Source organism: Lissotriton vulgaris, chromosome 6 (genome assembly GCF_964263255.1).
Source record: "Lissotriton vulgaris chromosome 6, aLisVul1.2, whole genome shotgun sequence".
Lineage (NCBI taxonomy): Eukaryota > Metazoa > Chordata > Amphibia > Caudata > Salamandridae > Lissotriton > Lissotriton vulgaris.
The window spans coordinates 1,748,593,356-1,748,737,534 of record NC_141694.1 but is presented as its reverse complement, the minus strand read 5'-3'; positions in this window follow the sequence as shown (position 1 = coordinate 1,748,737,534).

Sequence of the window (144,179 nt, the reverse complement as noted above, 5' to 3'; positions counted from 1 at the left end):
CAAGGGTGCAGGGGGTGTCACTTGTGTGCCATGTGGCACACAGACATGCCCTAAGGGCATGTCTGTGTGTCACATTGCACAGGTGTGCATGCACAGATGTGCATGCACACCTGAATTCGGTATTTTACCACCCAATAGGATTGGGTGGTAAAATACCGATTTTTAAGGGCCTGTGGCACTCTTAGGAGTGCCACCTACATGTGGTTTTTCCAAATCGGTAAATATACCGATTCGGTATTTTACCGATTCTGTAAATTTACCGATTTGGTAACTTTACAGAATCGGTAAAATATAGGCCCCTACATCTGGAAACCCTAATACCGGTCGGTAACGGCCGAATTCGGCCGTTTCCGACCGGTATTAGGGCTCCTACATCTGGCCCTTTAAGAGGTAGGTATTACTATGTATCACCCTTTTACATATTAAGATGAATGTAGAAAATGTTTCAATGTCTGAACCGCCTCTTAAACCACCTTTGTGCCGAGGATCCTCTCCGTCCGGTCGGCAGCCCGCAAACAGTCTACGTTCCAAGTGTTCATGTCCCGCTGCTGCATTGCTTGCTTGTCTGAAGGTCCGGCTTTTATTTGAACTTTGCCCCTCCCCCCCCGCACCCCCCCCTTCCCAGTGGAGGATCTCCTCAGTGCTGCTTCCCCGTGTCTATTATCCTCTTCAAATAACATAAAGCCGAGTCTCTAGAGCCCGCTGCTCTTTCAATGCGGAGACCGCCCCCACACCAGAGCTGTGTCCAGCCGCCACCCTCTGTCGCTGCAAAGCCCTGTGCAGGGCTGCAGCTCCCTGCAGCTCCCTGCAGCTCGCTGCAGCTCATTCTCAGCTCCCTTTTCTAAGAGCCCCCTGCCCTACAGCCCATCCACTGGTGCAGTTGGAGAGCTCTGGGCTGTGCCCGGGTGACGCCTCGCCTGTTCTGTCACACTATCGGACCTCCTTCACCCCCAGCCCCGCTTTCTCTGTGGCGAAGCCCTTGCTGCTATGTACTACGAGCAGATAGCACCCGCACCCCTTCAATACTCCACTAGCAGACCGTCAAGTTACCGTGTTTGGAGTTCAGAGCTTAATACACTAACTAATAACTCTTGTCATTCCAATCCGCTCTAAATACCATCGATAAGACTTATCTATCCCGCAACACCCCTCCTGTTCTTCTTCTACTCTCGTCCACTCGAGTCTGATGGGACCCTTCGCATCGACCCGAGCCTGCAGATCCGCCGCCTAAATCCGGGTCAGCTTCCCGCCCCGCCGCCACTTTAAACCCGACAGTCTCATCAATATAGAGACCTACCGGGCACAAGCCGTGGTCCTCTAACAGAGTTCTTAAGTGATTTCTTACATTAGCCCACATATCACCCTAACTTATGTTGAGAGGGTGCATAAATAAACCATGCCTGAGTGCTACAGGGGGGTGCAGTTGCTCACATTCCACACTTGCTTCCAGTTCCTGCCTTTCCCTTATATAACTGTGCTCCCCCTCGACTGCTCTGGAATGTCAAAGGCCAGGCTCCACTGGTAGTCAGAAGAAGGGGGAACAGATGCTTTTCAGCCTTCCGATATTGTGTCATTTTCCATCAGGTGAAATAATCACTTGCTGACCCTTCCTGCTGAACTACCAAGGCACGGAGTGTCCCCAAGAGAACTCATTAGCGTAGTCCCAAAGTCTGTTGCTCTATTACAGCCCTAGTTTAGGGCAGCTCTATTTCAAGCAGCAGTGAAAAGGCAGCAATTTCTAGCCTTTTGCCAAATTCTGAAAAACTATAATAATAATTCAAACGTAGGGAGATTGTACAGATATCGAAATGCCCTGAAAATATTGCATTTATCAGAGTTGAACCAGTGCTTCACATACAGGTACTTGTAGAACATAAGTTTTTGAAAATGTGAGAATTTAAGAGTGAGAGGCGTTTTTGGCATATACAAGTCTTGTGTGCCTGCACCTGCTAGCGGAGAGCATCCACTCACTGAAGCTTCTAGTGAATCAATTTAATAGTACACCCAGCCACCACAAATGTGTCCCTCACTCAGTACGGCTCCTAGGGCCCGATGTAGGTAAATCTCATTTGCAGACTCAAGAATACCGAATTTTACTGATTCGGTATTCTAGATTCGGTAAATGAGATGTAGGAAATAATTCAGTAATTTTTACCGAATCGGTATGATTCGGTAATTACCTTGAGGCCCATAGGAATCAATGTCAATTACCTAAAATTACCAAATTGTCAAGGGGGACAGGGTGTCACTTTGACACCCTGTTGCACCCCTGATTCTGGCTTGTGTGCCATGTGACACATACATGCCCTTAGGGCCCTTAGGGCACACATACATGCCCTCAGGGCATGTATGTGTGGCACAGGTGTACATGCACAGATGTGCATGTGCATGTACACTGGAATTTGTTATTTACCACAAAATATTATTTTGTGGTAAATAAAGAATTCTTAAGGGCCTGTGGCACTGTTTTCAGTGCCACCTACATCTAGATTTACCGATTCGGTATTTTACAGATTCGGTAAATTTACCGAATCGGTACATTTACTGATTCTGTAAAATTTAAGGCCCCTACATATCAAAAACCAAATACCGGTCGGCAACGGCCGAAATCGGCCGTTAACGACCGGTATTTGGTGTCCTACATCGGGCCCCTAGTTCTGTAAGGCACCATGATCCATTTCCAGAGCCCTGGTGACGTTTACATCAGGCTGCTGCTTTCAGAAGAGTCTCTGCTCTAGAGAGCTCCGGAAGCCAGGGAGCAAACCAAGGGTGCTGCTGGAATATCCCAGGTTCAGAGATTTCTTAGATTCACCCCTTTCTCTTCCCCTTGCCTGCTGATCTTATAAGCAAACCTGTCCAAATGAATTTTAGTTGGGTTCCTAAACCTGCTGGTTTCATTCAGCAAATACTACTAAGTTGTGATTGGGGACCACTGTTGTCTTTTTCAAACAGAGCTATGGAGTTTCCAATGTCTGTGCGTGAATAGCTCATCATGCTCAGTTTCTGTACAATCTGGGACTTATATTCTTTTCGTCTATTGGAATAAACAAGATTACAAATACCAGAATTTAAAACAGAACTGCTCTGTAGGAGCTACTCGCACATGGAACTGTGAAACTCAAGAGTTCTCTTCACATATGGCCTTCTGTGAAAGGAAGTCTGTCTACTCTAGACTTTTCTCAAAAATTTCAAGGGGAATATACTGTCATTAACCCTCCATTGTTCTTCTTGAACAAAGAGAAGGATGGGGAGGACGTTTTAAAAATATATATAATACATTTTGAAGAGGCGCAACGTCACAGGGGCTTCTGTAAAAGCATTTGCAGCATCTCTACCTCACAGTGGAATACCTGCTCGAGCCACTCACACAAAACAAGCATTGGCATAGCCAATAGGTCTTGCCTTTGGGACCTTATAAGTGTTTAGCCATGCAACACTTGATGTTGTTGCACCAAGGATATTGTGCTGGATAACTAAACACTTATAAGGTCCCAAAGGCGAGACCTATTGGCTATGCCAATGCTTGTTTGACTTGATGAAGCCAAATGGGGCTGGCAGGAACTACTCCCATTTATTCCAAAGGCTATCCTACACTTTCTGGCTACAATCCCAACAGGAGGAAAGCCAGTTTGGTGACAGACATAGGGGGGGGCATGTCACACATGAATAGGAAAGTGGCTTGGGAAAGACCAGAGCCCTCTAGATGGAGGAGGCATAGCCATTTTAGACTTAGAGCTTCTGTGAATGTTTACAGTAGCCCAAGACAGGAAGTGTTGAACAAAGAGGTGGTAGTAAGGAGAGTGTGTGGTCAAGACTGGGTGCAGAACAATTCTAGTCTCTGGCTACTGCAGAAGATTAGAGTGGCACCTTACCACCACTTTCTGAGAACACTCCTGGGCCTAGAAAAGTTAACATTTGATGAAAGAAAAATCTCTGTTGAAAGACAAGACTCAAGAACTTCTGACTTGTACTGGCACCCATGGAGCGGAGCTTCTGTCCAAGAGTCAAGAGATTGACCTTCTGTTTGCCTGCTCCAAGGACATAAAAAAAGGAATGGCTACTGTCTCCCAGAAGGCCCAGCAGAGCACTGACGCTTGAAACATCCGGGAGCCCTGGTTGGATATAGTACTGATGAATTGAAGCCTGCCCTAATAACCTAAGTGCTACACGAGTTACCAGGACGAACTTTTCCAGCAGTAAATGTGAATTTGGACTCTGTCCTCTTTTTTCATCTCCAGATGACCAGGGAATGGTGCTGAGGTTTACCCAAGGGAGGAGCACCATAGGCTGACAAGAAAACCAGGTTTGTACTGTGTGGAGTGCTTTGCTGTGCTGGCCTGATTGGCTAGAACTTCCAACCTCGCCCTACTGGTGTATTTTGAGAACCAAACTGTGAATAACTTTGAAGGTGAGGGGTCAAATCTATCCCAGAAGAAAAACAACCTGGTTGGCTGGGAAATCTAGCTTTGTTCCACTGAGAACCTTTTGTGTCTAAACCAACAGCTTCAGTGGGAGCTCAACAACGACATATATGACTTCAAGAGACCCTCACTCTTTTTTACATAGCCCTGATAGATGATTTTAAGCTCCAAAAAGTAGACTAACAGGTAGATTCATGAAGCCGAAATCGGCTCGCAAAGGGCCAGATTCTGAGAATCTGGCCCTTTGCGAGCGCTATTTTTGCATTTGGGATTCATCATCCCAAATGCAAAAATCGCAACTATAGAAATCGCTAAATTGCGATGAATTGCATTTAAGGAATCTCAATTTGAGATTCTTTAAATGCAATTCATGAACCATTTAAAAATTGCGAATTTGCAATCTGGGGCCAATATTTACCGCAAAGTCTAACTACATGGTAAATAACAAAAACTTTGAAAAATGCACTAAAGTGCATTTTTCAAAGTTTAATGTTGCGCACACACATGCCCTAAGGGCATGTGTGTGCGCAACATATGTGCTCACATCAATTTCAGGGGTGTAACAGGGTGTCCTTTGGACACCCCTGCACCCTTGAAATCGCAATCTCAATTTGCGAATCGCTAAATGCAATTAGCAAATTGAGTTGGTCTTCCCATTCATTCCTATGGGCCTCTAGTCCCATAGGAATGAATGGGGAGATATTCCTTAATTGCAAGTCGTAATTTGCGAGTCGCAATTAAGGAATAATTCGAAATCGTTATTTTTGAATGGATTTCTTGATGAATGGCATTTTGCTATTCCTTAATAGCGAATCGGTATTTTTCGCTATTAAGGAATCGCAAAATGTGTTCTTGATGAATTTGGGGTTAAGTCCCCAGATAAAAAGTAGAGGTATGCAAAATCCACATAGTTTGCTTTTTGCACTTAGAGCTGTAGTTCTGTGCAGAATGCTTTCTTTTCCTCCCGTTTGTATGCAAGGATGCATTTCACGCAAAAAAAAATGCCACAAAAAAACCACAATTGCTGTGAACAACAGCTGTGCACATTCTGGGTGTTCACAATGTTTCCACACTCTAGTACTGTAATTTTGCTGCGATTATGTGACGTGGCATAAATGTGTAATTTCCAGATTTTTTGCATAACAAACGTACTGTGAAATTCCCAAAATAATGCGAATTACACTGCTGTAATGTAACTTTCAAATGTCCCTAGCAAAATATTTGATCAGGGTGACCAACTTGTTTCTGACCGCCTCTCCATTGGGGTTAGCCTCACTTTGCCCTTAGGTCCTGGTCAACCGCAAACTGATACTATTCATTGATGCTTTACTTATTCAAGGTGCTTTCACCTTAAATTAAAAAAAAAATCTGATCTGTGGTTCTCCTAATTCGCGTTTGAGTGTTTTGGAGCATTTTGCTAATAACATTTTTCTCTATTTTCTAAATTAGTTTGAGACTTCTACTGTGCTGTTTCCTTGGGGCATATTATCAAGGGATTTATCTCCGCTTTTTTGGCTTTAAAAGCCAAGAAAGCGGAGATAAAATTATCTCCCTATCAGCAACAGGGTGCTGACACGCAAATTCGCATGTAAGCACCCTTTTTCTCTACGCTTTCCCTTGCATCTCTAATGAGATGCAAAGGGGGCGTTCCAGAGAAAAATAATAGGAGAAATGTTGTTAAGCGACATTTCTCCTTTTATCAAGGATTTCGCTAACCCTGTTAGTGATAAAAAAAGCAGCGCTAACCGCGGTTAGCACTGCTTTTTTTACACCTGGTATTTTCCTGACTTAGCCATGATATCTTATGGACGGTGGATATCATGGCTAAGTTTGTGAGCCCCTATCATCAAGCTAACGCCAAACCTTGAGAGATTACCGTTGGTTTTCCAGCGATAATCTCTCAATTGGCAGTTAGCGTGAGGATTTTTATCACTTCTGAGATAAACCTTGCTAATAGCAAGTTATCTCTGCGATAATTTCCGGCGATGCTTAGCGTTAAAAAATTCGTTGCTAAGCATCGTTAGTTTAAATATCGCTTAACGTTGGTAATATGCCCCTCGTCTTTGAAATCGTTGGTACTACTTAAGACTAAAACACATTTCCGTAAGGAATTACTTCCTTCTTGTGCCACAACGACCAGGCATAGAGCAGAGTTTCTCTTAGATGCTGGTCAAACCTAAACAAGGTGCAGTAGCGGCCTGCACAGGTAGAGCTGTGAGGCATTGAGGTGGGGTGGGGGTCGGGGAGGTCGATAGGCGAGGCATAAGTAACATTAAATGAAAAAAAAACACCTTGTGCTCGTCGCATCGCGGAATCGGTGATGCGGCAAGCACAAGGTAAGTGTTTAAAAAAAATATATAATGTTACTTATCCCGTCGTCTGTCGACTTCCCCGACCCTCAACGCGCCCCGCGCCTGCCCCACCCCATTATTCTTACATGTGCCGGCTGCCACTGCCAAGTTGTGTTTATTAAATTGGTAGAGAAAATCCTTCGCAGATTAATAATTCACTTTCTAATAAAGTGTGTACGATAATGATAAATGTATATATAAAAAATTCCAAAGTTCTATATCCAGCTGGCAAAATGGATGATTACATAGCAACTAACGAGGATCAAATACAACACAGCATTCTAAGGACATTTTAGAAAGAACTATTTACCGGAGAAGAGATTATTAAAATGTGCACAATGTCCTGAACACAGAAACTGCAGTCAAATAATTACACATATCCTTCAAATTAAATAACACTAAAAAGGATGCCCTGATTTAAAAAAATGGAACATCTGTTAATAAAAAGGCAACATCTGATATGCCTTAGGTGAAAATAGGCTTATCTTTTGAGCTTTAGGTTTAACATATTCTGTCCTCATGGCTCCAAGCAACCGTCCTTTATATCAGGTTCAGGTCAAAGTAATTGCAATGTGCAGTTTTTAGACTGAATATAAATATGTAATTGCTCAAAATGCACGCTTTAAAGGAAATTATGATTAAAATGCATTTTTAGTCTCTCTTAGAACAAGACTACACAAAACTCAGGCTTCAATGTACAATAAAAATTCAATATTTTGTATTGTACTGGAGCATTTATATCACTCTTCATATCCGGTTGTGGGGCACTGAAACAGTGGCGGCTAGTTCCAATGTGACCTGGTAGTACAGCAGCAGGGGACAATACAAAAACAAAAAATGCAAAGACAAACACAAAGAAAACCATTAAAAAATTTTTTTAACACTTACCTGGTGCTGCATCCATCGTCTTGATCCTTAACCGATCCTACTGGTGGACACTGCGCGGCTTCCAGATGCCAAACCCGACACTGTCCTCAAGCTGGGAATGCTATTACCCGGCATGAGAGAAGCACTGGGATTGGTCTGAGTGACCTGGTTTGCCACTCAGGCAGGGCCTGGGAACCTGTGTGTTCTCCACCTGGCTGGGCATCACATCTCGGATTGTAGAAATGCCAACTGCACATATCTGTTTGGCCGGCCTAAGACAGCCGGCCAAACAGACATGCACACTTAGCAGTACCCATGACGACACCCCAACGAACACTGCCCCGCCTCAACCCTTGTCTCACCTAGTCAACAGAGGCAACAGTGGAAAATAAAATATAATAACATTATTTTATTATCAGTTTATTTTTTACTGTTGCTTCTGCTGGGTAGCAGCAGTGGGTCGACGCTTCTCTGCCATAGCGGAAGAGCCGCCCCTGCACTGAAAGTGCACTACTGAATGGGTAGCACACTACACTATGAGGGAGTTTATCATTGGCATGCATTGGGATGCTGTGATCCTATGTGGGAAGAGCTTTGATGTTGAGCGTTTGCAGGCAGAGAGAAGCTCTTGGCTAGTCTTAGGGCTCAGCTAGGCAGTGTGATGGAGGAGATAGTGTGAGATAGGTGTGTAAATTGTACTTGTAATTAGCTTGTAAATTGTACTTTTAATTAATTGGAGCTTACAATTTACTCTGCAGCCCCTGCACTGTGTTTCATTGTCTCTATTATGCTCTCAGTTCAGATCCCATTCTGACTGCAACAGTTGCCTGCAATCTGTAAAGTTTTTTGAGTACAGGAGAAGGACGTTGTTTGATCTCTCAGAGTTCCTACCAGTCAATGGGGTTGTCAGGTAAAAGGTTTTCTTTGTAACAACGAGTATTGGGACAAAGTTTAACATATGCTACTTGCTTTGTTCTTGGCACTCCTCCATCCATACTGACTGTGCTCCATTGGGGTCTTCCAGTGACCCCCAAAAGCGGTGATCTCAACAGACATTTGACAAATACGCATCTCAGAGCCAAATGAGGTGTATTTGTGACTATTTAACACTACTAGAGAGAGAATTGTTCTCACTTCTTGAAGGGCTGAGAGGAACTTATGAGGGGAGTGCACCCTCCCGTGTTTCAACATTACTACACATAAAGTACTCCCCTGATTGTGTATCCGGGGAACCCGGATGTCCGCAATCACTAAATCTGAGATACTAAAGGCGAAATGTCCCTATGTGAAGCTAGGATTGTTCTTCACCCAAGGGTGAGAAAGGAGGCAACTCCTTTTGTTTTATATTCCCTCACACACAATAGTGGTGTCATGCTTCCTCATCAGGACAGCCTGATGCCTAGAAGCCAGGGTGAGCTCGACCGGTATTTGTGACTAAGCAGTGGGATTCAGTATTTGCCATTAAATACCCTTGTTAAGGATTTTTGTCATATTAATTATGCTGTCCCGACGGGGAGTGGTTACAGCTACAATGGAGACAGACGTGTTCAGATAGAGCTCCATGGAGGGCTCCCCTGGACAGGCTGCTAACTCCTGACATAGCCGTGTAGGACGACATTGGTGCAGCGAAGTACACGCATGGCGTTATGCTGGTGTGGCGACATTGACCTAGACTCGCCCGCGCCCCGCTGAGCACCATCTGAACGGTGTGGCTGCTCGTTGCATGGCCTCGATGTGGACGGATTGGGCTACGCGAGCCTGGGGACTGACTCCACCCACAAGGCATCGAGGAAGGACATGGTCACCATAAACAAGTTGGCGATTGGCTCTGACCATGGCTCCTGATCTGCTGCTCACCGCTGTGTGAAGCGCTGTGGCGAGAGACTCGGTCGGGCTGCCTGCCTGCCTTTGTGGGTGCGGCATGTCTGGCCGCAGGACGGGAGCTGAGGACAGCGGAGGTGATTGGGCACGCATAGATTAGAGAGATGCTTTGGTCAACCCCGCCTCCCTAAGATAACACTGTGAGCTCCCCCCCCCGCACCACCCCCAGCGCAGGGTTTGGCGCTATTGGCAGTGTGCGGAGAGCGGCTGAAGCCGCCTATGAGATCCAGTGCCTTGCTTCTGCCCGGTGTGATGCCCATGGCCTGAGGCGGATTCGGAAGCGTGGGGTGGGCGGACCCTGCCTGGTCCAATTCAGCTGGTGCTGCCTGCACGTCAGGGAGAGCGCCCCCGCCTACAACGTACGGACTGAGAGCGCCCCCCTCATATAACTGGTGGGCCTAGAGCACCCCCCTCCTGCAACAGACTGGCTAAGAGCGCCCCCTCCCACAACTGACGGGCTGGGAGCAGCCGCTGCTTCATCCAACGTCACCCCAGCGGGATAATGAGCTGAAGCTGGCCTTTTGTAATGCCTCTACTGAGGAGAGAGGAGCACTGGGACTGAAGCCACCGGGATAATCCTGGCTTGTGTAGGGGGTCCGAGCCGAATGCAGTCCACCGGACGTTCACTGGTGAAGAGGTTGAGGGACGCTGTGGGGCGGCACTACGTGGGCAAATCAGGTAGATACAACATCTGCAGTGGGATTTTCTTGCGGAGGGCCTTCTCTCCGGGCACTTGCCCAATACATGCCGCCAATCCCTTTATGTCCTGGCTGGCATTCATGTATCGTAACTGGGAGTGGTATTGGTAGCAGTGCGGCGGAGTCGTGAACAGGCTGTGCATACCCCGGGCAGGGCGTCTGATATTCGCCTCCCGTGAAGTGATACTCTACTACACCGGAGCTCTCTCCATTTGCTGAACTGACCTTGGAGACACCGCAGGGCCGCCGCCCCCACAGGGCTGTTGTTGCGCAGGACCGGGGGCGCAACCTTAGGGTCCGGAATACCATCGCCCGGGGCAGTGGCAAGACTCCTATCATCATCTTAACGGCCTGCCGCCCTGCCATTCCGCGCCTGCCCCATCCCATACATTTTATCTGAGTGGTCCCCCGAAAGCTGGATTGGTGGTAGTAACCTGCTCCATGTGCCACCCAACCTGACCCACCTTGATTTTCGACTGGACAGTGCATTGCTACACCCCCTCCTACCACAACCTAGAAAACTGCGTGTTGCGGCTGCCAACTGAGGCGCAGAGAGGCTTTGGGAGAGCGACCAGCGAGACCCCACTACCCTGGCTGTAGACTGCAGAGTATCTGCAGACTGAGACCTGATGATGCTGACGGAGGGATTATAGTGGCACACACACCCCAGTGACACTGTGCAGGGCTCTCCCTAGGCGTGTGAATGGAAGGGGCGATTGGAATCAGCCCCCGATGTTGGGCGGTAAACGAGTGCGGACCGGAACGGGTGGAGCGCAAGCCATACCAATACCATCATAGCTCAAATTGGAAAAAATGGCAAAGCAAGAGTCGGCGGACCAGACCGCATGCAAGCTGGATGCGGTGCTTGCCCAAATGGAGCGCCTGGAGGAGACCGTCAATCAAACCTGCACTTCCCTGGAATCCAAAATAGATAAAGTGGCTATCGACCTTACTCACCTGCACGTAGATCACCAGAAACTAGCAGACCGCACCACAGCTTTGGAATCTACGCTTGCTGACAACAAACCACAGGTAGCACAGTCGGACAAACAAGTGCAAGACTTGCTGAACCAAGTGGAGTTCCTGGAGGATAGAGCGGAGGATGCAGAAGGAAGGGCGCGATGCAACAATGTCCAAACAGTGGGCGTGCCCGAAAAGTGGGAAGGGAAAGAGCCTGCACTACATATGGAGACCTGGCTTAAAGGTCTACTGCCGGAGGGGTCCCACTCGCCACACTTTGTCATAGAGCGCGCCCACAGGGTCCCGGCGCGACCTCCCCCTTTTGGATCAAATCCGCGGCCCCTGCTTCTTCGGCTTCTTGACTATCAAGATCGAGATACCATCTTGCATGAGACCAGGAAGTTCCAGGATGTCCACACAGACAACCACAGAGTAATGTTAGGACTACACCGTTCGTGTGCAGCGTCAGAGATCTTCGTTCATGGCATTGAAGAGACGCCTGCGGCAAAATGACCTGGATTATTCCTTGTTATTCTCCGCGAGATTGTGTGTGGTAGCTAACGATAAAACGCATTACTTTAATACACCGGAGGAGGCGGAAGATTGTCTGGACACATTCACCAATGTGGGGCCGTTAGATAAACATATCACTGCAACACTGCCTAATTTGAAAGGACCTTTTCGCCGTTGGCGCAATTAGCGTAGATCTGGGAGACTAGGAACACCACCCTCGCCATCGATGGGCCCACATTCAGAACTGATCCTCAGCGGACAACGGGACGCCCTACAGGCGGTGGCGTGGATCAGTGGATTACCAAGAACCGAGGAGGCATCCACCTCCAGCCAACGTGACTTGTCCAGTGACGACAAGCGAATATAGGGCCTGCAGAATTAACAGGACTCGACCAAACAACCGGATGTAACTCCACAGACGGCGGATTCAATAGTACGAATGCTGCAAGTTCCTGGTTTTGTCTGAACTACGGATCAGGTATTGGGGTATATGTGTAGAGACAGACAGCTCTCATCTGCAATGAGAGCTGTTGTGACCCTCCACAGTCCGCTCACTGATAGGAGTATTGTTCTGCTTGGGGGGGTGGTGGTGAGTCTCGAGTGCAAATATTGTCGCTATCTTGAGGGTATTTTGACACATGGCCCACCTGATGTGTGCTCCTGGGTCAACACATGTAATTTGTCCTGTCTATGTTGTATTTTGTCTGTGAATGGGGAGCCCCCGGGAAGCTAGACATGTCGATTGCATACTACTGTGGAGTAGTCCGCAGTGCACCCCTCCAGATTGTTTTGACTGTTGTCTCCAGGTTTGGGCAATGGCTGGTTGCTTTTTCGCCTTTTTGGTATTACATGTGATTATGTTTTTGTTGAGTTTTTATAATGAGACGTCACCAGTTACGAGTGGCTCTATGCAAGTCCATAGGCTGCGAGTCAGAGTGCTAGGCAGGATGTGCAATATTGTGGTGTATTCAGTGTGTCTGTCTGTTGGGCTGCTACAAACACACATACTTGATGCATTGTGGGGATTATGTTGTCATTTAAGATAGGTACGTGGAATGTGAGGGGCATGCATTCGCCATCGCGCAGGTACCAGATCTACTCCTATCTCAAGTGACATATTATACAAATTGCCTGACTGCAATCAGAGATACAACGCCTACACTGTCGCTGGCACTGCCAGCTTTTTGCCACCGGGTACTCAGCATTTGCTTAGAGGTGCGCTAATATGGGTGAGGGCAGGTGTTCCACTCACAATCACGGAGCTGCTGGTGGATGTAGAGGGGAGGTATGTAATAGTTAGGGGCGCATTAGATGGCCGACAAATAGTGCGTGCATCGATATACGCTCACAATATGGAACAGGCTGCATTCCTTGATAGGGTGTCACATATTCTTGCGCCATGGCACGACATTCCCATGCTTTTAGGGGGCGACTATAACAGTGTCCTTGACGTGTCGTTGGATATGCTATGGAGCACTTCCCCAGATCTGGCTGTCTGGTACTGGACCTAGAGAAGGCATTCGATTCGCTGGAGTGGCCTTATCTGGCGGCGGTCTTACATAAATATGAGCTAGGGGATGATTACCTACAGCTGGTACAATTGTTATATCAGCGACCCACAGTGCGGGTTCGCATGGGCAGGCTCCTATCAGACAAAATCAGGGTAAGGCGGGGACCAGACAGGGGATGCAGTTCTGGAAGTCCTTGCCACTCAACATGATGGGCCGTGTCACCTTAACCAAAATGATAGTACTCTCTAGGATTTAATATTATTTTGCAAATCTTCCGGTGTATATCCCAGTGAAACTCTTCAGGGACCTGGAGGGGATGCTTCGTGGCCTGATCTGGCATGTGGGGCGGCCTAGGGTAGCACTGTAGAAATTATATGCACCCCCGAAAGGTGGCGGGTTGGCAGTCCCACATCTGGAACTATATTATTTAGTGGTGCAACTACAGTGGGTTGCGAAGTGGCTAAGCGGCAAGAATCTGGCAGACACAGCAGACGGAGACACAGCGTGGACGCTGGCCCAGATCTGCAGATTGTTTAATCCGCTAGGTAACACTCCCCGCCCGTCTCAAATACATGTTGAGCTGGCTTACAGATGTTTCAGAAGAAGCCTTCACCTCACAAAAGACACACTCCCATATGCCCCGGTATTACCGCTTCTTGGGACGCCCAGAGGCAGAGTCCCTATCACAGACACAACATTGGCACTATAGGTTGCAGTGGGTGTGGAGACCCTAGGGGACCTGTATGCGGACCGCGCCATACTACCTTTCGCGTCACTGACGGCGGATAATGGGCTACCAGTGGGCCAGTTTCTTCTACACACAGCCATTATGCGAACATTTACACATAAGTGGGGCGACATGATCAATGAGCCACAGACTCAGCAGTTATTGCAGTACCTGCATGTAATGGGGGAGGGATCGCATGTGATACACTGGCTGGTGCGCGCCCTGCTCACACATGTACTGAAACCATTACAGAGACTCCGCACATATTGGACAGAAGACAGAGGCCGTTCTTGGACAGACACAGAGTGGGAGCGCGTCATAGCTGGTGCCACATATGAACCACGTAACTCACAATTAAAACTTATCCAAACTTACATATTACACAGGGCGTATCTTTCGCCGGCCAAAATTAATAAATACTTTAACGTCCACACTTCCGAATGCCCTAGGTGTCGTCACATGGGCGCTGATTTACTACACATGCTGTGGTCCTGTCCCCTGCTTCACTCTTACTGGCGAGTGATACGGGAAACACTTGCCAACTGCATGAACGATGCGATGTCCATCGTGTGGGAGGTCTGCATTCTGGGGCTCTATAACAGAACCAAGGCTAATAAAGTAAGCTCCAGGTTTCGTGACCTGGGCCTCATTACAGCAAAGCGCCTCATAACTAAGAGGTGGAAACACAAGGATCCGCCAGAGGTATCACACTAGAAAAAATCCCTTGAAGGCTGGGCGTGGGCGGAGGGTACCACCCTACGCAGGGAAGAAACGGCAGGGCTGCAAAAGTATCCCATTGCCCAGGCGTGGGACGAAATATTGAGAAATCTCACACACTCGGAGGCCACACTGCAGGCATCCCTGATGCAACAGGCAGGACCTGACACTTTAAGGAGCCACCCAGTTGCTGATACTGTGTTGTTTCTGCATGCCACTCCCATTGCAACCGCTAGGCTGAGCAGGTTCCTCACATTCACCCCAAGCAGAGGGGGGGAAATTACCACGCGGAAAGCAGTGCATACAGCGCGTCACTTCCACAACCACGTAATCGCGCAGAGAAGTAAAGTAGCAGCCCCCACACCATAAACACACACCAGCCCAGCCGCGATCTCGCCAGGAAGATAACCTAGACACCTGATGCATGCGCCCTCTGTGATTTGTTGTCCCACTTTTTGTTTTGTTTATGTTCCTACCTGTTACAATGAGGTGCAACTGGTGTTATAAAAAGTAATATCTGATACACGGACTGAACGTTGGAAGGTACATTGCTTTATTTACTAATGACACATTATGTAATGCAATTCCTGAATTGGATCCCATTGTGAACTGTATTTCCCTGCATGAATCGATGTTCTTATGCACCACCATAGCTGCCATGACGGGCGCATTCGGCTCCTTTGCCCTGACCCCCCGCTGGAGATGGTGGACAGTTTGGGCCATAAGAGCCCACAGAGTACTGTACACATGCATGCGACCCCACACCCTAGAAATGGCTGACACTGAAGCGATATGCAGGAAATGCTCTGATTTATATGCAGTGTTATGGAACGAGTGATATCGTTGAAGGATTGATACGTATAGAAACGTGTGGGTTTATGTACCTGTAAAGAAAAAATAAAGGCAATAAACTTATTTAAAAAAAAAAAAAAGAATTATGCTGTCCGGACCCACAATTTCTCAGTTCGCTCCTGCTGCGTACAAAGTCCAGGATATGTAAAGTGAGAGAGATGCTACAAGACAAACTCCTCTGCAAACGCATCCTTTCCTTGTATCTGTGTTAATCCAAAACAGATTTGACCTAATGACTCAGTGTACTTGATTTTCCTTCAGCACTGACTCTCAGTAAATATGCACTGCTCCTCTATTTTTCACAATTCATAGTGCTTCTGTCAATGCTTTTACCTTAAATAAAATTCATAAGTAGGATTGTTATTTGAGATTGAGGTTTTATTCAGCTGAATGACATGGGAGCATCTGGAGCGCCAACAAAATTGCTCACAAAAAACTCTAAGGTCAGGTAGTTATACCCTTGTCAAACTATGGAAATTTACATAACGGGTCAGTTCTCTGGCATGACAAACAGATGTCCTTTCATTCTATGCATAACAACTTCTTCCTGATTGTTAGACCGGTCAGCCTCAGGGTGGTCTTCCCACCAACTTTTTGCCTTCCTCTTCCATTTTTACCTTGTTTTTGGTGGATCTTAGGACTCTGAACACTTTACCAACGCAAACCAACGCTAACGTGCAGGTGCTCACTCCTCTAAACATGGCAGTATTGGCATATACCCAGTTGGCTTATATTTAATTTATTATTAGAACGGCAGACCCTGATGCAGAGGTCTAGCCCGGGACCAGGGTTCAATTCCCCGCCTCGGCGGGTCTTGGGCTCAAAATTCCACGGACCTGATAATTCTCGCCTCGGTGCCTATTCCAATCATGGAGTCCCACTCTGCAACTCTGGGCAATAGCTTGCTTAATCTCCACAACGGCCCCCACAACGCTAAGGATGCTTGGCCTCCACCTTGGGGGTGCCCAGGAGTGGACGCCTCACAGGGAAAGCCAGGATGGGTTCCACAGCGGTATTTGTACAAGCGCCTTGAGACCCTTGCGGGTGAGTAGTGCGCTATACAAGTATCAATTTACATTTTTTACATTTTAGTACAGTGGTACAATATGTATCCAGGGCCTGTCAATTACATGCTATTAGTGGGCCTGCAGTACTGATTGTGGGTCCCACTTAAGAAGCCCTTTAAACATATCTCAGGCCTGCCATTTCAGAGCCGATGTGTGCAGTTTAAATTGTCATTTAGACCTGACAAAATAAACCTTTTGCCAGGTCCTAACCACCTTTTTCTATACATATAAGTCAATGCTACGGTGGGCCATGGACAGCCTTGAGGGCAGGCTGCAATGCAGTTAAAAAGTAGAACATGTACTCTTAAGTTTCACATGTCCTAGTAGTGAAAAACTCTCAAATTTGTTTTTCGCTACTGCCAGGCCTATCTCTCTCATTGGATAACATTGGAGTTACCTTATTACACATTATCAGGGTAATTTCTGAATGGGCTAAATGGAAAGAGTTAACTGGTTTGTTTGGTTTCACTGGAATCCCAATTTAAAATCCTAATTTATGGTGAAGTCGGATTTTAAACTGCAATTCGGAAAATGCCACTTTTACAATTTTGCATTTTCTTGCCTTAGGCATTTGCTGCTTGCAGCCTGTCCACGGTCACATGACTGGATGTAGTTGGCAATTAGGCTTTGTGTATTTCTCCTAGACAGCCACACACAATGGGAGCTTAGGTGTGGCTGGATGGACCAGCTGAATGGGAGGGAGGAGCTAGGCACAGCCCCACTTACACTTGAATATGCTGTGTCCTGCCTTCCAACAAAGGGCTGCATACACCCTGCAGATAGTCTGGCGCCAAGGCAAGGAAAGCAGGCCATCTGTGCACTTCAAAGGCATGCCTCTGGAAGCTTCTCCACAATTCAAAGGCACAACTGTTGTATACAAGAAGAGCCTCAGTCACCACCACCGTCAGTATACTTGTGGGCCTGCAAAAACTCTGTCAGGAAGAAGGACTGCTGTGCTGCTGATGGACTGCCACCAGGGCCGGACTGGGACCCAAAACCAGCCCTGGCAAAGTGCTCGGCCGGCCCCCCTCCATTCCCCCGGGGAGGGGGGGGGGGCTGGCCGCGCTCATTGCCAGGGCCGTTTTTCGGCCGATTTTGTTACCAGGCCGTTTTTGCAGCAACGCTGCAAAAACAGCCCTGTAACAAAAACGGCCCCCAGGGGCCCCAAACCGGCCCCCACCCGTGCGGCCCACCGGGGGATTGCCCGGTGCCCGCAACGGCCAGTCCGGGCCTGACTGCCACTCTGCAGGACTGCATTCTGCTGGACTCCTGCTTTGACGGGCTGCGCTGACCTGCTTGCTGCCGTCTTGCCTGGGTGAAAAGGACTGGACCTGCATCTCTTGAACCCAGAACCTAGAATTACTTCCAGGGCTAGTGGCTGGTCTACTGATCTTAACCCTCAGGGACATCACAGGCTATCAACAACCTTGCATCTGCACCTAGACTCTGCAATATGTGAGTCTACTCTGCCACGTTGTGCTACCCAAGTCCTGGACCCTTGGAAATGGGTTAAGGTGCTTTACCAGGATCTGTAGATCAAGCGGAGCCAACGCATCTCCTCTGCTGTACGGCACAATCCCGGGCAGAACTGACCCATCTCCACTCCTGCAGGGATTAGACCTGTCGCAATGACTTGCATCTCTGATGCAACCCGCATTGCCTTCAAAACTGCTACTGAGCGACACTTCCTCAGCGCATGCCCTCGCATCTCAGTTAGATGACAGCCTCTGCGATGATGCTAGGTTCTGCATTGCAGCCTCACAGCTCTTCGGAATCGATGCATCGCCCTGACTGCACGCCACATCCCCGATGCTGGATTTTGCATCGCAAGCCCCGTCGACAGGATCCTCAACGTTGGTGCAACACGACTTTGCACTGCAGCCTCCCTGCACCTCGGGACCTACGCATCGCTTTGGCTGTGCCGCTCATCTTTGACACGGATCCTCACATTGGCCCACAATCAGGATTTATCTACTTTGTTGAGCTGGATTAACTGGGTCCCTGTAGCCAGCCCACGCTCCATCGCGGTCGGCCTGAACTTGTAACTTTGTCCCGCTCCAGCGCAACAAGATAGAGACTTGTCACTTTTTGGTTTTTGTTGCTGTTTTCTCTAAAAGCCTTAAAAAGTGTTATGTCCTGTTCTACTAATTGGATTGTTGTTGTGTTGATCTTGTTTTATTTATAAAAAATGATTCTATTTTCTAAACCTGTCGTGGGCTGTTTTTGTAGTGTGTTGTCACTGTTTTACTGTTTGAAGTGTTGCACACATATTTTACACATTGCCTCTAAGTTAAGCCTGACTGCTCTTTGCCGAGCTACCAGGGGGTTGAGCACAAGTTAATTTGGGGGTTGCTTGCGCCTCACCCTGACAAGGATTGTGATTGATGCTTGACCAGTGCTCACACCCCATCAACCAACAAATCAGTTTTCTTACACTAGTAAATTGATAACATTTATTAAACAGAGCAATAGTCCAACTGCTCATGCAACCTTGAGAGATAATTGCAAATGCCAGAATAAGAACATAATATCTCACTACTCAGCCTTCCTATACCTAAGGAAGTTGAGCTCTGCAAAATACCCTTATACGTTGTTGAAGCTCCAGCATGCATTAGTGCTGTAGCAATGCCATCATCTGAGAGATGCAAGACGGAGTTGGTTTCGTTTTTGTATTTGCGGCTTAGGCGTCCAAACGCCAACAACCTCCTCTCCACCACCAAACTCAACCTGTAGGTATGACATCTCGAAAATAATCAGAGGTGATGGACCAAATGAGTGCAATAAAAAACAGATTATGAACGAACTTGAGACCCTCCTTAATTACCTTACTGACTATTCTCTTAATATTTAACAATAACAAGAAACACGGCCTTAGATGTTATGTGTGTCAGAAGATATCTGTCAGTTGGTTCAAAGAAGCATTTGTTTAGTATCCATAGAATCAACCTTACCTCCAAGTAGGAGGGAAATAATTCACATTGTAGTTTATCCAGGTCTTTCTCCACTTCTGCACGTTCATTAAACAAGTCAGTGCATGTCGGAAGTTGATGTGTGGTTCATTTTAATTGAACAGCTGCTCCTGGTAACAATGACTTGTCCAAACAAAGCCCAGGAAGATGGTGTCCTCTTGATCAGAGTCACCTGGTAACACTACCTGTACAAAAATAAATGGATCCCTATTCATGCAAAGTGTGAGGCAACCAGCTACAGACTCTGAGTGAACACCAGCGATTCAGTCCCACGGCCAAACAGAAATACGTTGAACTAACTGTGAATACACCATAGCTATGTACGGTAATATGACATTTGAGGTTTCCTTCACAAGCATAACACACGCTGGCCAGGGCAGGAGACAGCCTGAGTTCCTTCTCATAGCAGTGACCATCAGTTGTACGTGCACCTGAAATAATAATCACCTTCTGGGAAAAAGATGTAGGCATCATGGACCCAAAGCCACCCTTCACTGTGGCTCATTCCGTCACCTTTCACAAGTGTGCAAGAAAGGTGGGAAGAACGGTGTGCAATGTGCATCCTTAGCCAATGCCGTGCATGTCAGGAACAGAGAGACCTTAGGACCAGGGATGTTGTAAGAAATCTAATGGTAGCACACTATCGGTAACAAAGATGATCCAAGGCAAATTCTCAATCCATGCTTCATGTTCACATCATATTTCGTAGACATTTCCAGAACTCAGGAGTCCTGCACCATCTGAAGGACGGTGACAGGCTTTTTCCCTCCCTTGGAATGTTGTCATATTTAAAGGCTGCACATCAACATATCTAGGAGAGGTAGTTATATTTAATGGGCAGGAAATTAAAGATGCCTTGTAGTAAAGTTAAAGTAATATGTTGCATTTAGCTCACATTTCCATCAAAACACTGTCATCGTTTTCTGGTAGGAGTAGTTGTTTGAGATGCCGGGTTGTGCATCTGCCTCTTAAAAGGATCCAGGGATCACTACCACAGGACCACAGAATCTGTATCATCTTCCAAATCTAACACTGGATTAGTACTCCTCAACACATGTTCTATGCCACAATGGAAACCCAGTGAAGTCACACTAAGTCACCCTCCACAGAAGAAAAGCAATGCTTTTCTCATAAAAACCCTCACCCACCAGGCTTGCCCCTTGGTGGCATGCTTCATCACAGCATCCATCTCATTTTGCTTCGGATCAGGTATATTGTAACCTATGGACTATGGGGGAGCAGGTATTGATCTTATATAATGATAAAGAAGATGTTAGAAAGGGGGAGTGGGGGATTGTATAGTGCTAGGGTGTAGTTTAAAAATACCTGGCTTTTAGGTGTATCTTATTTTAGCCCTACCTCTAGTCGGTATGGTTAAAAAAGGTTTTTTTTTTTGGAAAGAGGTTATGATGTACCTGCCATCCTAATGGTTGAAATGTTTCAAGCCATATCCCTATTGGCTCTTCTTCAGGACCTGTGGAACCTGGTTCCCTGGTACCTCTCTTACTAGTTCACATTGGACGCATACTACTTGCATGACCATACCAAATAATGATTATATAAATTTACCATATAAATGGAGAGTTAAGTGTACCAGCCTCCGGCTGCATACAGTAGTATTTTACTTCATTAATTATATAAATGTATCATGTAAATAGAGAGTTAAGTGTACCAGCCTCCCGCTGTATACAGTAGTATTTTACTTAATTAACATTGAATACAATTGAGCACCTTAAATTGAAGAAATAGTGGGGGGATATTCTCAAGAACGTGTGATAATTATCACAAAATGAGCTTAGCACAAGTTAGCACATCGCAGTCTATTGCGACAAAATAACACTGTGTTAACGTTGTATTCCCAACCCGGCGGCACCATGCAATAGTCTCACGATAACACTCCAAATGACAACGTAAAAATGAATGCGACGCCGAAAAAATGAGAAACACGAAAAAAATGCGATGCCCCAAATCGTGATTCAAAATTCAGCGGCAAACAGCGACAGGCCTGCAATTCCCACGCGTCATGTGAAAAAAATGCACTATAAAAGCAACATTAAAAAAACATGCCAAAATATACTGCGTAGCACCATGGATGCACCCGGACCGAGCGCAGAGGACAACTTGCGTATATTGAATAGTGGGTGTCTGGATATACCGCATCCTATGTTTTCCCACCGATGAGGAAAAAGTCTGAAAGATATGTTGAGACTCACACGCCCATTCAGAACACAGAACATCACACTGAATTCACAGAGCACCATAAAACCAAATATGGGCCACTACTCTTGTGGCACCTGCAGCGTTGGCCACCTGACAAAAGAGACAAGAACAGTAGTTTTTAATATTAAAATGACCTGGCAGCTTAGGAATTTCATGAGTTGCAATTCACAAAGAGTAGTAAATCTAATAACAAGCCCATGCAACCTACATTATATAGGCATAACACCCAGGAAGATAAAAACCAGAATCTGCGAAAATCGCAGTAACCTCATATATGGCCGCGCAACCACAAAGATGTCAACTCATTACATAGAAATGAAGCATATAGCACGATACTACCTATGGGTCATCCTGGAACACATAAAAGATACAGTGAACTTTAAACAGAGATTTTTCGAAAGGGAACAACTTTGGGTGTTCAAACTCAAAATGCATGTAAATTGGCTGAAGGATAATTTCCGGGGGGGGGGTTCAGTTTATTAGATAGGCAGAAGGAAAATATTCTTTTTGTACCCGTTATCATAATAAGAGAGTACAAAACCAAAGTCAACTGACTGGCTAATTGCTTGTGGTACCCATCATTTCGACCCGTTATTACACCAATAAACAATTCTATACCATCAACTTTACCTCCATTGCTACAATAGAAGAGCACCATATAATCCACTACTTTCAACATACCAAGGGCTTTATCCACACTGACCTTGTACCCTAATGGAACTGATGCAATGTTCCGTTGCAGGCCGCCATTTTGTACAAATGTCACCGTATAGCTTTTTTCCATAGGAGCACGTGGAGCACGTGGACACCAAGGCTGCATGCATTTATCCAAACTTAACACTCTGGAAGGCCCTGCATCAGCAATATGCAGTCCCCGGAGGAAACTCAAAATAGGTGTGACAGAAGAGGGTCCGTCTTGATGCAGTAAGCGTATTTTGTTTTCCGACCGCACTATCTCAGGAGATAGGGCATCAGTTGCTGCTCAGACCCCTTTAGTTGAGCGGGAGTTTCTGTAACATATGTCTAGTTGCCCCTCAGCCTCCAGTATAATAATGGTTTAAGAGGATAAGGCTGATTTGCTGTTTTCCTTGGATACAGAGGTACATCTTAGATCTCATGGAATTTCGAAAACAATACTTTTAGAGTATCACTGAACTCTTTCTCCCACTGTTTGTTCGCCCATAGAGTATGGCAACAGGCCACCCTCTCCACCCGGAGGAACCATGATGCGATATTAAAGCATCTAATAAGTATGTGGATTTTAGTTTTTGCTTTGTGTTGGTTTACTATTATGCCTGTCTTCATCCGTTCAATGTTTATGTGTCAGAACAATGCATCCTGAATCCTGTGATCAGAGTTTGCTGGAATTAATCATTTCATTAGAAATGCACTAGATATGTTCACGCATGAGATATATGTTTTTAATATTATACACTGTTTCTTTACTTTGAGGTGCTCAATAGTTTTCAATGTTAATGAAGTAAAAGACTACTATATACAGCCGGAGGCTGGTACACTTAACTCTCCATTTATATTTCCACAGAAAAGCAGACTATGAGCAACAATTAGGTGGTAAATGTATATAATCATTTTTTTGATATGGCATGCAAGTAGTATGCATCCAGTGTGAAATAGTAGGAGTAGTACCAGGGATCTAGGTTCCTGAGATCCTGAAGAAGAGCCACTAGGGGGTATGGCTTGAAACATGTCAACCTTTAGGATGGCATGTACATCGATTCAACCTTTTTCCTGAAAAAAAACCCTTTTAACCGTTCCGTCTAAAGGTAGGAATAGAATAAGATACACCTACCAGCCAGGTATTTTTAAACTATACCCTAGCTCTATACAATCCCCCACTTCCCATTTTTAACATCTTCTTTATAATTATATAAGATCAAGAAGTGCTCCCCTGTAGCCTGGTTACAGCACGCCCCGATCTGCAGCGGAACAAGATGGACCCGATTATGAAAAATGCCACTAAGGGGCAACCCTGGTGGGTGAGGGTTTTATAAGAAAAACTTTTTTTCCCTACAACAACCTACCATTTCTGCTGTTTGAGACTTGAGAGGAGACCTGAAGGGCTGTTTGACAGGTATCAGATTATCACCCACTTGTGAAAGCAAGAAACAAGAGTACAAACAAAAAGGCACCTTAAACCAAGCCTTCAATAGGAGAATGGTGCTCTAGAACCCAGATGTGGCTGATGAGGTCTAACAGTACTTGTAATTTATGACACTGTTTGCCCTTGTGGTTGGCTTTGCAAGTTATCTGCATATTTAGACATAAGCAGCTGACCACTGTACCAACGACCAATCTTTCTTTTTGGGTGTGTAATAGATCAATTTATTTATTTATAAGGTTTATATAGTGCTAGCTAGACCAGAAGGTATCAGAGTGCTTTACATAAAAAATAGCATAACATAGCATAACATAGCTTTACATAGGATGCATAAAATGAGAAACCGACTAAGGTAGCTCTGCGTATGATGCTCGATACATAGATTCAAGAGCAAGCCTAACACAGAGATGAAGAGAGTCGGTAAGCATGAAAGGCGTGATTACAATATGTGGAGTAGTTTAGGACAGCCTAAATTAAAGGAGTGACTAACATATTATACAGCTTAAACAGTCAAATAAACAACCATCAGAAAAAGTTGAGTCTTGGAGAGAGTGAGCATTTGGAGCCTAGTTCGGTTGGCGTGTGTGGTAAGGTATTTGTTGACAAGAAGTTGTTTCAAGCCCCTTTTAAAGCAGGAGAAAGAGGTGTTCCAACAATGGTCTCTAGGGAGAGCGTTCCATATCCTACGTCCATTTCCAGAAAAAGAGCGAGTCTGGGTGGTTTTTCCTTTTCAGTTTTGGAGGTAGAGGAAGTGAGTTGGAGCTTCCCAGAGTATTAGTTCTTCTAGCTGTCGTATGTTTATTGTCTAGATTGTTCAGGGTATGTGTATGGAACTTTGTGTGTGATGCAGGGGGATCTTGAAAATACATCTTCCTTCAATGACAAGCCAGTTGATGGACTTGAGGACTAGATTGATGTGTTTAAATCATTTAACACCTGTTATGAGTCCGGCTGCTGTGTTTAGAACGGATCCTAGGGGGGCTTATTGATTTTTTGGCATCCCTGTGAAGATGGCTTTCCCATAGTCAATTTTCGAGAGGACTAGAGTCTACTGTCAAGACTACTGTCTTGAAATTGTCGGGGGGAATGAAAGGTTTAATTTTCATCAGGTGTTTTAGTGAGTAAAGTGGTCCTTTGGTTGAGTTTTTGATGTGATCCTTCATTTTCAAGGTCTTGTCCAAGGAATGCCTAAGAACTTTACTGAGTCTGACAACGAGAGGGAGCAATTTAGGGCATTCAGGTTTTTGAGATTGTTCTTGGATTGGTAGGTGGTTATTTTTCTGGGTGAACAGTATTAATTTCATTGTGTTTGGATTCAACTTTAAGTGGTTTGAATTAAACAAAGTTTGTATTTTGGTTAGTGTGTGTTAGATCTGGGGGTCTCTAGTTGGCAATGGTATTCACCTTTGTCCAAATAGGGACCCTTACTTCTAAGTCAGGATTAGGGGATTACACTCCTTAATAACCCCTGCTCACCCCCTTGGTAGCTTGGCAGGAGCAGACAGGCTTATCTCAGAGGCAGTGTGTTAAGCATTAGTGAATATACACAGTGATACAGTGGAAACACTACAGATGGACACAACACAGTTTTTTATAAAAATAATACTCTTTATATAGACTTAAACACAAGACCACAAACGACAAAAATCCACAATACTACACTTAAGATTACTTAAAAGATGATTAAAGTCTCTTAGTTAAAGTTGTTAGTAAATGCAACAAAGTTCTCAACAAAGTACCTGGAAGCGTAACGCAAAGTGAACAAAAGGCGAGCAAAAGGGGAGATGCGTCGGTTCCGTGACCCGGGGGAATGGTTGCGTCCTTCCCCAATGCTTGTGCAGAGTAGGGGACTCGTCAATGGGCTTACCGGTGCGGAGGTGATGCATAGATTCTCTTACTGCGATCCGGTTGCGATGCGAGAAGATGGCGCCCTTGATGCCATGGCGCCTGGGCAGCCTTGCGACGACTCTGTACTTTGGAGCCGCGACAGGCCCTGTGACACGCTTCTCCGGTGATGCGATGGCGACTCTCAGAATGGCATCACTCTTCTCCTGTGATGCGACAGCAGACAGCTTCGATGAACGCACGCTTCCAAAGTGATGCGGCGAAGGCTCGCTTCTCCAGCGTTGCGATGATTTCAGCTGCTGCGGCGACACACTTCTTCTCGATGCGTCGCGCTTCCAGCTCTCAGTGGCAGGCAAGTGTCTGAAGTCAGAATTCCCAGCAAGGAAATTCAGGAGGGAGCTGGAGGTGAAGTCTTTTGTCCCTGAGACTTCAGAAGGAGGCAAGCACAGTTCAAGCCGTTGGAGAATATTGTGTAGATGAAAGTCCTTACACAGTTCCTTTTCCTTTCCCTTGGCAATGAAGAAACCACTGCAGGCCAACCCAGAAAACAGCACACTGGCAGAGAGGCACTCCAAACTCCTGCAGCTTCCTTGGTTCTTCTCCTTGGCAGAAAGGTTTCTTGTTCCAGAAGTGATCTAATTTCTTGGGATCAGGGTCCCAATATTTATACCCCAAAATCCTTTGTTCTCTGAAGGCAGAGAGGCCGCTGCCTAGTCCAAACCAGTTCCTGAGCCCTTTGTTTACATGACTCTCTTCTTCCTTTCACTGTGCAGGGCAGAGACATCAGCCGTCCCACAGGAGGTGGAGCCAGCACAGGGAAGGGAAGATACAGCTCTGGACCACTATGTTGACATGATTCCTCCTCTCCTTTCACAGTGCAGGGCAGAGACATCAGACAAGCAACAGGGGGTGGAGCCAGCATTGTAGATAGAATGCCCAGCCCTATTTAGGTCCCAGGTGCAACTCCTCCCTCCCATCTAGATGCAGATCTCTCTATTCACCACTGGGCTGCCCCAGCCTGTCTCCTGGAATCCCCCAGCCCTGTCACACACAAACCCAGACATGGAATACACAACTCAGCAGAGGCAGGCTAAAATGGTTAGGCCAGCAAATACCTACTTTCTAAAAGTGTTATTTGCAAACACAGAAAAACAAACTTTACTAAAATATGTATTTTATTATTCTAAGTTCAGGCATACTAAAATCGAATTTCTACCATATTCCCTGAGTCATTTAGGATTATAAGAATGTAATAATCCAACTGCGCATTCTAACCTACGAGAACAGGTAGCCTTCAATAGTGAAAAACGAAAATAGCTGTAATTCACTATCAGAACATGCTACACACATCAGAGCATGTTCTACCTTATACTTACAATGCACCCTGCCCTTAGGCCTACCATAGGGGTGTCTAATAGGAAGCAAAGGGAAGGTTTAGGGACTGGCAAGTGGGCGCACTTGGCCAAGTTGACATGGCAGTGCTGGACTGCACATAGGCCTTGCAATGGCAGGTCTGAGACACACTCTATAAGCTGCTTCTGTGGGTGGCACAACCAGTGCTGCAAGCCCACCAGCAGCATTTGATTTACAAGCGCTAAGCACACATGGTGCACTGTACTAGGGGCTGACAGATAAATCAAATAACCCAATCATGGCATAACCAATTAGTACATTAATTTAACATAGGGAGCACTTGCACTGTAAATCCAGCACTTGTATAGCGCACAAATCACCCCCGAAGGGGTCTCAAGGCGCTGGGGGCCGTTGGGAAGATTAAGCGAGCTATCCCAGTGGCACAGTGCCCAAAGCATAAATCAAGCAAAAACAGGGGAGGCAATCCGTCAAAAATGGAAGGGAGACTCACGCCAATGATGCCAGGTCTAACAGTGTGGTTCTGAGGTTTCGGATGTCACTAGGTAATTTGATTTTGTAGTAGAGTTGCTTGTCATCAGCATATAGGTGATTCTTGACCCCTGCTTGCTTCAGGATGATTGTAAGGGGTTCCATGTGGATTTGGAGAGGCAGGAGTTGATTTTAATTTGTTGTGAAAGGTGTTGAAGGTCAAGAAATGAACCATTTAATTACAGTGCTAATAATACCAGAGTGGATCTTAACTCTCTCAAATAAAGCTGAGTAATTGACAGTGTCGAAAGCCACTGAGAAGTCAAGCAGGATGAGTAAACATGCTTCACCTTCATCTAAGGTTCTGTGGATGTCAGTAGAGATGTTGAGCATGGCAGTTTCTGTGTGACAGCCTTGTCTGTTTGAATGGTATCATGGGGATTGTAATTGTCTATATGTTGGTTAAGTTTTTGAAGAACGCACTTCTCCATGGTTTTAACTAGGAACGGGAGGTTGAGAATAGGTCTGAGGTTGTTGAGATCATTATGGTCTGCCCCTGGTTTTTTGAGTATGGGTGTGATTTGTCCTAGTTGGAGGGAGCCAAGTATGAAGCCTGAGGCAAGGGATGAGTTGATGATTTTTGTCCAGAACGGGGCAATGATGTGGTTGAGTTTTATACTATTAGGGACGGGAGGATATCCGTAGTGTGGGAAGTAGGATTTGAGTTTGCAAATATAATAAGACTTATTTTTCTGTTATGAGTTTAATTCAATAACACAATCAATTTCATTCTCTACAGATTACAGAAGTCATCTGAAGCCTAAACACCACAGGCCTTCAATGGATTAAAAGCGCCAGTTTTGTTAGCAGGAATAATGCCTTTTTACATTTAAGTCTACTGGAGTCTGATGATGAAGAATAGTCAGTCATCCACAGCTAACTTGCTTATAATTTTCACCGCAGGTCTCCCATCTTCTCAGCTGGCTGATTGTACCCTTGGAGAAGAAAAGGTTGTAAAGCAGCAGGGACAGTGCAGATCCCTGTGTTTTACTTACATGCCATTTTTCCAAAATCTGCAGCAATTTCTGTTCTTTCTGTCTGCTGTTCAATATGTGTGGACACAAGGCCAAACAATCCTGGCCCAAGCATGAAACAGTTGTAAGCAAATAAACTGATTTTTTAAAGAGAAAGGTTGGTTATGAAGTGCTTTATTTTACATTTTTCGTTTGACTTGCATCTATTTTTTTTTTAATTTAAGGTTCATTTTCTCTTAAGCTCAACATTTCTTCATTTTGTAAAGGCAAATGACTTTAATTTAGTTAATTGAACCATAAAAGTACAGATTCAAATGTTAAAACATAATAAGATGCAATCTATGTTGTTTGATTTAAAATCAGAACAATCAAGTGAATAAAATGAATTTACAAGTATGAGACCTTTGGTGTTTAGGCATGTACGTGCTGTGGCAGCCTTGTCAAACCTCATCAAAAAAGTCATGTAATATGGACTAGAAGAGTCCGTTGTGCCATTTACAGAGACGGGGCTGGTAACAAATTATTTTAGCCTTAGGCCAGCATATAACACTTAAAATGGACAGATTGAAAATGCCTAATCATTTTTCAGGTAGCTTGACATAAAACACAGTTAAAATACACCATTAAATACAATTATTGGGAGCGAAGATGCCGTTGGTTAGATGCTTAGTGTTATAAATCAAGTCTTGGCAAAATTCAAATACAATATAAGTCATAACCATATGTTCAGTACACACTGGCCTCCTTTGGTATTTAAAGGGCTGTCCAATCAGGGAGGTCACAGAGCCTCAATAATGTCTGGGCATTTGTTGCTGGCTCATCTTTTGCCTAATCCTCCACACAATTAACAAATATTGTGATACAGCACAAAAAACAGACTTTGGCTCACATCTGATTTTAAAATAGGAAAGGCCTCTGCAAATTTCCTGACTCCTAAGTTCCGACAAACTGGGACTAACCATGTTCTCCTTCCATTGAAGTAGGCAGGACAGACGAACAAAACATGCTCTTCTGATTCCTTATTATCCCCACAAGAGGGGCATGCTAACCTGGCTATCTCATGAGTCTTAGCTCTTTTGGCAGTGAAGGAGGCAAGCAGCAGTGCACTGTGATGAAACTGGAGCTATAACTTCCTGGCTGCTGGGGTTTCAATCTCATCAAGAAACTGTTCTATCTTAATTTCGTCATTCAGCAAAAGAAAAGACTCACTCAGGGTGCCAAATGAAGGATGATTCCGCAAGTGTGACAATTTATACTGCCCATAATTTCTCTTTAAAAATAATTTGCTAGTTGAGGCAACTACCTGCGGATCATCCCACAGGTTCTCACACACCATCTTACTCAGTGCCTCTCTTACTTGATCCAGGGTATGCTTTCTAACCCAGGGATGTCTAAGGCTTCCTTTATTAATTTACACAAAGAAGGGGTGAGGTCTCCTAACTCTACTACCCCAGACCCCCACGTAAATTCAAATGTATACACAAAGAGGGGTGTAGAGTACACAAACAAAGGCCACAAGACAAACGAAGGAAAATCCATAAATTGGAAAAAACTGCCCTCACTCACATACCGAAGTATGTGACATGCTTCATCATTGGGCCTGCTTACAATACGCCCTGGTGTAGCCACACTCAGGGCGGAGCATAAGGGAGGGGAAAAAATAATAATAAATTCCACACAACACTACAAGTAACCATAAAACACAAACAACACGTAACATATAATTTGGTGAAGCCTGTGCAAATCACCCTGTGATTGAAATAAATAGTGCGGCAAAAGTGCAGTTAATAGGAAGTGCTAAAACTGATTTAGGGTGCCAACTGAAAGAATTACTTTATTAGATTTTACTTGGTACCCATATCAGGATTAAAACATAGAAGAATGGGATGGGAAATGTCTTGCTAGAGACTAAAGGATCTCTCAAGACTTCCCTCCAAACACTGCTGTGGTCAACATGTTTCGACCGATTTAATCGTGCCAAAAGTGGTCACCCCGGTCTTCGTCAGGACTGTCGCCTTTTATTTCACTTATAGCCCTACCGTAATCCGGTTTTGTGGGCCCCCAGATATGAGCCGGTCAATCTAGATCCGTGCCCTTCTCATTGCATGTTGAGGCTTGTCCCAAAGTACGGGAACACATTCACGAGTCTGCGGGGAATGAGATTTTGGTATCAATTTATGATCGAATTAATAATTTATCTCATTCAATTTTGGACCGATAATATCTGTCATTGAGTAAAAGACAACTTCCACCCAGGGTTAGTTAAATCCCATTAAATGACGCCACTCTGAAGAACCACTTACAACTGATAAAGTTTTAAGGCTTTTATATAAAAGTCAAATTTGAATGCAAATTACAATCTTCTCAAGATAAATCTCAAGTATACAAAATACAAAATCCGTTCCTTAATCAGCAATTTAAAGTTTCGATGTAGAGTGGTTCCTTTGCGTCATCTATAGAAAGAGAAAATAATCAAGTTAAATCTGTCCCTACTCTATACTAGGTGACATCCTTATTTCGCAAGTTCCTGGTACCCTAAAAAGGTGTCAGCAGTTTGACTTCCAAAGAAGTTCAAACTCTCTTAGCCTCTAAAGGTAACTTGAGTTTAAGAAGCAGTACCCTCTCTGCCTACCCATCCACTCTTCTAAGGGTCCTCGGCCTACTGCTCCCTTGCGCTCTGATCTCTCTCAGCGCATCTGCTCAAGGCATCTACCCTTCTAACTTGCCTCTCGCTGTTCTTGCTCTGAGCTCTTCGCTATCTTCTCCCCGGGGTGCTGTCCCTAAAGTACACAATCACAGTGTGGGTGGAACGCCCCTTGACGCCCACCTCGGACTTTCCCCGATGATGTCATTTTCTGGCTCTTTCCATTACCTCATTTCTTCTCGTCGTCCGTTAGGTTGACCCTTCTTCTTAGATGTCATCTTCATCTTCTCATTGGCGACTTTTAGTTGACACTTTCATCCAAAGTCAAATAACCTTAAACAAGACCTTAACATTTTAACTCTTTCTCTGACCTTAAGAGATCCTGTGAATGGTCATTCGAAAACAAAGCTCAAATTCCAATCGCCTCCTCTCATGTTTAGGCAATAAACTTCGTTCGACATTTGTCACCTTAAATCTAATAAATGCTAGACTCTTCGGCTCGCACCTTCATGTGAAGACTATTCACGACTCCTGTGAGCCCACTAAATTACATACATTGGACTACACTCTTGCGAACCCTTGGTCATTCAGGTTATAATCACAAATGACCTAAAGTCTTGCAACATTCCTATAACTTCTTTTACACAGTATAACCTTTAGCATACATTTTATATATGAACGCTTTTACCAAATACTTCGTTCATGTGTGAATACATCTTAGCTAAAATACAATTTCGTAGAGTATAAACTTAATACATAGAATATAAAGTACCTAGGATATAACCCTATACATGGAACATAATTTTATACTCTCATTTATTACATCGTTATGTGTATGCTCCTTGCACATTTCTCCATGTTACATTTCTCTTGCCGTTTCTGCATTTAAAGTTACACACGTACATGAATTCTACTCTGCACATTCTACTGTTCATAAGCATTTCTACATTAGCCCACTACGTATACGGCCTTCTAAATCTAATACACTCTAAAGTGAATATAGTATACATTTCCTATATCATGTTATCATTTTCGTTGAACTTCATGCCATAGATGTCAACTTTATATCCGATGTACATTTCATTCCTACGTTTACACGATATGCCTCTAAATATGGCCTATACATAATTCCTATTCAAATTTGCGCTCTCTCAGTCCCCCCTTTGATGACTTTTAGGAGTCATCACTAAAAGCAATTTGAATAACACTTTTTAAACAGAACTAGTTACATCGTTCCCTCTTTTCATCATTTCCAGGGCTCTCAAGCTTTTATACTGTTGATCTTGTATAGCAGCTAATCTCCTTTCTTGTTCTCTCATCGTTCTTGGTAACTGGTTCGCCTTATACCATTTATATAATTTCACAAATCCTATCAATGAGATTATACAAATTAATACTATTAATACAGGTTTTAATATGTACCATATAATATTTTTGCCAAGGTTGGCAAACCAACTCCCAACTTTTCCTACTCCATTACCCACTTTTTCCCAAACATTTATTTTTGTCAAATCTTCTATTTCTTGATGAATCTGTGTAATGTTTCTTATAACCTTCTCAAGTGGTTTTGAATTATCAGGAATATAAGTACAACATTCCTGAACCTTCAAAGCCTTACAAACTCCGCCTTCTTTTGCTAATATAACATCAAGAGCAAGTCGATTCTGAAGAACCATTGCTCTAATCGATTGCATCTCACCTTCTATTAGCATTAATGACCTTGCAGTACTCGCAGATAATCTATCCACGACTGTAGCTAGTCTCCTGATCTTAACATCGTTAAGTATTAAACCCAACATAGGAAACATCGCTCCAAATACGTCTCCTACTATTTCTGCATCTCCTACTTCCCTTTTCGTTCTCGTCGAAGCCTTTCTTTCTATGACTGCTAAATCCTTTGCATGATATATTTTGGGGAAGACAATTGCCAAGTAACACGAACCATACCAATTGTCAGGCAGTTTTACATAGGCATTTCTCCCACATACAAAATATACATTAGGAATAGCTTGCATCCCTTTCATAAAATCCTTCGTATAATACTCTAGTCTAAAAGCATGTTCGCAATTCACTTCACCTACGAATTCACTCTCATAATATGTCTTGCTTCGAGTTAAACATAACTTTCCTTTCTGCGTTCTATCCAATGCTATTGGACCATTGCTACCTTTCTTTTTATGTGCCTTCTCTTCTTCTGTCCAATCAGTTTTCCACTGTCCTGACATTTTCAGAATCTTTTGCCTTCTGTATCGGTCATCTACTTGTGCTATAAATCTTTTCTCTACTTCTGATATTTTGCATGTCAGATTATTTCTACGTGCGTATGATGTATCTAATGTATCCCAAGGAAGAAAGAATTTAGCTAGTCTATCCTCCTTTTTATAATAGTCCCACTTATTCATCTGTTTATAGTTCGGAACTTCAGGCAGTACCGAATCATAATTTGAAAAGTAGTACTCAAATCCTTCTCTACCATAAAATATACTAAGCAGTAAACTACATGTTATCCCATAAGTCAATGGGAGATGATGATATCTAATGCCCTCATCTACAGAAGCCGGCAATTGCATACAAACGTAGCAATCTTTGGCCTCCATGGCATCGATATATTCGTATAATAGTTTTGCATATGCATTTGACCTAAAATTTCCCTGTGACTCGTCTACGTGTAATCTACGAGTTTCATCTGCTAGTAACGCTTTTTCACGAATGACATTGCTCTGCTCCTTCTTTCCCACAAGAGCAGGTTTCAAAGTCGTTACAATTTTTACATTTGCTATTTCTTTATCTGTTTCATGTCCTACTATGTATGATATTGTTACCACTGTAATTATGAGAGATATCACTACTGCTATAAGTGTACCTATTATACATCTGGCTTTTCTGTTTGGGTTGCCGTTCTCCATGTTGTCAAAACAGCGTGACTCTTCCCTTTGCAAAAAAGTTTATCAGTTCAGTCCTTTGCTTGCCTTGTTTTCTTTTCAGTTTGTCTCAGTGCTCTTTTATCACAAAGTCTCTTTTTCGCAACAGTGTCTCTTTATATTTTAACAACAGACAACCCTAACCCTTCTCCGTCCTCTAAATGTAAACCCTAATTTTATTCTTCTTTCCACTCGGCGCTAGGTTATCTTCTTCTTTATAGCATAGGTACAAAAGTCTCTTATGCATCAACAATTATTTTCGGACCTGCAGCTTTCACAACAATAATTAATAGTTCAAAACGAATAACTTTTTCTTCTTCTTCTGTCATCTGCTGACCAGCTGTTGGAAACTGTAATCTCTTTAGCACTAGATCTTGAATTTTACTCAAACGTGGGGGTATGGGAAGTGTGAAAGTCAGTAACCCCTCAATCTCGAGTCCAGGTGCCAACATCCATATCTCCACCGTCACAACTGGATCGCGAGTGGTTACTTTCACACTCTTCACTCTCCCAGATTTCTGTCCCCAATACATCTGCTAGATAAGTCCACTCTGGGGTGGCGTACCTTCTGCAGGGCACACGTACCCTCCTTGACCTTCGTGGACTCTCAGTTCCTGAGTCTGTCGTTTCTTCCTCCTGATCCGATTCTTCAGCGATCGGGACAAGAGTCCTTTCTTGCTTTTCTTCCGAGCTTGGCCTTCTCTTTCTCTCCGGCCAACTGGCTTCGTTACTCCTTGTCTTTCTGCTCCTTATTCTTGGACCAGTCTCTTGGTCACTCTCAGCTTGTTCAGTTTCCGATTCAGTTTCCCAGTTACTGTCTTCTCCTGAGACGACTTCGGTCTCGCTCGTCTCTTGCCCTTCGTCGACTTGTTCTGTCACAATTTCAGCCTCTTCGATCACCTCTACAGCTTGGCTTTCCCCCTCTATGGTTTCTCCACTTTCCGCCGGATTCTCATCCGAGAGAGTAGCTGTTTCTTCTAGAGGTGTTGGTACTCTTCGGGTGTGTGAAGCATGTATCCAGTTTGGCAGGCCTCCACACTTCACCGCTGTATTTGTGACAAGTATGACTTGAAACGGTCCTCTCCAGCGCACGTCTAAGCAGTTCTTCCTTACATGCTTCTTCACCAAGACCCAGTCTCCAGGACTCAGGTCATGGCACAAGTCTTGTACTGATGGAACCTCTGCAGCCTGGACCTGGAGGGACACAGAATTAATGGCATCAGATAGTCCCTTGCAGTAGTCCAAGATCAAGTCGTCTGTGATGTTCACTAGCGCTGCAGTCGGAACCGATGGCAATCTCATAGCTCTCCCCATTAGCACTTCATGTGGAGAGAGGCCTGTTTTCCTATCAGGTGTGCTACGTATGCTCATAAGAACCGCTGGAAGTGCGTCTGGCCAACTCAGGGAAGTCGATGAACAAACTTTAGCCAATCTGGACTTGATTGTACTGTTGATCTGCTCTACAATCCCTGAAGCTTCTGGTCGATAGCTGCAGTGTAACTTCTGATCGATTTCCAAAGCTGAGCACAACATTTTCACTATTTCGCTATTGAAATGAGTTCCTCTGTCTGATTCCAAAGAGGATGGCACCCCAAATCTCGGTATCAACTCTCTAAGTAACAGTTTTGCTACTGTAAGTGTATCGCACCTACGTGTAGGGTAAGCCTCAACCCATCTAGAAAATATGCAGACAATCACTAAAACGTATCTGAGTCTGTTGCATGGAGGCATTTCTATGAAATCAATCTGCATTCTATTGAAAGGCCCCCCAGACCTTCCTATATGACTCAATGTAACTGGTGTTCTCTTTCCCACGTTTAGTTGCTGACAGATCGCACATCGCTGACATACTGCTTCTGCCGCTACTCTAAACTTAGGATTGAACCACGTTTGTCTGAATACTCTCACCATAGCATCTCTACCTATGTGTGCTGATCCATGCAATTTCCTTGCCATTGGACTAACAAGTTCATTTGGTAAAACTGCTCTCCCATCGGCAGATACCCAAAAATTCATTTCGCTTTTCTCACATCCCGCTGTTTCCCAGCCCTTTTTCTCATTATCTGGTGCATTCTCTTGGACACTCCTTAACTCATCCCATGTATCTACCGTCTCTAATAACATCGTCAATTCAGTTCTTTCTTGAATTCCCCCCACTTTCACATCAGTGTGAGAATAACCCTGTTCAGCACAATAACGTGCTACTTCATCTGCATAACGGTTGCCCTGCGACACAAAGTCCACGTTCTTCGTGTGCGCGGCACATTTGACAACGGCTATGGCTGACGGACCTTGCAATGCATCTAACAGTAGTCTCACGAATTCTCCATTCCTAATGGGAGAACCCGAGGAGGTCATGTAACCTCTTTGAGACCATAACTGCCCATAATCGTGAACTACCCCGAAACCATACTGGCTATCGGTGTATATGGTGACTCGAAGTTTGTCGCCTGCTAAGCAAGCACGAGTCAAAGCAACAATTTCAGCTACCTGTGCGGAGTGTACTCCTTCCAGGCAAGCGGCTTCTACAACTCTGGTAATCGTGCAAACTGCATAAGCTGCTCTCAGCTGACCAATATCGTCTCTTACGCATGAACCATCAACAAAGAAAATTTCATCAGGGTCAGTCAATGGCTCATCTACGATATCGGGTCTCGGTTTGGTGCATAGTTCAGTCACATCGAGGCAGTCATGATCTGTACAAATCTCATCATCCACCTCATTTGGAAGTGGCATCAAAGTAGCAGGATTCAAGACGGAGCATCTTTTCAGGGTCACATTCTCGGCAGCCAGTATGACTTGTTCGTAGCGTGTGAGCCTGCTATTCGTCAGATGCTGAGTCTTAGTCCTGGTCATTAACAATTCCACAGAGTGCGGTACATACACCACTAACTGATGTCCCATCACTACGCTTTCAGAACGCTCAATGCTGACACCCGTTGCAGCTACGGATTTGAGACATCCGGGCAACGCTGCGGCCACTGGATCTAATGTAGCCGAAAAATACGCCACTGGCCTACGCGCATCTCCGTGGATCTGAGCTAAAACTGCTAAAGCGCATCCCTCTCTTTCGCAGCAGTAAAGCAAAAAGGGTTTGGTGTAATCAGGCATTCCCAAAGCCGGGGCGCGACACAAGTCCTCCCTCAGCTGCAAAAATGCCATCAAACAATCTTTGTCCCATGGTACCGGATCACTCACTCCTTTGTGCGTCAGTTGTAATAAAGGTTTTGCCTTCAGTGAAAAGTTAGCTATCCACTGTCGACAATAACCAACCATGCCTAGAAACATTCTGACCTCTCTTTGTGTTGTAGGCGCGTTCATTTTCATAATCGCCTCTATTCTGTCTGGAGACACCTTCCGTTTTCCCTTTTCGATCCTGTGGCCCAAGTATTGCACTTCAGTCTGACAATATTGCAATTTACTTGGAGACACCTTATGCCCATTCTCGGCCAAGTGATTTAACAAGGTTATGGTGTCTACTCTGCAAGCTTCTTCTGTTTCTGACGCAACTAGGAGGTCGTCTATGTACTGGACCAGAACTGAGTTCTTGGGCAGTACTAGACTTTCAAGATTTCTCTTTAAAAGCTGGTTAAAGATCGATGGGCTTTCTGTATACCCCTGAGGGATACGACACCATGTTAAAACGCGATCTTCCAGCTTAAAAGCGAAAAGATACTGGCTCTCTTCATTTAAAGGAATCGAAAAGAAAGCCTGGCACAAATCTATCACGGTGAACCATTCAGCTTGGAACGGTATCTGAAATAATATCACTGATGGATTCGGTACCACTGGACAACATGAGACAACAATATTATTAATCTTTCGAAGATCCTGCACTATTCTGTACTTCCCACTAGGTTTCTGCAAACCCATAATCGGTGAGTTACATGGACTACCCACGATCTCCTTCAGTATTCCCTGTTTAATCATGGATTCGATCACAGGCTTTATTCCTGCAACCGTCTCCGGTGTCAACTTATATTGTGGTGTTCTTGGATACTCAGCATTGAGTCTTACCAAGATTTTTACTGGTTCTACTCCTTTGATCAAGCCTATTTCTTCTCCAGTAAAATCCCACACCTCAGCTGACACTTTCTCCCTCAAGTCCTGTGGAAGCTCCTCCACTGTCAGGGTAGGATATAATTCCACGCATTCCTGCGAGTTGACAACTTTGAAATCGGCATCTTCATCATTTGTCTGTACTTCTACTCCTTCAGGTGTGCAATGTATTGTGCAATTCAGTTTACACAATAGATCTCTTCCTAGCAAACACACAGGGCTAGAATCACAGATCACAAACTGATGTTCGTCACTGTAATTCCCTATCTTCACTGACACTGGTTCTGTCAAAGGATTCGTCATCCTCTTGTTTGCGACTCCTACCACCTGAATCATCTCTCCTGATATCGGCAGACCTGGGACTACCGCTGATCTCAACGTGGATCTAGTGGCTCCCGTATCCACCAAAAAGGTCGTAGGACATCCGGCTACTTCAGCTTCTACGTATGGTCCTCTCTGGTCTACTTCCAGGGCTGCTCCTAAAGTACAATCTTCTTCCCTATTCACTCGTTGCCCTGTAAGAGGATCAACGTAGTAGCATTCTTCTCCTCCTACGAATAATGGCATTTGTCTGTAGGTTTTCCCCCCATTTGCAATTCGAGGCGGTTGAGGAAACGGGGCTCGAGGAGTCTGAGTCCCCCCTTTGATAAACTTTCCCTTCGGGACTGTTGCTCCCTTAACCACGTTGTTCTGTACCTCTTCCTCCTCCTGTTCTAATTCCCCTGTCTCGATATTGTACGGACACTCGCGTCTCCAATGTCCCACTTCGTTACACTGATGACACCTTGTTGTCCTTTTCAGTGTCGCGATATCCATTCTCGGTCTCGGTCTTTCTTCCTCATCTCTGCTCTGATTATTCTGTTTCTTTGCCTGCGTTACTGTTCCCTGCTGTCGCTGTCCACCCTTTCCAGCTGCTTGCATCTGTACTAACATTAGCTTTTCCTTGAGCTTCTTCGCCTTCGAGTCTATCTCATCGCTACAATACCTTGCATACCTCAGAATTTCGTCTAAAGGTTTGTTCTGCCAACAGATCAAGTGCTGTTGAATCATCAGGCTTATGTCCGGTCTCAATCCGAGAACAAACTTCGACACAAACTGTCCTATGTCCTTAGGATCCATTACGTCCAACCCACTGTACTGTTTGAATGCTTTCAGTAACCTCTCATAGAACTCGTGAACTGTCTCTTTAGGCTCCTGAGTTGTTCGATCTATCTTAACCCAGTCTATGTCTTGCACCGGCACCTTCTCTTTCAGCCATGTTATTACTCTCTCGTATTTTTCCATGACTCTGTCTGATGGACCACCTGTCTGTGCATCTCTCTGAGGCTCACAAGTGGGCCATTCAATACTAAGTTTGCATGCCGTCCACAAATCTCCGGGTACTACGATATCGAACAATGTGTTCAAATCGATCCAGAGAACCTTAGAGATCTTCACGAATCTCTCTACCTGCTTGTACCACTCAACGGGATTTTCTCTAAGTTTCGGGAAGGAATTAGTGAATGCCGCTAAATCCCCCCTACTCCATGGTACATGCACGTAGTTTCCGTTCGCGATTTCTCGCAAAGGAAAAGCTTCCATTCGCATTAGGTCTGTATCCTGAGACTTCACAAGTGTACTCCGTCTGACAGATCCTTTCTTGGACCATCTTTCCTCCCACCTATCCAGATCTCTCCATATTCTAATACACATGACCAATTCCCTTATGTGTACTCTCAGCCCAATCGTTCTGCGCTCATCTAAATCTAAATCCGTGCAGTTCAGCCTATGGTTGGCCTGCAAAGCTTTAGTTCGTGATATGTCTATCATGTACTTATCAGCTAATTCAGATAACTTTTCATGAGCTGCCCTTGCTTTTCGAGTAACATCCTTGGATAAGAACAATATCTCATCTGGTGCGTACAGATCTAGCCTCTCGATTGCCACTGTGCCATCAATTATTTCATCTAAGTCTGATTTTAAACTCATTACATCTATGCGTCTAGCTTTTATTTCAGCTCTCAGTACGTCAGTCCTAGGTTGTTCTCTTATATCCCTCTCTCCTCCACTATGCGCCCTACGCCTGAGCACAGGTGAGTTATGAGGAATCTTTCTTCCATCTCTTTGTTCCCACCTCTCTAGATCCCAAGACTTTCCATCTTCCCTTGGGGTGTGGTGGAACAATGCTCCTTCCTTCAACCCTACATTCTGTCTTTTGGACTCGGTTTCTCCAGATACAAGATAAGATCCTCCGTGATGTTCTAAACCACTGTAACTCGCTTGCTGTCTGGTATCACTTAACAGACGATAAGGTCCTTCATGGCTCTCCATGCTCCCGCGATCCCGTTCGTGATCACCGGATGTATGGCGAGACGTTTCGCGACTCCCTAAATTCTCCTGACTTCGTCCACTATCACCGGATGCATGTCGAGACGCTTCGCGACTCTCCATGTTTCCGTGATTCCAATGTTGTACATTTTCATCTGGGGCATGGTGTGTGCACCTAAAGGTATTCCGGTATTCTTGCGTCCTTCGTTCTCCTTCACTGAAAGTGACACGAGGTACTTCGCCACACCCTGCACTCCTGTCATCGCACATTTGCCTATTGCCGCTATTGGTAGGGCAATTATCTCTTCTGCTTCCTTGACTCCCTCTCTCCCATTCCGGGCTGCTTTCGCCAGCTCCACAATGAGAGAGGACCTTGTTATCCTGGTCTCTCCACTCAGCTCCCGTTTCTAAGCTTTTATTCCTAGCTTCCTCAGCAGTATCCCATTCTTTCAGATATTCCCTTAATTCCTTATAGGATTTCGGTTTTGGTCCCCTCAAATCCATCGATCCTCTTTGATCCCCTTGTTCTATCCAGGGACCCGTCGCGGAATCTAATGGGGTACTCCGACTCACTGGTGCTAATCTCTGTCTTTGAGGATTCATCGTGTTATTCCTATTCCCCATCTCTGCCCTTTCCCTGTCCCATTGTGCCTGTTCCTCCTGCTGGACCCCTTCTGGGTTGTAGATTGACACTATAGGGCCTATGGTGACAGGTACTTGTAAAGCGTCCGGCATTTGGTACGACCTTGCACATTGCGTCTCTGGTACCTTCTGGACCACAAATCTTCCCACTACTCTCTGTTCAGAACTAGTTTGGGGTATCTCCTCGCTCTTGTTGGAGTCCCATTCTGTTACTGGGATCGATTTATATTCTCCCCATCTAGCTCCGTCCCCTTGCTGTAATATGGGACTTGCGGACTCACCGCTATATGGAGGTGGTCTCTCCGTTAACAGCCTCTCTAACAGATCTTCTTCCGTTTCGCTATCCTCATCTTCCTCTAGAGGTTTCTTTTCTCCTGTAGCTTCTATCATGGTGAACAGTTTGTCTGCTTCTATCTTTTGCACTCTCCACTTCTTAGCTTCTTCATCCCATTTAGCATCCTGCAATGCCTTTACTGATCGTCTCACTCTTTCCTGACGTCTCTTTACACCTCTTGCGTGTGCTGCTTTAAACCATGCACTAAGAGCTTCGAATTGTGTTGGCCTCGGTAGAGGTCTTGTTGCAAGCATTACCGCTTTCAGTTGGTTCAACACGTCTAGTTTAAATGTTCCGAATCTCGGCCATATGATATGCTGGTGTGCCTTCTGGTGGAGCTTCTTCTCCGGCATATAAGTTTCTTCTATTCTTCCTAAAGATCTTTCTTAAAGCACTTCATTTTAGATGATCTACGATTTCCCTTTATGAATTTTCTTCCTTGTTTACGTCCCGATGACAACCACCAATCTCTGTGCGACTCTCGCTAGTCAGCCTATCCCAGCACAGTTCTATGCCAACCGACCAATCTCAGCGCGACTCTACACTGACGTCACTTGTTCCTTCTACAGCAGTTACCTTCGTTCTCAACTTGTCTCACGTTATCACATGCGTTTTCATTCATACGCCGAAAAATGACTACTTCCGTCCAAGCGATCACTTTTCTCTGACTGTACGGCCACAGTCTAACTGTAATTGTCACCTCAACTGGCACAGCGTCTTTCCTCTTACAGTCGGACACTTGCCTTAACTGATAGGTTACTTACACACAGTAAACGTACGACCAGCATGCGTTTACTCATACACTCACTCAAACGCTCCCCCTATCATCGGTCTGTGGGCGATCAATGGTACCTCATGACCCCCATTAAATGGTAGACAAATTACTCTGGGTGTTCGATACACCCGAACCACTTAAGTCCTCTGGACATAAGATTTTATCCGGTTGCGCGCGCTCACAACCTTCCCCCACTCACACTACAGGCATTCAACTCCGCTTGACATTATAACACAGAAACAACATAAACACCGCAATCTTACAACGCATGACCCTTATACTCACTCTCGACCGATTCTGCTGCTTTTCTCTCGACGCACCGTCAGCACCGTCTTCGGCTGCAATTCTTCTTCTGGTCGACGATGACTAGGGACCTTGGGGTAAACTAACCTGGCCTAGGTCGTCTTCCTCAAGAAGATAACCATCATTTCTCTGCTACCAACTGCGGGGAATGAGATTTTGGTATCAATTTATGATCGAATTAATAATTTATCTCATTCAATTTTGGACCGATAATATCTGTCATTGAGTAAAAGACAACTTCCACCCAGGGTTAGTTAAATCCCATTAAATGACGCCACTCTGAAGAACCACTTACAACTGATAAAGTTTTAAGGCTTTTATATAAAAGTCAAATTTGAATGCAAATTACAATCTTCTCAAGATAAATCTCAAGTATACAAAATACAAAATCCGTTCCTTAATCAGCAATTTAAAGTTTCGATGTAGAGTGGTTCCTTTGCGTCATCTATAGAAAGAGAAAATAATCAAGTTAAATCTGTCCCTACTCTATACTAGGTGACATCCTTATTTCGCAAGTTCCTGGTACCCTAAAAAGGTGTCAGCAGTTTGACTTCCAAAGAAGTTCAAACTCTCTTAGCCTCTAAAGGTAACTTGAGTTTAAGAAGCAGTACCCTCTCTGCCTACCCATCCACTCTTCTAAGGGTCCTCGGCCTACTGCTCCCTTGCGCTCTGATCTCTCTCAGCGCATCTGCTCAAGGCATCTACCCTTCTAACTTGCCTCTCGCTGTTCTTGCTCTGAGCTCTTCGCTATCTTCTCCCCGGGGTGCTGTCCCTAAAGTACACAATCACAGTGTGGGTGGAACGCCCCTTGACGCCCACCTCGGACTTTCCCCGATGATGTCATTTTCTGGCTCTTTCCATTACCTCATTTCTTCTCGTCGTCCGTTAGGTTGACCCTTCTTCTTAGATGTCATCTTCATCTTCTCATTGGCGACTTTTAGTTGACACTTTCATCCAAAGTCAAATAACCTTAAACAAGACCTTAACATTTTAACTCTTTCTCTGACCTTAAGAGATCCTGTGAATGGTCATTCGAAAACAAAGCTCAAATTCCAATCGCCTCCTCTCATGTTTAGGCAATAAACTTCGTTCGACATTTGTCACCTTAAATCTAATAAATGCTAGACTCTTCGGCTCGCACCTTCATGTGAAGACTATTCACGACTCCTGTGAGCCCACTAAATTACATACATTGGACTACACTCTTGCGAACCCTTGGTCATTCAGGTTATAATCACAAATGACCTAAAGTCTTGCAACATTCCTATAACTTCTTTTACACAGTATAACCTTTAGCATACATTTTATATATGAACGCTTTTACCAAATACTTCGTTCATGTGTGAATACATCTTAGCTAAAATACAATTTCGTAGAGTATAAACTTAATACATAGAATATAAAGTACCTAGGATATAACCCTATACATGGAACATAATTTTATACTCTCATTTATTACATCGTTATGTGTATGCTCCTTGCACATTTCTCCATGTTACATTTCTCTTGCCGTTTCTGCATTTAAAGTTACACACGTACATGAATTCTACTCTGCACATTCTACTGTTCATAAGCATTTCTACATTAGCCCACTACGTATACGGCCTTCTAAATCTAATACACTCTAAAGTGAATATAGTATACATTTCCTATATCATGTTATCATTTTCGTTGAACTTCATGCCATAGATGTCAACTTTATATCCGATGTACATTTCATTCCTACGTTTACACGATATGCCTCTAAATATGGCCTATACATAATTCCTATTCAAATTTGCGCTCTCTCAAGTCCATGTAATTTATGAACTCGAACGGGTGCCCGGCGGGAGGATCCCCCGAGAACACAACTGTTCCGTGGGAGGCGTCCTTCCTCTAACCCCGCTTTCCGTAACACCCTGCACCGTAAGGCTTCCTTTAACTCTTCATGATAGGAGTGGAGTTCAAGAGTGGCCCAGATACGTCTCCAATAAAGGATTGATCTAACTCCTGCACTGTATGAACTGTGCCTGAGTCCCATATCTAGTCTTAGAGAAAGCAAAGGAGTGTTCATTGGTAAACCTGTCAGCTGTCGTAGAAATTGATTTTTCACAATTATCATTTTGGTCATATCCTTATGACACCAAAGCTCCACCCCATAAAAAGCTGTTCCTAGGGCCTGCTGTTTGTATATTTGAATTACTGGTGAGATTGGGTGAAAATGAGATCCTCATTGCACTTTGACCCACCCCCGGTGATTTGATCGAGTTTGAGCCTACAATTTTCGAAATGGTGCCGCTAATCTGGATGTATGACGGTACCACGCGTACTTTTACAACGCGTACCGTTACCACGCTACTTTTACCACGCAAGTCGATACAACGACTTGCGTGGAGGGGCGCTGGATAGTAAATTATTTAATTTACTATTCCAACTCCAGTCCCCGTGGACTCTAGGGAAAGGAGTTGGATAGTAAATTAAAGTATTTACTATCCTGGAGCGCCCCCCAGCGCATTTCGTTGTAACGACCTGCGTGGTAAAAGTAGCGTGCTAACGGTACCGCGTTGTAAAAAATGCGTGGTAACCGTTGCATACCCGCTAATCTAGCTGCTCTCTGAGGGTCTGTCCTAGGTATTCAGGTATGCACACATTCCAGGGGGGACCGTTTGAGTTTAGGATTAGACCTTGCAGAGTCGCAGGGATTAAGAACCCTGTATTTGGGTTTTGGTACGTTTATTTCCAAGTCCCTTTGACTGCAAAAGTTTTCAAAACAGTCTAAGATTTGTTGACGCCCCATTGATGATTTAGAAAGTTGCAATGTGTTGTTGGCAAACATTAAGGCAGGAACGCCAATGCCTGTCAAATATGTGTCATCACAATCACAATGGTTCTGATATGTGATAAAGTCATTGACATAGAGAGTAAACAGGTTAGGGGCAAGAACACAACCCTATCACAAACCGTTGTTTACAGAGAATTGCTTTGTTAGCTCACCCATTTGGCCCAAATGGACATGGGCTTAGTTATGTTCATGGAGCTTCATTAGGATAGCTAAGAGCTCATTGGGTATGGCCATTTCTGCACGAACCTTCCAGAGTCTGGACCTAGGGAACAAGTTGAATGCACACCTCAAGTCAACAAATACAACATAAAGCCGACTACCTCCCAAAACCACAGTTTTCTCAAAATATAAGTTGTATCCAAAATATCTAGGCCACAGTGCTAGTACACTCCTGGAAGCCCGCCTGTAATGGAATTACAATCTCTCTGTCGATCATTCATTCTTATAACCTTTCAAGTATTATTTTACTGAAAAGCTGAACAGCTTCTGCGATGTTCAATTAGGCTGATCAGCCTATAGCTGGATGGCTGCGAGGGGGGACCTTTCTTATGTATTGGTATAATCTTGGCCCCCACCCAATTAGGGGGAATCGTGCTCCTAACAAGATGACATTAAAAAGTAAAGTTAAATATGGGCTCCAAAAGTCACTCTCGCTTTGGTACAGATCACCAAGGATCTTGTCCAGCCCAGGGGCTTTAGTTGGGATGATCTTACTACTTACAGAGCTAACTTCCAGTATCATGATAGGTGATATTTCTTCTCTGATGTTCACCTTTGCCCAAATCTACAAATTTGTTGTCCCACAAGAAATGGGGGTACCTACATACCTTCCTTTTACAGAGTAAAGGCTGGAAAAGTGAGCAACCCAGTCTGCTGCAGGAATATTAGTCTTGATTGGACAATAGCCTTTATGGCTCCCTTTTGACACCGAGTTCCAAAGAGAACACTGGTCACCCTTTCTAGCTGCACCCGGTAGGCTTCTCACTTCCCTTCATCCCAAACCCTTTTGATAACTTCAATTATCTTCTTATAGGCCTCCCTTCTTAATTTTATCTCACCCTTGTCTTGCTGTGGATGACAAGTAGAAGGTATGATCTTGCTTCCTTGCAGGCTTGGTTGTACCAGGACTGGGGGCTTTTCCTGTCTATGACCCTTTTTGTTTCCACACAAAAGTACTTTTTTAGTCCCGCATACATATTGTTGTTAATGGTGCTAATTTTCTCTAAAGTTTCCTTCTGGTCTGGAGCTTAATTTTCCAATGTTTTATGCTCCTGTCCTGGCACATCAACCACGTCCTCTCTTCTCTTTTTAGCTCATTTCGTCTGCACTGCTTCATTTGACAAGCTCTTGATAGCAATGGCTGAGCTTTCTATGTGCAGTTTATTATTATTTTACCTTGAAGGAGGGAACCCATGCCCACTTTTTCTTTCTTGCCTCTCCATTCCATCCTGTTCCACTCATGCCTGTCTCTTTTTTGCTCCATTTTGCTCTTCTACGTCTAGTAGGGACAGAGGGAATGCCATACATATACACTCAAGTAGTAGGGATTTCTTATTACCATGGCAACACCTCTGGGTGGGCACACAGGCACAAAGTGAGAAGGTTCGTTCAATTTAGTGAGTGAGGGGGATTGTTTACAATAGGGCGAAAAGGAACTGCTGTAAAAGAGGGTAGGTTAGGCTTAAGAACTATTTATATATTGTTAGGGAGGGACTAGGGATTACCCCACCCACAACTTAGTGCCAGGCTGTTAGACCTGTCATCATTAGCGTGGTGTTCCCCCATATGTTTTGCTTTTTTGCTACCACGTTTTGCTGAATCTTTTTGTTGGCCTTAGGATTCTGAACATCTTAGCACTGCAGACCAGTGCTAAAGTGCACATGCTTCTTCCCTAAACATGTGTGTAATTGGTGTATACATGATTGGCATATTTAATTTACCTGTAAGCCCCTTGTAAAGTGGTAAACCATATACTCTGGGCATGTAAGCTAAAGGTTACGAGTGGGCTTGCAGCACTAATTGTGCCACCCATACAAGTAGCCTTTCAAACATATCCTGGGCCTGACACTGCAGTGTCTGTGTATGCAGTTAACTGCCACTATGACTTGGCATTTAGAATTACTTTCCAAGCCTTAAACGTCCCTTTTCTTACACATAAGCCACCCCTAAGGTAAGCCCTAGGTATCCCTAAGGGCAGGGTGGTGTATCAGTAAAGGTTAGGACATTTACTTTCATGTTTTGCATGTCCTGGGAGTGGCAAACAGCTAAAATCGTTTTTCATTACTATGAGGCCAACCCATCTCATAGGGTAACACTGGAAATTCCTTAATGCATTTTTAAGCTGTGATTACTGATCAGAGAGGATTAGAGAGGATTAGCCAGTTCAGGTTTTACATCCTCAGAATAGAAATGGTAAATCCTCCTTACTGGTGAAGTTGGATTTAACATTACTATTTTAAAGAAATGCCACTTTTAGAAAGTGGACATTCCTTTGCACGCACTGATCTGTGTGCCTTGCAGCCTGTCTCCACAACATGTCTGGGGTGGGTGACAGCTACACTTTGTGCATTCCCTCTAGACAGCCCCAAACAGAGGAAGGCTAGGTGTGTCTCGGTACCCATCTACATGCTTCTTATGGCCTTGTCTGAGCAGGATGGAAGGGAGCTGCTAACACTTCACTGAATAGGTAGTGTCCTGTCCCCACACAAAGGGCTGGTTTACCCCCACAAACTTGCAACACGGACTTCGACACATCTCCAGCTTGCGTGTAGCAGAACCGGGGTATTAAGCAAGTTGCAGGGGTAAAATTGGCACTTCGCTCTTGAAACCAATGCAGTGCTTTGAGAGCCAGAATTATCAGAACAGCGCATTGCCATCGCTGCAGCTCGGAGATATCAACTCATCTCTCAATTGCGTGGAGAAGCTCTGCGTATCACTCTGCAGAACCAATGCATCCCAGCCCAGCATCTTGCCTTCAGTACTGAAGCATTTCTGTCACTGTGTGGAGAAGAATTGATTAATCCTTGACCTGCTGGATTAACATCAATGCATCTCCCAACGCATCTCACAGTTGTGACCAGGAAAGGGCTTGCGTGGGTCCTTTTAGCCGGTCGACACTCCATCGGGGTCAGCCAGAACTTTGACTTTGTCCCAGCCCAGCACGACCTTCAGGAACCCCTAAAGCACCATTTGCTTCTAATAGCTATTTTTCACTTACTCTTTTAAAATTCATATCTCAACTTCTATACATTGAATTTTTTTCATTTTGGTCTTCTTTTGTTCAGAATATATTAAACTATTTTTCTAAACTTGTGCGGAGACTTTTTGTACTGTAGTTATTGTGTTACAGTGCGTGTGTTGCACAAATACTTTACACATTGCCTCTTTAGATAAGCCTGACTGCTCTGTGCCAAGCTACCAGAGGGTGAGCACACGCTATCTTTTATTGTATTCCTAGCATATCTGGCTAGAGAGATGGTTCCAGACTGGCCTGGGTGCATACCTAAGCCAACCAGAAATCCCATTTTTAACACAGGCATTAATGTGGCATTCCCTGGCACCTTCTTCAGAACATTCTAACCCGGTGGAAGAACATAAAAAGGATTGCATCTGCTCTTTGAGACCTGTGAGTACACCTGAAGAGCTGGGCCTGCTCCTATGTGTGCCCAGGACAAAGACGTGTACTCCAAGAGTCAGTTGACTGAGCTTCTGTATAAGCTAGACGACCGCAGCAAACTGCAAGAGACCTTTTCACTGAAGAGTCCAGCTGGCCAGTGCCAACTTGGCCTGACCTGGGCTCTGCTGTTGACCTCTGCTAGAGTGAGCCTTGACCCCCAAGTGTTGTTCCTAAGGTCCTGGGACCCTTTACTCTATGTTTTCTCCTCCTAAAATCCCTGAAAGACCTGGGACTTAAAAAACTTTTGGACTTAAAGATCTCCAGAGAACAAGGAAAATCCTGCCAAGCTGATCTGCTTGAGGTGTATTGTACTGGACTTAAGAACTAGGTTTCCTCCACTTGGAGCTTCTCCGCAGCAGCAAATCAGATTGAGGGGGACCTCGCTGAAAAGGTATCTAGCTTTGTGGAACACTCTTCAGATAAAGTCTGCAGCCTTGCCCAGCAGGAGGACTTCGAGTTATGAACAAGGGGCTAAGTTCGAAAAAAGAAATCTTGACCAGGCGAAGGGACCAAACGTATCAAGCCAATGAGAGACATTCCCTAGGCATGAACTTTAAATTTCTCCTGCTCACAGCTTTTCTTACCAAAACCAACGGCTTCACTAGGACCTCGTCCAATGCCTTGTTCAACATTGTGAAGCCCTCTTTGGATACAGTCTGCTTACTTGTTCCACTGAAGGATTTTGACTTCCCAAAAAAAGACTAAGTCCCAAGAACTAGGTATGGTACAAGATATGTAATATCTAAACACCTGGTACGAAATGACCCTTTTTGTATGGACACCCCCACACTTTGTTCCCCACTGCTGATGGTTATGACTTTGAAAGTGCACTTGAGCCTGCTGCCCAGGCCTCCCTGCCAGTGCTCTTTCCCTATAAATGATATACGTAAACTGGCAAACCCAATTGGCAAGAACTTTGACCCCCCTTATAAGCCCATGGTAAGTGGTTCCAAGGGTACCCGTGGCATGGGTGTTAAAAGGGTCACCAGGGCCTTATGCACTATTTGTACCACCCTGAGTGGCCCAAGTAAACAGATGATAGGAGTCCTATTGCACACTATGGCAACAGTGCAAACTGTTCCAACTTGACCTTGCCCTCACCACAAGTGGCAAGGTTAAAGCACTATATTTAATATATATGAGTCGCCCCTAAGGAAAGCCTCCAGAGCCCGGGAGGCAGGGTGTTCTATATTAAAGGTGTGGACATATAGGTACAAGCTTATATGTCCCTATAGTGGCCCTTTCCATTAAGGACTTCTATAAGTGTTCAGGGAGCAATAAGATAACATGTGCTGGCACTTGAGTACCCAGAGATTTCCAGCTCCATTTTGGTCCCACTGAAAAGTGTCATATTTGGTATCAAACAACTAGTCTCAGTAAATCCAACTTTTTCCGAAAGTAAAATTTTATGTGAAATACACCCAGGAAGCTACCTTAGAGGTTGCCCACCTGGCTGCGCCAGCCTTGTCTGTGCCCTGCCTGGCAGCCTGCAGCTGCTACCACCAAGATGGGAATCTGACCCCCTGCCAAGAGGTGTGAACACTCTCAGAAGTCAGAAACAAAACCTGCCTATGAAGGCGGTGACGCCTCCCTTCCTGACAGGATGGCTAGTGAAGTGGCACATTAAGGCAGTGAGCTTCAACGCATGCACCACCTCTGATATGCAAGCAGGCTGCCTCCCAAAGGAGGAAACAACCCACCCCTGCCCCCAGGCACATTTACACACAGGCAGGTGGGAACATTCAATAGTCCGGTGGTGTATACACCCAGAAGGATAGCCACACGCCTAGGGTGGGCTGCCTGGTCTGTACAGCCAAGGAAGGTTCCTGCCATTTTCAAAAGTGACAGAACAGAGGGTTATGGGAATCAAATGTGGCACCCCCTGAATGTGGTGACTCCAGGGGCCCATTGGCTACTAGCACCCACATACCTAACAAACCTAAATATAGGATTTAAGGGGTACCCCTGGCACCAAAATCTCAGATCCTAATCATCTTGCAATGAAGAAAAAAAAGAGACCGGAGTCTGTGACTTCGGGATCTGCACAAAACAGAGGCTCAATACCCTTCACCTGTGGCAACTGCCTTGCAACTGCATGGCTGCAACACGTCCCACACCAGAGACCAGCTCTAAAATCACAAGGAACCTCTCTGAGCACCAAAGGCAACCACAGAACTCCCTTTGGGCTAGAGGTACTAATCCTCTGCAGCCTTGAGGAACAAGTAAGCTCCCGGAACCAAAGAATCACTAGCCATCGGGCGGGCTGAGGGATTGCCCAAAAGTAAATGGTCTAGTGCATTGTAGGAAACATAGTCCTGACCTCCAGCATGTTTCAAGTGGCTACTGTTTTTCACCGAACTCCAGGAAGTCAAAGTAACCCAAGACTGGGCTGGGCTTACCATTATCAAGCCTTGTTGGTGGTCCATCCTGATACCACTACCTTTGTTTAACACGGTGCCTAAAGGGAACTTCATGGCACCTTCACCTGGTCACCTCAGTGGCCCTGTTGTCAAGCATTTGCATCCATTTCCTCACCAGCACTGTCTAAGCACTAAAACAGCTTCATTTATTTTGCAACCCACTCTTGGGACTGCATGGACTGCTAACAATCTATGAGCTTGTAATAAAAGGACAAGATGTGCTAGGTGTTTGTGTTGGGCACTTCTAATTGTTGTATTATCATGTATCTTCGATTTTCTTTGATTTTGTCATTTTTAAATAATCAGTATGTATTTTCTCATTTATGAAAGTATATCCTTTTGAAAGCCATCTCTTTATGTGCTGAGTATGACATTGCTTATAAGATGTACAAAAGATAGGAGCATACTTAAATAATTCATCACATTTACGGCCCGTGTGAGTATCTTGTCTTTCTATGTTACCTAATCCAATTAGTGCAGTCTAGTTAATGCTCCATAATGTTACTAGTTGGCAGGGCTCCACAGACCTTACCACGGGATGCTGATTGCTGCAGGTGGTGGGTGATATCTCTGAAACGGTGAAGGTTATCAGAATGCAACTAAGTGCCTAGCAATCAGGAAACCTAGCAGGAGACGTTGCCATCAATCCTGAAACAGTAGGGGTAGTCTGAGTTTTATTAAGACCTTTCTTCTGGAACATAAGCCCAGAATTATTGGGTAAACTTGATGCACACTGACCCCACTCCCATGGGTAGACTTGAACTGCAGTGAACAGCAGACTCAAGCAACAACGTTTGCAGGCATCAAACATCATTCAAAGACACTGAATTAGGATTTGCCAGGAACAGGAAAAGTCATCTTTGTGGCTACTATTGTTAGGATCAAAGGCTGTTTGCTAAAGAGCACCGTTAAGGGGGGGGGGGGGTGAAGGAGGCGAGTGGAAAGAGGCCAGCCAGAGGAGAGTTGAATTAAAGTTAGGTTTTTGATACATATATATATATATATATATATAATGTGTCTTGTTCATGGCTCACATGTGAGAGAAGAGCTGGGCTAACAACAGTACACAAAATGTCCTAGCTGAAACAGTTGAAACAGGGTGAGTATTATTTCACCACATTTTCTCTTTTTTACTTTGAAATGTCATTATTAATAAAGAAAGTGGAAGTTGTGTGAGTAGAAATTCTAGAATGACAGGAGAATGCCTTTTAATGTAAAGGGTCTCTGGAATCTAAGTAAAGCATGGCACTTACATGGAAGGCTGGCAGCAGTAGGGTAACACTGGAGAGGCCACTTATTCTCCCAGTCAACATCAGACGTCCCCCACCCTGCACACCTTCAGGAAGGGCCTCAAGACCTGGCTTTCCGGCTGACCGAGAGCTGTACATCCCCCCCCCCCACATAGCCCCCCCCCCCCACATAGCGCCTTGAGACCCTCACGGGTGAGTACTGCGTTTCACAAACCCCTGATTGATTGATTGACTGATTCTTGCGCTGTCAAGGCAGCACCGGCAAAGCACTTTGATTTACACCTCTGCATGTTCAGGGTGTAATTATTATTACTCTATAGCTTAACCTACAAAGTGAAAACAGCTCTTGGATATGAGAGGAAGCACTATACCAAATATGAGGTGTGCTTTTTTAAAAATATATATTAGGCACTCAGCCCAGCAGGCATATAAAGGCACATTGGGGGGAGCGGGGGCTATTAATATATCAAAACAGATTTGTCTACATGACAAAGGCCCAGTGGCGCTTCTGACAGCCGCATTATTGGCTCCATCTACTATGGCTTACAAGAAAGTTAAATAGACCAATTGGAGTGAAACCAGTTTTAACAGTACAATTTTAAGGCCAGATCTGTGATCTGAGAGTCTCAGGAAAAGAGGTTTACTCACTGAGCTAACTTGCCATCATCATACAATTAGGGTTTCCTGTTTTTTAAGCTCTGGTGCTGTGTTCTAGCGGTGTACTTATTCTATTAATACAGAATGTATCATTGTTTACACATTTCGAAAAATGGGCTACATTTTTCCAGTGTTTACAAAAAATTGTTTAGATGCATTTTGGTTTCGATTTTTAGCCCAACAGTACACAATGTACACGCTCTAAAAGTGTGCTATCTGGTATTCTGCCATCCTCCCAAGGTCTTATGACCTCCAATCTGGCACAAAGTCACACCACACACCCACACATTACCCTGTAGCTTGTGTTCTGCCAGCACACATCCCAAACATCATCCCTAACCTGGAATCCTGGCACCACTACTCCTCAGAAACAGCACCACATAGCAGGGCATCCTGCCACACCCATCCCTCAAACATAACCCCTTATCTGCATCCTGCCAGCCTCATCCCAGAAACATAACCCCAGACATTCTACCTTTCAACCCCCAAACATAGTTCCGGATCTGGCACCCTATCACATGCACCCAGAAACCCATGCCCAAACCTGACATCCTGCCAAAGCCTAACTCCTAAATATAGCCCCATGCCCTGAATCCTTTCAAACCCAATGCCCACACATAGACCAGACCTGGCATCCTTGGCGCATGCATTTATTGCCCTGGCATTTCTGGATGGATGCTGAATGGAAAACCTTGAAAGAGACACAAAAGAATCCCCAAAATCCCATAATCAGGAGAATGCAAGGCGCCACCCCCTTAGGGGAGTGGCGTCGTTAGTGGCATCCAAAGGGCCGACCCCGGCAGTGAGTCACTTCCGGGTCATTCGACCCGGAAGTGAATGCAGGCAAAAGACCAATGGAAGCAGGGCTTATTAATGCCCCGGAAGTAGTCGGGGGCGCGAGGCTTAAAAGCCTGCGTCCATCTTGGGGACCCCCTCTTCGTCCACTGACCGCCCAGGAGTCGGACGTCTCGTGAAGAAGGCATCGCGGGACAAGGCATCGCGGGACCGTCGCGTCGAAGCGTAGGCAGAGAGGGTCTATCCGACTCGTTTTAGGTAATTGGGCCATTGCAGTGTGTTGCGTGATGGTGCAGTGCTATGCACGCGTGAATGGCGTGCAAGTGTTTTGATGCGCGAGAGAGTGCGAGACGGAGGTGGGGAAGCGTGCGGCTCTGGTGCGCGTGTAAGCGTTAAGGGGTGGCAGGCATCACGAGTCGCGTGCGCATGAAAAGGCTTCGGAGTGTGTGCGTGGCGGGCGCTTTGCGCGTCGAGGTGCCTTAGCGCCAGCGTCTCCCTAATTTACTCCGATAATATTTTACAATAGTATGGATCGTTATGAAGCATGGTGTTCGGGGAACCAGCGCCTTATGTAAATCATGGGCTCCGCCCAGTAAGCACGACCGTTAAGGTAGCGGAGGTCTCTGGGTGCAGCTTGTTTACTTTAGCGGCGAACGAGGTGGAGGAGAAGCATCCCCCCTCCCCCTTCAGGGAACTTCAGGGATGGCGCGCGTGAGAGGGGTCAGCGCTGCTCCAACAAGACATTGATGGGCTCTAAAAGGTAGAGGCTCCCCGATGACGAATTTTAGGCATCATTTAAGAGAGGGTCTTGTTTATTTTTGATGTTATGAATCGGTACATGGGAGCTTCTACAGGGGATAATTGTGTTATTTAATGCAAGGGTTATTATCAAACATCAAGCGCAAAAATACATTTTAATTATTGTGAGGCAGGGGTTGAATGGCATTCTAAGAGGGATTGTTAGCCTTTGGGGCCACTGGGAGAAAGGCAGTAAACTAGCAGTCAGGTTACTTTTATTATAGTACCCAGTGGGGAGGCGCAAGCTTCTGTAGCACAACCGGATTCATTGTGGGCAAGCTTCAAGCTAAGGCAGGGGGGACCGAGGATAACCCAAATGCATGTAATATATTTTTAAGAGTGCTAACGCTTGTTTTCTTTAAGTGCAGGATGCCGCCAAAAAGGGCACGGAAGGGCAAAGAGCCCTCAGCCAAAAATGATGAGTACCTCGCTTTTACGGAGCTGCTGGAGTTCACGAGAGAAAAAGGCATGGATTGGGTGCTAAAGAACATGCGAGAGGGGGCTAGAGCAGACGCGAACCCTCAGGAGGAAAGAGGGAGAGGCAAGAGAGTGAGGCGTACGCCAGAGAGGTTTAAAGAGGCAACAAAAGGCAAGCGGCCCAGGGCGACTGAGCCCCAACCAGCATCACCAGGTGAGGAGGAGGTGCTAGAGACAATTGATTTGAATCCAGCCGCAGATAAGGACAAGGACGGCATGGAGGGACAGAATGTTACTGCTAAGCCTACACAGATAGGAGGGGTCCCTGCCACTCATGTGGGGGTGCCCTGTTCACAGGGTACGTTACCGCCAGTAGTGGCGCAACCAGGTAGCGGAGTGTCGCAAGTGTGGGTCCAACACGGAGGGGTCGCACAGTTACCAGGGATGCAATTATATGGTTCTCATGGGCAAGCAATTGGTAATGGCCCCATAAGCTCGATGATCCCCACCATGACATACCCAACAAGTGCGGGCCTGTAATGTTGAATGCTTACTCAAATTTAGGGTGTCCACCACAGGCACCAATAGCTAACACTGCTGCTGATTTGTCTGTGTCCCCTAATAGTCAGATGCAAGGGGGGCAGGAGGGCAACCGACAGGTCACCCACTGTTGGCATTCAGCCCGTTAATGTTTGGTTCATCGTCAATGACCCTATCGCCATCTACGGGGATCACCTGGCACGTGCCTGCAGATATAAAAGAAAAAATACTCAGAGGCGAATATGTGGACGTATTTGACCTCATTAATGCAGGGGTGGCGACAGGGAAGTCAAAAGGGGGGAAAGAGGGTGAATATAGTCAAAAGAAGTCATGGACAGAGTGGTCCATGAAAAACTGGATCACAGGATTTGCCATTTATGCCGCAATTATACTGGAAAAATATCCCGTGTTGGGTCCTCAAATGATGAGTTATATATCCCTAATACATGGTGCTGCAGCTGAGTTTCCAGGCCTGGGGTGGTTAAAATATGATAAAATGTTCAGACAAATGAAAGCAGTCCACCCAGGTATATCATGGGACCAACGGGAGATCAATCTATGGCACACGGTTTTTTATTCTTCACCCTCAACGTCTAAGACTAGTTCCCCTGCTAAGAGTCAGTCCTTTCGGAGTGACAAGGGAGTCGGTGATAAAAAACAGGCCTGCTGGCAGTTTAACAGAAATGAGTGTACTAGGGGGACCTCGTGCAGGTACAAACACTGCTGTTCGTACTGCGGGGGAACATCACATCCAGAAATCAGATGTTTAAAAAAAATGGAAATCACAAAGAACAGTCCACCCATACCACTCCAAAAGGAAAGCCACCCAAAACAGCCGACAAGGCTCCCAACTCCCATTAAACGTCATGTCCTGACACACCTCCTTAGTAAGTATGACAAACTCGAGGAGGCTCAATTCCTACTTCACGGCTTTACATTTGGTTTCCGAATCCCGTCTTCAGCATCCCCTACTAAAGTCCCGCCTCGCAATCAAAGCTCAGTGCTTCAGAACATGGAGGCGGCGCGAAACAAGATCATGAAAGAAGTCTCCTTGGGGCGGGTCGCGGGACCTTTCAAAAATCTTCCGAACCCTGATCTAGTCTGTTCACCGTTAGGTTTAGTTCCGAAAAAAGAGGTGGGTAAGTTCCGCCTGATACATAATCTATCAAGCCCTCCAGGGTTATCTGTCAATGATAAGTTAGACCCGGAACTGTGCACAGTGCGCTACACAACGTTCGACACAGCCATTGAAAAATTGCAAGCGCTGGGTGAGGGTGCCCTAATGGCCAAAGCTGATATCGAGTCAGCATTTAGGTTAGTTCCTGTTCACCCAGAAGATACCAGGCTGTTGGGTTTTACTTTCGATGATAACTACTTCATAGACTTGTGCATGCCCATGGGGTGTTCTATCGCTTGTGCAGTTTTCGAGACCTTTGCCAGGTTCCTAGAATGGGCGGTGGAGCAATTCCTGACCTCAGACAAATCCCATGCAGTGGTACACTACTTGGACGATTTTTTATTCATGGGCCCTAAGTGTTCCCAGTCATGCAGGAAGGCCCTGCTGGGCTTCCAGCAACTGGCTAGAGCTCTGGGGGTGCCATTGGCGGCTGGAAAAACAGAAGGCCCAACTACATGTCTGACATTTTTGGGCATTGAAATTGACACTAGAATAGGCGTGTGCAGGTTGCCAAAGACAAAAGTAGATGCCTTCAAGGCTGCAATTGATAGCTGCCTGGGAGCAAAGAAAGTAACGTTACACCAGTTACAAGTCCTCTTGGGACAGCTGAACTTTGCCTTGCGGGTCATACCAATGGGCAGGGCTTTCTCCAGGAGTATAGCAAGGGCAATGTCTGGGCTGCGTGCAAAGCACCACAGAGTTAGGTTATCAGCTGATGTGAGAGAGGACTTATTGATTTGGAAGTGTTTTTTGCAGGAATTCAATTGCACGGTGTTGTGGCGGTCTGCCAGCACCTCAAATGCCGATCTGGAACTGTTCACTGATGCTGCAGGAAGTATTGGTTTTGGAGCGATTTTGGGCCATAAGTGGTGCATGCAGCACTGGCCTGAGGAATGGATAGAATGAGGTTTGACCCGTAACATTTCTTTCCTAGAGTTGTTCCCCATAGTGGTGGCGTTGCACTTGTGGGGCGATATGCTCTCAAACAGGCACATTGTATTTTGGTCAGACAGCATGTCTGTAGTGATGGTGATCAACAACCAGAGAGCAACCTGCACATGGGTGCTCCGTCTCTTAAAAGATTTAATTCTGAAATGCCTGAGACACAATGTCCATTTTACTGCTAGGCATGTTCCTGGTGTTGAGAATAAAGCGGCTGATGCGTTATCTCGTTTTAAGTTGACAGAATTCCGTGCACTTCGGCCGCAAGCAGAGACGACAATGACAGCTTTCCCAGCGGAGCTATGGAAGCTTGGTGCCCCACTGCCTCCGAGTTGATAGCAGCGTCCTTGGCCCCCAAGACTAAGAGTATGTATCAAAGGTCTTGGGAATGTTATATGTCATACTTAAAGGGAACGGGCCTAGTGGATGTTTTTGTGCCTCAGAGCGTGTTAGGATTCATAGTACAACAGAAAGAGAAAGAGAAATCGGTGGCGTTTATGAAGAGGCAATTATCAGCACTGGCATTCTATGCAGGGTTGCAGGGAGTTACAGACCCAACGAAGGACCAGAGGGTAAGAAGAGCGGTGAAGGGTTGGGAGCGCTTGGCGCCTGGGGTAAAGGACTCTAGAAGGCCTATAGATGTAGGGAAGTTGGTAAAAATCTTGGACGCGTTGCCGCTCGTTTGTTTCTCATCATATGAGACCCAGTTATTTAGGGTGGCCTATGTGTTAGCCTTTTGCGGAGCTCTACGAATCCCAGAATTACTTCCGGCATCAAAAAAAAATAGTGAGGGTGGCCTAAGGTGTTCAGACATAATAGAGTCAGTAGATGTCCTGAGACTCAGAGTTCGAAGGTCGAAAACGGACCCTTTAGGTAGAGGGACTTGGGTACAATTGGGTAGAGTAGAAGGGGAGTCTTTCTGTCCAGTTAGCCTGATGAGAGAGTTCATGCAATCCAGGCCCCAAGGGGCTGATGATAGAGTACTGGTTCACAGGAACGGTCTACCTCTCACCAGATTCCAGTTTACAAGGGTAGTCAAAATGACCTTGGCAAAGATCGGTGTTGACCCAACTGACTTTACATCCCATTCCTTTCGCATCGGTGCTGCAACAACAGCGGCTGGCCTGGGGCTGCCCGAACAGGCGATTAAGAGATTAGGTCGTTGGAAATCAACATGCTATGAACGTTATGTACGTCCACAATTAGTTTAACAATCTTTCGTTACTTCTCCCGCCTTTCTGACTAGGTCTGTGCTTACCTTGTCTCTTAATGTTTACTATAGGTACTTCCCCTCAGAGAATCCAAATATGTTGGTGTGGCCACTACTTCATTCGCAGGGCGGGGGTGATCTTCAAAGAGACACTTGGAAAAAGGGTGCACATGGCCCAAGGATGGGATCATCATTGGGTGGGGATAGGCGGGCAGCTCCTAGCTGACGTCTCGAACGATTTAAAGGCGGCTCTGGCCAGAGGCATGCCTTACCCTGATGTATTCGTGTTGCACTGTGGAGGTAATGATATGATTCCGGCCGGACGGAGAGGAGTGAAGGAGTTCTTGTTTACTACTCTAGCAGCTGTCAAAAATATTTTGCCTAAGGCTGTATTAATATGGTCTGAAGTCATCCCGAGGCAAGTATGGTCGCGGGGCGCACCCGTGAAGGCAGTGAATAGATCTATAAAAAGGTTAAATCAGTCAGTGGCCGAAATCCTACAGAAGTCCAGCATCAGAACTATCCGTCACAAGTTAATTCAAACGTCTAGGCCAGAACTATATGCGAAGGATGGTGTGCACCTTTCAGAGGCTGGCACTGAGATATTTATACAAACAGTCTTAGGAGCCATCTCCGAAGCTCTCGAGTGCGGGAGGGGGAGGTCGAGCCCGCCAGTAAGCGCCTCGCCCTGTGACGGGGTTCCGGACAAGAATACCACGGGAACTTCTTGTCCAGTGACAGTTTTACCTCTGAACAGGCTTTTTTCTAAATCATCATGGACTCCGGGCTGGCGGGAGAGTTGGGGCTGACCTGCTGGTGGCCTCGGCTTCTCCAGCCCTACCCCGGAAGCCGCTGGTTGCCACAAGAGGTGGCTCATTATTCACCTGCGGCTCAGTTGACCGGAAGGGGGTTAACTTAAAGAGAGCAGGCTAGCTTGGTTGTGGCCTGCTGGCGCAACCCAAAGTTAAGAGGCAAGCAGCAAGTATTGTACAGAGTTCCCCAATGAGAGCTAAAAATTTAGCCCAGCATATCTTCTCTCTCACTTAGTTAGACAAAGGGTGGAGGGGGGGTCTTGAGTGCATGGTGTAGACCCTTTTTCCAGAATGTAAGGATACCTCACACAGGCTATCGGCAGGACCACAACTGTTGTCCCAGCCGATGACCGTCCAGCGTCATCATCGGTATCCTGCTCCTTCGGCAGGCTGGCGGTGCAATGCCCGTCGGGCAGCAAGGGGAGCTGCACTTTGGCGGAGATCTTCTATTCTGGGCCAACGGGTGTGTGTGTGTGAGGGGCCTAAGAAAGTGCAATCGTGAGCATGGTGGTGTGGTTAAAAAAAAGTCGGTAGAGTCCTGTTGGTGATTATTTTAATAGTCAGGCTCACTGCTTTGGTTAAAAGTTACAGGGGTATTAAGGAGTGGTGAACAATGAGACCAACCCTTATTCAACCCTTATTGTGAAAAAACGGTCGACATGTTTCACGCCCTAAGGGCGATTCATCAGGACCTTCGTGCTCATATAATTGCTCGGATCCTCCAAATTAGGAGGACACCGGTATACGACCTGTAAAAGTGTCATTCAGAAATGGTTCCACGCAAGGGACTTCCTGGGAACTGAGGAGAGATAAGCAGACACAAATGATGTCAAAGTTAATATGGCTCAGATACATCATATTCGTGCCTATGTTCAGAGTGTCAGAACATGCGTGCCCAGTGGGTAAACCTGTCTCAGAAGTGACAGCGTCAGGTGCTATTGTGAGAGAGAAAGGGTAGAGTTTCAATGAATCTAGTGCGCGTAAGCGACTCGCACTGCTTTATGCTGCCATGCTGACTCGCTATAGCATGCATTCCAGTAAATGCGCCGTTATCTCGGCTATGCAGCATGCATGGTGGATTGGGACATCACGCTGCAAGACCAGTGTAAGTCATACACCTCAGGGAAGTCAAGCGGCGTGTGACACCAGGTATTTAAAATTGTAGACTGAAGTTTTTAGCCACAAGTGATGAAGCGCCACACAGATAAAACCAAAAAACGTGATTTGACACTCTGTTTCAATAGTAAATTCAGCGCTGGTGGAGTGATCGTATATACCAGCGAGGGTGGGGTGACCGAGTATACCAGCGAGGTAGACAAGAAAACAGTGCCCTATTCAACAGGTGTGCGTGAGCGGGGTAATTCTACAACTCAACGGTGCACTTACCCTTAATAATTCCTCATGAAAGCCTCACGAGCTGTCCAGGTGGGGCCAGCAGCGAGTGAGGAGGTCCTGCGGGGAGAGTAAAGAATCCCGCGGGATCGTTTGGGGAAAATAAAGCTATCCGGTAACCCGCGGTCGGGGGTAGGCAAACTACGTGTATCGGCAGATTGCGAGCGGTTATTTAGCTCAACACCTTACCTCAAAGGTCGCTGAAGGCAGGCATCTCTGCACCTACCCCTCCCACAGGAACTCAGATGACTGGACAACCGGCACGGTAGTTAGGCAATGTCCGGATTAGATAAGGGAGAGTTGCGCGCGCACCGAGGGGTGTGTCCCTCAGGTTGCTAGGTGACGGCACGCAGAAGTCAAAAAGCAAAAAACAAAAAAGGGGTTTGCTTAGAGACAGCGCGATCCGGGCATAGTAATGCGGGCGCCATCTTGGAATGGGCTGAGATGTCTGGTGGGGCATACACAGGCATTTGGAAGTGGACAACAAGTCCAGACTCGTGACTATCTGGCGAGTGTCGTCCAGGGCACCCCATCGTTTAATCCCAATTCATCGCACTGTAATCGATGTATCCATCTCTGTTCATATCTGAAGAGAGCTTGTTGGTTGAGATATGGTAAAGACTCAATAACGGTCCATCGGATGTTTTCTGGAGAATGATTATTATCCTTGCAATGGTCATAGAGCTTAGTGTGTGTCTTGTGACATCGAATGTTGCTGTTATGCTCCATTATCCGTTGCTTAACAGGACGCATGGTCATCCCGATGTATAACAATTCACAAGGGCAGATCAACATATAAATGCACCTGGAACTGTTGCAGTTCGTATGTTTGTTCAATGTCCACGTGAAATTGTTATTAAGTACAATGGTCTTGCCCTGGATGGTCTGTGGGCATACGACGCAGGAACCGCAGCGATAGTGTCCAGTTACCCAAAGTTAAACCAAATGCCCATTGGAGAATGGGCGGTAAAAGAGTTATATGTATATAAGTGTGAGTTTCTTAATACTGTGGTGTAATAATAATTTGGACTTTAAATAAAGAACTGGAGGTCAATGAAGTAATTGACCGGTGAACTTGTTTAATAAACATGCACACTGCAGAAAATCAAAGCAAGTCTCCTGAGTTTAATTGTTGCAGGGACTCCTTTTTTAATGCATGCATTGGGGTGAGAGTGAGTGCACTTTGTATGCCATCTATTTGCACCCGCCCCGCAGTTAAAAATGCACTCGGCGTTGGTAAATATGTGAGACGGAATACAAGGTGACTTTATGCCCAACTCGTAATGGAGCTCTTCGTGGGTAATATTAACTCTTCAACCTCTGGAGTGTATGGAAATCCAAGAGTAATGTTTACAAGACACCTTTACCTATTAGAAATAAGATGCATCATACCTCTATATGATGAATAAAATCTGACTCCAGAGGACATATAATGCACATGGATCTGGAATAGCACACCTATAAACCCTATCATTTGCCATATATGAACATATAGATCTATTTCTGGGTGCATAATTGTACTCTGTGTACCCCTGTGCCTTTATCAGTGAAGTTGCACTTTGAGACAATTTTCCTCATAATGAAACTCTCCCCTCAACCCTCCTCCAATGCTATGGGTGCTCTACAACATGAGGCCATTAACGAGTTACACGTGTGTGCGTGTCTTTCTTTATGTCCACTCTGCACGTATGTATGCCCATTGTGGTTGCCTGTTCGGGTATGCCATGATATCATGTGAAACCCAAACCTTTGCCAATGCTTGTTTCTTTACATGCTTCCCAAATGGAACACGACTCGGCTGAGTAGTCTGAAAGGCCCTTGACTGTCTCAGCAGCTCATCCTGTCCCATTGTTTGGAATCCGAGCAAAGAATGGCTCTCTCTGGAGCGTTCCTGTAAACTGCTCCATCCTCGCGACAGAATCCTCACCCGCGCATCCGACAAGAATGAACTCATCCTGGGCGCGAGACGGCGACAGGCCCGGGGCGCGAGACGGCGGCAGGCCCGGGCGCCGCTCGAGCACAAATGTATTAGGTTGGCTGGCACGACCTTGCCTGCTGCAAATTGCCTCGTATATATTTTCCAAAAGAACGGCCAGGAACATTTTAAGAGCTCGGTCAGCGCGCTGCTTCTGCCCGGAGAACGCCTCGAGGATGCATTTGACCTCGGAGGCTGCAGAAACACAACCCCTTCGCAGGCGCGAGCAGTGATTTCCGTGCCGCGGGCCCAATTACAGGTGCAGCCACTGAGCCTTTCATTACCGAGAGCCTCTGGGGCCAGGAGCGTTTCTCACCCCTCTGCTGCTCGATTGTCCACGAGGGAGTAGTACGCCAATTACCCGTGGTGGTAATGAACTGCATGGCAGCGCCTCGGAGGTGCCTGCAGTGTTCCACTAATGAGTAGCGCCGCGGCTGGAGTCCCTATAACTGAGGCTGGCACTTTATGGAGCCCGCCCGCGGAGTCTTACAAGAGCTGCCGTGAAGTGAGATGCAGTGTCCTGTTGAAGAGCACAGGCAAAAAAACAGAAAAGCATTGTCAAAGCCAATAGGCCGTCCACTGGCAAGCCGGCGATTTAAAAAAAGCTTTTTTTTTTTAAGAATAGGCAATTAAAATTACACCTTAAAACATGTTTTTTTCAATTGAAGGGAAGATTGGCCCCTCGGCCTCAGCACTTGAAGTGCTCTATTTTCTAGGTAGATACAGGTTAAAGAATTTTTTAAATTAACTCTCAAATTAAGGAACTGCCTAGACCAATAATGATGTACTTACTGTCTGCACTTTACCATGTATTTGGATCATCTTATTGACAATGGGCTACGTGTAATATAATTTTTGTATGTGACTACGAATTATTGTAATAGTATGAATAATGTTTTTAATTGCATTGTATATATGTGCACTTTTATGGTGTGAAATATAACCGAATAAAGTCTCTATACATATACATACATACATGTGATCAGATTAAATGCTGTCCCTCGCATTCCAAGAGTCCAATAGCTGAAGTGGCTTTGCCCGTTTCCCCATGGTGCATGCAGTAGTGGGTGGAGGCAAAATCTGAATGACAAGTTAGCAGGCCAATGTTTGTTGAGGGCTGACCCAAGTCTATATGCATTTACATATATATTTATTTATGACTTTTTTCATTGAAATAAGGTTGGAAAAGAAGCTAAGGTATTTCAAGGCCAGACCCAAACAGAGTGGAAAAAAAGATGAAAGTGAAACAATGGGAAAATGGAATGGGAAGCTTGTACTGTCCTCTCAGTAATCCTGTTCAATCCTAGATATTGAATGCAGCACTGTGCAACCAGTCAAGCCCTAGAGGTAACTAACTATATCCCTGCACCAACAGCTTCAACAGTTTAATTATAGATGCGCATACCTGTCAACTCAAGGTGGCAGTGGCGGCTGCTCCGCTAAGGCGGAGGTGCTTCGCCCCACTGCTTTTAAGCGGCGTCACCAAAGGAAAAATAAAATTATAACAACTGTAAGTTATTATCATTTTCTGTTTTCCTCGTTGCAGCAGCTTTGCAAGCAGGACGGGGGGCTGCTCTCCTGACAGAGCAGGGGAGGGGAGGAGTAGGTTGCCCTCCCTAATGTACTCATAAATGTTTAACCGGCCCGTTGTACGTTCTCCATACAGGCTGCATTACCGCCTGCATGGAGAACATGCCCAGCCTCCCATTCTCGGGCTGAGCGCCAATCCATGGCACTCAGACAAATCACAACGCTGCATTGCATAGTTGTGATTGGCTATTGGGTGGCTGGGAGGCGGGTGCATCCTGCTTCCTGCCTTTGAAGCTGGGAAGAGGACCGAGAGGAGGTGGCGGAGAAGGCGGGCGGCAGCTGCAGACAGGTAAGTGAGTATTTTTTTAAATTTCATTCCCTCCCCCCAACCACGACTCACCTCTTCACCACCTTCAAATACCAGCCGCCACTGCAAGACGGTGTCACTTTGTGTCAAATGGTATTAGAACTCTTCAGAAGGCCATACTATGAACATTAAGGTTAGATGGAAATACATTCACAGAGGAGCCTATCAGCTCCTGGCTGAAGGCCCAGATGATTTTGTGCTGCTGGGGAAACCTTGAGCCCTCAATGCCCCTGCTCCTCTGTGCCCACAGGATCACAAGAGAACATTATTCTCAGATTCGATGGTCTGGATGAGACACATTCTGTCCTCTGTCCAACCTAGTGGTGGCAGGCCCAGTAACCAATTCCCAATATCGAGCCATCCAGAACCAGAATCAGGCGGCCCTGTGTTGCTAGATCCTTCATCCATAGCAGTGACAATCCATGCGTTGTATCATTTGCCTCCGTGATCCGAGGCATGACACGCGTTGCCTGTGTCAATCCTGTGAGTTGATCCATTTCTAGGAGTAACAGGCTCTGCTTCCAGTGACAACCACTGACAGTGGGTGGGATACAATGGCTTGCGCTGGTGGCACTGGCACAGATGTTTGTGATGTTCTAATACTGGTACTAGTGCTAATGATGACTGAGGCCTGGGTTCCAGTCAGGTGGAAACAGAAAGTCCTCCTTTTCTGGAAGAAGTGCTAATTGTCAATTATCAGATCCTCCTCCTGTGGTGAATAGGTTCACAGAGTTACCTCTGCTGTAATATCCTTATGGTAGTTGTAACCTGATGCTAAAATATCAATTGGAGGAGCCCTTCAGCAAATAAGGATATATAACTTCCTCAAAATTGAGAACATTTTCTATTACCATCCAGCTCTAAAAAAGGACCTTTGAGTTGGGGTAATGCAAATAAATCCACCGGGATGCGGAGTACGTTCTAAACAAGTGTAATATTGTTTACTTCAACCTCCTAAAGATGCTCACTGAGAGGCTTCAAAGATTCCAGAACCAATGGATCTGATCTGATCCTGTAGCAGTACAACTAAATGGTGTTCTGGCAAACATTATCAGAAAAATATTGTGAGGCACAAATATCGTGTCTTCATCATTGTGATGCTAAATAAATCGCTGCTCAGAATATCACAAGTAAGATGATATCTTTTTTTAAATATGTTTTTATAATACATGGGTTTCTGAAATTTCTGTTTAAATGTCAGTCTCTAATTTCTCACTCTCATATGAGAGAGCTACACAGCATGATTTTAAGTGGTTTGTGGGAAAGGTGATGCTGTGAACATGTATTATATGGGAAAAAGTACCCCCTGGCGTACATGATAAGGATATTGCAAGTCTCCTTAAAGTTCTCTAACCTTATGAAGGAGCTCAGCCTTCAGACTCGTACTTCCATATTGTTATGGAACTCTGAGATGACTTGCAATATCCTTATAGTGTATAAAAAACAAACAAAAAAGAGAAGCACTCCTATACATACATGTATTAGAGAAAGAGTCTGTTAGAACTGGGATTTCTGGTTGGCTAAGGCTTGCGCCAAAGCCAGGCAGAAACCACCACTCCAGTCCGGGCAAGGGAGTCACACGCCACGATAACGCCTGCTCACCCCCTTGGTAGCTTGGCACGAGCAGTCAGGCTTATCCCGGAGGCAATGTCTAAAGCATTTGCGCACGCACACAACAACAACATCCCAGGTATACCACAAAAGGAACTCCACACTAGGTTTTATGAAACTAACTTTTGTATTCTTAACACACATCAGATAGTAATCACACAGTATACATTGTGCCAACTGGCACGGGCAATATTCACAAGGGATTATTTACACAGGACAGGGCCACGTGGGCCACTGTCAGGATCAACACTTAGCAGAATTTGGTACAAGTAAAAATAGATCATAAACCTACAACCAGTAACTACTGGTAATCACTGTACTCCATCTCAAACTGTAACATAAACTACATTATGTACAGTCACCTCAGGCGTGAATTACATTCTGCGCCCACCTCACCAGCATAAACACATTATGCAATCTCTCACTAGTCTAAACACATTAGACCCTGCCTCCTAAGAATAACTCACATTTAGGGGCGTAACGCACAGAGTGAAGTATCATCTCACTAGTATAAACCATAATATGCTTCACAACCTCATAATTATAAACCACAGTTTGACTGACTAGAACCCTGAGGCGGAAGCCGGGGCTTGTTGTTGTTTAAATTCTGCTTTTAAACCTGTCCTGCACACTGTTTGGTGTTTTTTAAAACGTAGAAATCTGTGCCAAGATCGAGCTCTGAGAGGGAAGATCGATTTCCCTTGGCAGCGTCGACCTCCCACGTGACTCGGGGCCACGCCCACCGCTCCTAGCCACGCCCACTCCAGGAAGTACATAACGCCCGGCTCAGCAAGCTGCTGGTGTTGACTGACTAGAACCCTGAGGCGGAAGCCGGGGCTTGTTGTTGTTTAAATTCTGCTTTTAAACCTGTCCTGCACACTGTTTGGTGTTTTTTAAAACGTAGAAATCTGTGCCAAGATCGAGCGCTGAGAGGGAAGATCGATTTCCCTTGGCAGCGTCGACCTCCCACGTGACTCGGGGCCACGCCCACCGCTCCTAGCCACGCCCACTCCAGGAAGTACATAACGCCCGGCTCAGCAAGCTGCTGGTGTTGACTGACTAGAACCCTGAGGCGGAAGCCGGGGCTTGTTGTTGTTTAAATTCTGCTTTTAAACCTGTCCTGCACACTGTTTGGTGTTTTTTAAAACGTAGAAATCTGTGCCAAGATCGAGCGCTGAGAGGGAAGATCGATTTCCCTTGGCAGCGTCGACCTCCCACGTGACTCGGGGCCACGCCCACCGCTCCTAGCCACGCCCACTCCAGGAAGTACATAACGCCCGGCTCAGCAAGCTGCTGGTGTTGACTGACTAGAACCCTGAGGCGGAAGCCGGGGCTTGTTGTTGTTTAAATTCTGCTTTTAAACCTGTCCTGCACACTGTTTGGTGTTTTTTAAAACGTAGAAATCTGTGCCAAGATCGAGCGCTGAGAGGGAAGATCGATTTCCCTTGGCAGCGTCGACCTCCCACGTGACTCGGGGCCACGCCCACCGCTCCTAGCCACGCCCACTCCTCTCCCCTCTTCACCATGCTCACAACTCGACAGCGCAGCGGTCGAGCGCAGCGGGCACACCTTCAGCACGCCGAAGACACGCCAAAGACTAGCCCGTCTGTGCCCGTCCGTGCCAGGACGGGGCACGAGGGCGAGGCTCTCTCTCCAACTGCACCCTCCCGATTGGTAAGAACGTCCTCCGCTTTGAGAGCACTGCGCCCTACCCCTAAACCGAACTGCTCTCTGCCCAACCTTCACATAGTCGGAACCCATGTGTGCTCCGAGTGTAAACTATCCACTGACGTCCGCAAACCCTACTATGACCCACCTAGGAGACGCAGGAAATGTAAAATTCCACGTAATAATGTTCCGCCAACATACGTATTTTACAGTACAAACTGCAGATCATTGCCCAAGCACAAGCATGAAATTTTCAATCTCCTCACTGAAGAATGTCCTAGTGCCATCTTCCTTACCGAGACATGGTTACATGACAGCGCTGGCCCAGACGTTGCTATTGCCCTCCCTGACAACTACGCCATTGCTAGACTCGATAGGGAAAAACAGGTTGGGGGCGGGATAGCCATCATTTTTAACAGAGAATACAAATGTACTTTGGAACCTGTTCAAATTCCAGATTGTGAAGCGGGTCTTTTTAAAATCACCTTGAACCCCAATTTCACTATGTCAGGCCTTCTGATATATCGCCCACCAGGTAACCCCTCTCAATGGGTATCAAACTTCGCAAATTTTATTACCCCCTACTATATGTCATCTAGCAATTTCTCTCTGCTAGGTGACCTTAATCTACACCTGGAAGATCCTACCATCCCCTCATGCTATAATTTTCTGGAAGACCTAGCTGCACTGAATTTATCTATTATCAACTCCAGCCCCACTCATACAGCTGGCCATTTGTTGGACCCCATAATAACTAACATCAGTGAACTCACGTACATCGCCACCGTACCTTCTGGCTGGTCCGACCACCACCTCATCAGCTTTAGCATCTCCTTTCCACCCTCCCCTAGAGTGAAACAAAATACTACTGCTACGAATCGAAGGAATTGGAAGTCAGTCGACATAGAGGCCTTAAATGAGGCACTCAAGCTAAACCCTCCTAGCTCTAACTCCAACATGGACCACGTAGCAATTGATACACAAAATTGGCTAACAAATGCCGCTAATAGCTGTCTGTCTTCTACTCACACCAAAGGGAGTAGACATCGTCCCCCGGCTCCATGGTTTAACGACAGCCTTAAAACCGAAAAGTCTAGATGTAAAGTATTAGAACGTAAATGGCGTAAAAAGTACGACCCTTATACCAAAAAATGCTATCATGAAGCCAGAAACCACTATCACACGGCATGTACAAAGGCAAGAGCGGCCTTCGTCTCAAAAGCAATTACCGAAGCAACTAATATGCCCAAAACTCTTTTTGCTAAAGTTAAGGAATTGGCGGGTGCACATACTACAGCCGCTGCACCCCCCTTAAGCGCTCAACAATGTCAGGCATTAGCTTGCTTCTTTACTGAGAAAATCGACAAAATTATCTCAGACATCAATACTAAAATATCTAATGCTGATCCTCCCCCTCCGTCTAATCCCAGCCTACCTCAACCCACTGCTGCCGACAAAAACCTGCTGGAAGCCTGGCCGAATCTCTCATTAGAGAATCTTAAAGGAATCCTAAAAACTGTCAAATCCGGTTCCCCTAGGGACCCCATCCCTATTAAAATTATAAAACAATTGGATGACCAGTCCCTGAATATCATTGCCAACACCTTAAACTTGTCCCTCGACCTCGCCACTGTCCCAGCCTTATGGAAGCACGCCATGGTGACACCCCTCTTGAAAAAGCCTAATGCTAACCCAGAAATACTGGCCAACTATAGGCCTATATCTCTGCTTCCTGCTTTTTCTAAGTGCCTCGAGAGACACGTACATTCCACGCTAGCCACTTTTGCAGAAGAAAACCTCCTACTCCATCCTTCGCAATCTGGTTTCAGGGCTGGATTCTCGACGGAGACCGCCCTGTTAGGTGTCACTGAAAATATCCGACAACGTCTTGACCAAGGCCAAACGGTAGCACTCGTGCTGCTGGATCTAAGTGCGGCGTTCGATACCATCTCCCACGAAACGCTCCTTAGAGAACTACACACTAATGGCATAAGAGGAAAGGCTCTGGAATGGATCAAATCCTTTCTGGCAAACAGGACCTTTCAGATCACATCAGAACAGGCCGAATCAGACACCTTACCCGCAGCTCATGGAGTGCCACAGGGGTCCATTCTGAGCCCTCTGTTTTTTAATATCTACCTCAGACCACTGGTAGAACTTGTTGAGAAGCTAGGGCTCACGCTCATGAACTACGCTGACGACACCCAAATCATTTTTTCCTTGTCTAATTCTTGTCCCCACTCCCCGTCACTACTCAAGGAAGGATTACTAAAAATACTGAACTGGATGACAGCAAACCAGTTAAAACTGAACGGGGACAAGACGGAAATTCTGATTTTGGGTAAAGACAAAGATCTCTGGAACCCCGTGCATTGGCCAGAACAGATGGGTACTCTTCCTACCCCGGTATCCCATGCTCGAAATCTGGGTTTTGTACTCGACAACGCCTTATCCATGGATAAGCAGGCCAGCAAAGTTACTGGATTGTGTCTCACCATAACCAGATGGTTGAGGAAAATCCTATGGATGTTGCCTATGTCAACTCAAAAGACCGTAGTCAATGCCCTTATCACATCAAGGCTTGACTACGGCAACATCCTATATTTAGGCGCAAATAAATCTGTCATTGGACGACTACAAGTGGCGCAAAACGCTGCGGTCAGACTCCTGTGTAAAATTCCTAGGAACGCTGGAGTCTCGAACCATCGCCGAGACCTTCACTGGCTCAGGATTGAGAACAGAGTTCGCTTCAAGGCCTTGAACTACATGTTCAAAATAAAAACAGGAGGAGCCCCAAAATACCTCCAATCCCTTGCTTGCCTCTACACACCTAAGAGAAACCTCCGGTCCCAGACAGCAGCCTTGTTCTGTGTACCTAGGTTCAAACGTGTAAGATCAGGGGGCAGATCTTTTGCCTATCTTGGACCCTCCCTGTGGAACACGCTTCCTCCAAGCATTCGGAAGGAAGATAATCACCATAGATTCAGAAAGCTTGTAAAGACCTGGCTGTACGAACAATAATCCCTCATTACTTCCCTCCGTTTCTGTATTTTCGCCTCTAGCTGTGTCTAGGCGCCGGGAAACCCTTCTTGGGTAGCTGTTGCGCCCTATAAATTGACAAAATAAATAAAAAATAAATAAGAGGTATAAAACACAGGGTGCGCAAAACATACTACACACAGTACCTTTCCTAACACCCAAAGCATTGGCACATAAATCACATTTAGCCCCTAACTCATCTCAAGGTCCAGGTTGCGCCACTGCGCCAACACCTAAACTAGGTGTTGGCGCAGTGGCGCCTCAGCTGCCCACTACTTGCTGGGCAGCTGAGGACTAGAACAGGGCCTAAACGCTGCAGCTGGCACTAAGTGCTGCGCAGCTTTGTAAGGCCAAAGTAGGGACAAAAAGGAGTGCAACTCACTCCTTAGTCCAGAGACATGTCCCTAGAAAGGAAACCTAAATGGTGCAGCTTTCAACTACTTGCTGGGCAGCTGTGAAGCAAACTGCGACATGGGCACTCACTGGCCCTTAGGACAGAACTGTGCCACTCTTAGCCAACTGTACCTTTAGTTGCGACAAAGTTCCAAAAACCAGAAGCTGGTGCGGTGGAAAACAAGTGATGCGTTGCTCGTGAGACCTGAGGGAGGCCGCGACAACCCCGCTGCAGCAGCGGGCGTGTTGCGACAATCTGGTCTGTATGGGGAGAAAGGCCACTTGTATGGATTCCGGTGCGTAGGTTCTGTAGGAAGTTTGTTCTCGCAAAGGCACGACGCGATAATCTCGTAGAGCTGCGATGATCTCCGGGGCGATGATGCGCGATCCAGGGGCGATCTCTCTCTCGCAGCTCTCGATGCGATGGCTCTGCAACGATGTTCGCAGCGACGTGATGCGGCCCACAAGTGAGCGAGGCGATAACTTTTCTGTAGCACAGTCTCTCCAATCTTGGTTTCCAGCTTCTAAACACGGGTACAACTTCCAGAGGCACCACACATGGGCCACGCACTCCAGGAAGGGCGGAACTCTCTCAGTATAGCTCAGGGAAGCTGGGGTGAAGTCCTTTTCTTCCTGGGACTTCAAAACAGGGAGCCAGCTCTTCTCAGGCCCCTGGAGATTCCTTCAAGCCAGGGGACACAGCTCAAAAAGGCCCCAGAGATGACCCCTACAACAAGAAGGGTCCCAGTAACACAGGACAAGGCTCTTGGGGCAAGCAAAAATCCCCCAGCCATCCTCAGGCCAGGCAGAAGGGACCAAAGGAAGTCCTCCAGTATCCAGGGCATCCAGGGGCTGGGCAGGGCCCAGGGAGGCAAGCCTTCCCCTGGGCCCCAGCAGCAGCACGCCCCTGGTAGATTCAAGTCAGGAAACAAGAACCTTTTACAGGAGGTCCCAGCCTCTTTTTTTATACTCAGGAATCCTTTGTCTCCAAAGGTACAGGCACGGGGCGAACCAGATGCAACTGGTTCCTGAGCACTTTGTTTTACTCAGCCCCTCTGCCTATTCACAGGGTGGGTCAGGGACATCCGACACACCACAGGGGGCTAAGCCAGCATTGTGGAGGGAAAGCCCAGCCCTATTCAGGTCCCAGGTGCAGCCCCTCCCTGCCATCAACATGCAGATCTCCCCATTCACCACCGGGGCAGACCCATCCTGACTCCAGGAGCCAGGCACACCAGCCAGCTCCAGCCAATCACAAGCCAGCACATCCATTGCACAGTCACACCAACTTCTAGAAGTGGCACTTCCACACTAGACACATAAAAGCCGCACACATCATCGTGCAGCATTCAATCTCACGAGTTCGCACATACCAAACTCGACCCTGCACTCCCCACACATCAGGAACTACCATGGTCACACATATTCCCTATGTATTCCTATGGGAGGGCAGGTCAATCTCACACATGCACTCAGAGAGCGCACACATTTTACACTGGACCACAGTGAAAAAGTGCGCAGAGACCTAAAATCACCAAACCAGGTTACAGAAACAGGCTAGGCAAAAGCAAAATGTTTCGGGGTGAACCTGCCAAAAGGGCCAGGTCTAACAGAGTCTAGTAAAGACCTAATTTGGACATAAAATCCTAAATGGAAGCCAGAGATCAGAGTTCCATCAAATTCAAACTAATAGCTGTAGACATCACAGAACACATATTATTATGAAGAAGGGCTTGCTTTATTTCTTTACTTCAACTTTAAAAGCACAGGAAGAGACACAGCCAATAGGTTTCACCCCAAGACATTGGGACTTCTTCAGGGCTGTAGAAAATGGGTATTCTGAACTGGGGTGGCTTGGTGAGCAAAATAACGATGGATTAATCCCAGATCTGTGACTGGGGGTGAATGTTTTGCCATTGTGCAACATTCCGTCCATCATCTTGTTTGTTTTGCTGTTCACCCTATGTGGGAAGGGTATGCCCAGACGTGGGTCCCGTGCTCACTGCGCCACTGGAGTCAAGCTATCCTGGCTGAAGACAGCTGATAGCCAGAAACCGCTCCTAGGATGCTTGATTCCGGTCCAGGGAAGACATGGCTTGTCAGTTTGGGCTGGACTATTCCCATGAGGCACAGGGTCAAGACTGATTTGCATATGGCCATGTCTGAACTGGGGTGGCTTGGTGAGCAAAATAACGATGGATTAAACCCAGATCTGTGACTGGGGTTGAATGTTTTGCCATTGTGCAACATTCTGTCCATCATCTTCTTTGATTTGCTGTGGGACCACATGGCCCTATGGGTTTTTCAGCGGCACGTTACACTGTATCTCAGAAGAGTTCTGTTTGGGCCTGCTTTATCCTGTTCCGCAACACAGGGAACACATTCACGTCACTGAAAAACAAGCATTTACATTGCAATCGGTCTCTCCTTTGGGACCTTATATGTATTTAACTACGCAGCACATTAGCCTGCATGCTGAAACATCTACTGTTCTTTAAAATGGAGTTAAAGCACTTAGCTGCATGACACACCAGGTATGGGAACACATGGAGAGAAATATTACCTTTCAGTGGAAATGGTAGAGTCCAAAGCTCTGTTTTTAATATAAAATCAGCGCCTGCAGTGGTCATTTCACTGAAAATACAAGATTTGAAATAAATATTATTGTCTACTGGTGCTCGTGAAGACAGTTTCAATAGACTGGAATCTAGAGAATGCTAAAGTGATTCTGGTATTTTATTGACCTCTGCTGGTCGTTTTCTTTCAAGAATGTTAAGTAGAGGAAGTTGCCAGAAAAATTAAAAAAAGAAAGTCCCTCAGCAGAAAGCAATTCTGGTATTTTACTGACCTCTACTGGTCGTTTTCTATCAAGACAGTTAAATAGACGCAGTTGAACAAGCAGAAAGCAATTCTGGTATTTACTGACCTCTACTGGTCGTTTTCTATCAAGACAGTTAAATAGAGGCAGTTGACGAGAAAAAAAAGTCCCTAAACGGAAGCAGACAAGTCCTAGGGCTGATCTCCAGAACCCACAAAGAACATACACATATAAATATATTCTATGTATATACAAGAGGTCTTGAATGCGTGACCTAAAAATCTTCGCAATTTCCTAAACTTCAGTTTAACAAATCTCAGGTAGATCCTTCATTCTTCTATATGCTTCAGTTTAGTGAATTAGGCATGCCTGAACGTCTCCCTTGATAAGGTGCAGGGTTTTAAGTGGGATGAGAAAACTGGTGGGGTGGGGTCTCTCAAAGGGATGTGGCCTGTGTATTTAGGGGCGTGGCTTAAAAACACATCAGCTGAAAATCTGTGCTTAGCATCAGTGGCGGCTAGTGAACTTTTAAAGTAGTGGGGCGTACTGAATTTAGTTACACAGCTGAGGGAAGAGAATTCACCACAACGCTCGTGCGTGCTCCAGGGCCCAACGGAGGGGGCATGAGTAACTGCTTCAGATAATCCATAGTTTCCTAATCAGAGCAGAACCATCTCTGGAACACGTGAATCATCGTCGGGCCCTGACCCCAAGGCCGGCTCCGATTATCAGAAATTAGCACTGCACTGACCCAAACAGGAACTAGCATGGGTCCGGGACTGTCACGGCCAGCATGACGGGAAGGGGTCGCGCAGGGAGGGGGTGGGTGGGGATTCATTTAATTTAAATAATTTTAAAAAATAAGAAAAACTGACCTTGCCTCCGGGCCGGACTCCTGTGTTGCGCCTCCCGCTCTCTGAAAACACGAAGCAGTAACAGGCAGCCTGCCTCCTTCCCCTAAGCCAATTACAACGCTGCAATGGCAGCGTTGTGATTGGTTAGGCCGCCGTCCTTACAGGAGTCTTAGGGGAGGCCGTTTTTTCCATGCAGGCTGCGCTGCAGCCTACATGAAGAAAGTGGAGAGTGCGATGACTGGTTTGGCCGGCCCTGGGGCCGGCCAAAGAGTCAGCCCCCATAACATTGGGCTAGCCACTACTCCCTGAACCGCCCACCTGCCCGCCCACAACCTGGCAATCAGGCATACCCTTCTGCTTTCTCGCAGTGCGAGAAGCAGAAACGTAAAATGGTATTTATACCATTTTACGTTTCTGCTTCTCGCACTGTGAGAAAGCAGTGGTGCAACGCCCGACGCCCACGCGGTGGAACCGCCACTGCTTAGCATATTGTGCTGCCCGCCTTTTATTTTGCTGTTTCTGTCATTGCATCCATATATATGATACAACAAGTAACATCATACCTACAAGAAGTCAGGCCTATTGGCTTTGTCATTGGTTGTCGGTTGCGGGATTCCCCTTCCCCTACAACGCTCACCTGGCATGACGTCATGCCGTAACTTCTCCACTAGTGAGAGGTGAGCAGTGTGAGTACACGCACATCGATGTGCCCGCTGTCACTGCGGTCCGGAAAAAACACGGACCGCCTGTGCCAGGGCACAAAACAGAGCACGATAGAGACCCGTTTCGAGGCCACCTCTAAGAAACTGCCGGTTCCCAGCACCGGTGAGACCCGGCCCACTTTATGCCCTAATAAGGTGCATGTGACTGAGTCTCTATTTCGATTCGGCAAATGAACTCAAAAAAAGTGAAGATGCTTTTTTTTCCTTCTGTTTTTTAAAGCTTGCATTTAAAGTGCAAAAGTAATACCACGCAAGCGATGCGTTGAGAAGACTGGACTCACACACGGAATAGCAGCTCTGGTTATGTGAATTTAGCAACATAAAATAGTCGACGAGTGTTGTGCAGCCATTCCCAGAATGGCCACAAGAGGGCAGAATAGACCCTGAATCGAACACGATTATGTCGCTAAATATAATTAGGTACGTGGCTTCTAATTGTAATGATCTATAAATAACAGTAAGTGCATTCTCCATAGTTAAATGTTTACATGTCTCCATTCTCTGTTTAATTGATAGATCTTTGCCCTGACCTATTTCTACAAGTGATGTCGGAGGAGCGCCTCCGAGACACGGGGACACTGCTCATGCAAATAACCTCATGTTATTCATGCCATGCACGCTATTCACGGATTAATTCGAGAGGCGCCCGAGGGCCATCTCCACTTTGACATTCCTAATTATAAAAGTGCTCCTCTGACAATGATCCTTGTCACAATCAACTGTCTGCTTTGTTTAATTGGAGCATGAAAAAAACACATGGCTTCGCACATATCACAGACGCTCGACTCGTGTAGACTGCTGCCTCCTTACGGGAGGCTCAGTGAGATATCCACTCCTGCTGCACAAATGTCAGCATATGTCACCTGCCTCCCACCGAAGAGCACCAAACATGACCTCATCTTCATGTACCAGAACTAGCTGTGCACTGGGCCATGTTAAGCGCGACACCTTCACCCAGACCTGGCTTTTTAGGTCTGGCTTGCCACTGCGTTAACTGTCTCATCAGCTTGATGTAATAATAATAAAAAAAAACGTAACAATACATATATTCATGCATATAGGGAGGCTTTGGGTCAATGCTCCTCATCTATGGATCTGTTGAACTGTAATTGACATGGCATCCATTGGCGTGTTGAAATGTAAATTACATGTTCTATCCATCACATCATGAGGCATCGGACAATGAATCGGCCACTTCTGCTATTGGCTCACTTGCACTGTGAGTTGTGGCATTTGTGGTATTTTGTCTGATCACGTGCACATACACTTACAAAGAACTGTCCGTCGTTGGTGGGCCAATGTTTTTCAGACTAATTTGCATACAGCCAGGTTCTGAAACTGGGATGGTGCAGTGAGCTAAAAAACGGTGTTGGATCTAGCCCTGATCTCTTGACTGGGTGAGAGCTTTCTGCTTAATTCAGAGACTCTGTCCCTCACCACCCCTTGTTGTAAATATTTTTGTCCACCCTAAGCGTGGAAGGGTATTCTCAGATGTGAGACCCTTGCTCATTGCACCATCAGGATTCAAGCAAACTGGGCCGAAGACGGCTGTAATGCCAGAAACCGGTCCCCGGGAGCTTGTTTCCTTCCCAGTGTAAGAATTGGCTTTTGTAGTTTGGTTTGCCCTGTTCCCATCATGCACTGGGACAGGAACAGACTAATTTGCATACAGCCAGGTTCTGAAACTGGGATGGTGCAGTGAGCTAAAAAACGGTGTTGGATCTAGCCCTGATCTCTTGACTGGGTGAGAGCTTTCTGGTTAATTCAGAGACTCTGTCCCTCACCACCCCTTGTTGTAAATATTTTTGTCCACCCTAAGCGTGGAAGGGTATTCTCAGATGTGAGACCCTTGCTCATTGCACCATCAGGATTCAAGCAAACTGGGCCGAAGACGGCTGTAATGCCAGAAACCGGTCCCCGGGAGCTTGTTTCCTTCCCAGTGTAAGAATTGGCTTTTGTAGTTTGGTTTGCCCTGTTCCCATCATGCACTGGGACAGGAACAGACTAATTTGCATACAGCCAGGTTCTGAAACTGGGATGGTGCAGTGAGCTAAAAAACGGTGTTGGATCTAGCCCTGATCTCTTGACTGGGTGAGAGCTTTCTGCTTAATTCAGAGACTCTGTCCCTCACCACCCCTTGTTGTAAATATCAATGTTTTTCTTTGGCAATTATTTTTTCTTTCCATTCTTTGTTGATTTTTTATTTTCCCCTTGTTTATGTCTTCGGGTTACAGTAATTCAAAGTCAATAGTATATTTTCTTTGGAGCCATAGCATTCATATTTTCCTATTAAGTTAATTAAAACTCAAAAGTGTTTCTGTATCTGTTCTACCTACAAATGCCTGGTTTGAAGCACCAGCACTCTTCTATTAATATAAAATGCCTATGACATTTTTATTTATTTAACTTTTATATTGCAAGCAAAATCCCTGCACTTTATTATAGGCATATTTTTTCATTCTTTTTTATTTTGTGGCATATGCTGGCAATAAAAAATAAACACTGCACCAGCTTGTCAAGGCCAGAATGTCTGGCCTTGTTAATGCTTGCTTTTTGCATTCACGTGCTGCCATATGGTACGTTTAAGTGGCTTTTAACACTGGAACAATTATCTCAAATGTTATTATTTTTAAATCTACGAGCACGTCTACTAGTAACACTGTTGGGGTGTCGTTACAGCTCTACTCCCACTCCATTAGTGCAGTGTCAGTATCATAGGGTGCGAGATGCCCTTCAAGATCCTGGGTGACGATATGGCGGAGCCTCCCGAGATAACCCTGCTCTCACTTATACTACAGGCAGAAACGAGTTAAGTTAGTGTCTAGGTTGTACGACATCGCACATGCTTATCGAAAACATTTTTACACAAAGCCTTCACTTGAGTGGCAAAAAGACCTGGGTATACACATCAACGATGACATCTGGAGATACTGCTGGGAGGAGACACGCCGGGTGTCCCTAAATGGGCAGCATCGCCTGATTCACTTTAAATATTTGCAGAGAGTTTACTACACCCCAGAATGTCTATTTAGCTATGGACTGCAAGAGCCACCTGAATGTGAGAGATGCAGGGTATGTCCGGCGGACTTTCTGCATGTGGCTTGGACTTGCCCTAAGTTCTGGGAGAAGGTGTTTCAGACGCTGAGCGACATTGTAGAGGTGCCATTGCTCCCTGGCCCCCTTATAGCCCTGCTGGGGGACACTAAGAGAATCAAGAAAGACCGTAGGCGGCTAGTAGAAATGGGTATGCTTATTGCTAAGGGTCGATTAGCCATGCGCTGGGCGCGTTGTCTCCCTCCTTTTATGCAGGAGTGGTCGCACGACATGTTGTATTGCAACACGCAGACAGAACTGTATAGCGAGCTGCTTCCCCCTCGCAGCCGACCTAAAGACTTCGGGGGTTTGTATCAAACCTACCTTGCTGGACGTCCTCTTTAGAATGCAAGCCCGCTTCCTGTTGAGGTGGACGACCCGGGGTCATGATAGCTATACTACTCACAGCAGTGAGGATATCAGTGTATGTTCTAATTGGCCGACTTAGAAAATTCATTGTATTTGAGGGAATCAGAGTTGTTTCTGTGTTGCACAATGTATATTTCTGCTGTGGCCACTGGTAGTTATCAAGTTAAAAAAAAAAAAATTGCACTATTTATGTTTTCAAGTGAACTTTGGCATGTGGATGCTTAGGGACACATACATGTTTCTCTTTTATTTTGCTGCCTAATAATTAGAAAAATAAAAAAAAAATATATATATATATATTTATTTTTTCGATTAAAGATCGGTAACTTAACTACTAGACCATGTGTCATCTTAAATCACAAATGCAAAGTTTATACAATGGAACAACTATAAATCCAAGTGTCAAAATGCAAAGAAAAAACACAAAACTATTGTGGGTGGCCTCTTTGTGCCTGGAATCTGGAACCTTAAGAGCCTCAACGTACCATGGGCTAAAAGGACAGGTCTGAATTGAGCCCACGTGGCACATATAATAGCGCCTCTACCTTGGAATGAGACACTGCTCCGAAGAGCTATATGTATGAGGCACCCACGTCACTCCAACAAACCGGACACCAGAGGTATCACATAATAGGCCTCTGCACATGAGGCTCCAAATGTTCACAAATAGATCACTGTTTTTGCTTGAAAAGTTATTGAAACGTATACAGGGCCGAAAAAGACACGTTTCAATGTCCGTTTTAAATTATTACAGAGTTTGAGACCCGGAGGGACCCGGCCCACTTAAAGCCCCGTATGCATGTCTTTCGCAGCAGGTGATGTGACGTCTGGTCCATTAGTCATACTCAGTCCTCTGCCCTCTCACTCCAGAACCCAAAGGAAACTGAGCAGTAACTCAAGAAGCCCAGGGAAGGAGCCTGGGAAGAAACATACACCATCTACTGATTACAACAGGAGTGTCCTCTAATCCATGGGATAAGATTCGGGCTTCGGATTGTAAGGCAAGAACCCAAGGAGAAGGCAGCAGGGATGCCATCAAGATGTAAACTCAATGACACGGGTCTCTTTTCAACTCCAGGTTCTTTGCCTAAAGCTTTCCCTCAGCTTCAGGTTTCTAGGTCTGAATCTGAGCTAGCAAAGGAAGCAATGGGTTCATTTACCTCACTATGTGATCCTTAACTACTGTACCCCACTCGCTTGCCCATTTCCCTACTACAGAATCTCACTCACTTGCCATAATGCCCTTCTTTTGTCTTGGTTTGTGCTTGTCAAATGCCTGTCCTGTGGTTGTTTCGTCAGATCCGGTACTGACCCGGATATAGTTACAGCATCTCCTTAAGGCTTCCCTTAGGTCACTCTTACTCATAATTGAATTTACTGCTGAGTGTTATCACTACCATAGATAATGCCTTACATTTGTGTGTTTATCAGGGCACAAGTCCTATAAAAAGAAGTGGGGGGACTGGCCAAGTAAAATAATATGCAAATGACATCACGACGTCACGACTTAGCGCAATAAAAGAAATAAAATAGTGCTATTTAAATTATTTATGTAAATACTGGGACAAAGTAACACATCTGACAGTCTTACAGTGTCTGCATTTAGAAACAGGGACAGAACAAAGGCAAAAGCATGCCTCTCTTAAGTACCTGTGTGCCTTTGTTTCCCTCTGTGGTATTTGCATTTAAATGTAAGGTTCCAGGCGGCCCTTCTCATGAGCACTATCTCGCAGTGCAACTTCAGTGGCCTTCTCTCGAGAATGAATGTGTACAGTGTGGCCTATGTGACATTGGTTTCATGCATAAGGACCTGAGGGGTGTTTCTTAACTGACATGCATGGAGTGGAGCAAAAAGGAGATAGGTATAGCTTTGCTTATGTTTCTAAATACTGTTGTTGTTTGGTGGAGTGTGGGTGTAGAGTGTGATCTATGTGGGAGTTGTTTTGGTGTTGTGCTTGATGTCTAGCGGGTGGTTTTACAGCTGTGGTCTTGTAGTAGCAGTTAAGGATGGAGTGGTGTAAAGAGGAGGAAGGGATGCATTTACTTATGCGTTTAGCTACCATTTTAGTGCTGGTGGGCCTTCATGAACTGAGACTTCACCTTCGAGGTTTGCTCTATGCTTACGCCACAGTTTCACGCCCTTTCTTATGCAGTGGAGTAGAGAGTGGCGTTGTAACTTAAACTCTGCCAATCCACCCCTGCTGCTCACCGTAATTTTTCCCCAGATCTGGGGGATAGCCCCGGGCGCCAGAAGCTCTAGATACGCCCCTGTCCCGCCCTGAGCGTCTTTCATTAACTCCCGGGGAGGCCGAATTGGCGTCATCCCGCCAATCTAGCGTTTACTTGAAAAGACCATCCTTTTCCGGCATATCGCTCTAGCCGGCTGACGCCGGGACAGCGTTTCTTCTGCCACACTTTTTCTTCACGAATACGGCTAAGTGCTGCTGGTCTTTTCCAATGCATGCTGCCTTACTGTTGAGCCTTTTGCGCATTCCTCTCCAGATCGTTTATTTCCGCATTTCCTTCTTTGGACTGGATGCCTCGTGTATCCATGCACGGAGGACACCCCTTCAGCACCCGCTAGCCCTGAACCACCACGCGTTCCCCTGCGGATTCACTTCCACTTCAATCCTAAAGTGAACGCAACATTCGAAAACTCTGTTGCCTTCGGTAATTATTTTCATGTCCGCCCACCTAGCTGTCATTTCTTTACCGACCTTAAATAGTTCCTTGCCCTTGGATGTATTATATATTATCTGGTTAAAATACTCTTTCTTGTTCTGTTGCAGCCATTCTTTTGCAGGTAGCAAAACGTTCGTCAACCAATATTGTCTGGGCGTAAGAAGTTAGCACCTGTTCTCAGGCCTGGAGAATCATTTACTTTATTTATCTGCTCTTATCCAGCTGAGCCCTGTTTTTGCTTTCATTATGTCCAACAGACATCCTTATGGTGTTTATTGTTTTGATCTGCATTTTCGACTCTCCACATTTGTGTCCGTGTACAGTGCTCAGGTACTATGCTTCACTGCCAAATTTTCTTCTTACCTCCTATGGAGTGTACGTTACAGCCACCAGCGCGCTGTACGCACTGTCACAGGGTCGCAGGAAGTTGCCCTAACTAGGCCTCAGAAGGACGCTTTGCCAATGTTACATTTCACGAGTGGATTTCTTCATGTCAGCCTCGTGACGCCTGCCCACCCTGGACTCGGAACCCCTCTAGCATGCTTGACAGACGACTAATGCCCAGAACAAGCTGGTCATTCCTGAGGTGAGACTCTGAGAGCCGAGTGAGCAGCAAGGCAAACGCCTTACTCGGAATAATAATACAAACTAAGTTTGACTTTTACTTAATAAGCTTCTCCTGTGTTTATATCCAATTATCCACTGGAAGGTGCACTATGTTTTTTGGTCACGTTTTCTCAGTAAAACCCCCATTTTAGACGTTTTGTGCCCCCATCCTGGACCCCCTTAATCCCTCCCCCCTCCGTCCCTGCTCTGCTCGAAGGTGAAGGCGAGTGTGTCTTCTGTGTCTATTTATTTAAACTTTTCCACTCAGTGTTGCTTGCACGAATTCAAAGCGCATTTCATGAGTTTATTTCAGTCACTTTGAGAAGAGCCAAAAACTGTGTGGGAGAAACCATCGGGGGGTGGGGGGGTAAAAGGCGACGAGGAAAGGGTTAAAAGAGCAGAAGGCGGGGGAGGGGGGTGCAGGCGGAGGGGGTGGATGGTGCAGACAGAGAGGGAGATGGTGCAGGGAGAGATGGTGCAGGTAGAGATGGTGCAGGCAGAGAGGGAGATGGTGCAGGCAGAGAGGGAGATGGTGCAGGTATGGGGTGAGACGGTGCAGGCAGGGGGTGAGACGGTGCAGGCAGGGGGTGAGACAGTGCAGGCAGAGGGTGAGACGGTGCAGGCGGAGGAGAGACGATGCAGGCGGAGGGGAGATGGTGCAGACAGGGGGAGAGATGTTGCAGACAGAGGGAGAGATGGTGCAGGCAGAGTGGAAATGGTGCAGGCTGAGGGAGAGATGGTGCGAGAGATGGTGCAGGCAGAGAGAGAGATGGTGCAGGCGGAGGGTGAGATCTTGCAGGCAGAGGGTGAGATGGTGCAAGCAGAGGGTGAGATGGTGCAAGCAGAGGGTGAGATGGTGCAGGCAGGGGGTGAGATGGTGCAGGCGGAGGGGAGATGGTGCAGGCGGAGGGGAGATGGTGCAGGCGGAGGGGAGATGGTGCAGGCGGAGGGGAGATGGTGCGGACAGAGGGAGAGATAGTGCCGGCGGAGGGGAAATGGTGCAGGCAGAGGGAGAGATGGTGCAGGCGGAGGGGAGATGGTGCAGGCGGAGGGAGAGATGGTGCAGGCGGAGGGAGAGATGGTGCAGACGGAGGGAGAGGTGGTGCAGGCGGAGGGAGAGATGGTGCAGACGGAGGGAGAGGTGGTGCAGGCGGAGGGGGAGATGGTGCAGGCAGAGGAGGAGGAGATGATGCAGGCAGAGGGGAAGATGATGCAGGCAGAGGGGGAGATGATGCAGGCAGAGGGGGAGATGGTGCAGGCAGAGGGAGAGAAGGTGCAGGCGGAGGGCAGATGGTGTGGACAGAGGGAGAGATGGTGCAGGCAGAGGGGAGATGGTGCGGGCAGAGGGTGAGATGGTCCATGCGGTAAGTCCTGAGGGGGTGACACCATGAGTTACCCGCACCGGGTGACACCAACCCTAGTGACGCCACTGGCCCCCAGTCAGCATATACAAACAAAAGGAGGCCGGATGGCCCAGCTCGAGGCGAAAAAAGGCTCCCTCGCTGCCTGTACGTTGCTGACGGAAATGGAAAGCAGACAACATGCAGGCGCTGCTGAATGTGTCCCGGTGTCTTACACTGGGACAAGTTCAGCATGTTTCTGTGGGGTCCAACTTCTTGGCAGGTGGGACGGCATCCACCCTGTAAAAATAGTGGGTGGACGCCATGCCATGTACCTGCGTGCACCCCAGATTCGAGCCCTGCTGTTTATGCCTCTGTGTGCGGATAGTGAAGTAAACAAGGCTGCACACAGTAGCTCACTTGGAATCAGTTCTGAGAGCGCTGCATCAACCTGCTTTGCATTATGGCAGGTTTGCAGCCACGGTTCCTCTGCTTCGCAGGGACGGCACTGATCCTGCATGACACCGCCTCCAGCCCAGCACAGTTCTCGCTGCCCTCGTGGTGCCTGAAGCTGCCCCTCGAACACGGCCAGCTGTTGGCATGGGCAACCTGGGCTTGAGCCCAGGGCGCAATGTTTAGAGGGGCTTCCTGTGTTTAGATCCTGCAGACCGCAGTCCCTCTATCTAGGCCCAAATGACTCCGTTTAAAGAACTGCCAATCATTTTAAACATCTACCTCTGACCCCTGCCGCCACAGAGCCACACCCCCTCTACACCCCAACAAACAACTTGGCACCAGACTGATGGAGCTAAGCTGTGGGTGAATGAAGTGGGGGAGGGAGGAGATGTTTGTGTTCTTAGGCAAAATCAGTGATCTAGCCAGCCAGGGACTGTGGGAAGCACATCCGCTGGCCCATTTGGTTTACCAGCAGCAGCACATTTCTTTCCTCCCAGGGCGCTATCCGAGCAAGGGCTAATAGTGAGTTCCTGTACCAGTGAGGGCAGATGTTGGAAGTGAAGCACGCCGGTGACATCTTTACTGACCGACACCGGGCAATCCGGCCACCGAGTTTCTTGTGGGATACAGTGGAAGCCTCTCAAGAGCTGCAGCAGGAGAACACTCTGGCTCTGGGAGATCCTGGTGCAGGGGTCTTAATTAGAAAGGATGAAACAGCCTTCTTCTGCATCTTATGTGAGAGTGTAACTTCTTTACTGGGGTTAGTACTGAATGAGTATGCCATTTCTAACATTTGTGGTTGAGGTAATGTTAAGGCATTCAGCAACATTTCAACCGGACCCCTGAGTGTTGCTTCAAGATTCCAAGAGAGAGTGCAAAGGGACAGCGAGTGCCAGTACAGGAAGCTGGCTCACCAACAGATGTAATCCATTTGGGATACCTTATTGTTAGTGTGGTTGCTTCTAGACTGCACTGGACAGCTAGGTAGACAATCTTCCAGTGCCTAATTTGAGGAGGTGGTTTCCGGTGTAGGCACCAGCACTTAATTGTCAACTCAATTGTGGCAGTCTGCCACATGGTGGCGAAGTTTGTCTAAATTAGCGCTTAGCATAAACTACAGTTGTTTATTAATTTAGTATACATTAAAAATGGCATACCTGTTGCTCAAGTCATTCTTATAGCTGTGGGTGGCATGGAAAAGTCTGAATTGCCACACTGGCAGGAGCGTGATGGTTAACCTCGGAATCATCCTGGACTCCTTGCTGTCAATAAACCGCCAAATCAATGCTATTTCGTCCTCCTGCGCCCACACGCTCTACCTCCATCGTAAGATTTTCAAGTAGATTCCAACTGAGTCCAGACAAAACGGTCACCCATGTGCTCATCAGCAGTAGACTCAACTATGGCAATGCACTCTACGCCGGCGACACCCAGAAACGCCTAAACACATGGCAGACCGTCCAGAACGCCTCCGCTAGACTCATCCTAAATATTCCACGCCAAAGCCACATCACTGGCCACCTGAGAGGCCTTCACTGGATTTTTGTCCACAAGAGAATCACTTTCAAGCTTCTCACGCACGTCTACAAACCCCTCCACAACGCCGGACCTACATACCTCAACCACCGCCTCTCCTTCTACACTCCCACCAGACATCTCCGCTCTGCCCAACTGGCCCTGGCCCCATCCCACGCACCTGCAAGACCACAGCTGGAGAAAAATCCTTCTCTTACCTCACTGCGAAGACCTGGAACTGCCTACCTCTGCATCTCAGGCAATCACTATCGCTGCCGCCATTCTGGAAGGTTCGGAAGACCCGGCTGTTTGAATGAACCGCAGACCCAGCCCCTCCCTCCCAGCCAGAACCTTGAGACCTTCACAGGTGAGTAGTCACACTTTATAAGAACAATGATTGATTGATTTATTGATTGGTGTTAGAACTGGGGGTCTCTAGTTGGCAGAGGTAGGTACCAATGTCCAAATAGGGACCCTTGCTTCTAGTCAGGACAAGGAGATAACCCTCTCAGATAACCCCTGCTCGCCCTCAAGGTAGCTTGGCCAGAGCAGTCTAGGCTAACCAGAGGCAATGCGTTAAGTATTTGTACCAACACTCACAGTAACACAGTGAAAACACCACAAACTGATTCTACGACAGTTTAGGAAAATAAAAGTATTTATTCTAAACTACACAAGACCAAAACGGCAGAAATCCAACATACACAATGCAAGGTTACGGTTTCAAATGAGTTCTTCAGGTTGTAATCAAAGTTCTTTAAGTTACGATCAAATAATCCACAGATGCGTGAAAAGTTCACAGTTGCGTCACGTTGGCTCACAGTACCTTTTAGATGCAACAAAGTTCCACAAGCAGGAAGCTGGTGCGGTGGAAACAAGCAACTCGTTACTCCTGAGACCCTGGGGAGGCGATGCGACAGCCCCGCTGCAGCAGCGGGCGTGCGGCGACGAATCCGGTCTGTAAGGGGAGGAAGGCAGCTTGCGTAGATTCCGGTGCGTAGGTTCCGTGGGAAGGTTGTTCTCGCAAAGGCACGATGCGATGATCTCGTAGGGGCTGCGACGATCTCCGGGGCAACGATGCGCAATCCAGCGGTGACCCTCTCTCTCGCAGCTCCTTGATGTGATGTTTTCTGCGACGATGTTCGCAGCGACGTGATGCGGTCCGCAAGCAAGCGGTGCGGTGATCTCACCCAGCGACAGGCTCTGCGACGACACTCGCAGCGATGTTCGATTCCCCTGCACCGGCCTGGTGCGTCACGCAAACGAAGGGTGCGACGGCCTCGGCAGCGAAGTCAGGTGCTGCGCCGATCTCGACCCTCGTAGCGGCGGGAGACTTCTCACACTGTCGGGGTTGCGCTCCGCCAGCGAGCGATGCGACACTTTTCAGCTTCACAAGTTTCTCAGCTTCGTCTCAAGCTTCCCAGCTCAGGTTCGACTTCTAGAGGCCCCACAACTGGATCAAGCACTCTACGAAGGACAGAACTCTCTCAGCAGAGTTCAGGGAGACTGGGGGTGAAGTCCTTTTGTTCCTGGGACTTCGGAAACAGGGAGCCAGCTCTTCTCAGGCCCTTGGAGATTCCTTCAAGACAGGGGACACAGCTCACAGCAAAGTCCTTCCCCTCTCCTTGGCAGCAAAGCAACAGCAGGTCAGTCCAGCAGAGCAACAGCAGGACAGTCTTCCTTCTTCAGAGTCAGCTTTCTCCTTGGCAGAGGTTCCTTCTTGATTTCCAGGATGATCTAATTTTCTGTTGTCAGGGGTCCTGTACTTATACCCCTAAAGTCTTTGTTCTCTCAGTGCATGTGGGCCCTGAGCCCGGTCTGAACCAGTTCTGGGTGGATCCTGAGCACCTTGACGTGCTGGCTGCATCTTTCCTTTCAGAGTGAGGGGCAGAGTCCTCCGCCGCCCAGCAGGGGGTGGAGCCAGCATTGTGGCAGGCAGGCACAGCCCTATTCAGCCCAGGTGCTAACTCCTCCCACCACTCAGGTAGCAATCGCTCCACTCAGCCTAGTGCTGACTCATCCAGCCTCTGGGGGGATTCCCCCGCTCCTGTCACTCACAAACCAGACAGTCAATACACAAACAGTCTCAGGCACACAGAAGGGTCAGACAAGAGAACAGCAACTTTCTAAAAGTGCTGTCCTCAAACACAGGATCTAAAAACCACCTTTCCTAAAAGATGCGTTATTAAATTCTGAGTTCAGGGATACTAGATACTTATGTCCCATCTTGTTCCTATGGGAAGAAATGCCGTTAACCACTGTAGCCAGCATCCCCCATGTTAACCTATGGAGCAAGATAGCCTTACAATAGTGAAAACAAAAATGGCTGTAGTTCACTACCAGAGCATGTCACCTGCACCAGTACATGCCCTACCTTTCACATACACGGCACCCTGCCCAGGGGGGTACCTTGGGCCTTCCATAGGGGTGACTGATGTGCACGAAAAGGGAAGGGTTCGGCCTGGTCAGCGGGGACGCGGACCAGGAGGACATGGCAGTTCTAAACTGCCCGTAGGCGCTGCAGTGGCAGGCCCGAGACACCATTTTAGGGCTACTCCTGTGGGTGGCACAATCAGTGCTGCAGGCCCACGAGTAGCATCTGTCATCACCAGCCCTGGCACACCCAGTGCACTTTACGAGGGACTTCATGGTGATACAAATATGCCAAACATGTATATCCAATCATGATAACAATTTACATAGGGAGCACTTACACTCTGGCACTGATCAGCAGCGGCAGAGTGTCCAAAGCATCTAAACCAGCAAAAACGAATCCAGCACAGCATCGAAAAATACAGGAGGCCGAGGCAAAAAGATAGGGGTAATCACGCCAAAAGATGTCAGGTCTAACACGTGTCCCCTCCAGCTGAAAGTGGGGAGAACTACCCACCCTCTTGGGAGTTCTCTTCACTAAGGCGGAAAAACCTGGACAGACCATCAGCGTTGGCGTGTTCTGTACCGGGGCGGTGTTCCACCGTAAAGTCCATTCCCTGTAGGGAGATGGACCACCTCAACAGTTTTGGATTTTCACCCCTCATGTGCATTAACCACCTGAGGGGCCTGTGGTCGGTCTGCACGCGAAAGTGAGTCCCAAACAGGTAGGGCCTCAACTTTTTCAGAGCCCAGACCACAGCAAAAGCCTCCCTTTCAATCGCACTCCACTTCTGTTCCCTGGGGAGTAGCCTCCGACTAATGAAAGCTACCGGCTGGTCTCCATTCTCCTCAGTGGCTTGTGAGAGTACTGCTCCCACACCATGCTCTGAAGCGTCCGTCTGAACTATGAACTCACGGGAAAAGTCAGGTGCCTTGAGCACCGGTGCGGTGCACATCGCAGTCTTCAGGGCCTCAAAAGCAGTTTGGCAGGCGTCAGTCCAGTCAACTCTTTTGGGCAACTTCTTGGAAGTGAGTTCTGTCAAGGGGGCGACGATGGTGCCATATCCCTTGACAAACCGTCTGTAATACCCGGTGAGTCCTAAAAAGGCTCTCACCTCCGTCTGGGTCTTGGGGGCTCCCAAGCCAGAATGGTATCAATCTTTGCCTGTAGGGGCGCCACCTGGCCGCTCCCCACCTGGTGTCCCAAATACACCACAGATCCCTGCCCTATTTGGCACTTACTGGCCTTGATAGTGAGGCCTGCCTTCTGCAGAGCCTTCAACACTTCGCAGAGGTGTTGCAAGTGTTCTTCCCACGTGGAGCTGAACACGGCAATGTCATCCAGGTATGCGGCGCTGAATTCCTCCAGCCCGGACAGTACCTGGTTAACCAGTCTCTGGAACGTGGCAGGGGCATTCTTCAACCCAAAGGGCATGACTCGGAACTGGAAGTGCCCCTCTGGCGTTGAAAATGCTGACCTCTCTTTGGCCCCGTCAGTTAAGGCAATCTGCCAGTACCCCGAAGTCAAATCGAACGTACTGAGGTACCTGGCAGCTCCCAACCGATCCACGAGCTCATCAGCTCTGGGGATAGGGTGTGCGTCAGTCTTCGTGACCGCATTGAGCCCACGGTAGTCTACGCAAAACCGGAGTTCTGGCGGGCCACCGGGGGTAGCAGCTTTCTTGGGGACCAAGACCACTGGGCTAGCCCAGGGGCTGCTGGAGGGCTCAATCACCCCTAGCGCCAACACCTTGGAAACCTCTTCCTTGATGCTGGCCCTGACCTTGTCGGCTACCCTGTAAAACTTTTGTTTTACCGGCAGACTGTCTCCAGTGTCCACATCATGGACGCACCAGTTGGTGACTCCTGGGGTCAGGGAGAACAGAGAGGAGAACTGACCCAACACTTGGCGACAGTCATTCTGCTGTTCTGGGGTCAGGGTGGGCGAGAGGACCACACCATCCACTGACCCATCGTGGTCCTTAACTGCCAGGAGGTCAGGGAGAGGATCACTATCCTCTTCCATTCCTGCATCTGTAGCCATGAGCATGGTTACTTCAGACCTCTCAAAGTGTGGTTTGAGGCGGTTCACGTGCAAAACTCTCAGGGGCTGCCTGGGAGTCTTCAGGTTAACCAGGTAGGTTACCTCACTCTTCCTTTCCACCACCTCGTATGGCCCAGACCACTTGTCTTGGAGCGCGCAAGGCTCCACTGGCGCCATCACCCACACTTTCTGCCCAGGTTGAAATTCGACCAGAGTGGTATTCTGATCGTACCATCTTTTCATTTCTTCCTGGCTTGCTTCCAGGTTCGCCTGAGCGAGTTTCCTGAAGCGTTGTGTCTGGTTGCGGATGGCCAGCACATAGCTGAACACATCCTGGGGGGTTTTCCCACGGGACTTTTCCCAACCCTCCTTCACCAGTGAGAGAGGTCCTCTGACAGGGTGGCCATACAGGAGTTCGAAGGGACTGAACCCTAAGGACTTCTGAGGCACCTCCCTGTAGGCAAACAACAGGCATGGTAACAAGACGTCCCACTTCCGTCTCATGGGCTCCGCTAGGCCCATAATCATACCTTTCAGGGTCCGGTTGAACCTTTCAACCAGCCCATTTCCTTGAGGGTGGTAAGGAGTGGTGAACTTATAAGTTACCCCACACTCCTCCCACAGAGACTTCATGTACCTAGAGATGAAGTTGGTATCCCGGTCGGAGACCACCTCTCTGGGGAACCCCACACGGGAAAAGATCCCCATCAATGCACGGCCCACCACGGGTGCTGTGATTGTCCTGAGAGGGACTGCTTCCGGGTACCGGGTGGCATGGTCCACCAAGACCAGGATGAACCTGTTGCCTAAGTGTCAGGTCCCAAAGTCCTCAGGATGGTACGATGCCAATAAGGGTTCCACCTCTCGATAACCTCTGGGTCTGATAATAACAGACTCTCAGTGGGGATCGAGTGAGGGATAACAGGAACAGCAGGGCAGGAACTGGGGGGCGGAGAAGCTGAAATGAGAACAAGACAAACAATCACACTCTATCCTAGGTCCTAGAGAACCTATCGTCTACAGCTTCTCTAATCTAAACACCTATGAATCGCTTCTTTTTACCTGGAGGGTAAGATAAGGTTGGCTTTGCCTGGCCTTCAGATGTTAAACAGTAACAGCACAATCCTGAAAACACAAGATACCTTTGGTTAACACTAGCACCATTAAACAGTAATATGTTCCCTAGGGTAACATGTACATACCAGTGATGTTAACAGTAAGGGCTTCAACAGAGGGCAGAATGGTAAACAGCCAGCCAGGCGAAGCACATTATACCCCTGTTGTAAATAAATAAAATAAACAGCAAATAACAGATTTCTGCTTTAGTAATTGTCACACTGAAGAGACTAATGGGTTACGTCACCCACAGCCTCACAATCTTTTACACCTGATGGTAATGTCCTGCACCAGCGAGTAAACAGTACTAGTAATGTTCTTTCAATAGAAAAGCGGATTTCCAGATAGAAGGAACCAAGTCTTTCAATCACCCCTTCACACAGATAAAATGTCTCTGCAGACGGTGATACACGGAATACCTCTAGCGCTACCAAGCGCGAGCCAAGAAATCACTAAAGAGTCAAAGCGTAGTGATTAAATCCGATAACTCCTCGAACTAACTACACCATAGCCCAGAGCCTCACTAGGAAGAGGCGAAATCCGAGTGAGCAGAACGACTGACCTCTGCTAATAAAGCCAGGGACATTGGCTCAGAACACCGCCAAGAGGAACCTCCTCCGAGCGGAACGAGCAACTCAAGAAACAGCACCAAACACGCAGAAAACGTAAAGGCACCAAAAAGGATACGCAGCCAAACTCCAGCGCTGGGGATCCTACCGTCAGAGTCCTGGAACCAGAATATACGGCGCTGCCAAGCAGGATTCACTCCGTCTTGAACTTCCTGAGTCTGACGTCATCGCCAGACGCGTCGCTCTCCCCCGGGAATCATGGGAAGTGTAGTCTTTCCCACGATCTCGGATTTGGTCAGTGTTCATAGCGTCCCACCTCCGTGGGTCGTGACAGTACATCCCTCCCCAGAAGAACACTGACAGAGACATGGCTTGTTTGGGAATCGTTTGTGGAACATCCGAACAAACTTGGGAGCATGAACCCCTGATGCAGGTTCCCAAGAATTCTCGTCATTACCGTACCCCTTCCAAGCCACCAGATACCACAATCTGGTACGATAGATTTTGGAATCCACAATACCCCTCACTTCATGCTCCTCCTCACCGTTAACCTCAACAGGAGCAGGCTTGCTCTTCTTGCCCCCTCTTGCAGGTTTAACCAGCGACACATGAAATGCTGGATGTATACGCAAGGAGGAAGGCAAAGCCAATTTCACCACCACAGGATTCACCAGTTTCAGGATTTTGTAAGGACCTATGTACTTTGGATTAAATACACTGTACCTCCTGAATCTTATGTTCTTTGTGGATAACCATACATAGTCTCCCTTCTTATACACGGGACCAATCTGCCTGTGCTTATCAACATAGGTTTTGTATCTTGCCTTGGCTAGTGCTAATTGCTCCTTAACCTTCAACCAAATCTCATGAAGATCTCGCACTCTTTCCTGAACTTCGGGGACAGGGGACGCCGAAGCAGGGTGATGGAACGGAGTGAAGTTAGGATGAAAGCCATAAGTGCAGTAAAATGGGGCATGTTTGGTGGACCCGTGAACAGCGCTGTTGTAAGCTATTTCGGCCAACCATAACCTTCCCACCCAATCCTCATTGGTGACCTCCACATAGCATCTCAAATACTGCTTCAAGGTTTGATTTGCCCTTTCTGTCTGCCCATCTGTCTGAGGATGGAAACTCGTGGATGTATTGGATGTTATATCTAAAGCCTTACACCATGTCTTCCAAAATTTTGCTGTAAACTGACTTCCCCTGTCTGATACAATTACTTTGGGCAACCCATGTAACCTCACTATGTTTTGGAGGATAAGATGCGCCAACCCACTAGCAGATGGTACCTTTTTGCAAGCAATAAAATGTGCCATTTTGGTCAGATAATCCACTACCACCAGGATGGTGGTACACCCCTGATCTATTGGCATGCCTACCACAAAGTCCATAGAGATACATTCCCAGGGAACCTCAGGCGTGGGGAGCAGCTGTAATAAACCCGACTGTCTTGTATGCAACGTTTTCATCTGGCTGCAAACCTGACACTCCGCTACCCAATCCGTCACATCTTTTTTGATGTTTGGCCACCAGAATTGCCTTTGGATCCGATCAAGCGTCTTGCTGCAGCCGTTGTGTCCTGCACAAGGGGCCGTGTGACACCACTGAAACACCTGCTTCCGTAGGGCTTGAATAGGTAACAGCAACTGTTTATTTCGCATGGGGAGACCCTGCACCATATTCCATTCTTTATGCTCTTGCAACCACTTCTTCCATTCCTCCTTCTGTACCTGACTCATGACACTGCGTAGAAACATCTGTGTACATGTGACCCCTATAACCCTCTCAGGGTTGATGATAGCTTCTTCCTTTCTATCTGCAGTGTCCATTACAGTATGTTGTCGTGATAAAGCATCTGCCTTTCTGTTGTCTTTTCCCGGCCTATAGGTCACGATGAAATCGAATTCAGCGAAATGCATCATCCATCGCATTTGTCTAGGTGTCAAATGGCGGGCAGCTGACATGTACTGTAGATTGCGATGGTCTGTATAAACGGTCACAGCATGTCTCGCACCCATGAGATGATGCCTCCATTCTAGGAAGGCGGTTCTTATTGCCAGCAGTTCCTTTTCCGCTATCACATAGTTTCTTTCAGCCTGATTTAGCGTCCTTGATAGATACGCTACTGGATGCAACTGACCCGTGTCAGAGTGACGTTGCGATAATACAGCTCCTACAGCAACATCCGAAGTATCCGCTTCCACTATGTAAGGCTTGCTAGGATCTGCATGCACCAATACCGGAGCCGACACAAAGGCTTTCTTCAGCTCCTCAAAACTTTTTTGGGCTTCCTCGGTCCAAACGAATGCCACCTTCTTCTTTAGCAGTCTCGTCATAGGACAGGCCATCGCAGAGAAGTTTTCGATGAACCTGCGATAGAAATTCGCAAAGCCAATGAAGCACTGGATGTCTCGTACATTTTTGGGTGTAGGCCACTCTTTGACTGCCAATATCTTCCTTTCGGACATCTCCTGACCCTGGGGTGTGAGCATGACCCCTAAGAACTCCACCGTGGTAGCGTTGAACTCACACTTACTGAGCTTACAGTAAAGTCGATTCTCCAATAAAGTACGTAATACGGACTTCACATGCCCCGTGTGTTGACTGACAGTGGAGGAGTAAATCAAAATGTCGTCTATATAGACGATGACGAAACGATCCAGGTACTCCTTTAAAACATCATCCAAAAAGAATTGAAAGGCTGCCGGGGCGTTACACAGCCCGAAGGGCATCACTAAGTACTCGTATAATCCAAAACGGGTCTTTATAGCTGTCTTCCATTCATCCCCGGGCCTCATTCGGACTAAGTGATAGGCTCCCTTTAGGTCTAGTCTTGTAAATATCACTGCATCCTTCACCTGCTCCAATAATACCGTGATAAGGGGGAGAGGATATTTATTCTTCACCGTTATGGCATTCAAAGCTCTATAGTCTGCACAAGCTCTGAGATCACCGTTGGCCTTCGGGATAAAAAATAACGGGGATGCGGCCGGAGACTTAGATTCCCTGATGAATCCCAGGTCTAACAGTTTATCCAAATACGACCTAAGATGCAGAGTCTCTGGTTCCGTCAAAGCATATACTCGTCCGGCTGGTATTTTAGCCCCAGGAATCAGATCTATTTGGCAGTCATACGGTCTGTGGGGTGGCAGCCTTTCAGCCTTTGTTTCACTGAAGACCTCTCCTAAATCTTGATACACCACCGGGAGTTCCACGTTCTGTTCCACTGCCGTGGCTATATGATGGATGCCAGCTAATCCGATAGCCGGACCGGGATTCCTCGGACAGCAATTCCTCTGACAGAACTCTGAAGTAAACGTTAGCACCTGATTCTCCCAATCTATTGCAGGGTTATGTCTTCTGAGCCATGGTAGCCCAAGAATTACCCCATACTGGGGTGCGTGAATGATATTGAAGAACAACCTCTCCTGATGTTCTGCACTCATGGTCACACACAGCTCCTTGGTTTGTAACCTGATGGGTCCAAAAGTCAATTTCCGTCCATCGACCGCAAACACCTCCTCGGGGGTTTCTTTCTCATGTAAATCCAGCCCTAGACTACTGGCTGTAGCCTGGTCCATAAAACAACCAGTTGCCCCTGAATCTAACATGGCTTTGATCCAGGTTCTTTTCTCCGGTAAGTCCACTCCTATGTTCACATAGAAATGTATAGTTTCTCTTGTGCTTTGTCTATCCAAAGAAGGGATATACAACTTACTTGAAGGGCACCCTTCACTCCTCTTCAAGCCTTCTCGTTTCCCGCCTCTGGGTCAGAGGATAGAACGGACACCTTCCGATTGTCATAACGTCCCTTTGTCTTTGTTGGACATTCTCGTATGAAGTGCCCCTTCCGGCCACAATATAGACACAACCCCCTCTTGCGTCTATATTCTCTTTCCTCCACCGATAAGGGGGATCTAACGGCTCCTATTTCCATAGGCTCGGGCTTTGCAGCAGACGTCCCTTCTGCTGTTCGGGAATACTCGTAACTAGATCTGGTCCTGTCCTTTCGCCTACTATCCCCTCGTCTATCACTGAGGCGATGGTCCAGCCGCAGGACTAAGCTAATCATATCCTCACAAGTACTGGGTTGAGGGTCGATTGGGGCCAATGCGTCTTTCATCTCTCCAGTCAATCCATTGTAAAAGATTGCCAGGCGCTTACTTTCAGGCCAATCTGTTTCGGTAATTAGTCTTCTGAAATCATTAAGGTAGGTTATAAGATCCCTGTTTCCTTGTCTTAACCCCAACAGGTCCCTATCTGCTGACAAGGTGGCTGATCTGCGGTTGAATGTTTTCTCGAACTCAGTCTTAAAGGCCTCCCAATCTCTTAACAAAGGATCATCTTTTTTAACTAACGGTACCGCCCACTGAGCAGCATCCCCACCCAAGTACGATATGAGAAATGCCACCCTTGCATGATTAGTGTTGAAGACTTTAGGTTTGCATGAGAAGTGTAAGAGAACTTGAGTGAGAAAAACCTGCACCTTATCACTATCCCCATGGAACCGTTCCGGAGCGGCCAGTGGAATAGGTGCGGGGACTTCTACCACCACCGAAGAAGTGGACTGGGTGCCTGCATTAAAAGGGTTTCGATTCAACCTATCTACCTGTGCTTGCAACGTCGCAGTTTCCGTCCTGGAAGCCTGCAACTCAGTCTGTACTATCGCTAATGCAGACATTAGGTCTTCGAGAGTGGTCATGATATCGTAACACCGGGAGGACTAAATTCTTGGGCCGTATATTCTGTCAGGTCCCAAAGTCCTCAGGATGGTACGATGCCAATAAGGGTTCCACCTCTCGATAACCTCTGGGTCTGATAATAACAGACTCTCAGTGGGGATCGAGTGAGGGATAACAGGAACAGCAGGGCAGGAACTGGGGGGCGGAGAAGCTGAAATGAGAACAAGACAAACAATCACACTCTATCCTAGGTCCTAGAGAACCTATCGTCTACAGCTTCTCTAATCTAAACACCTATGAATCGCTTCTTTTTACCTGGAGGGTAAGATAAGGTTGGCTTTGCCTGGCCTTCAGATGTTAAACAGTAACAGCACAATCCTGAAAACACAAGATACCTTTGGTTAACACTAGCACCATTAAACAGTAATATGTTCCCTAGGGTAACATGTACATACCAGTGATGTTAACAGTAAGGGCTTCAACAGAGGGCAGAATGGTAAACAGCCAGCCAGGCGAAGCACATTATACCCCTGTTGTAAATAAATAAAATAAACAGCAAATAACAGATTTCTGCTTTAGTAATTGTCACACTGAAGAGACTAATGGGTTACGTCACCCACAGCCTCACAATCTTTTACACCTGATGGTAATGTCCTGCACCAGCGAGTAAACAGTACTAGTAATGTTCTTTCAATAGAAAAGCGGATTTCCAGATAGAAGGAACCAAGTCTTTCAATCACCCCTTCACACAGATAAAATGTCTCTGCAGACGGTGATACACGGAATACCTCTAGCGCTACCAAGCGCGAGCCAAGAAATCACTAAAGAGTCAAAGCGTAGTGATTAAATCCGATAACTCCTCGAACTAACTACACCATAGCCCAGAGCCTCACTAGGAAGAGGCGAAATCCGAGTGAGCAGAACGACTGACCTCTGCTAATAAAGCCAGGGACATTGGCTCAGAACACCGCCAAGAGGAACCTCCTCCGAGCGGAACGAGCAACTCAAGAAACAGCACCAAACACGCAGAAAACGTAAAGGCACCAAAAAGGATACGCAGCCAAACTCCAGCGCTGGGGATCCTACCGTCAGAGTCCTGGAACCAGAATATACGGCGCTGCCAAGCAGGATTCACTCCGTCTTGAACTTCCTGAGTCTGACGTCATCGCCAGACGCGTCGCTCTCCCCCGGGAATCATGGGAAGTGTAGTCTTTCCCACGATCTCGGATTTGGTCAGTGTTCATAGCGTCCCACCTCCGTGGGTCGTGACACTAAGGCTGTCTTGGGGTCCAGGGGCCCTACGATATCTATGCCCACCCGCTCGAAAGGGGTGCTTACCACTGGGAAGGGTTGAAGGGGGGCCTTCAACTTCATTCCAGTCTTGCCACTAGCTTGACAGGTTTGGCAAGATCTGCAAAAGGAACCGACGTGCTTCCTCATCTGGGGCCAGTGGAAGTGGGTGACAAGCCGGTGTAGGGTCTTGTCTTGCCCCAGATGTCCTGCGAGAGGCACGTCATGAGCCAGACCCATTAGGAAGTTTCTGAAGCGCTCGGGTACCACCAGCACACGGGCTGCACCGGGCTCAGCAAACTTAGGCTCGCTATAGAGTAGGTCACCTTCCCAGTAAACATAGTGATCTTTGACTGCTCCACCTGCTGCCTGATCTACAGCCTGTTGCCGCAGACCAACGAGGGAAGGGCATTCCTTCTGCGCCTGGCAGAACTCCTCCCTGGAGGGACCACCTTCTTGCTGCCAATGGGTCAGCTCAGGTAGGTCTCCCAGTTCGGCGACCTGTTCCCCTGTAGGTTCCAGGGCATCCCCCTCAGGTTCTGCTTCCTCCTGGACCGTGGGAACAGCTGGGGCCGGTTTCCCGCGCCCTCTGCCTCTTCCTCTCCTGGCAGGTCTCTGGGCCACTGTTTCAGGCTCCAGCTCTGCTGATTCACCCTTACTGGCTGCCGTAGCGCGCGTGGTCACGCAGATCCACGCAGGCAGACCCAACATCTCCAAGTGAGTTCGGTGTTCTATGTCCTTCCATGGAGAACTCTCCAGGTCGTTACCTAACAGACAGTCCACAGGCAAGGCATCACTGACAACTACCTCCAAAAGACCAGAGACTCCTCCCCACTCAAAGGAAACCTTCGCTAACTTGCAGAGGCGCACTGAGCTGTCAGCGGCCACTACAGGGCGGAGTACGCCAGGGATGATTTGCTCGTCAGACACCCACTGACACCTCACGGATGTCACACTGGCTCCGGTGTCTCTCAGTGCTTCAACCTCCCTCCCATTGATGGTCACCTTCTGCCCATATTTCTTAGTGTTTGAGGGCAGTTATGTTTCCGGGACCATCTCTCGGTCTCCTAGCGAGACAAGGGTCATGACCGCCAGCTCTCCCCAATCACTAGAAACCAAATCCCCACCCAAAGCTACACTAGCTAACGCTGGCGCAGGAGCACCAGTGGGTGCGGGCTTCTTCTTGGGACATTTCGGAGCGATATGGCCCACCTCGTTGCAGTGATAGCAGGTAGGGGGACCCTGGTTATTTCTCTTGTCCCGCCTACCCTTCGAGGGCCATGGCTGTTTAGGCTTGGGGGTTTGGGAATCCTTTTCCGGGGAACTACTTTGGGGCCCTTGTGAGAACTCCTTTTGGTTACCCTTGTCCCCCCCACTCTTCTGCTGGGGACCCTGCCCACCTTTGGCTGTGGTACCCACAATTCCTCTGTGGACCCTGGTACTAGTCCAGCGGTCCGCCTCCTTAGCAAGCTCAATGGGGTCTGTCAGCTTGCTGTCTAAAAGATGCTGGCGCAGCTCTGGAACACAAAGACTACTCAAGTGCTCCCAACTGATTAAATGCAACAACCCCTTCAAATCAGTTACTTTACTGCCCTTCATCCAACCTTCCAGTGCACGCGAGTACCCATTCACACACTCCATCCAAGTCTCAGACTCTTTCTTCTTGGAGTTTCTAAACTGCAGTCTGTACTGCTCTGGAGTAAGGCCATACCTGAGACATAAGGCCTCCTTCATATTGGGGTAGGTCATGGCACCTGTCAATTCTAAAGGCTCTAGAGCACTCCTCCCAGACGCCTCAAAATGTTTCCACAGGCCCGCCCCCCAATACTTGTCAGGCACATCATTCATCTTCAATGCAATTTCATACGAAGTGAACCAGGCATAAATATCCTCACTCCTATGGTAATTCTGTACCAGGTCTTTGGGAATATATACTTTACCCCCATGCACTGGCTGTGCGCTGCCACCATTTGAACCGGCATCCGCCTCTCTGTTTTGCAGATCCAGCTCTCTCATTCTCAACTCGTGAGCCAAAAGCAATTTCTTTTCCTCTAAGGCGCGGGCATTTTTGCTCTCCTCCGCCGCCTTCTCTACTTCCAATTGCTTCATCTTCATTTTCATGATCTCCAGGTCATATTCTCTTATTCTTTGATTTTCCTGTAACTCTTCCGGGGTGAGGCCCCTACCGGAGTGGTTGCTGCCAGCTCCTGAGCCTACTCTGCCCACTGGCAGGTCTTTGCCTTGAAAAGCACTGTCTACATCCTCAACCTCATTTCCTTCCTGTGCTTCCCAATAGGTTTTCAAGATTTTCTGCAGCTCCTCCTTCCTGTAGGCGCTCTTTATGGGGCACTCAAACTGCTGGCAGAAGTACCTAAGATGCTTTACTGGGTAAGAGTACAGATCTTCAATCGAGAATTCCAAATCTATCTCTGCCTCCTCACTGGGCGCTTTCCCATTCAGAGACATGATGCTTTCCGAAGAGTTACTCAACAACAGAATGCACAAACTCAAAAACCAGTAGTATGCGGTGGCGTAATGGTCTGCACTCACTAGTGATGTACACCAATTACTGTGGGTCAAGTACAAATACAAGCTCAAATCCCACCGCTGCCACCAATGTTAGAACTGGGGGTCTCTAGTTGGCAGAGGTAGGTACCAATGTCCAAATAGGGACCCTTGCTTCTAGTCAGGACAAGGAGATAACCCTCTCAGATAACCCCTGCTCGCCCTCAAGGTAGCTTGGCCGGAGCAGTCTAGGCTAACCAGAGGCAATGCGTTAAGTATTTGTACCAACACTCACAGTAACACAGTGAAAACACCACAAACTGATTCTACGACAGTTTAGGAAAATAAAAGTATTTATTCTAAACTACACAAGACCAAAACGGCAGAAATCCAACATACACAATGCAAGGTTACGGTTTCAAATGAGTTCTTCAGGTTGTAATCAAAGTTCTTTAAGTTACGATCAAATAATCCACAGATGCGTGAAAAGTTCACAGTTGCGTCACGTTGACTCACAGTACCTTTTAGATGCAACAAAGTTCCACAAGCAGGAAGCTGGTGCGGTGGAAACAAGCAACTCGTTACTCCTGAGACCCTGGGGAGGCGATGCGACAGCCCCGCTGCAGCAGCGGGCGTGCGGCGACGAATCCGGTCTGTAAGGGGAGGAAGGCAGCTTGCGTAGATTCCGGTGCGTAGGTTCCGTGGGAAGGTTGTTCTCGCAAAGGCACGATGCGATGATCTCGTAGGGGCTGCGACGATCTCCGTGGCGACGATGCGCAATCCAGCGGTGACCCTCTCTCTCGCAGCTCCTTGATGTGATGTTTTCTGCGACGATGTTCGCAGCGACGTGATGCGGTCCGCAAGCAAGCGGTGCGGTGATCTCACCCAGCGACAGGCTCTGCGACGACACTCGCAGCGATGTTCGATTCCCCTGCACCGGCCTGGTGCGTCACGCAAACGAAGGGTGCGACGGCCTCGGCAGCGAAGTCAGGTGCTGCGCCGATCTCGACCCTCGTAGCGGCGGGAGACTTCTCGCACTGTCGGGGTTGCGCTCCGCCAGCGAGCGATGCAACACTTTTCAGCTTCACAAGTTTCTCAGCTTCGTCTCAAGCTTCCCAGCTCAGGTTCGACTTCTAGAGGCCCCACAACTGGATCAAGCACTCTACGAAGGACAGAACTCTCTCAGCAGAGTTCAGGGAGACTGGGGGTGAAGTCCTTTTGTTCCTGGGACTTCGGAAACAGGGAGCCAGCTCTTCTCAGGCCCTTGGAGATTCCTTCAAGACAGGGGACACAGCTCACAGCAAAGTCCTTCCCCTCTCCTTGGCAGCAAAGCAACAGCAGGTCAGTCCAGCAGAGCAACAGCAGGACAGTCTTCCTTCTTCAGAGTCAGCTTTCTCCTTGGCAGAGGTTCCTTCTTGATTTCCAGGATGATCTAATTTTCTGTTGTCAGGGGTCCTGTACTTATACCCCTAAAGTCTTTGTTCTCTCAGTGCATGTGGGCCCTGAGCCCGGTCTGAACCAGTTCTGGGTGGATCCTGAGCACCTTGACGTGCTGGCTGCATCTTTCCTTTCAGAGTGAGGGGCAGAGTCCTCCGCCGCCCAGCAGGGGGTGGAGCCAGCATTGTGGCAGGCAGGCACAGCCCTATTCAGCCCAGGTGCTAACTCCTCCCACCACTCAGGTAGCAATCGCTCCACTCAGCCTAGTGCTGACTCATCCAGCCTCTGGGGGGATTCCCCCGCTCCTGTCACTCACAAACCAGACAGTCAATACACAAACAGTCTCAGGCACACAGAAGGGTCAGACAAGAGAACAGCAACTTTCTAAAAGTGCTGTCCTCAAACACAGGATCTAAAAACCACCTTTCCTAAAAGATGCGTTATTAAATTCTGAGTTCAGGGATACTAGATACTTATGTCCTATCTTGTTCCTATGGGAAGAAATGCCGTTAACCACTGTAGCCAGCATCCCCCATGTTAACCTATGGAGCAAGATAGCCTTACAATAGTGAAAACAAAAATGGCTGTAGTTCACTACCAGAGCATGTCACCTGCACCAGTACATGCCCTACCTTTCACATACACGGCACCCTGCCCAGGGGGGTACCTTGGGCCTTCCATAGGGGTGACTGATGTGCACGAAAAGGGAAGGGTTCGGCCTGGTCAGCGGGGACGCGGACCAGGAGGACATGGCAGTTCTAAACTGCCCGTAGGCGCTGCAGTGGCAGGCCCGAGACACCATTTTAGGGCTACTCCTGTGGGTGGCACAATCAGTGCTGCAGGCCCACGAGTAGCATCTGTCATCACCAGCCCTGGCACACCCAGTGCACTTTACGAGGGACTTCATGGTGATACAAATATGCCAAACAGGTATATCCAATCAGAATAACACTTTATATAGGGAGCACTTACACTCTGGCACTGATCAGCAGCGGCAGAGTGTCCAAAGCATCTAAACCAGCAAAAACGAATCCAGCACAGCATCGAAAAATACAGGAGGCAGAGGCAAAAAGATAGGGGTAATCACGCCAAAAGATGTCAGGTCTAACAATTGGTTAGTGGTTGTGTTGTGCTGTCTTGGCAGTGCTGGCGTGGGCAATGGGTGGTGCGAGCATCAGTGGTCTCCTGGCGAGGGCCTTGGCACTTTAGTTTATTTTTAACAAATTAAGCACTGCTTTGATTTAGAAGTGGCTTTTTGTCCTTAAGCAGGTCCTCACAGGAGATTGTATCACTGGATCTCGAGTCTGCTCACCACATTCCAACTCATCTTCTTACTTACAGGGTCCATGTAAGTCCACAGAAATCATCAGTGATGTCATTTGAGTTGTCATCAGTGATGTCATCAGTGATGTCACTGACCATGTCATGAATGATGTAATATGTGACATCATCAGCAGTGGATTGCGGGTGCGCGATATATAGTTAGCGCATCTAACTATATATGGAATTTCAATGGTTTTATGCGAGTAAAATAAGGTTTTGTAAATGCAAATCCCTAACTATATATGGCCTAAAACCAATGGTTTTTTCATTGAATTTTCAAGGTTTTGTAAATGCAAATTCCTAACTATATATCGACTATAACCTATGGTTTTTTCAGTGAATTTCAATGGTTTTTTAATAGCAAATATGAAAAGCTTTAAAATGTCAAGTACGTGATAGATAAAAACATTTTCGTATTTATGCACGCTGATGTGCTTTGAACGCTGCACCCCCTTCCCCTCTCTTTTCTCTTAGGAGTACTCTCTCTTTGTAGATAGTGAAGGGTAGTTAACGCAGGCCTTTGCCCCGTTGTAATCCGTCGTGCCTGCTTCTCTCTCCATTTGATTGATTGTTATCCAAGCATTTACTGTTTTAGAATTGGTTCTCTTTGGTTCATTCTCTATTTACAAACAAGCACAGAGTCGCAATACTCTGTTTAGTCTTTGCAGATAGTGAAAAATCGTTTAAAAAAACAAATGGAATCGAACAAAATCAGTAGGCCACTAATGGGATCTCTTTTTGACCTCGCTAAAATAGAAACATTAACCACAACCCCTCATGAGAAATACGAAACTAGTGAGATGAACTGAGCTCCACACCCTGAGGGCTGCAAGACAGCTCGGCTCCGTCACCCATCCCGCCCAAAATAACGACAAACCCTATGCAAATATTAAAAACAACACACCAGCAAAGAAACAGGGTAAAACATTTTAATAAATAACTATTTACATAACGTTGGTTTATAAGATGATGTCAGTAGTGGACCGATGTGTGAATAGGTCGGAAGTAGCACAAGGCGCCAAGATCCGGATGGAAAGTCCTGGATGTTGGGTGCCATAGTTCAGAGTTCTGAACAGCGCTTGTAACACTGTCTGAAGCTTATTTCCACCTACTGCAGCTTCACTATTCTCAAAGTAAGTGAGTGTCGTTTGTGGACCTGACTGCATTTGAAAACAATGTGATATGAAACCTTCCTAAACAGCTTGACGGAGGCCCCCGAGGGGCGGTGTGATGGCCATGGACTCGGAGAAGACACTTGGCTCCGACCCCCTCCCCAAGTCTTATAGCACCGGTGTAGCCTGAGATCGCCCCCGACATAGATCGAATTGGTAGTCTACAGTGTTTCTGGATGTTTCAGACTGAAGCTGGCGTCAGCATGAGAGCACCACCATCTCGTGGCTCCGTCGTGGTCATCCCGCGAGCAATCATGGCAGCCGCTCCCCACCGGAAGCCTGCGGGAGTCGAGGGCCCCCAAGACTTTTGTAGAATCTTCACGGCTGAGGGGAAGCTTTTCGAGAATGGAGCCCAAGCCCTAGCAGGCAAGCGTCCGAGTTCCAAGGTGTCCCAGGGCCATTTTAGTGGACCAGGCCCAAAACCGAAGAGCCGTCCGCCATTTTAAGAGTCATGTGGCAGCCGCCTATCGCTGCACTGCAAGAGTGGGAGCAACTCAACAACATGGTGAGCGAGACGCTGTAGCCGCAAGAGCGGGCGCAACTCAGCTGGTTGGCCGCCACCTGGGGAGGCCCGTTCACGCCGCCTCCTCCACGCCCCCCCCCCCGCGCCGCCCCACGCCAATTTTCGGAGCAGCATTGTAGGATACCAAAACCAGTGCGGCAGTTTACTGGACATCACCTGAGTGCCATCAACATCTCAGCACGTTCTGCTGCCTTGGGACTATTCGCACAACAGACCGCTACTGACGAGGCCTCCCCCCGCACCACCCGGGACGCCCCACGCCAATTTTCGGAGCAGCATTGTAGGATACCAAAACCAGTGCGGCACCCAGGCGACATCACCTGGGTGCCGTCCAGAACTCAGCACGTTGTGCTGCCTTGGGACTATTCGCACAAAAGACAGCTTATGACAATTGTTGCTTTTTTTGGTGAAAAATGTTTAAATGTTTTTACAGTTTTTGTTCCGTTCATTATATTTAAAAGTTAATAAAGTTTTATAATGTTACTTTGTTGGAGTGTTATATATTTTTTTTAAAACGGGTGAATGGAGCCTTGAATCGGGTTATTGTCATGTGTGGGCTTTGCAAGTGTACTGCTACAGGATCGGACATTTCAAACTCAAATGCACGTTCTTTTTCTTACCTTTCCGAAGCATGGACCGCAATAGCAGGCAGAGAAAGTGTGATGCAAGTGTTGAACACTGCCTAGCCTGGAAGTTGCTGGCATTCCCCCCCGCCCGCTCCTGAAAGAGGACACACACACACCGCCGCCCCGAGAACTTCACAGATCTTTAAAAGACCATGCGCTTGTTTATGAGGCTTAAATGGTTTATCACCCCTTCTAGAACCCCTGCATCGACCCTCTGACGTTTCCTGGAAGAATTACCACGTAACACAATACCAAGCCCTGTCAGCTGAAACCCCCGAGGAATCATGGGGCATATTATCAAGGGGGTTTATCTCCGCTTTTTTGGCTTTAAAAGCCAAGAAAGCGGAGATAAAATTATCTCCCTATTACCAAGCTGTCGCTAACACCAGTTAGTGACAGCTAAAAGGAGATAGCGACCATCGTGGGCCCCGCTTTGCATGTCAGTGATAGTGCCCTGAGCAGTTCTTAGCCATGTTATCCAATGGGAGTTGGATAACATGGCTAAGAGCATTTGCTCGATAATACATGAATATCGCTGACTTTTCAGCGATATTCATGCATTGCGGCCGTTTTTTATCGCATTTGCGATAAACCTTGCTAATAGCAAGGTTTATCTGCGATAAAAATCGCCGATGTGCGGCGATAATTTTTGTCTCTAAACAATTAAGAGACAAAAATTATCGCTAGTTGTTGGTAATATGCTCCCGGGTTTTTGCTTGCAGAAATCGGGAGGCGGGAGACTAGCACTGAAATCAGTAGTCTCACGCCTGAATCGGGAGGGTTGGCATGTCTGGATTCTCTACAGCTGGGGCCATAAACTACATCCGCAGGGGTAGGTGATAGCCTGGGACCAGCCTGGCATCTAAAATGGCTGCCGTGCACGACAAAATTGTGGCATTGGAAAAAAGGCAAGATGGCGCAGACAATGTTTATCAATAAGGATTCATTTATAACAAAATATTTTATCGCAGTGACAAATTGGCGGTCAACACTTCCTGATTTCCATCGAATTGAACGTTAACAGACGTCACGCAGCAAAAAAAATAAAAAGCTCACGCACAGCCGCTGGAAGAGATGTATCAACATATATGAGCCTCCTCAGCCACCCTCATGAAACATAGGGGATTAGGATACGTCTCCCGCACCCCCTTATATCTAATAATTTAATTAAAACGAAGCACAAAATGGCGAATTCCCGTTTCGCTACCAGTTTGCGGCCCAGTTCGCGGCCCGTGAAGCGCTTCTACCGTGAAAAATCATTTTTTTTTTATTTTCCTCACGGGACCCTTTAATAACCCCAACAACATTTCTAGGGGGTCAAGAGGGGTATACCTTGCCCCCTTTCATTAAATTCCCCCTTCGTTTTTCACCTCTTCTTCTCTCTCGATCCTACCGAGAGATAAGATGGCGGCCGCTCCGGACTGTCACGCAGCAAAAAAAAAAAAAGCTCACGCACAGCCGCTGGAAGAGATGTATCAACATATATGAGCCTCCTCAGCCACCCTCAGGAAACATAGGGGATTAGGATACGTCTCCCGCACCCCCTTATACCTAGTAATTTAATTAACGAAGCACAAAATGGCGAATTCCCGTTTCGCTACCAGTTTGCGGCCCAGTTCGCGGCCCGTGAAGCGCTTCTACCGTGAAAAATCTTTTTTTTTTTTATTTTCCCCACGGGACCCTTTAATAACCCCAACAACATTCCTAGGGGGTCAAGAGGGGTATACCTTGCCCCCTTTCATTAAATTCCCCCTTCGTTTTTCACCTCTTCTTCTCTCTCGATCCTACCGAGAGATAAGATGGCGGCCGCTCCGGACTGTTTAGAATGTTGACAGACACCGGAGAGCCAATCAGCTTTCTGCACGCAAAGTTCCGTTTCGCGAAAAGTAAGCGAACCGGAGCGCAGCCTGGAGCGCTGTTACAGATATATATCTTGTTTTGAACGTTAATTTCTCAAAAACTACTGGAGCACATATATTGAGACCTAGCAAAGGCACATCGGGCTAACAGTCCCTACAATTTTGCCAAGTTTCGTGCAAATCCATTCAGCCGTTCGAGCTAAAAGTGAGTCCAACCGCCCTATGGAAATTAACATGGGAAAAACGCGTTTTGGGACCCCCCTTTTTTCTCGGCCCCCCCTTGATGAAACCCCCCCAAATTTTCAAGGGCTGCTCAGAAACAAAATGTGCCATTTTCCTGAAAATTTCAGCCGATTCCGTCCACAAACGCCAAAGTTATTAGACATAGAATTTTCAAAAATCCCATAGACAAATAATCCTAACTATATATACCTACTGGCGAACGCCAGTAGGTAATATATGTATATATATATGGCCAACGAATGATTCTTGTCTCTTGAGTGCGCTGTCAATTTGCTTAAGCACCGTGTTTGATGATATATATATATATATATGTAGGTGAAACGCGTCATGGCGGCAGCGCTGGCAATTATGAAATAAATTCACTTGTTTGCACCAGCAACTATTGGGTTCACTCTTCATCATTTTGGATTTGTGCAGTGGCAGTCTGCAGCGTGGCGATTTTCCAAAATATGTATATGTATATGTATATGTGTGTGTATATATATATATATATATATCAGCGAGCAAGGCGTCGGAGAATGCGGAAACGCGTATGGTTCTGAAGGGCACGGCAATGCACGACTAAAATATTTACAAAAAATACATTTCCAGCGGCTGCTGAGGAAAAAACAACAGAGTCCGTCTCTCTTTCTCATTGTGGTGAGCGACGTGTGGAGAGTGGCGAGGAGAGTGGTTCCAGGATATATATATATATAGATATATATATATCTATATATCTATATATCTATCTATATATATATATATATATATATATATATATATATATATATATATATATATATATATATATATATATATATATATATATATATTCGAAACGATTCCCACCACTTCCAGACGAACACCTGGCGAAGAAGGAAACTCAGGCCTCTGCAGCAAAGTGTTTCAGGCAAGAAATACTTTATTTGTCACCCCTCACGACGATGCGTTTCGGGCTATGCAACCCTTGATCACATTCAGCTTAAACTGCGCCATTTTTTTCTTTATATACAAGTAGTGAAAGTGCACACCTAAGTTGCGTTACAATAGTATTCACAAGATTGAAAGGCAGAGAAAAAAGACTATGTTAGCATAATGTGCCTAGTATTTCTTCTATACCTGACATCAATACATGCTGTAGTCGCTATTAAAATATTTATAAAATATTTCTAATTGTTCGTGTGTTGCACACACATTAATTTTATAAATTATAGCGTTTTTTACAAAGTCTGATTACTTAGATACAAAACATTTCTATCTGGATAAATCCATATTGTATCAATGTTATAATGTAACATAACAAGACTACGCTGCCCTTGTGTATTATGAATATAACCAGATAAATCCAAGCAACCAAGTACTCAATAAAAGTGCATAGTGCGAACAATTCCTATTATAAGGTCTAATAAGACAGTGCAAAAAACAGTGGTGTGCAAATGAGTATAAAGAAGTGCAGTGCCATAAATATAATAAAACCTTGATTAATATTATAAAAAATACAATATACAAATTCATAGCAAGCATGTATAACAATCCATCAATAATAAGATACTCCGTCCGGGTAAAACATTAAAATTGATAAAATTATACAAAAATAGCCTTATTGCTAAAAATGAGCACATTGTAAAAAAAATAATCTAGATGAGGTAAGGAAAGGGTAATGACTTACTCAATGGAAATGCCAATATGTAAAGATGTCATTGATCAATGTGGCAGAACAACTGTTTTAAAATCTTTGAAAATAGTTGGCAAAAATGATAATAAGACCCTACATATAAGTGTGCATATCCTCGGTGTTGTTCAATCCCTGAGGCCACTTGCTGTCAAACTCTAGTATAAATTTGGTTTCAAGTTGTCGGAGTTGACGCTCTCTGTTACCACCCCTCTTAAATTTAGGAATGGCACTGACATTATAGTATGATAGACTGTTAATGTCCTTGATATGACATTGTGCAAAGTGCCTGGCTACAGGATAGGCAGGGTCATTATGAAGTATTGCCCTTATGTGCTGCAATATTCTGACGTGCACTGGCTGCTTAGTACTACCAATGTAGTTTAGCCCGCAAGTGCACGTCAAAACTTAAACAGCACATTCAGTTTTACAGTTGTAACTGCCTCTTATTGGAACAGGGGATGTCTGAAAGGGTATTTGGTAGCTTGTCTTGTTACAGCCAAATTTACATGCACGACAAGAAGTACAACGTCTAAAGCCATTACTAGTGTGTAACCACAAAGTTGGTTTTCTGGTTTCTGGGGAGTTTATATCAAGTTCAGTACCCATTGATTTGCCCTTCCTAAAGGTGATAGAAGGTATGTTGGGCAATCTTTCTTGTAGCATGACATCGGTCAAAACGATTGGCCAATGTTTAGTCATGATGGTTCTGATCTTTCTTTCTTGCCTAGAGAAGGTGGTAATAAATCTAGGATTATCAGAAACCTCCTTTACTGATTCTTTTTCAGATTGAAGCTGAGAGAACAAAGAATTTCTGGGACGTTCACTAGCTTTCTTAATGGCATTATGGATAACTTTGTTGCTATATCCACGATTCTTAAGACGTTCACACATATTCTCTTGACATGCTAGAAAATCCGCATGATCACTGCAAATGCGTTTCAATCTTAAAATTTCCCTTTATGGAATACTTGCTATAAGATGTTTAGGGTGGGAACTTGCAGCATGTAATGTAATGTTCCCAGCTGTGGGCTTCCGAAATAGTGTGGTGTTTAATATTCCATTTTTCACTTGAAGCCTAACATCAAGGAAATCAATCTGCAGTGAACTAATCGTAGAAGTGAAATTTAAATTCATGTTATTATTATTGATGGCAGCACTAAATGATATTGCCTCTTCTTGTGTTCCCTGCCATATTAGGAACACATCATCAATGTAACGATAATAGGCATTAACATGTCTTTCGAATATGTCATTGTGAGTACGCCTGAGGACCTATTCCTCCCACCAGCCTACATGTAAACATGCGTAGCTGGGAGAGAAACAGGCCCCCATGGCGACTCCTCTTAGTTGTTTATACAAGGTGTCATTGAAAAGAAAGAAATTATTGTGTAAGCACCAATCAATTAATGTGAGAATAACTTTGCTATGAGCATAGTATTCAATGGGACGCTTAGACAAATAATAATTAATGGCCTCAAGACCCTGACCATGGTGGATGCTGGTATATAACGACTCTATGTCAAGTGTAATTTACATAAGGCCGTCAGACCATGTTGTTGTGTTATCAATTTTGGTAAGGAAATGTCCAGTATCTTTGATGTAACTGGGAAGGGTAACAACTATCTTGTGCAAGAAATGGTCAATATATTGACCGAGATGTTCTCCCATACTATATATATATATATATATATATATATATATATATATATATATATATATATATATATATATATATATATATTTTGTCACAAAAGGAGCGGCACAACCAGATTCCTTATTGAAGCCTTTTAATCAGAGCTTCACCCCACCAATGCGTTTCAGCCACACAAGGCTTTGATCACGGTCAGTTAGTCCTTCTACCATTTTCCTTTAAATACTAGCCCATCTTAGCCTTAGGTGGCATTATGGGATATGTAGTTTGGAAACAAATTTATACAAAATTTCAAACATTAAAAGAAAGACTGGTGTGTTATAACATTTGTGCTATCATTAGTACATTTCGCTACATGTTAAATCACATGGGCAGAATGATTCATTATAGTTCATAATTGGAATAGTTCCCAGTTACTGTAAGTTTAGTTGACGGGTATAGTACCCTACTAAGTTTTGAGCATTTCAGCTGGTACTATATATGTATTCAATGAAAAAAACATAGGTTTCAGGCCTAATATAGTTAGGAATTAGCATTTAAAAAACCTTTGAAATTCACTCAATCAACCATACGTTTTAGGGGTGTTATAGTTAGCTGGACATTTCACTCATACAAAACCATTGAAATTGTTCCTATATAGTTAGTTGGACTAACTATATTTCGCGCACCCGCAATCCACTGCTGATGATGTCACATATTACATCATTCATGACATGGTCAGTGACATCACTGATGACATCTCAAATGACATCATCCAGTGAATGTGGTTTGCTTCGTTATTTAAATATGCAATATATATATAGCAATTTGCATTGAAGAATGAGTGGATATATAAAAATAAATATTTGGATGGAGGATTTAGTAGCAATGTAATTGACTGTTTACTTTAACAATGTATAGTGTCTCACTAAATATAGTGGATAGTGACTAAACTGTGTGAATATCTGTATCACTTTGTCAGTTGTTTTGTAAACTGGTTCTCCAGTTGGTTACGAGCTATGTGAAAGTCTATATTAGTTATTAATTAGTTAACTGAGTATTTGTATTGGAGAGTGAATGTGTGTGTGGTTCGATGGGGGGTGTGTGAGTGCCCAAAGATGTGTGAATAGTTGATTCAGTAGATATATGAAGTTAAAACTACATGTTATAATAGTTGTTTGGGTGAGTGAATATCTTTATGGGAGTGGTGATGAGCTAATATATTTCTCTTTGGTGCATGTCCAACAAAGTAGAAAAATAAAAGGCAGTGTATATGTCATTTTTTGTATATAAAGAAGTATTCATAAGACTCAATGATTCTGTAAGTGACTATATGGATGACTGTATACTTGTAATAATGATTTTATAATACAGTAAGTATGACTTACTATGTAAATGAATAGATGAAGTGGTGTTTGTATAAGTGTGTAGCTAAGTAAGTATGTAAGTATGATCCATTGTTTGCATAAGTGAGTAGGATAACTTCATTTTTTAATAGGTTGTGTGCTGGTGTGTAATGACGATATAGGTATATAAGTATTTTTGATAGTGTTCTATTTATCATTGACAGCATGTATGATTGAATCTACAGGTAAGTGATTAGATGTGTGTATACATCTAGGAATCACTGAGTGGGTTTTTAGATACTTGTATTGCTGTGTCAATGGATTCAAATATGATACTCTGTGTTTTACAAAGAGTGATGGAAGATTTTACTAGTGTATGAAAAGGTGTATGTGATTGTCACGTGGATGATGTAATCAGTGATGTCATCAGTGATGTCATTTGAGATGTCATCAGTTATGTCACTGACCATGTCATGAATGATGTAATATGTGACATCATCAGCAGTGGATTGCGGGTGCGCGAAATATAGTTAGTCCAACTAACTATATAGGAGCAATTTCAATGGTTTTGTATGAGTAAAATTTCCAGCTAACTATAACACCCCTAATACTTATAGTTTATTGAGTGAATTTCAAGGGTTTTTTAATTACTAATTCCTAACTATATAAGGCCTGAAACCTATGGTTTTTTCATTGAATTTCAAAGGTTTTTTATATGCTAATTCCTAACTATATAAGGCCTGAAACCTATGTTTTTTTCATTGAATTTGCAAGGTTTTTAAAATGCTAATTCCTAACTATATAAGGCCTGAAACCTATGTTTTTTTCATTGAATTCGCAAGGTTTTTTAAATGCTAATTCTATTAGCGGATAATGTTTATATATTCAAAGGTTTTTTTAATTCTAATTTCTAACTATATAAGGCCTGAAACCTATGTTTTTTCCAGTGAATTTCAAAGGTTTTTTAAATGCTAATTCCTAACTATATAAAGCCTTAAACCTTTGGTTTTTTCAGTCAATTCACAAGGTTTTTTAAATGCTAATTCCTAACTATATAAGGCCTGAAACTTATGGTTTTTTCATTGAATTTGCAAGGTTTTTTAAATGCTAATGCTATTAGCGGATAACGTTTATATATTCAAATGTTTTTTTAATGCTAATTTCTAACTATATAAGGCCTGAAACCTATGGTTTTTTCATTGAATTTCAAAGGTTTTTTAAATGCTAATTCCTAACTGTATAAGGCCTTAAACCTATAGTTTTTTCAGTGAATTTGCAAATTTTTTAAAATGCTAATTCTATTAGCGGATAACGTTTAAATATATTAATAACCCAGTGGGACCACCTGAGCAGCCCTAGGGGGTAAGGGTGTTTCTACCCTGCCCCCTTTTTGTGTTCAACACGTTTGTTTTTCTGCTTTCTTGTGCCTCAGTCTATTGAGGCCCAACATGGATGCCAACACTTCCTTGTTAAAAGTGTTGACAGCCAATAAGCATGCAGCTTTCTCGGGAAGGCATGCTGATTGGCTGCCACTGTCTGTCAGCACTCCAAACCAGGAAGTGTTGGCAGCCATCTTGTGCCTCGGTAGAACCAGGGCACAAGAAAGCAGTGAAACAAAGGTGTGAAACTCGCAAAGCGGCCAGGGTAGAAGCACCCTGACCCCCTAGGCCTGCTCAGGGGGTGCCACAAGGACCCTCCAGGTCCCCCCAAAAAATAAAATATATATTTTTTTAAATTGCGAGGTACACGTACCGTGCGCGTACGTATGGTACGCGTACCCCGCGACTTTTATTTGCCTTAGGGGGTCCTTGTTGGACCCCCAGCGCAGGCCTAGGGGGTCAGGGTGCTTCTACCCTGCCCCCTTTTTGAGTTCTACACATTTGTTTTTCTGCTTTCCTGTACCTCACTCTACCGAGGCACAAGATGGCTGCCTACAATTTCTGTTTTGGAGTGTTGACAGACAGTGGCAGCCAATCAGCATGCAGCTCGTGCGCGTACTGTACGCGAACGGTACGCATACGGTATGCGTACGGGTAAGCTCATATAGATATATATGTGTTTTTTTTATTAATTTTCATAAAAACCACTGGAGCAATTTTCACCAAACATAGCAAAGGCACATCTGCATACCAGTCCCTACAATTTTGCCAAGTTTGGTGTAATTCCGTTCAGCGGTTCGAGCTGTAGACTTGTCAGACCGTCCTATGGAAATGAACATTGGGGAAAACACGTTTTGGGACCCCCCCTTTTTTCTCAGCCCCCACTTCACGAATCCACCTGAAACTTTCAGGGAAGGAGCGGAGCTGGCCAAAATTTTGGAAAATTACACGCAAATTCCTCAACCGGCTCCAAAGTTATTCCCAATAGAATGTTGCGGATTTCATATGGTAGCTAGGTCCTAACTATATATACCTACTGCCTATCGCCAGGTAGGTACGACTGACATGAGCTGATTGAGGATTGATAAAACAACCCGATAGCCATAAGGAAGAGACTTTTTACCAAGAAGAGATTGCCTTTCTCAGCTGGTATGAAATCGAAGAGCTGCTGAAGGTCACTCAGAGAAAAAGTGTCCAACATTGGTGCTGTGGCAGAGTATCTAGCCCTGAAGAATTTGCAGAGAAACATGTTGGCAGTGGGATGTGGTATACAATGGTAGTTACCATCCCCTTTTTTAATTCAACAAAACACACCGAGTAATTAAGAATAAAAGTTTGAGAGAGGTGTGCCTGCTGATTTTAATCACTTTTTGTCACAAGTAGAGAGGGATTGGTTATCTCTCTACTGCACTACACATTATTCTTTCTCTTTACTTTGGACACTTTCTCTTCTTTTCCGGGACTATAAAGGACCGCCTATGATGAGAAAAGGGGCTTCATCTGGTGAGTACCTACCAGTTACCCCGATGGTGGTGCACCCATGAGGGGTCCTTTTGTCCCTTACACATTTTTTCACTATTATTGGTTTACTGAATAATTGTTTTTCAGACATACATTCAGCCCTGTTTTGACTGTTGATTGGAAAAGTTGTTTTATTTTAGAAGGGGCAAGAAATAGTAAATATTCACATGTAGGGTGAAATAAGGCAAAGGGTCTTGATGCAGCAGAGACAATAGATAGTCAATGTCTCCTGCTGAAAAATTAGTATACAGACAAAGATAACTAGATCTACATGTGTGTTTTCTCAAGGGACATTGTTGTATTGAGGATGAGCCCTGCTACATCCTCCATGCCTTCTACTCATGTTTTTACTCTTTGCTGTTCTCTAATCAGAGGCGGAGGGAGTTGGGGTGCCTCATTTTATTCTCCCCTATACTGGTGTGGTAGTGAGATGTGGCATGTGCAGACTGTGATGAGGCTGTTCTTTGTGCTGGGATTCATCTCATTGTTACGTGGCACACTATTTCAGGAGACCAGCCCTATGGGGTCTGAGACACTGTGAGTCAGTCGGAGCCAATTTGGTTTGGGCAGACCTATGCACAGGTGTTTGGAGGTGGTCCTGCATAGTTTGGCCTCCATTTTTGTTTGGTCGGTAACATTTGTGTGCCACCTCCTCCCTCTCTCTAGCCTTCTGTGCCTGTGGGCCTTGTGGTTGTGTTTCACTCTTGGTGGTTAAGGTCTATGAATCTCAACATGACAGTTAAGCGTTCATGTCCTCTTCTTGCGTTGCGTATCAATGTGCTGGTTTCAGTATTGGCTTGGTGGGTGCCGAAGGTGTGCCATAGGAGGTAGTATTTGGAAGTCTTGGAGACACTGTTTGCTTACTGTTTGTATCTGCTCTGTGAGGCAGTTTGAGGAGACCTTGGTGCTATCAGCTGTTTTCCCATCCCCCTTTCTGTGAGGGGTCTCAGCAGGAACTCATCCATGTTCTGATGGGATAGTCAATGACTGGAATGGTGGGTGTTGCTTATTTCCACCTCCTAGTGGTTAACCTATTTTTCTTTCTTCTCTGCTGCATATTGGCTGCCGTCCACTACTCCGATCCTCCAAAGTGGACAGCCTAGACCAGAGACTGCAGGCTGTCGACACCTAATGATTTCTCCACCTTCTACTTTAGTGTGAATCTACTGCAATATCTCCTCTTAATTATTGCCTGTTCTGGTGTAGCTTTGAGACTTGTTTTTTTGCTGCAGCTTGCCCACTTGGAAGGCCTGCTCTGCACAGGTAACATGCCAGGGTTCTGCTAACTGGTCTTAGTGTGTTTCAGTGCTCAGTCTGTTCTTCTGCTTCATGCTAGTATACCTTCACATGGCACATGGTTTTGTGGCAACCTGTCAAGTCTGCTTTGATGACTGGCTTCAGGTCTTCTCCCTTGCCTCTGTATGCCTCATTTCCTGTACCCTCTACATGGTTCTGCATTTGTGCTTGCAGCATGAACCCTGGCTCGAGGAATGAGTTTGTCCGAGGGTTTTACTCTAGCAGGTTGGACCCCTTTATGCCCTGCCTCCCTATGGTCTCTTCTAGGCTATATTTCCTAGGCCTCTAGCATTATGTCCTGTGACCGTCCTTCTGCATCTCTGATCTTACTTGGGACAGGGTTCAGTGACTTAGGTCCCTGGCTGCATCTATTGCAGAAGTTCCCGGATTCGTCCTCAGCTCCAGACCTATTCTGGTCTGCGGTTCAGTCTTGTTCCTGTCTTGTGGCGAAACACTCCTTTTTGAAAATTGGAGCCAGTCTTTTTGGCTCATTTTTAATCCAGTACTAGGCCACCTCTTTGCCTCACAGTTAAGTACTTGTCTTCCTGGTGATCTGGGCTCCTCTCTTTTCTTCTTGATCACTTGTCAATGTATCATGACCCGGGCTGTTCCACAACCAGCTTCTTCTTACTCAGGGTTTTATTTTCCCTGTCCTACATACATCTTCATTCTGGAAACTGCTCTTTTCGTTTTCTGGAAGGGCACCAGACTTTTGTCTCTGTCTGAGTTCGCCCTGTTGCCTTGTGTGTTTATGACTGTGGCTTCTTTGGCATTGACTTCAGTCAGCATGACCATTTGCAATCTGTTTTTTGGAGCATGGGGAAGGTACAAACCTTCCACAGTGAGGACTCAGGGTGTTTTTTTCTATTTAGTGGGCAGCAGAGTGCCTCTCTTGGAGGGTCACACACCGGATATTAGTAAGGATTGGGACGAGGAAGATGAAATCAAAGAAATAGGATCCACAGTAGATAGGTAGGCAAAACATTCCCAAAGTATCTGCACACTTCTTTTTGTAGTCTTCCTCTGCTTTCAAAGTCACCAGACAGCTAATGTATATATTTAGCACGAATGTATAAATGCAAGAAGAGGGGGGACCCGGAGCAGTTATAGGCCCAGTGCCCTTGCTCCAAACGTGAACCATTTAAATCAAAAGGGGGGTCACTGTTCCAGTTTGGAGGGGTGCAAATCGTCACCCACTCAATACAGAAGGGGAGGAAAGTAGCAGAGAGGAAAGAGAGGGAGATGTAAGTAATCCTAGGTTTTAAAATATTTTTTAAGACCCACTAGTTAGAGGGAAGAGCAACACTTGTCTCTTGTTGCCCTCACACACCCCAAAGGATGTCATGCTTCATCATCGGGCGTTTTGCCCATCGTCGGGACGGCGCTGCAATGCCCCACGGGTCCCCGAAGGATCGCTTTAGCAGAGATATTTTGAGACAAAACACCGTAAGGTGCATGCATGTGTGTGGAGTGGATCCTCTTGGAGGGTGGTGTGGTGTGTGCAACATGAGTAAAATTGTCTAAGGGTTGCCAAAATACTAATTTCGATAATGAAGGGGTACCCTTGACAGAGAAAAAAACCCAAAGGTTAGCCGTTACCTCAGTCGGCTTAATGAGCCCCAGGTAACTACAGGGTAAAAGAGTTCGACATGTTTCGCGCCTATCTGGTCTCTAAGATCCATGGTGCTTCTTCAGGACCGAACAGGGTGAAGTGTTGTGCACATGGATAGTGTCAGGGTTAATACCCTGAGGAGGTGTCAGGACAGGCCAGGGGACAGTGTACCCTGCAGTCTAGCTGCAACAAACTATTTAGTTATGGCCGCTCCTGTGCGAGCGAGAGAGATGACAGAAAAGAAACAAAATGTGCGTCAAAGTTACACGTGGGGCATATCGCTGAGTCCCCACAGCCTATCATTGGGCTATGCACATCGTGGTAACATGAAGGAGACATGAATGCGAGAAGTTACCTTAGGAGAAAACGGCACAAGACAACATTTGATCCATGTGGCAGGCTATATTTTGTATAACTTGGCTAGATTTAGATATGCTGTATGCAGTATATTATGTTGTAATTGTGCATTGCAGAAGCACCCTACTCAACGAATAGTGTACGACCAAGGTCGTGTCTGCGGTTTTAGTCTTCTATGTGAGATAGCTTTGGTGAGCCAGGAGATGAGTCTCCACCCTGCAGCCTTTGTGTAGAGTTCCATGGTGTCAGAGGGGGTATGCAGCGTTTAGAACGCAAGCATTACCATGGAATACCTTTACAACGCGGGCGTAACAACGAAAGTTGTTACCACGCATTGCACTGGGGGGCGCTAAAGGATAGTAAATGATTTAATTTACTATCCCAACACCTTCCCTACTATCCACGGGGGCTGGTGTTGGAATAGTAAGTAAATTAATCAATTTTGCGCCCCCCAGCGCAATGCGTGGTAACAACTTTCGTTGTTACGAACGCGTTGTAAAGGTACGCGTTGTCAATGTATGCGTTCTAACGTCATACATCCGTCAGAGGGAGATGGTGGGGCTCTGAGGCAGTTATGCCCCACAGCTGCTGCAGTACCATGATAAGGTGTCTATACACCAGAACCTGACCTGCTGAAAGTCCTATCTGTTCAGTAAGTAGGTCAATTGGGATGAGAAGTCCATCATTTATTTATTATTTTATTTATTTCGTGTTTTATAGAGCGTGAACGTGACTCGTTGGATCATCAGAGTGCTTTACAGGGCTAAACAAGATGTTTACAAAAGTTCAGAACTGATGAAATCATATGAATGTTTTGCCGTGATAAACAGGATATTGCAATGAGAGGTAATAGGCAACATGGGTACACCCTAAGGGAGAAAAAGAAACATTAGCGCTAACAGAGACAGATTGTACAGCACCAGACTCTACCCCATAAAGTGACAGAGAAGTACAAATGAAGCAAAAGGAAATAGCAACAACCATCATACAAGACATTGCCTTGTGCGGAGCCTGCATCTAAGGAGTGTGCCCCCTGATTTGTGGGGCCTCAACGTGCATAATTGACTTGGTGATGGGCGGATGCACTGGTTGCAGGACCACGCATGGCCCGCTTTGCCGATCGTGCTGCATCACTCTCATACGACATGCAGCTGTATGATCATCCTGTGCCTTGTCTGATTCATAGGTTATGACCTTTGGAGGTGAGGGGGTACCTATAGTAGGGCCTCATTCTACCTCGTGCGGCACTGCTGAATTTGTGCATGTGTGTGAATGGAATTGTGTGGTGTGACCCATATCATGAGACTTTAGACATTGAGCCTTCTTTCCAGAGAGGTACTGAGTTTGTGACTCTTCATTGTGCGTGACCGGAACTGTCTGGTATGACTAGTATCAAAAGGACCAGATGTTTTCCCTTATTTCCAGGGAGGTGGGGAGGATCGTATTTGTGTTCTGTGGTGCCTGGGTGCTACTTTGATTGACATGTGTCTGACAAAGTGCCTCTTCTGAGAGGCCAACCTGTTTCATACCCATTCATCGATTGCTCCTTCTGTGCTCTCCGTGCGGCGGACCAACTGCCCTCTCCTCACTTGGGTCCAACAATTTTGTGTCGCCATCCAGTATAACCCGGGACAGGGTGGAAAGAGTAATTGATTAGGCTAAGGAACGCTTCCATGAGCAATCAGATGCGATCAAGAGACAGCATGAACCCCCGTGCTTCACAGAACTAGGCTGGTGCCAGAAGGCACACTGTGTAATCCTATGATTGAACAACTATCCCCCTCAGCATGCTTCTGATATGCATACCATGGATGAACTTCGTGAGTAGTGGCCAAACCTCCATTTGTAATCTGCCGCCTAATTAGCCCTATTACCTACCCCCACCTTCTTCCCTGGGACCCTGACTAAGTGTGACTCCTGGACATGATCAGCCTAGAATCAGGGGGTAGGGTTTTCTCTATCTCCAGCCCGTTGGTGTAGGATGGTCAGGGTTAGCTGAATAGTGGAGGAGGGCTTGGGTCACGGCATATTTCATGTTCATTACCAACTGACCTGCCGGATATCAGTTACAGCCCATTAGGGTGCTGTGTGAATGTGTGTGTGAGTGTGCTTCATAGGGTCCTACCTGATATCCATGGTATCGTGCATGGATGCTGAGTGAGAATGTGGGAGTGACTGCCTGTGATTAATTACACCGCACGGCGGTGTTGCTTTGCATATTGATTCCTTGCCATAAGAATACTACGTTTCTGGACATCTGGTCGCACATGACCGGGACAAAGTCAAAGTTTGAGGCCGACTGCGATGGAGCCCTGCCTGCCACTACATGAATGCCACTGCAATCTATGCCACTCTACTCTACCCCATTACACTCTATGCCACTTCTCTCTAAGCACTCCACTCTGCGCCACTCCACTCTATGCCACTCCAGTCTGTGCCACTGCACTCTATGCCACTGCACTCTATGCCACTCCACTCTGCGCCACTCCACTCTATGCCACTCCAGTCTATGCCACTGCACTCTATGCTAACCCCCTTCATGCTACTCCACTCTACCCTATTTCACTATAGGCAACTCCACTCTCACCACTACACTCTACGCTGTTCCACTCTACACCACTAGAATTCATGCAACTCCACTGTATGACACTCCACTCTACGCTATTGTACTGTATGTTACTAGCCAGTGCCTCAATCCACTGTACGCCGCTCCCCTCTATTCCACTGCACTCAACTCTGCTCCACTGTACACTATTACACTCAACCATGTTCCTCTCTTCATCACTCCACTGTATGCTATTCTACCGTTCGCCACTCAGCTCTTTTCTATTCCACTCTACGCCTCTCCACTGTACTGCACTGCACTGTACAACACTTCACTCCATGCCAGTCCACTTCACACCACTTCACTGCACACTATTCCACTGTACATCACTCCACTCTACAATATTCCACTCTACTCTTCTCTACGACAGTATACTCCATTACAGTACACTTTACGACACTCTCTTCTCCTCCACAGTAATGTAGCATTATGTGATTATCACACGAAATAGGCCCATTACATATTTAAAAAATGCACTTTCGCCTTTGGCTTAGTGAAAACCCATATGCAGACTACATCATGAAATAAGCACAGTGTTTGCAAGAATTACTTAAAGTTTTTGAGTGAGAGAAAATTTACTTTGCACACCCCCTCTAAGAGCGGGATACTCATAAATAATACAGCATTCAATGCATGGGTAGATGGTTGATGGTTTTTTCTTTTAAATGTTGGACTGAAAAGAAGCTTTCGTGTTCTGCCTTGTTATGCACCGCCTCAACGAACAGTATGTTATTACTCATTGCAAATCAGAAATGGAATGCTAATGCAGGTTTAGAGAGCGCAATACATTATTTGTGGCAGTTGCTATGAATGCCACAGCTGGAAACGATGACACTTGGCTAAGTAGATCTCATTTTTCAAAACTGAAGTTTATTTTCACTTTGTTGCTTTCACTAGATGTTTCATATTTTAGATTTATAAAACATTCTACACTGGAAAGTTTATAAGTTTATAAATACCATTTTCCATAATAAACTTGACGGCAGCACAATAAGTCATTAAAACATTGCCTAATAGGTAGATGTACTCATTTAGGGCCCGATTCACAGAACTAACTTAAGACAAAATCCTAAACTTACTATCATTTTGGTATTCACTGAAGGCACATACTTGTTTCTGTATTCAAAGAAGTTAGGAGTCCTAACTTTAGGACTCCTAAATGCCTTCTGGGAATACCGAAAGTCTTAAAGTTAGGATTTTTCTCACTTTAGGAGTAGTAAAGTTAGGACTCCTAACTTTAGGACTCCTAAATGCCTTCTGGGAATACCGAAAGTCTTAAAGTTAGGATTTTTCTCACTTTAGGAGTAGTAAAGTTGGGACTCCTAACTTTAGGACTCCTAAATGCCTTTTGTGAATACCGAAATGCTTAAAGTTAGGATGTTTCTAAGTTTAGGAGTAGTAAAGTTAGGACAACTTTACTACTCCTAAACTGAGAAAAATCCTAACTTTAAGACTTTCGGTATTCACAGAAGGCATTTAGGAGTCCTAAAGTTAGGACTTCTAACTTCTGTGAATACCAAATTGAATAAGTGCTTTCTGTGAATACCAAAACGAGTAAGTGCCTTCTGTGAATACAAGATTGGTAGTAAGTTTAGGATTGTGTCTTAAATTAGTTCTGTGAATCGGGCCCTTATAGCGCAAGGTAGCAAATAAAGTTGAGCAGCAGCGCTATATCTCCTAAGTAAGGCGCTGCTGCTCTCTTTCCCAGCGCTGGAGCACTTTCAAGCTGTTTAGCGCCTGGTGTGAGTGATGTCTTGCATAGGTTTTGTACTGGAATTACACCCTAATTCAAAGCTTAGGCATGCTTTTAAATATTTACCAGATTGTAAAGATGCAGCCAAGTGCTGCACATTAGTAATGTTTTAAGAGTTAGGAGAATAAAAGACATTTCTCCTTGTTAGCACTCACCTCGAAGTGGTATTTTTTTGGTGCAAAGCCCAGTCTACCATCCTTGGCAGATAGATCATTGCACCATAGTGAACGCTGCATGGGTGGTGAAAGGGCATTCCCGCAGTCCCTCAATGGGTGCACCTGTGGGAACGCCCATGAAACACCCATGGGACGCTGACTTGATGCAAAGTAACATAAATCAGCATAGAGTGCTGTCTGGTGTCAGAGGTGTGGTGCAAGGGCCAGGACGGCTGACTCTGGAACACGAGCGCTCATGGTTCGATCCCCAGCGCAGGCGCCAGGTTAGCCCATCACCTTGTGACTCTGGGCAATAGCTTGCCTAATCTTCCCGACGGCCACCAGCGCCGGGACACCTCGCCATAGGTAGCTGCACGCTTTACAAAAGCTGCTAATTATTATCTGTGTTACTTTCCAGTGCAAAAAAAGTTTGCAGTGAGGGTAAATACTTAACTAACACTTTGTGCCAGTTTGTGTCACTCTTTGTGATGCTGCAAAGCGCTGATAAATGTGCTTACTAATGAAGTTTCTCCCATTTTCTCCTTCTTTAAAGGCATGATCTTGTTTAGACCTGCGTGAAATGCTATTTACTCCCTCGAACTTCACGCAATTGCAGAATTTTGGGTTATGGAAATTTTAGAAGTTTCTTACAATTTCGAAGTACTGAGGGCCATATGTATGTGGCAAAATACCGGTCGGTAACGGGCCATATGTAGGTAAATGGCATTTACCGAATCGTAAATACCAAATTTTACCGATTCGGTATTTACAATTCGGTAAATGACATGTAGGTAATAATTCTTTAAATATTACCGATTCTGTAATATTCGGTAATTACCGAATCGGTATTTACCGATTCGGTAATTACCATTGATTCCTATGGGCCTTGAGGCCCATAGGAATCAATGGCAATTACCGAATCGGTAAATACCGATTCAGTAATTTTACCGATTTGTCAAGGGGGACAGGGTGTCACTTTGACACCCTGTTGCACCCCTGATTTTGGCTTGTGTGCAATGTGACACACATACATGCCCCTAGGGCATGTATGTGTGCCACATGGCACAGGTGTACATGCACAGATGTGCATGTACACAGAAATTCAGTTATTTACCATGCCATTGTATTTCATGGTAAATATCGAATTTCTAAGGGCCTGTGGCACTGTTTCCAGTGCCACCTACATCCCAAATTTCCGATTCTGTACATTTACCGAATCAGTAATTTACCGATTCGGTAAAATTACCGATTCGGTAATGTTAGACCTGTCTGGCTTTTTGCGTAGTCCCTCCAATTTATTATTGATTTTGTCCCCTTTTTGCCCCTCATACCCTTGATAATTTTTGTCCACTAACTTTTTATAGGTGTTGGTCAAGGGGATAGGTGTTCTTTTCCCCCCTCATAGTTTTTCACCTCAGGCCCAGAGGCCTGTTCTGACAGGAAAAGTTGGAACCACAAAATGGTGGCTACCAACTGCCCTAACAGTCAAACCTAGAACTTGCCCATAGACTAGTATAGGGCGTTCCAGAACCTTCTGGTCCCTTCTGGACCACTGAGGGTCAGCCTATATAAGGCGGAATGCGGGGCAGCCATTTTGTCTACCTGAGAGAGTCAGCTGGAGGACAGGCTGTAGCTTAAGGTGGGGGTAGGATAGTCAGAGGTTTGGACCTATTGATTCACCACCCTTCCTCCCTTGGGTTACTTGACTTGTCCCTGCTGTGGTGGATTGCGGGAGACCCTGGGTGCCTGACCAACCCTTAGTTTGAAGAGTAAGGGGTGTAAGGAGGAGAAGGAGGAGACTGCAGCGCTGTGGAGTGCAGTCCTCTGCCCAGTGGAGAAAGACTCTGTAAAGACTTTGCTGTGTGTGGCTAAGAAGAAGAAGGGTTCCCCCCCTAGCCTTCCCAAACAAACCTCCACCATCTCTCTCACGATTACTTCCCCCCCCCCTCCTCTGGTAAAATTCCACCAGTTGGTTCAAACTGTTTGAGGACCTTAGCGGGGGAAATTCTGCTCCAGGACGTTGTTGGAGATAGTGCCACCAAGCAGCCCGTCTCCCAACTCCCTCTCCTTACCCTCACCCAAGTTGGGAGCCAGCATGTATTGAAGGAGACTTTCGCGCCCCTGCCAGGTGCCCCCTCTGCCTTCGCCTCTGTTGTTCCTGGATTGGCAGCGAAGGCGCTAAAGGAACTCGCCTTGTGAAGTGGATTAATTCCGCTTTTGCGCGGAAGAGTGGGAAAGTAGCGTTCCACCCTGGCGCCAGCGCATTGAGGGCGGAACCGAGGGGAGTGTCCAGAGCCCTGAGGAGAGGCGGCGACTGCGGGAGAACTCCGCGCAGGACCGGAAGAGGAGTGCGTCCTTCAATCGATACTGCGGTGAGCTGAGGGGAAGCGTCTCAGAAGACGGTGAGGCGAGCGCCTCCAGGAAGTTAGGCGGGATGGAGCGACTGATCGGCGACGGGGGCGGAGAACCCCCTATCGCCGGTTACACTTACTGTGTGGCAGGAAGTTAGGCGGGAGGAGCGACTGATCGGGGCGGAGAACCCCCTATTGCCGGTTACACAGATTGTGTGGCAGAGACCTCTGAGGAAGCGGAAGCCCTCCCACCAGTTGAAGCCGGTTGTCTAACACAGTAAGGAGGAGGAGGGAAAGCACATAAGTAGATCGACATTCCGGTTGGGCCCTGGTGAGAGTGGTGTTTCACTTCCCAGGCTTGGAGTGGGGAAGACTTGTGTCCAAAGGTAAAACTGCCCTTACCTAGACAGACTGGTGAGGAATTAGGATCCTGTCAACAGTCGATGTCTGGGGGAGGTTGTGGGCATATCACCTGTTTAACTTTGGGGAACAGCTGTGGTTGGTATTTCACTTTTGAATATTACTGCAAGTGGAACTGGAGTTGCCATATAGCCCTGTTTACAGGTGGAAGGTGGGGAGTTGGAGTTGAAGGTCTGAAAACGTTCGCCTGTACCTACATAGATGCCAACTCTAGAAAGTTATCCTTTGTGCTTAGCTTTACTAAGGAAGTTAAGTCCAACTAAATACAGTCTTTGCTAATTAAGAACTAGGAAATGTGATGTGGTGCGAGTAAGCCAAAAAGTGAAGTAACTTGACAACTGTAAGGAAATTCATAATTCTACTGTAAGATGTAATGCAATGAAATGTCTTAACTCAGCTAAATAATTGACAACAAGAGCAGAGATATTATTTTTATAAACCAGCTCATATTTTTCTAACAATTTGGTGTAGTGTCCTTTTTTTAAGTGTTATTGCATGGATTTACTGTTGGGTGGTTTTCAACCTTCACTCTTGTGCCTCTGAAATGCATGTCTTGCCCTAGGCCAGGCTACCCTAGGTGACCTGACATCCCAGGTTCTAACAGGTAAATATACAGAATCGGTAATTTTCAGGCCCCCTGCATCTGGAATTACAAATACCTGTCGGTAACGGCCGAAATCGGCCGTTACCGACCGGTATTTTGAGAGGTACGTATGGCCCTAGGGGCCCGATGTAGGTAAATCTTTTTTACCACTTCATAAATACCGATTCATTCCGAATCGGTATTTAAGAAATGGTAAAAAAGAGAAGGGCAGATGTAGGTAATTTTATTTTAAATATTACCGAATCGGAAGGAATTGGTATTTAATGCCCATTGATTCCTATGGGCATTGAAGCCCATAGGAATCAATGGGCATTACCGAATCGGTATTTACCGATTCGGTAATTGCCGATTTCTGCAAGGGTGCAGGGGGTGTCACTTTGACACCCTCTAGCACCCCCAATACTGGCTTGTGTGCCATGTGGCACACAGTCATGCCCTAAGGGCATGTCTGTCTGTCACATGGCATAGGTGTGCATGCACACATGTGCATGCACACCCGGATTCGGTATTTTAACACCCAATTGGATTGGGTGTTAAAATACCAAATCTGAAAGGCCTGTGGGACTCAGAAGAGTCCCACCTACATCTGGAAGATACCGAATCGGTAAACATACCGATTCGGTATTTTACAGATTCTGTAAATTTACCGATTTGGTAAATATACCGAATAGGTAAATACTGGCCCCCTACATCTCAAAGTGCCAAATACCGGTCGGAAACGGCCGATTTTGGCCGTTTTCGACCGGTATTTGCCACCTACATCGGGCCCTAAATGTTTTATTACATTTAAACAAATTAACTGTAGTCATGAAATCGTATAGTGCAGTTTCTTACCCCAAAACAATTTTGTGTTGCAATAAAAATAATACTGCTGTGCAATCCACGCCCTCACATAAGACCTTTAAAATATGTCCCCCCAGGAAATCCAAAGCTATACAGGGGATTGGGGCGAGAGGACATACAATAATCTTCTAATAACGCACACATTTAGAGACAAAGACTGAGCAACAACAAAACAATCAAAGGAAAATAAACTCTGTTGCTTGAAGCAGCGGCATGGGGGGTGGCGGGGGGGGGCGGGGGGCGGTTTAGGGGTAGTTGCTCCGGGCTTAGGGGGTGCAACATTTTAAAAGAAACATTTTTACTACTATTTTTTTTTCTTTTTAAATTTTGGGTCAAAAAGTGCTAACGGTGCATGAGTTCAGGGGGTGCAATACTTGCTTCAACACACGCTATGCATAGCGTGTGTTGAAGCAAGTATTGCACCCCCTGAACCCGTGCACCGTTAGCACTTTTTGACCCAAAATGTAAAAAGAAAAAAAAATAGTAGTAAAAATGTTTCTTTTAAAATGTTGCACCCCCTAAGCCCGGAGCAACTACCCCCTCCCCCCCCCCCCCCCTCACACGCTTAAATGCAGTATCATGGCTACAGTGCAAAAGATAACATTTCACTCTTTTTTGCAAGCAATTCCGTCTGGTCCTCTCTCATCTGAGTCTCCCTTTTATTCTTCTTAGAAGCAGGCGCACAATTCTGGGCTTTGTTACCTTTGCTTCCTTCTCAAGCTCCTCCACTTTAGTTTCAAGGAGGTATATTCAGGTAATGGCCTGTTGTTTGAATTTATGGAGCAGCGTGGACCTCTCTCCCAGACTTCTTATATCCTCACCTCAGTGATTCTGCAGTGCAGGCTCCGCACTTCCATTTCTGTCTCTGGAATTCGACCTTTCTTCAACTTTAACATCCCCCTTATAGAAGTAATCTTTGTCTGTATGTGGCATGTAGTGAGTACAGTATGGATGCAGCAGCAGTGACATTGTAAGGGCTTTGCCTCAAATGAGCTGTATGTAGCCTTTACTTAGCTGACTGCTCTGAGCCCGAAGTCTGATGTTCCTTAGAGGTGGTAGTCTGGCTGATAAAGTCTTCCTTTCCCTTTGCACTCTTTTGTTTGATTTCTTTGAGAGGCATTACCTCAGAGTCTTAGGGGCATATTTACAATGAAATGATGGAGTGCATCATTAACCTTCCTGGCTTAACGCTGCGCTCCACCACTGCAGAAAAGCAAGGCTGCATCATATTTACCACACTATGGTACAGCCCTGTGTTTCCCCCTGCGCTGGTGCTAAACGTAGATGTCTAGGGCCAAGGCAGGCACCCTTGTACCATAGTGCAAGGGTGTCTATGTTGAGGGGTAGATTGTTTACGTGCAAGAGGTCTCCCTTCCTACACATTAACATTCTTTAAATGACGTTTTGTAACTTATATGTCAATCAATCAATTAATCAGGCATTTGTGAAGCGCACAACTGACCCGCAAGGGAAGGTGCTGGGGGTGAGGGGGGATTTGAGCAGCACCGTCTCATCTGAAGAGCCACATCTTGAGGCTCTTCCTGAATGCATGCAGTGTGGGGGTTCGTCTAATGCTGATGGGGAGTTTGGTCCCGGTCTTGGCCGCGATGTAGGAGAAGGTCTTTCTCCTGTTCTGGCTCAGCGGATGCGCGGGATTTCAGCCAGAACATGGTCGGCGGAGCAGAGATTTCTCTTGGGTGCGTAGAACGAGATTCTTTCGTCGAGGTATTGGGGTCTGGTGTTGTGGAGGTATTTGTAGGCATGAGTTATGTTATGTTATGTTATGTTAACTGTTTTTGTACCGCGCACAGCTGCCCCAGCAAAGGGGCGTCCTGGCGCGAAGGAAGGTATACACAACATCACAAAATGCAGTAGAATCAGAGATTTTTATTAAAAAGAAAGGTTTTAATGGCGCGTCTGAACTGGAGTAAGTCTTCCAGCGCTCGAATTTCAATGGGAAGAGAGTTTCACAATTTTGAGGCTACTACTCGGAAGGAGCGGCCGCCAATCCTGCTCAGCGAGAAGCGTGGAACAACAGACAAGTTCTGGCCCATCGATCTCAGGGATCGAGAAGGGACATAAGAGGTCAGTAGATTCGTCAGTATAGGGGGGGCCGTGCCTTTTAGAATTTTAAAAGCCAGGCAAAGCACCTTGAACTCGATCCTCCGAGCAACAGGCAGCCAATGGAGCGCTTGTAATGCTCTGGAAACTGAACATCGTCTAGGCAGACCTAATATCGCTTTTGCTGCGGCGTTCTGCACTCGCTGCAGCCGCATGAGTTCCGCCTGGTTCGTACCTGCTAGCAAAGCACTGGCATAGTCTATCCTAGATAGTACAGAGGCCTGGACCACTAGCTGTCTAGTGGGGGCATCGAAGAATTTAAGCACAGGTCTGATGCCCCTAATAATGCCAAAACAGGAGGCAGCCACCCTCTTAGTATGGCAGGTGAAACTGAGGGTGGGGTCCAGCCAAACCCCGAGATTTTTTATCTCCATTACAGGAGAAGGGATCATTCCTAACTCGGGAGGCCACCAGTTGTCATTCCACCATCCCGGTTGCTTTCCGACCACCATGACCTCTGTCTTCTTAGTGTTCAATTGGAGACAGTTCTGATTCATCCAATTGGCCACTGCACAAAGTCCCTCACAAAAGTTGAGGGCATCCACAGCTGAGTCCCCACTTAATGTGACCGCCAGCTGCGTGTCATCCGCATAGGACACCATTGTCAGGCCCCAGAGTTTAACTACCTCAGCCAACGGTCTAACATATAGATTAAATAAAGTGGGGCTCAAAGATGATCCCTGTGGGACCCTCAAAGTGAGCGGGTGAGAGGTAGATTTACCGGGTGGGATCGCGACCTGGAAAGATGTGTTGGAGAGGAATGAGCGGAACCAGCCCAAAGCCGACTCCCTAACGCCAGCGTCCTCTAACCGCCGCAACAAGATCTCGTGGGATACCGTGTCGAACCCGGCACTCAGATCTAATAACAGGAGTGCCGCTGTTCGTCCGGTATCCAGCACGGAGCGCAGATGTTCGACCATAAACAACAAGGCAGTCTCCGTGCTGTGACCTGCACGAAATCCATTTTGAGTGGGATCCAAGATGTTAGCTTTGGCAAGATGGTCAGCCAGGATCCCATTCACGTGGGCCTCGGTGACTTTGGCAGCCCACGGCAGCAGTGAGATGGGGCGATAGTTCTCAGGTTTTATCGGGTCAAGGGTAGGCTTTTTTAAGATAGGTGTTACTACCGCTTGCTTCCACTTGGTGGGCACAGTCCCTGAGGCCAGTGACAGGTTGATGAGGGCTAGCAGAGGTGAGCGACATGTTGCCTGCATGATCTTAAACCGGGCCGGTTTAAGGGGGTCTGCGGGGGAGCCAGATTTAATTTTTTGGCTCAATAAATCAAACCCCTCCTCAGAAAGGGGGGCCAACATGTCCAGAATCACATCATCGCCCATCGGACAACCAGCTGAGTCCGAATGGTGCATGATAGTTGGAAAGGTGCGATAGATTACTTGCACCTTTTGGACAAAAAAGGAGGTCAGACTTTCGCAGTGGGAGTCTGTGCAAATTTCCGCTGCAGAGGTCCTCTTAGTCATAAGGTCCTTTAGGACCTTAAAAATTAGTTTAGAGGGGTTAGGGCTGTTCCGAAACTCCTGCGCATAATATGCGGCACGTACTCGACAGACTGCTCTATGGTATGCCTTAGTTAGAGTGAGATAGCAGGTTTTAAGCGCGGGGTCATAACCTTTCCTCCATCGCCTTTCTGCTTGCCTACAGTCTCTCTTGAGAGACGCTAAGGTCTCATCATACCACGGGCTATGGACTTTAGTCCGGCAGTTGGATCGTACCAAAGGAATTAGAGAGTCCAGGGCCATGGCAATCCAGTTGCAGAATGAATCATACCCACAGTCAACATCCGAGAAGGGAGGTAAGGGTGTCTTTTCTAATAGAAGATAGAAGTCTTCTAATTTTAATTTATTCCACTGGCGTGTGAAAGTAGTTTTATTCTGTGTTACGAAGAGAGGATCTGACAAGGGAATGGCTGCCTTCACCAGCATATGGTCCGTCCATATCAGCTGGGTAGGTGGACATATAGTTATGTCCTCTAAGTTGGTAAAAAACGGGTCCAGTATATGCCCACCCAGATGGGTAGGGGAGGACACTTGTAGCTGAGTGAGCAGCTTGAAAGTCACTCTCTTTTTGTCGGGGAGCCAGTGGAGGTCTCGTAGGTGTTGGGAGATGTAGCCTTGTTGTGAGATGCAGAGGACGAGTCTGGCTGCAGCGTTCTGGATGGTCTGGAATTTGAGGAGTAGTCCAGTCTGCTGGTTATGAGTGCGTAGGTGATGGTCTTTCAGGATTCGGGGGATCCATTTGAAGGTCTTGTAGAGGATGTGGTGGGTGTTGAAGCATGTCAAAGATACGGCGTTGGCCTGATGGTCATGGTGAGGGAGGAGTCCAGTATGATGCAGAGGTTGCGGGCGTTGTCCATGGGTGTGGGAGGGTTGCCAAGGGCTGTGGATTGTCCTCGGATCCACCCCCTCCCATGTGGTGGGGGTGGATCCGAAGACTTCTGTTTTCTCCCAGTTGAGCTTCAAGCAGCTGCAGCTCATCTAGGATGTGACATCTTTCATTCCTTCCTGGAAACTGTGTCTGGTGATGTCTGGTTCCTTGGTGTGGGAGAGGATGAGCTGGGATACTATGCTGAGTCTGTGCTTTCTGACGATGGAAGCGAGCAGGGCCATGTAGATGTTGAAGATCGTTGGGCTGAGTGAGGATCCTTGGGGTACTCCACAGCTGACCTCTGTGGGCTCAGAGACGAAGGGCAGGAGCCTGATTCTTTAAGTTCTCTTAATTTCGGCCGGTGAGGAAGGAGCAGAACCAGTCTAGGTTAGTACCCTGTTTGCAGGCGTCATGGAGTCTGGCGGTTAGTGTGCGGTACAAGACCGTTTTGAGGGTTGCTGAGAGGTCTAGTAGGATGAGGGCAGCTGTGTGGCCTTGGTTAAGGAGGATGCAGCTGTCGTACATGGCAGCTATGAGGAAGGTCTCGGTGATGTGGTTGTTGCAGAATCCAGATTGGGAGGTGTTGAGGATTGAGTTGGATTCAATGAAGTTCACAAGCTGGTTGTTGACGATCTTCTCGGGTGCAGTGGCAGCGTCGGAAGGAGAACTGGCCGTGGGTGGTGTTTGGCGTCAACATCTGGAAGTTGTTGTTTCTTCCGGGGTTGAGTGCGAGAATGGTTGCTGAGTCGTAGTGGCAGGTCGTCAGAGGACCACGGCCCCCAGCGCTGGTCGCTGTCTGGTAGCGGACAGGCACAGACATGCCTGCCTTTGGCGCGCCTTCAGGTGCAGCAGCCGCCATTAAGTAGGGGTCGGGGGAGGGAGAACAGCTGGGAGGCGGGAGCGGGAACATGCAGGGGAGGGAGGGGGCATGGGGGAGTAGCTTTGGGAAAAACGGAGTTAAAGTCAAAACAGGGAAAAAAGCTAAATGAAAAGGGATGAAAATAAGAAAGGAAGTGACATGAAAATATATGTGTTCTGCTTAATGCAGCACACAAACAATTGCAAAATGTAATTTCTTTTTAAACATTTTTTTTAATACCTAACAGTTTGTGCCAGTTTGTGTCACTCTTTGTGAATTTGCAATGCCGTAAATTGCTGATAAATGTGCTTACTAATGAAGATTCCCTCCTTTTCTCCTTTAAAGGCATGATATCGTTTTGATAGATTGATGATTTATTACGTGCAGGAAGGGATACCTTACTGAACATAAACAATCACTGGCAATTTGCTGTTTCTGTGTGTGCTACGCTATGCAGCCCACATGGAAACAGCAAAAACGAGGAGAAATTAAGCATTTATCCTTGTTTTGCCTGTTTAAGGCCAGGTTTTACCTGGTCTTAATTTTGGCGATGCCTCCTATTTACGCCTCCCTTGTAAATAGGGGCAGCATCAAAATCAATGGGTGATGTGGTGGAACGCCCAGTGCAACACTCAGTGCCCTCCCCTTTCACGCTAAGTTCAGCGTGAAAGGGTGTCTTATTTACAAGGTTTTCGTTAAGCCATGTTAAGTGGCTTAACGCTGCCTTGTTAATAAGGCGAAGTCACTATCACCATCACAATGTCACTAAAAGTGAAGTTGTGGTGGGGATAGAGTCTTGTTAATATGCCTCTTTGTGTTGCACTACTCAAAGGTCAAATACCAAGAAGTCAGCCATTGAGAAGACTTTCAAATTGAGATGTCCCTAGTTGAGTCAACTTGCCGCACTCCCACACCAAGACTCACCCACTCCTCCTGCCACCGAAGTTCAGTCCTGTGGTACACCCCCAGGCAGCGGTATCACCCAAAGGGCACACGCTTAACCACCACACTCTCTGCTGTGTCCAGGAGCACAGACTACAATGAGGTTGTCTCAGCCTACTCCAAATAGGCAGTGTAATCTTGCTCACATGGTGGCTGTATCTCCCAGTTCTCTTGCCGGGCTCCAGACAGTCTTTGACACCGCTGACTCCCGCTTTTGGATTCTTCCACAATCAGATACTCAGGGTCCCATTTTATGTCTCACACAGTACTGTCATCAACAATAAACTACCCAAGGGATAGGACCATATCAGGTTTCCAAAGATAAGTGGCCATCCTGGAGCCTGACTTGCCCCGGCCCACACCCACATTCATCTTATGTAAAAAAAATCTTGTTTGATACCAGTGGGAGATTAATCAGAAAAGAATATGTTTGGGTAAGAACATTTCCTATATGAAGCAGTCTCACAAAGGTATTATGCAAAACCTTTTTATGAGAGGACCTCCATTTTCTTTAGAGAAATCCAGTGAGATAGAAGCAAACCACATTTCACTATAGAAGTGTAAGTTCATGTACCTTTCTTGGAAGGTAATTAAAGTTCACAAAAAGTTGGCAATTTCACCTGCTGCTCAGTCTGTACTGTGCTGGTTGATCTACGACAAGTGATACGTGTATCCTATTTTATTGTAGCATTTCTTTGGCACTTCCCTACTCATTTGTTGGGGCCTAAAGCTGTTTGGTTGAGTAGGTAGCTACTCCTTGGTCATAGAACACCATCAGCTGACCTCTGCCACCCTGATAATTTTATCTCATTTCCTACTGGCAAGTGAAAAAATACCCTTTAACCTTTTAGTACAAGGGTTTGGCATGAGCACAGCATGGGGAGGGATGACAGGTGTTACTATGACATCTATCAATCACTCTGTAACCCCTTCTTTAATGGCCAGGTTGCAGACACTGGTAGCAGCTAAATGCTGACTACCCGAGTCTTTCTCAGCGTACTAGAGGCGAGGGTGCCTATTTGTCACAAGTACCTACCTGTTTCAGCTAGAGACCCTCAAATCTAACACTCCTTCTTTAATTGCCAGGTTGCAGACACTGGTAGCAGCTAAATGCTGACTTTCCGAGTCTTTCTCAGCGTACTAGAGGCGAGGGTGCCTATTTGTCACAAGTACCTACCTGTGTCAGCTAGAGACCCTCAAATCTAACACTCCTTCTTTAATTGCCAGGTTGCAGACACTGGTAGCAGCTAAATGCTGACTGTCCGAGTCTTTCTCAGCGTACTAGAGGCGAGGGTGCCTATTTGTCATAAGTACCTACCTGTGCCAACTCGAGACCCTCAAATCTAACACTCCTTCTTTAATTGCCAGGTTGCAGACACTGGTAGCAGCTAAATGCTGACTGTCTGAGTCTTTCTCAGCGTACTGGCACCCAAAGAATGACTGCTTCTGAACTCAGTGGAGCTCTCAAAATTGTGTGACATAAGATGCAAGTGTCGCAATGCTGTAATGATTAGCGATTTGCATCAGGTTGGCCCATGTTGTGTGGCTTTTGGCAGAGCTGAAGAAGTATCAGAATATGCTTTTATTAAAATTGACAGTGACAGCCATGGCTTCTTTTGAAATGACCCATTTGGTAATTTGCAAAAATCTTTGCTGGGCAAGTCCTAGACAAACTGCAAGCATGGATGGAAGAGAATGAGATCTTGTCGCCTTACCAAGCTGGTTTACGCTTCAAAACCAGCACATGCGACCAGGTTTTTTGGTTCTTATTACTTACCTGGAAATACCTACTGTTAAAAAACACAAATTGTATGTAGCCTTTGTCGATCTGCAAGCCGCGTTTGGCCTCGTGCCTTGAGAAATGCTCTGGAAAGAACAACAAGAGTTAGGAGCCCCTGTAAATCTGGTAAACCTGCTAGCAAGGCTGCATGAGGGAAACATTGCGCAGGTTAGGTGTGGAACCAGGCACAAAAAAAACCAGCCAAGATTCCCCTCACATTCGTTTCCCTGTATGTGAATGAAGTAGTTAATGATTTAGGGGCTGTGCAAATGATTCTCCGGTTTTGAATGGCAAGAAAACACCAATCTTGCTGGTCGCAAATTTCTTATTTCCAGGACCCCTGTGGGCCTTCAAAATCCATTAAACAAATTTCTGGCTTTTTATGTATCTAGGGGCTTGCAATTGAATGCACAGAAAACCAAGTTTATGGTCTTTAGCAAGAGTAAAGGTGTAATAAGAGCTCTGAGAATAGCAGAGAAACTGCTAGAAAGGGTAACCACCTTTGATTACCTAGGGCCATATGTAACAAGGCGAAATGGGTTCGCAAATGCCAAAATTCTGTGAATTTCGGCGTTTACGAACTCATTTTCACAAAATGGTAAGTGTGAAGGAATTAGGGTGCAAAATAAGGAATTGCAAATTTTGCGATTCCTTATTTTACGATTGCATTTAAGGAATCGCAAATTTTGCGATTCCTGAAATGCAATGTACTAAGCAAAAAAAAATTCCAAAATGCCCTTAAGGAATCGCAAATTACCACCAACTGGAAGTTGGTGGTAAGTTGTAATTTCCTTGAAAAATGCACATTTCAGAATTTTTCAAAGTGCCATGTGACGCACATACATGCCCTTAGGGTATGTATGGGCACCACATGTGCACCCATACTTATTTCAGGGGTGCAACAGGGTGTCCATTGGACACCCCTGCACCCTTGAAATTATTCTCAATTAGCGATTAGCAAATTGCAAATCGCAAATTGGAAAAAAAATCATATTCCTTCCTATGGGCCAGGAGGCCCATAGAAATGAATGGGAAAGTATTCCTTAATTGCAAATTCGCAATTTGCGATTTCGCAATTAAGGAATATCAAGAAATCGCTAAAAAAATTGCGATTTTCTTGATACATACCAATTAGCGATTCTGAAATAGCGATTTCTTAAAAATCGCTATTACAGAATCGCTAATTGGTATCTTGATACATATGGCCCCTAGTGATTAGGTTGACCAACACCTTGGCTGGGTACCAGAACTTGACAAAGGCTGTTTCACTCTATAGCAAAAATCCAAACCCATAATTCGATTCCGCAGACAGACCCAGATTCGGTCAATAACCCCGGCTCTGGAGGTCTACTGGGCAAAAGCTCAAAATTATGCACTATACGGAGCATAGATAAGGGCCATGTCGACACACACAAGTTGGCTGTGTTTGAGAATACATACGTTAGATCCCTTGTCTCTGTCCCGGTTAGCACCCCACTGGCCCATTATTTTTTTGATCTTGGGGTGAAGAGAATTGAGTATGTGGCCTCACTTAAACTCTTGATGTACTGGCTGCGTTTGTGGACCATGCCAAAGTTAAGCAATTATCATGAATCGCTGTAGTAAGTCCTAAACGTATCCCATGGCTACTACATGTTGCAACTTGGTATAGATCTATGGGACTCACTAGTCTATGGGATTGTCCAGAGAGGATCAGTAAAAAAGATATAGCTAATGAAGAAGTTAAGTACTGGGTATGCTACAAGCATGACTGAGTGCGCCTAACAACCAAGCTTCTAAGTTTTGAGCCATAACCTAACTTTGAGCATTTGCTTGATATGATCTCACCAACATTAACGAAAAGGTTGTATGTGAAATTTACCTTGGGCTGTCTACCATTAAGGTCCTTTAACATCTGGGCCCTTGACCAAGACTCAGTTATCTGCTCAGCATATGTCCTTGCCTCGGAGACTGATGAACACATTCTTTTTTTTTTGCACTTAATACCATCTTTCTCAAAGAAAGTGGATTTAACCAATCTGCCGGAACCTGGCAACCAGACATTATCGGGATGCTTTTTAGGATTCTACAGACTGATACATCTAATCCAATTGTCTTAGCTGTAAGCAGGTTTTTACTGAATGTCTGGTTTAGGCGGCAGATGTTTGTGACCTAGACTGTCTAAGAGGTTTTTATCTTTTGTATTACTGGAGACTTGAGCATGCTTAGGGCAACTTGGATGTCTACAATAAGTGATATTTTGATTATGACTAATTCATTACATTAGGCACAGAGCACTTTAAACACATGAGAGGATGTCATTGTCTGTAGTTCTTTAAATTGTTTTATGGAGGTTTTTATTTATGCTGTTTTTATTTGAAAATTAGGCAAGATTATTTTATTTATTGGTTATTTATTTCTTATGAACATTTTAATGGTTTGGATAAAACTGAATAAAGTTTATGATGGTAATTCATTTGTTTCTTTTATTCCCACTCTCATTTCATTACAAAGACAAACCATGTAACCCTTCAGCTGTGTTGATGTACAAAACCATAGATTATTACATTGTAACCACATGTATAATTCTTCAATGAAAGCCAGTTCAGGAGGACTGTTATGCATATTACACCTGTCTATATCTTGTTGCAGAAATAGAAAAGGGTACTTACATTACATAGCCATCACCGATGTCCCATGTCATTCAACTGTACTCCATCCAGATGTAAGATTGTGCAAGAACTCACAGATGTACAAAAGCAGTGGACACAGCCTGCAAAACACATATGGAGTCAGAAATAAAGTAGAAAAACTATTAGAAAAAGTTGTCATAGCAGGTATTTTTCACATAATTATTCAACAGTTTTCATTTGTAAGTGTCCTGCATGAGAAAGTCATTTTTCAGGACCTGATCACCCCCATTTTATGATGGCTACTGGTAGTTACTGAGTATGATTGTGCCCTGGGCTCTACTTACCAGACACAGGGCCAGTGCTCCGATGCAAAAGTATATGGTGGTTAGGTATAATTACAATTGGCAATGACATACCCCTATCGCTAGTAAATAATAAAGCAAGGGGAATTAAAACCACCTATGAGTCCCTAGTATATATTGAAGCAGGGAGGATGACAGGCCCATTAGCTTTCCTGCACTGGAGTGTGCACTGCTTTATTGCCTGCTTTTATTTTAACACCATTGATGCTGGCGTTATTTTCCTCCTGTGCTGGTGTTGATGAAATCCCATTGTTCATGACGAGCTCAACTCGTCATGAGCACATGAGAGGTGTACCTCATGACGAGCTGAGATCGTCATGAGCATCGAAGGGGTTAAAAGCAAAAGACACACAATTGATGGACGGAATGCAGAACAAATCAAAGCATTCACTTCCAGTCAAAAGATCTGGGTTAAATCCATCATTCTGTTGCTCACAGTGCCATCCCAGTTTAGACCTGGCGATATGCAAATCAGTCTTTTTTTGTATTTTTTTTTATCCTCATTAGCCTTTTTGCCACCCTTTTCCATAAACGATGCTGCCCATGGGCTTTTTATCTCATATACCAGCTCTAGAGACAAAGGCTTGTGCAGTACTACAACCAGTGGAATGACTCATTATAAACCGACATAGATTTGAAGAGTCTACCTCTTAGAGTACAGCTGCCTTGTCTATTTGTCTTTTTTCCTAAGTGAAAGGAAAAAAAAACCCGCCGGTGAGATAGGCCAAGACCTTAATCATTGGATTATTATTCTTTGATTAGCCTATTTCCTGACAAGTTTTTCCTCCCTCACCCAAAATGTAACAAAAAACGTAACCAAAATTTACGCATTTTCTTTGTCTGATCCAAGGTATCTAACTTAGCGATATATCTCATGGCTCGTAACCAATCTAAAATAGTAGGAGATATTGGAGAAAACCATAATTTGAAGATCTCCCTCCGGGCCAGCAAAGCACCATAGAAAACCAGTTTAGCTTTATCATCAATATCCTTGCTTTGCAAATCATATCTTCCAGTTATAATTAATTCAGGGCTTACCTCAATCCTCTGGTCTGAGACTTGTGACAAGCAATTACTTACGGCCTCCCAGAACTCTCTGATATTTGGACCGCTCTCAAACATATGTAGGTCGTCCTCGTTGGGTCGTTTACATTTAGGGCATTCCACCATTCCGCTGGGCTTACATTTTGAAAGTCTACGGGGAGACCAGTATGCCCTGTGAATTGTAAATAAATGATTCCGCCTTAAGTTTGCAGACTTAACTGTTTTATATAACATAGCCATAGTTACTTGCCATTGATTCTCCGTGGCGATATCCGGCAAGCAATCACCCCACAAGACCTCAGGAAGTAGAAAAGGGCCGTCTTCCATCTCGAGTATCGACCAATACCAAAGAGCAACTTCTTTTTTATAGGATTGAGCTGAAAAGAGTTTTTCTTCGAGCTCATTCTGGACTCCAACAACATTGTTCACTTTACTTGCCCAACTGCAAATTTGTAGATACTTACATTTTGAAAACCCCCGACCCCAGGTCGCCTCGCCTTGCCCCCAAGCATTCAACTTTCCATCTGGAAATAAGTCACCCTAGCGTTCAAGACCCGTCGCTCTCAGAGGAATAGCCAGTGCGTCCGTAGACCAGAGAGGTGACCCTGGGGCATCCCATATTGGGGCCATATACCCATAGTGGGGAATTTTTAATACCTTCCTTACCTTAAACCAGAGCTCCACCGCTTCCCGCAAAGTCTTGAGCCTCACTTTCTTTAAAAACCTTGGATCAGAAAATTTGCACAAAAAAACGTTCTCATTATGATTGCAGCTCTTAAGCATTGCAGCGAACATTTTTCCAATAGAAGATACCGTCGGAGTATCCAACAACATTCTAAATATTTTTAACTGAAAAGCCCACAAATATAACTGAAAATCAGGGGCAGCCAATCCCCCCTTAACAAGCTTTCTTCTTAACTTTTTCCAGGACGAGGCCCATATAAAAGAGCTAATCTTGCTCTGTAACCTCTTAATCCAATCCTTTTTAAATGCCAGGGGAATTGTTTCAAACATAAAAGTCAATTTTGGCAGGATCACCATCTTTACTAAATTTGTTCGACCATACAGAGTGGTAGATGTGCCCATCCTCACAAAGTGGCAACTATTTCTCTTTTTATTTAAAAAAAATTAGTTTTTGTTAGCTCTCCAATGTTATGTGTAATCCTTACCCCCAGGTATCTCATCTCAGCTTTACATATTGCCCCTTCTGTATCTAAATTCCAGGACATAATCTCGGTCTTATCTTTGTTTATATCATAGCCTGAGACAAGTCCAAAATCTTTGGTTAATTCTAGTAAACCTTTCATTGATTGCTGCAAATCAGGGGTGTAAATAAATATATCATCTTCATATAGACCTATTTTCTTAGACCACCCCTCCACAACAAAAGGGGGGATATTTTCTGCATTCCTAATCCTGCAAGCAAGGGGTTCTATATACAGGTCAAACAATAGAGGAGACAGGGGACAGCCCTGCCGTGAACCACGCATCACCTTAATAGACTGAGTTAAAATCCCGTTGATCAATACCTTGGAGGCGGGTGAGTGGTATAAGTATAACAAAGAGTTGGTAAAACATGTTCCTAAGTTTAGATGTCCCAAAAGGGCTTTTAGAAAATACCAATTTCTCGGTCAAAAGCCTTGGCGGCATCAATTGCTATTACCGCCAAGGGGAGTTTATAGACTGAGGCCATATCAATTGGACCTATCAAAGAAAAAGTAAGCTCCTTTGAAAATCTGCCCTCAATAAATCCCTTTTGGTCATTATGTACTAATTTTGGAATGACCAAACTTAACCAGTCAGCCATAATTTTGATAAAAAGTTTATATTCGCAATTTAATAGCGATATTGGCCTACAGGAGTCCAAATATTTAGGTGATTTTCCTGGTTTTTGGATTAAAACAATAGTCGCCTCATTCAATGAATCGGGTAGTATAGCCTCCCCCTGAAGAATGTTGTTAAAGAATTGGAGCATTACGGGAGCAATATTACCATTCAAAGTTTTATACATTTCAGCCGGAAGGCCATCTGGCCCAGGAACCTTACCTCTTTTTCCTGACTTTATAGCCCTTTCCACTTCCAGAAGAGATATTTCGCCATTTAATATTTTTTTAAGCTCAGCAGGAAGTGGATCCACGAGCTGTAACCAGCCTCTAAATGCTGAAGGTTCAGGATTTAGATCTTCCCTATAGACTCTCGATAAATAATCAAAAAAGGCATCTGATATCCCCTTACTATCAGTAATGGTGGTGTCTGACTCTACCAACTTCACTTCCTTTATAAAATTGTGAACTTGATCTTTTTTCGCTTTCCATGCTAGAAGTTTACTGCAACCCTCCCCATAGTTGAAATGGGCCAATTGACTGGTTTCCCACTTTTCTTTGATTCTATGAGTTAAGACTGTCGTAAGATCTGATTTCAACTCTGCCAGATCGTGTAGAGCCTGCTCCTCTATTTTAGATTCACCAGTGTTTATGACCTTGCCTTCATTTGTGCGAATTTTTCCTTCCAGCTCTGACACCTTACTATAATAGGATCTCCGCTTCTTTGCTCCCAGAGCTCCCAATCACCTCTCAAAAAAGCTTTGCAGGTTTCCCATACTATCTCAATCTTAGCCGTACCCAAGTTTTTCTCAAGAAAAACCTCTAACTCTACGTTTACGGCTTTTAGGCTTTCCTGATCCAGAAGCACTGTTCAATCTAACCTCCAGCTGAATCCAATCCACTCATCTTTAACCTTATAGTCAGTGTGATAGCTGAGTGGTCTGAAATATGAACACCTACATGTCCCACCGTCATCACATAATCTTTCAATCTAGAGTCAAGCAAAAAATAATCTATTCGAGATCTGTGCTTATAATTTTTATTATAATATGTGTAGCCTAGCCGCTGATCTAACTTCACCCTCCAAATATCACACAGACCGTACTGAGACATCAACAGCCTAACTCTACTGGACATTTTAGAGTTTATCAACCCTCTCGATTTTTCTGAGCAAACTAAATTATTATCCATTACCGTATTAAAGTCTCCTGCCATGATAATTTTCACTGCAAGACCTTATAATTCACTAGCTAGAGCATCTAGAGGTCCATCATCATCCTGATTAGGACCGTAGTATCCAATAATGATTAAAGGTTCCCCTGCCACTTTTACTTTCAAAATCAACCATCTCCCCTTCACATCTGCCACTGTAGAATCTATAACAAAATTTACCCCTTGCCGAACCAAAATCGCCACCCCTTTCGTAACTATAGTTTGAGGGGTATAAAACAAATGAGCAACCCACCTTAGGGCCGAAAAAATTTCCTTACTCTCAATAGCAGTTAAATGCGTCTCTTGTAAAATAATAATCTGGGCCAGCGAATCCTCTAAATACTTTAATATTATCCGTCTCCTGGACTTTACACGTAGGCCGTTAACATTCCACTCAAGAATTTCAGTTCTATTGCACTAGCCTCACTCATCTAATTCAAAATAAAATACTCCAAACATCCTGGTGACAAATAAGCTTCTGAGGAATTATTTTATTTTCTCCCGTACCCTTATCCTCCCCCAACCCCAACCCCCTACTACCTCCCTACCACCCCCTATCCCTCCCCTCCCTCCCCTGGAAAACCCAACCGTCTTACCAAAGGCCTCTGCCCTTAGGGTGCCTACAGTGGTGGTGCTGTATAACTGACACATAGTAGTGAATATAATATGTGCAAGCTAAATCTAAGTCTAAAAGCTAACTTTATAATTTTCCACACTACAGGGTTACGATCTAACCTCTTAAGTCATCTCTTGACATTGCTCAATAAATGTGTCCACTTCTTCGACCACTCAAAAAGAGTACATCTTATTTCGCCACATAACTTAAGTTGAACTGTGGCTCCCAAATTCCTAAGCGGCTCCATCCGCTTGCATAGCTCCCACTGTCTGTTAGCCGTAGCTGGTGACAAGTCAGATCTTACTTCAACTTTTGCCCCGTCAACTGAAATATTTTTCTTTTTAAGAGCAGCCGATAAAATTTTCTCCTTCAAATTATATGTAAAAAAATTTACAAAAATTTTCCTCGGCTTAGTACGGTTCGGATTCAGCCTGAAGGGATCACGATGCACCCTCTGTATGTCTGCAAAGATCATTCTTCGTCCTCCTCTAGTTCTAATTCAAACTTCAGAAGGTGTACCACATATTTTTTAATGTCTGTTCCCTCTTTCCCTTCAGGTAGTTTCAACATTTTTAAGTTGTTACGTCTTTGCATATTTTCAAGCCTTTCCA